Raw genomic sequence first — 117936 nt, 5'->3', positions numbered from 1 at the left:
GAAAAAACTGTGAGTCCTAACCGTAAAGATTGGTCTTTGAGATTAATTGATGCTTTATGGGCATACCGTACAGCATACAAATCCCCCTTAGGGATGTCACCTTACAGACTTGTCTACGGTAAGGCTTGTCATTTACCAGTTGAACTTGAACATAAGGCATATTGGGCAATTAAAATGTTTAATTTTGGTTTAAATGATGCAAGTTCAAATAGGAAGCTTCAGTTGAATGAGTTGGCAGAATTAAGGAATGATGCTTACGAAAACTCTCAAATTTACAAAGAGAAAATGAAGGTTTTTCATGATAGAAATATTTTGAGGAAAAACTTTGAACCATCACAGAAAGTTCTCTTATATAATTCGAGATTGCATATTTTTCCTGGTAAACTTCGTTCCAGATGGACAGGTCCATTTGTGGTCACAAGAGTTTTTCCTTTTGGAGCAGTGGAGATTGAGGATCCAAAAAATGGTAATGTTTTTAAAGTTAATGGTCAACGTCTTAAACCATTTTTGGATAATTTTGTTATGCAGGATGACACGATTCACTTGGAGAATCCTGTTTATCAGGATTGAATTCTCAGACTATCTTTAGTTTCGTATTTATTATTTATTTGTGCTATTTATGTTTTTTTAGATATTCATAAGCTGTAGAAATTACCCACACACACACAAAAAAAAAAAAAAAAAAAAAAAAAAAAAAGATTTTTCATATGAGCTGACTTTTGGTAACTCCAGTGAGTGTCTTCGTCAATACAGTGTCTAGGAGTTCTATAGGCGACACCTTTGGTGTTTAAGAAGTTTGGGTTTTAAGCGGGACCATTGTGACCCCTCCAACCTTCCCGGATCCCCTGGCTGTGTTTTCTGAGGCCCTTAACTGGTCATCCGTGAGTTGCTTGTATATTTGTGTTTTTAAAATAAGTTATTTTTTACAAAGTGTTAAAAATAAAAAAATAATTTAAAAAAAAAAATACAATATTATTTTTGCTTATTTCTTTGTGTGGTTATTTTTGTATTTTTTTATGACTGTTTATTTTGTATTTGTATAGATTTTAGTTTTCTTTTTGTGTGTTTTATTTTATTTTGGTCTTTATTTCTTTTTGCTTGGATTTTATTTATTTATTATTTTTGTCTTTCATTCTGTACGGGATAAATACCAAAGGGATTGACACGCATATTTTCCAGGTATTATCTTTCTATTTAAGTACTGTAAAAAAATAAAAATAAAAATAAAAATAAAAAATAAATTAATAAACAGATCGGAACCCGATCTCCAACTAAGGCAATTCTGAATTTCTTGTTTCTCTTTGCTTTTATTACTGTAATTCTTTCTTTCTTTCTTTTACTTGTTTATGTATTTAATTTGTTGTTAAGTTTGGGAAGTAGATTGCTTCTTGATTGCACACACGGAAATTTGGCTCGAATACTTATTCATTTCATAAACATGTGATTACATACATAGACGTGAAAATGCATACATATATTTAAAAATCACATGTTTCTTCCCAGATATTGAGCCACCTGAGGCATCATACTAATTGCCTCTATTTTCTCTTATTTGTAGAATCTGCAAAAGCTCTGCATGATCATTGTTTCTCTTCCACAGTGCTTCTACTTGCTGGTTGGCACAGTAGAGCCGCTTTTGCAAATCCGCCACCTGAGCCTTCAAAGAGGCTACTTCCTCGGTCAGAACTGCGCACTCTCGCGTCCTCGCCAGTAATCTTATGCCCAGATTCGTGGAGGAGGTTGCGTGGAGAACAGTTAAATCATGAGACTCCTCCACCGCGGCCTTGTCTGACCTCTGTGTCATGTACAGATGATCTGCCGGTGTGAGTCTCCTAACAGTCATCCCTCCTGGCAGCACTACTCTTCTCGGCATTGCCTCAGCAAAGTTTGAGGCCGAGCCATGATGATATGTGGAGTTTGGGAAGACGGATTGAGGAGGAGCACTTACTTGAGCCACTGATGGCGCAAGGGCCAACTCTAGATTCAAATCATCGAGGGAAGTGGGTGAGGTTGCCATTGTGATTTATGTTTCTTGCTTATTGATGTTTTACTCTGAGTTTTCAGGATGAAACACAGACGCAAGCTCAACTCCACAGAGACGGGTTAAATAGACTTCGGCTTCTGTGTTTGTTTCTCTCGGATTCCCTAACGTTTTGCAGCCGCGTGTTTTTAGAGGGGAGACAATTTTTTTTCTTTTACCTTCATGTTTTTTACTTTCACTTTCACTTTTACTTTCATTTTCACTTTCCGTGTTTTCTGCTTAATTATTGAACGCTGTCTCTGCACGCCGACACATCCCTTCCTTCTTTTATCCGTGACCTTCCCTTTCCAGTTTTTGTTTTTGTTTTTCTATATATATATATATATATATTTAAAATTTTGGAAATGTGTTTATTTTTCTTTTTCTTTTATAACTTAGTTTATTTTCTTTCCGAAAAAAAAAAAAATAAAATAAAATTTGGGCTTTCGTTTGGATTGGGTTTTCAATTGATTTGGAGGTTCCAATGGGCTGGACTTCTTCGTCTTTTGGGTTTCGGTTTGCGTAGAACTGTTTGTTAGGGTTTACTGTTTTGTTTGGTTATTTTTGTTTTCCTTTATTTTTATTTTTATTTTTTATTTTTGCAACTAAATTATAATTTTAATTCTTTTTTGTTCTTTTATTTAATTGCTTTACTCCATTTCATTTCTTGTTATAACTTTGTTGATACCTACATTCTTCAACATTGAGGACAATGTTTGATTTAGGTTTGGGGGTAAGGTTTAGAAGTTTTGTTTTGTTTTTGTTTTTTTTTTTTTGTTTTTTTTTTTTTTTATAATTATTTTATTTCACCCAAAAATTTAAAAAAAATTAAAATTAAAAAATAAAAATGGTGTTATCTCTAGATTTTTATGCTTACTATCATCAAATCAGATTTAACACTCATGAATGATTTTTACGATTGGAAACATATTATTAAATTTTAAACCCATAATTTTAGTTTTTTTTCACTTATTTCTATTTAGTGGATAATTCATGAGTTATACTTTGAACTCTCACATGCACATCAACACTTTAGTGAGAATGAAAGAAAAGATCAATTATAGTTAACTTTGTTGTTTTAAGTAGAGTTAGAAGACATTGCTCTTGATTGACCTTGGCGTAAAAAAATAAATAAGTAAATAAATAAAATAATAATAATGATGTTAATTTATCCATAGTTTTACTTAGTAACCGGGCCTCTTGCCTAAACAGCAGCGAGTGTTCGCGTCAAACGGTAAAGTTTTGGGGTAAATACATTTTGTGACTAGTTTAGTTCTGTAGCCTTTTTAACTCGAGTTAATAAAGCCCTTAGGGGTGTTTCTACACCTAATGCCTTAAAACCTTTGGTTTGAGAGTCGTTGGCCTAAATCTCGCTACATGGGTTAATTAGAAAGCTTAATGGAACTAAACATTGCACAGTCACAATCAAAAAAAAAATAAAAAAATAAAAAAAATTGTATATATATGCTTTGGTTAGTTATTTGCACTGAATTTTGATAATGATTGAAATAATGAGGTTACTATGATTGAAATTAACTTTTGTCTCTAAAATGTGTTGGTTCACTTAAACACCAAAGGAAACAAATGAAAAATTTACTAAATGATTATAAGTGATCAAAACTTTATGTGGGGATTAATTTGAAGCATGTTTGCTCTTTTAAAAATTGTTCATGAATTTTCAATCCAAATAGCTTTTGATGATGGTTAAGCATTTGTTTAAATTTTCAAATTTTGTTGTAGCATAAATTTTTAAACTCTCATTTCGATGTTTGTGGGTATCATCACTGAAAGCCCTCACGAGACTATACTCGTCCACTAGGGTAACCTAGGGGTTTAAAGGCTTGTTGCATATGCTAAATGCAATCGAGATCCCTGCGAAAGTGGCTTAGTTTTCTTTTCTACTTAGTTTTTATTTTCTTTTGCTCGAGGACTAGCAAAATATAGGTTTGGGGGTATTTGATGAGCACAAAATTAATACAAGTTTTATCCTTAAATTTATATTTGTTAGTATTTTCTTTTGTTTTATATAAATCTATTAAAGTATTTTTATTGTTTCTTTCCAATCTTTGTTTTTATATTTAATGAGTGGTTGTTTGTAGATATTAAGTGTCTTCCACCAATAGCATGTTGAGGAAAAGAAGTAAGTAATGTGTTGCAAGAAGAAAGTAAAGGATGAGAAGAAATATGTGCAGCCAAAGCCAAGGAAATTTGCTCGAGACAACTTGTGCAGCAGCAAATGCAATTGAAGATAAAACAAATGAAAAGAAGAAGCAATCAATTGCATGAATATACTCTAGGACATGCATGCAAAGCTTCCATCATTGAAGAAATAAAGAAAGAATGAATAAACAATGAAGGAGAAGTTCAAATTGACTACTTGCAACCAATGAATGCAAAGAAGAATGATGATGCTTGAGTTGTTATCTAGCTACAATTTGAGGAAAGTTGCTGCAGTTTTTATGAGAAGATACGATAGATGAGCAAGTGGAGCAATTGATAAGAAGACTCAAAGATCTTTGTGAAAACCAAAGTCAAGGAACTAGGCCAAGATTAAGGAATATATTTGAAAATGATGGGTACTTATTTGAAATGATAAAAGCTTGGAGTAAAGAAGCAAGTGGAGAGTGGTGTGGAGAAATTCAAGAGTGATACCCGACAATGAGAAGAAGGAAAGTATGGAAATGCATGACAAAGTGTTCAAGTGGAAGAAAGTTTTGAAGAATTTAGATAAGGAGTCATCATCACAATGAATTAATTAAAGGAAGCAACTTGGCAATTGGTTTGATGGCAAGTGGAAGACATATTAAAATCATGAATATTGCTCCCATCCTCCTATAAATAGATGGAGCTACGGCATTGTAAAACTACACCAAGCTCCACAATCTTGAGCTTTTTCTCTTTTCCCTCCATATTTCTAAGTCTTAAATTCTGTTTTTAGTTTTATTTTATTATGGGGAACTAACTCCCTAGCTAGGGCCAGGGAGGAAACTTTTAATATAAGTGTGTAATTTTTATTAGTTTGATCCAAACTTAAGCTTTAATGTGAATTTGTAGTTTTTGTTCAAATGGAATTTGTAGTTTTCTTTTTAATTAATTGATGAATGTTTGATAATCTATTTCATGGGTTCAATCATGTTTTTCCCATAGTGTAGTAAAAACTTTCATGCTTTTAAAAGAGAAGAGAATTACTAAAGATTAATAGAATTTTGATGAAGATTATTTTTTGATAGTTTGTTGCCAATGGTACAAGTTATGCTTAGAATACTTCTAAAGGAAATTAAAAAGAGCTTTAATTATTTTGAACAACTACAATGGAAAATATTTTGTGGATCAAATTATTAAGAGTTGCATGCTTATGTTAAAAGTGGAAACCCAATGCCTTAGTGTTTTAATCAATTAAATTTTCTCCAAATCAAATCTTGCATAAATCTACCTCTCAATCACACTTGTTCTTTTTCATCTCTGTTATTTTCTTTACACTGCTCTCTGTGGATACGACACTCGGACTTCCGAGCTACACTACTATACGATACTATCTCCTTTGATTTTTGTAAAAGTGGTACGAACACTGGTCGTCAATGGATCGTGACCGGTCGCCTGGGGTACTTCGTGAGAATCTTCAACTCTGTGTAAAAACGACCGGTCGCAAGTAGGGTGGCGACCGGTCGCCTGGGGTACTTCTCCGTTTTTTTCAGCATTTTTTTCGATCTTCTCTTCAAATGACAAGTTCTTCTCTTCACTCCCCCTTTCCCCCTGAAGAGAAGGGGTCTTGGAAACCATAAAGTAGTTCAAATCTTCATGAAAAGTGGTATCCATAGTGACAAAGAGTTTTTTAGTAGGAGGATGGTAACACTTGTATCCTTTTTGATTCAAGCCATATCCAACGAACACACATCGGAGGGCACACGGATCCAGCTTAATTCGTTAATGAGAAGGAACATGAACATAAACAACGCAACCGAACACACGAGGAGGCAACTTGAGAATGGTAGGAAGAGAGATGTGATGAGCCAAGGTATCTAGTGGAGTTTGGAAATTCAGAGCGCTACTAGGCACCCGATTAATCACATAGACTGCAGAGAGAAGAGCATGACCCCATAAGTGGTGAGGAACAGATTTACCAAGCATATAGGCATGGGCAACTTCAAGTAATTGGCGATTCTTCCTTTCAGCGACACCATTTTGTTGTGGAGTGAAGGGTGTGGAGGTTTGATGGATGATGCCTTGGTCCTTGAAGAATTGAGCCAAGGCACCATTTACATACTCCCCACCATTGTCAGACCGAAACACTTTGATGGATGCTTGGAAATGAGTGGTGATCATAGCATGAAATTCGCGGATTATGGTGGTACCATCACTTTTATGGGTGAGCAAATATACCCATGTCATGCGGGTACAGTCATCTATAAATGTAACGAACCACCTTTTTCCAGTAGAAGAGACTTTAGCAGGGCCCCAAACATCGGAGTGAATCAACTCAAAAGGAAATTCTGTTTTACTATCACTTGAGTGAAATACAGTGCGATGGCTCTTGGCCAACACACAGGTTTCACACTGAAATTGTGAATCAACTAAGCCTTGGAATAAAGATGGAAACAGCCGTCGAAGGTAGCCAAACGATGGATGTCCTAAGCGACGATGCCATAGCCAAATCTGTTGTTGAGCACGTGAGTTTTGAACATGGATAGCTCGTGGTGGTGATGAAACCGTCAAGGTATACAACCCCCCTCTCCGTTTACCATGCCCAATTGTCTCGTGAGTCGTAAGGTCATGAAACTTACAATGAGAATGATAGAATGTGGCATAACAATTATGTGAGTTAAGGAATTTCCCAACAGACAACAAATTGCATTTAATAGAGGGGACAAGTAGTGTATGAGGTAGAGACAATTTAGGGGAAAATGATATAGTCCCTTCTCCAGCAACATTAGAAGGAGCCCCATTGGCACTAGTGATGTAAGGATAATGAGATTTAGGAGATAAGGTGGAAAAAATAGTGGAGTCAGAAGTCATATGATCAGTGGCACCAGTATCAATTATCCATGTAGTAGAGCGTGTACCTGAGTCGGGCTTGGAGTCGGATACCAAGGCAGGAGATGGAGACTCACCGGTAGTCATGACATAAGCAGTCTTGGGTGCCATGTTGCGGGTCTTATGTGAAAGTATGGATACGTAAATGCAGCGGAAGATTTCAAGAACACAACAGGGGTACAACAGAACAAAGTAACCAAAGGAACACAAGTTTGAATTATGCAGGGACAAGGTTTAAGCAAATAAGCTTAGAACTTCAGCAAACAAGCTTAGAACTTCAGCAAACAAGAGCACAAATTAGGATTGTGATCACAACCAATTTTAAGGCAAGACAAAGTATGAGATAGGGACAATTTAGCAGCAAAGTATGAGCAAGGGTGAGTAGAGATTATGCAAAAACAAGGTAAGAACAAGAGAGAACAAGGTTATGCAGAAGCAACCAAAATTGATTGCTCTGATACCATGCCAAAGATAGTGTAATTGAGAGAGTAGAGAATGTGAAATAAGAGAGGTTTTGCAGAGAATGCAAATTTTAATTTTTCTTATTACTCATATTGAATATATATCTACAAATATAGACATATAGCTAGAGATAGCTATCCGTTGGTTACAATCCAATTCACAATAAATTACAATCTCCAAAGCATGAATTATGTTTCCATGTTTCCAGCTTGTTGTGTTCCCCTAAAACATGGAAAGGTGTTTCTAGGTGGTAGACAAGCTTTTCCATGTTTCCAGCTTGTCTCAAGTCATTGTCAACACAACAAACACACCCACGCATCCCCCCACCTTAACCATACTTGGATGGCAATAATCATCAGGATTACCACCACATATATAATCATTAGCATCTTGATCAAAATAATCAGCAATCTCTTTATCATAATCTTCAGGTAGTGGGATCGCTTTGAATGTCTCCCCTCTAACCTCAAATGCGACTATGAATTTCTGCTTCTCGTATATCCAATGGACAACCCCATTGAGGCACACACTTCCATGTCTACATAAATTATTATGAGAGTCATAGGCATAAGCTAGAGCATCAAAAAAGATGGCGAGGGTCTACCTGCAATGGCCTCCACCAAGAATCCCTACCTAGTGTGAAAGTGTTAAACTGAAGATCCCATTTTCCATCTCTGTCTAGACGAAAGGAGAGGATCTGGAGAACCTTATACTCGTTAGTACTTGGAATGTACCCAAAGCGATAAGTAACCGAATCCTTGCGGGTTTCTATTACACTGGAATGGGAAAGTTGGATGGACTCTCGGGTGGTAGGGTTAAGTATGAAAACAGAGTCAAAGTGAGAGGATGCACAAACCAAGGCATGGACACTCTGCACATCAGTAAAATAATAATTCAGAAATTGGAAAATTCTGGCCGCGGGTGTTGGAACAGTCCCTTGTTGCTCTATTTTTGACGACAAGAACCGGCTCATCTGTTTGAAAAAAAAGTTAGTGGTGTCATTGTTGTGAAAATTGTGGAAGCCGGTGACAAAGGAAGGGCTGCGGGTGAGGGAGGACCAAGACTTGCATACGCACTTGCATCGCATCAGATCCTCTGCTGGTAGCCGTGGGAGTATATGAGAGAATATGATTTCTTCTGCGAGCTTCGGGTTCGTTGCACCACATTTTTTGGCCATTGAAAGACCTCCGACCTCGAAACCAACAAGTCTTCAAATTAAACGTTTAACCTCGAGAGCCAGGGAACAAGAGAGAAACAGTATGCTAACTAAGAGCATCCACAGTGGGGGGGTGTATATGGGGGTGTATGTTAAATATACACCCCGAGTCACCGAAATCGTCTCCAATGGTGAGATGTAAATGTATGTAAATATACATCACCACCATGGGGATGTAAAATAAAATGTATATTTACATTCATTTTTACATCCCTTGCAGGCGGGACCCACCCTAGAAAAGAGAACAAAAATGAAGAAAAGTCAACATAAAAGGCTGGGACCCACGGCTACACCCCCGAATTTACACCCCCCACTGGAGCAAAAAACATATTTACACCCCCCGGAGGTGTAAAGGGGATGTAAAAGTGGCTTTACACCCCCGAATTTACACCCCCTTACTGTGGATGCTCTAAGAAACAGAAAATAAACCAAGAGAATGCTTTACGCTTGACCCTCATTTAAATAGAACACAAAAAATAAAAAAAAATAAAAAAAAACCCTAGTTCCAAACTTTAGGTTGAGTGGGTTCAAAACTCAGCCTAATCCAAATTGGCTTCGGCCCGACCCAAAATCCAAAAAATTGGAAAAGGCCCACAAACAATGGCCCCCACGTAATCTTTGACCTTTCCAGTTCTGAATTCTGATTGTATGAGGAAACCAGTATCCTTACACAAATAGGATTATGTACATAACACGGCTTTAGGACTTGAATTACCGCTTCTTTATTTTTGTTTTCAGTTTTGGTTCGTTTGGGATTTTATGGGAAGAAGGAAGGAAGCGTCGCCCTTAAATATCTATCTATCAAGTATGCTTTCTTCTATATTCTCTCTGCAACTTCATCAAGCCTCTTTTTTCATATTGGATTTGGTTATTTTATGCCTCTTAAAATATTTAGATATTTTTGGTTTTGTTATGATCACTGCAGGCAAGGCAGGGGAGGACTGGTTAAGCTTGAAGGAAGCAAAAAACTGATCAAGCTGTGTCATGGGTTCTGTTTGTTGTTGCTTCCATGTACAAGATGACATTGACAATGCCAATAATAATAATAATGATGTTGGCTTCATCCCTAACTTGTGCAACAAAGTATGTTTCTGGGTTTTCCATTACAAGTAGTACCCTTTTCTTAGTTTCCCAAATTCTTTGGTTCTGTTTTTTTTTTTTTTTTTGGGCTTTACTTGCTTCTAATCAATTTCTGATAATGATCATCTATCATTAAATGTTTAGATAAAGGAATTTGCAGCCTCAATCAAGAATGGGAGAAAAGATCCAGTCAATCCATCTACTGATCAGGCTGCAGCACCCAATGAGATTACACCATCTGGCTCTGGCAGCTACTATTCCTCGGAGAAGTCATCATCATCATCTGGAAAAAGAGCCCAAGAACTTGTTCGTTTAGATGATTCAAATTCAATAGAACATGAGGATGAATGCCCCACATGTCTGGAAGGTGATTATTATTTTCTCAGTCTCTGGTGCCATATGGCAAAATCTATAACTGATTTTTCTAAGATATAATTTGTCTTCTTATTAGTTTGGTGGTAAAAACTTGGCACCTCTGTTTTTGTAATGACTGCAGAATACACACCTGAAAATCCCAAGACAACCATGCAGTGTTCTCACCACTACCACCTTGCTTGTATATATGAATGGATGGAGAGAAGCCAAAACTGTCCTATTTGCAGCCGGGTAATCAATTTCTTCCCTAACCTCTTATAACTTGTATAGGTCACAAATATCTTTTTTTTCATCTACCGAGAAAAGTTTCAATCGCGCCGCCTCACTATGTGGTATGTCCGACCAACCCCACAAAAGAGTGAGAGAGCTACACACACTATGCGGCAGCCCTAGCAAAAATCAAAATTAAAAATTAAAAAGCTGGATTTGTAACTTCATATGGAATTTGACTGTCTTCAAATTGATTTTCCAGGTGATGCTATTTGATGAATCGTCTTGAGACTTAACCAAAATGTCTAGCATGCAATGATCACTGAAGAGTGAAGGGCAGCGACCAACTGAAGTATATATATATATATATGTGTGTGTGTGTGTGTGGAAGAGATTAAGCAATCTAAACTCTAAGAAGTATGTGTGTGGAAGGCTAATATGTTAGATACCTTAGATTAATATCAATTCTTCCATTCCTTTTTTGAAAATCTTTCTTCTCGAAAGATCGAGGCTCTGTAAGTATTCTATAACTTTCCGGCTTAATTGTCCAAATGAGATAGATGTTATTCTAGCTGTTAACCTCTCTTATATATGAACTCCATTTACTTAATATTTCCATTTCTTTTTTCTTGTGCATAACCACAGTGTCTTATATTAAAACATTTTCTATAACCTAACTTTATTTACCATTCAATTTCTTTCTGAATTTATTTTTATTTTTTGGGTAAATTAGACAAAAAGGCAGTCGTATAGAGTTTATAGCAGACATATATTTACTCAACAATTATGGCATCAATAAAATAGAACAGTTTTTCAAAGTTCAAATCCTCATTGGCTGTGCTTGATAATCAGTCTGTCAATGATTGGATTGCGACCACATACCTTAGCAATGTCTAGGTTCAAATTTACCAACAAACCAGAAATTTAATACACAACCAAACCAACATATGTAGTTTTGTTTTGTTCTTTTTGTACTGATTGATGATCAAGCAGCAAAGCATCCCAGGTTGCATGAATATAATGGTTCCAGAGTAAGGTCCAGCTGGTTCCTCCTCACCTGAAGGAATTCATCTTGCTGCGTGCCCCTGCAAATGATCATATGATGTATTCCAGATCAGCAAGTTAATTAATTAATGGAAACCCACTTAAATAAATTCATATCTATATAATTATACTACTTTCTACTAGTTGAAACAAGTTTATCGATTTCTGACCCCAAAAAAAAAGTTTAAGTTTATCCATTCAGCGGTGTTTTATAACATATTTCCTTGTAACTTAGAATGATTTTAGATGTAAAGTATTTACTAACAAAGAAATGAAAACATTAATTTCAAGATAGATAGGTCCTAGAAAATTAATCACCCCATGTTTAGACATGGAAGTGGCTGTGGAAGTGGCTGTGGAAGCGGCTGTGGAAGCGGCTGTGGAAGCAGGTTAAGGCCATTGTTTTGCTGCTCCCAGTTATGAACCTCCTCAGCTGCGGCCTTCTCCTTCTCCTTGATCTATTCACAAATTGTACATAGGAAAACAGAAACCATAAAAATAAAAATAAAAAGAAGCAAAATAATTAAAGACATATATAACTCCAGACCACAAACTCTAGATAACTTGATGACGACTTTACTGTGGCACCTGGTAGTTTATTTAAAAAGATTATCAAGTTCATGAAGATTGCGTCGCGTGCATGCAATTTTAATAGAACATAAGCAATTTACCTTCTTTGCTAGCAAGTTGTTTTGCTCCTGCATCGCCCTTTCCTGTCACAACGAATGAGAAAAAACATACGAACATATTTAACTCGATGCTGCAATTTTTACAAGTAACAAATTATGCTACAACAGTCCTAACCTTTCTCTGAAGCTCAGAGATGGATTCATGCATGAGTTGGTTCTGCAGTACAAAGAAAATAATTTACAGTGCCATCAAAACAAATACAAGTCAATGTAACATCATATTAAAGTGTTTGTTTATTTTCAAAAGTAGAATTAGGAGGCTGATTCTAGCTAGTTAGTTCAGTACTTTTCTTAATCGAATTTGTTTAAGAGCGGTCTCAAGCTGGTGCTCCAAACTTTGGATCTCTTTCAGAGTCAACGAATCGAGATCTTCTCCCAAATAGTGCCTGCCCATAGAGGTTCAAGGAATTAATAAAAACATGCAAAGGAAAACAAAGTGAGCATGTTTTTGTAACTGGAGCACTAAATAGTACCTCTGATTTCTTTGCAAAAGCTCAACTTTAGCCTTTAGTCTAGAATATTCGAAGGTCCAGTTACACTGCATGTGATATATATATATAACGTACAACGTTATCAAGAGACCATATCAATCATTTAAAAAAGAATAAAAAGAAATAGGTCCTGCAGGCTGCAGTCTAATGATACAATAATATCCGCATAGTTTTGTTTCAGGCAAGTACCTGTGATTCAAAATTGGGTTCGACTAGCTGTCTCTCTGCGTAAGAGTATCTCTCATAGCGGTCAAGTATTTGATCCATGCTGTACATGATCAGCACATCAAGATACATAAAATGTACAAACTAATTAATATATATCTAGATGAAATCAAAATATTAATTATGTTAAATTTCAAAGAGACGGGCCAGTGGCTCACTACTAGCAACACCGATATTGTCCCCAACTTAACCACTTACAAAACCCAGTAGGTGGGGGTTTTATCACAAAAGGCCTCGGTGATATTAGTCAAGATTCCGATGTAGGACTTATATTCTTCAACAAATTAGCTAATAATCAATGATAGATTATATCATTCAAGAACTTTCAAGTCATGTTGATTATAATTTCTTATATGCATTCAAATGGTAAATATTTTACTTTAGTCTGTGCTGATGCCTTTTCTTTTTCTTTGAGCTTTCTCGGGTCTATATATATGTTAAGTGGAATATTTCCTGCTGCTTCCACTCCTTTTTATCTGATCATTTTCACTTTTGCTGACAAAAACTTCGTTGGAGATTTTACTATGTTTCTCAAGTGAAGTGAATCAAATTAAATTCTTTCTATAATAATTTAAACGATTTTGCAGCTAAATTATTACTAATTATTTTTAAATTTTATTACAAATATGTTAACAGGTTTTTTCGCTTAGTCTCGTCACTGATCCAAAATAAATACAAGTACTTCCTCACTAACATAATTTTGAGATCAAATTTAGACAAGTACGCATGAAGTAATTTGACCAAAACAGAAACAAAAGAGTATAATCTTAGAGTACTATTTTACATCAAATCAAGTACGCTGTCATGGATCTGCAAACTACCTTGCGCGATCTACATCTTAAAAACATAAACTAACCAGCATCATCCAGATGACAAATTGATCAGCGAGCAGGAGTCAGGACATAGTTATACAGTGAAACCCTACGGACAAAGAAAACAAAACCACAGAAATCAAGAAAAACATATATGTGTAATATTTACCATGAATCCGTGGCGTACTCAAAGAGTTTGCCCTTGTTGGAGAAGACAACCAGAGCAACCTGAGCATCGCACAAGACAGAGATCTCATGAGCCTTCTTGAGCAACCCAGTTCTTCTTTTGGAAAAAGTCACCTGTCTGTTGATCTTGTTCTCTATGCGCTTCAGCTGAACCCTACCCCTCCCCATGATAACAGTTATGATCTCTCTCAGTTAAAACTTTACACTCTTTTGCTTGCACCTCCTGCCTCTTTAATTTTTCTTTCACCAAAAAACCCAAACAAGAGAAAAATCCAAGGCCAGCCCCAAAAAAAGAAAGACAACAACCTGAAACCCTATATATATAAAGAAATGAAATGAACTGAATTCATTTTGGTTGTTTTTTTTTCTTCTTGTAGCCAAAGCTCTGAAGGCGTCTGAGAAAGTATGTGCGGTATATGGAAAACGGGGATTATAATTAATATAGCACGAGTTGAGATGGAAAAGCGGTTTCAGGGTGTACAAGTGGTTTTGAGGATGTGTTGTCGAGCTGTGGTTGGCTGGGGTGTAATGTGTCGTCGTTTTCCTATGGATTAGGAACCACATTTTATCTTTCTTGTATTCTAGTGGAGCTCATTTAGAAGCTCACTAGTTACTTACTAGCCTCACACATCGTACGGTCTTCTTTACACTGACAGCTTTCGCACCGCACATTACCGTGATGTTGACCGTTTTAGCATTTGTGATTTCGTTAGTTGGTCAAGGTAGTGTGTCCGTTATTATTAATTCGGGTTCGTAATATCCGTTTTATGTAAATTAAAATAATTTGAAATATCGCTTTGTATAAGAAAAATATTAATTTGTTAATTTATTAAACCTTTTTGGGTAAGGAAATGTTCATTTTGTGGCACGCATTAGAATAATAATTTATGATTAAGTTTGACAATAACATGTCATGTCGATCAACTTTTTTCTTATTTCTTACTAAGTTGACTCATTTAGTTATGTCAAGAGTTTGCTTAGAACGCTGTGTGGGGGGCATTTTTTAATGTTGTGTTGTTGATTGACAGACAATATAGTACGTTGCCCCTTTTTTTGTTGTTGTATTTTTTAATTTCCTTTAATAAGATATAGAATGAGATAAATAATGGAAGGTGTGGATTTATAGTAAACAAAAATGGAAACAATATATAATCTTCTGCTCATTTGTTTTATGACGTGACTCTCATTTAAGGGTGCAAGTTGGATTGAAAATTCCGATTTTGGTGTGTTCAAATCAATTTTGACATCCGAAAATTCCAAAATAAAATTGTATTGGACTTGGAATGTATATCAAGATTCTAAAAATTATGCATTCTGAAATATGTTAGAGTTTCAAAGTTATGCAGTGACTAATATCATGTTGAACTAAACATGATTAAATGACCAAATAAACATAGAAATGTATGTTAATACATGTAATATATTAGGTGAGAGGTGAAATATTAAAAGAAATGTAATTAAGGAAAATTTGTAGGGCACAATCATATATTATTTTTTTTTGGACGAAGCACAAATCCTAATGTAGGATACATATAACATTACATATATTTAACACAAAGTTTATTAATGTTCCCTTATTCTCTGCATGTGAGATAATAATTAATAATTAACTACAAATTATAAGCGAACAATATGACCAACAAATATTTTCATTGCTCCAAGATTCAGAGCATCCACGTCCCAGGGACGAATAATCCACTATGACTTTGCGTTGAGGATTGTAGCTCATGATGATCTGTTACTGCAGGAGGATTGTAGCTGTGAACGTATCCCCCATAGAAAGAGAACAAAATTTAATTTCTTTTATAGTTTAAAAAAAAAACAGATGCAAGGAATTAATGCAATTTGATTAAACGACCCTTTAGCCATAAGATATATGGTTACCCGATCTGCAATGTATTGTTGCATTGTGAATGGTCAAGGAATCCCTCAAATTGAGCATTTTGATTTTGCTCCTTAGTTGTCCATGAATATCTTTCAATGGCTGCGTTACATTCTTCCAGCTGCCCAATTTACATGAAAATTTAGACCCAAAAATGTATAGCTATTTGAAAACCGCTACAAAAGATGTTGGCCATAGTCACTTTTTTCGGGTTACTTTTGTAGATTATTGATCGCGTTTTTCCGTGACTAAAGGCTTTAGTATAAGGAGAGAAGACATGAATTTGTTTTGATTAATGGCTTTAGTATAAGGAGAGAAGACATGAATTTGAGCTTGAGTGTATATTTACCTTCCTTCTCAGTTCATTGTTTGCTTCCAGCAGCATCTGTTCCTGCACAATTAATTCTTGAAAGACTTGGTAACATAATTCACCAAAAAGAAAGCGCAAAGTAAAAATTAGATAGTCTCTGCATATATATTAACCTTCCTCAGAAGATCAGATATCTGACCTTGCATAACTTGGGTCTGCAAACAAGTAAATAGCACATTGTTACAATTTAAAAAATAATAATAAATATAAGCGATAGTTTAAACTATAAGAGAGAGGGGGTTTCTCACACAAACACTACCAAGGTGCTATAGTTGTTTGAATTTGAGACCACTAGTCTGCAAATCAAGCCCCTTTTGTACTGAGCTAAACCCCGTTGAAAATTGATACATATGCTAACTAATTTGGAGCAGGTTTTGAAAATATACGTACCTTTGTTGACCTGATTTGCCTCAAGGACATGTCGAGTTGATTCTCAAGCTGCTGGAGCTCCTTGGTGCCTAAATGACCCAAATCTTCCCCAAGAAAATTTCTAAAAAGAATTCCAAGAAAATGTCCACTCAATATAATTATATGACCTACATAACAAGAAGGGTGCTTTGCAAACAAATTTCTAATTCTATCAAAATGTTGATCATATATACCTCTGCGTGCGCTGTAGGACCTCTACTTTTGCTTTTAGGTTCACATAATCTTGGTATCTGCTCTGCTTGTGAACATGCCAGAGAAGTTTCAACTACTTATGTCAAAAATCAGTGAGGCAGTTTTGTGGAGAAATTTAACTCCATTACAGCACATACAAACATGCATCAGCCAAACCAAGAAATTAAGGGTCTGTTTAATAATCATTTCAATTTTAGTTTTTAATTTTCATTTTTTTGTGCTAGAGTATAGAGGAAAAAGAGGGAGAATGGAAGTGAGAATGAGAGTGAAGATGGGATTGAGATGAAGGAGGGAGGAAGGAGGGAGGAAAGAGTAAAAAAAGTGAAAATAAAAACTAAAACTGAAATCTATTTGAAATAATTTTCACTTTTGTTACTCTTCCCTCTGATCCTCTCATCCTCTTATCCTCTCTCAATCTCATCATGACTCCCATTCTCACTCTCATTTTCCTATGTAGTCTACCATATAAATTGAAATGGTTATCAAACGGGCCCTAAAGTTGTCCCTAAACAGATTGAGAGCCTAAGTACTATTGGATAATTAAGAAATTTATGGGCATATAGGTTGCTTTATATGCTTCTTAAAGTTAAAGCTAATTAATACAATAGACAAACTATCGACAACCTGTGAATCCTGAGCAGGTTGACTCGCTTCCAATGCACTATAACTGCATCTTTGATACCTCTCAAGTGTCTTCTCCATGCTGAAATGAAAATGAAAGCAGGCAAGGATTGTAGGAAATTATCAGAATGCAAATTCAAAAGGGCAAAGAGGGCACATGCACTCTGTACATTCACATGCTAGGAAAGCAAAAAGGCCCAAATCATGTCACAATAAAGTTAGTACCATTCAAGCCTTGATATCTTATCTTGAGAATTGTATGAGAGGAAAATAAGGGGAGTTGAAACCATAAAAATAAAATTTTACAAGAGCTATAATTGCATTTTAATATTAGTGGAACATTTTCCAGCAGGCATGCTACACATCAAGGGAAGGAACACCATTGAAATTCTCATGAAAATAAGCGACTCCGAGAAGAGTTTATAAGCTTAATTATAAGATTGTGATAAAGTTTGTTGGTGCATTTCCTAACATAATTTAAAGCTTGATTGAGTTTGAAACTTCCAATCTCTATTCCTTATTTCTTTATCCATTCCGGGTGCGTTTATCATACTGTGAATCCGAACATCGATTCATATACGAATCTATTAACCTAGGTTACTAGACGTTTGTTCCAACTTAGAGAAATACTTGTAAACTTCAGAGTAAGGTCATTACAGGTAATGAAACTGAATCAAAGGGCTAGCTACGTTTCTTGAACCAAAAAGAAAAGGACCTATATATACATATACTCTGACAACCCTCGATCCTCACATCTACCCTTAATTCTTAGTAACTTAGTTAGGGAGAATCTTGATTACGCACCCCTTAGGAACAATCTTGAATAATTTACAAAAGAAACTCAGAATTGATTAATTGTATCAACCATTCAAAATATTTGATTAGCTCTTCTCAAGTACAAATTTAGTCATAAATTCACGGTTTCAATTCATATAAGCAATAAGCCTTAAAATGAAAGAAATAAAAAAACCCATCTCGAATTCGATACGCAAACAATTTCTGTAATATTAAGGCACCCTTTACCTTGCAACACACCCAAGTTCCCTGAAAATTACGCTGCATTTTTTGTTATTATAAATATGAAAAAATTCATAACGAAAACACAAAAAAGCTCTCATATATAATATCGACGTACCTAGAGCCGCTGCAGAACTCATAGAGCTTGCCGCGGGTGGAGAAGACGACAAGAGCAACCTCAGCATCACATAGAACTGAGAGCTCGTACGCCTTCTTTAGCAACCCATTTCTTCTTTTTGTGAATGTCACCTGTCGGTTTATGTTGTTCTCGATCCTCTTCAGCTCCACCTTCCCTCTTCCCATAATTAATTTCTGAATTTGGTATGTAATAAATATGTTCAAATCTTTTAAATAATGTATATTATAATATAAATATGGTACTAGGTTTTGTTTTCTTTTATTCTTGCTCTCTAGGGTAAGCTAAGTTAGGCTTTTTAGAGAGAGAGAGAGAGAGAGAGCAAGCTTTTTTAGGAACTTTAATTTGTTACCTCTGTTGGTTGGGTGTTCCTTAGCTTTGGCTTAAGAGAACATAGAAAAGGAATCATAAGCAGACTGATGAGTTGCTTTCTTTTAGAGGACGAAGCAGGTTTTCATTATTTTTAGCTGTCTATTACATAAAATGACAGCAATGTCAACTCCATCTTGGACATTCCCAACTTTAGGGTTTCTACTACGTGTCGATGGGAGATTGGCCTGGGGACCTGTGTGCAATACCAAAGCTTAGTCCAAGATATTTTTCCTTCCCTCTAATGGACGGTATACTACAACATGTCTAGTCTTATAATTGGCGAGTCTATCACTATGAATCATACATTTCACCTATATATTCACAGCTTAATTAACAACACAATATAACTGAGAACTTGATTTTGTTTTTGCTTTTTGTAGATAAATAACTATTTTATTTAGAATAAAAGAAACAGAGAAACTTGTGTGAAAATGGGAATAGCATTGTTTTGCTATCCTCGGCCAATCACAGTATGTCAAGTGAAAAAGTTATCGCATGTGGATACCGTGATTAACCGAAGATAACACTGTTTTGCTATTCTCATTCTACACAAGTGTTTCTCATAAGAGAAGGTGGTCATTATAGGAATGTAACTCCAACTGATAGAGAGTTAAAAACCTACTTCAGTTCTTTTCTTTTTACCTGAAACAGACAAAAAAGAAGAATAAAATAAAATATATATACATTAAAAAAAAAAAAAAAGAACTTTAGGGCAAGTGCTATGTCCCTGTCTTGATGAGACAACCAAAGGCTATCAGCATAAATACAGACGATCGACAGCCCAACAAACTCTTTTGGGGGGAGGTCTAGCTATATATTAGCATCCCTAATCCCTAGCCACATGGTTCATTGACCACCAAAGCACCTCCAAAATTATATTCGAATTTGAACACACACATGTAAATTAATTTATATGGACCATACCTTTCTTTGCTTTAGCATATGCCAACATTTATATATATATATATATATATATAAAGAAATGAATATTAAAAGATTAAATTCGTCGTAAAATTTAAATTAATAAAAGGAGGAGGAGGAGCTAGGAGTCTAGGAGTTTGATGTAGAGAAAACGAAAGCAAATATGAGGTCGTCATTGTCATTGTCGAGACTTAAAACGTGTCTGACTCTGACTGGTCAATATATAGGGCAAGCCCTACTGGTCAGGGGCCATGCAAAGGGGGATGGGATGGGATGGGATGCCGCTTTTTCCTCCCAGCTTCAAGTAACTGCGGTAACAGTTTTAACACGTGTCCACTGCTCAAGCCTCAAGGCTAAAACCCTAAACTAGAAATTTTGTATTTGATTAAAATGAGTTGGCCCAAATAAACTTGAAATTTGAAAATATTCTCAAGTCTTTTCTCTAGAGCTCGTTTGGGACAAAATGAAGCCCAGTCAGTTGGTCTCTTTTCAGTCCAAAAACAAGAAGCCCAAGTTTTTTTTCTTTCTCTTTCTGTAATAGTACAAGCAGCAGATATTAGCGAAGGTGGGAGGAAATGAATCAGAATTCAACACTCTTGACTTGCAGATGATCAAAACAGGGACCGGAAAGAAGAAGAAAAAAAAGAGAAGTTTGAGTTTATCTGCTCGTGACGCATGCGCAAGTAGAAGATATCCTTTGCAGACATTTGAGAGGGAACAAAACACAAGAGGACACCACCAAGTGCTTCTCAAAATCATGTTGCCCAAAACAAGATGGGAGACACGAGTGACGTCTCTTTCTAAGTCGCAGAGAGAGAGAGAGAGAGAGAGAGAGAGAGAGAGAGAGAGAGAGCAAAGTCATTCCAAGAGACAGAGAGGGTTGGATTGGAACTTGGATGTGAATGCGGATATTATGCAGGCAGATACTTTTTAGGTGATAGAGAGCACTATCTGTGAACCCAGTTTGGCCACGTTTAATCTAATAACTAGGGTTATGTCCAAAGTCTGAGAATACTTGGGGTTTTTTTCTAAAATTTTATTTTTTGAAAGGGGGTCAAAGAATACTTTGATTCATCTACATGAAATGTTGAGACAAAGATTATTAATAGCCTTTTTTCATATAAAATCCTTCCTATAGATTCAAGTTGTTGGGTTCCATTCCATGAACATCTCACAGAGACAATATGCATCTTATTTTCCACTGTTCTTATCTTATCTAAATCCCTTTTCTCCTAAGAAAACTTTTGGGTAACTGGCAAGCCCAGATTGATTGAGAGAGGGCACCCATTTGGAGGAGAATATTGCTTTGCCAGCAATTAGACTTTTGAGGACACTATGGCCTATGGGGTGAGACTGGGGAACATTTTAGGGTACCGTCCCATACTGTCTTACCAACTCTAGCAAAGTTGGGTTTGGTGGGGCCATCCATTGGGCCTTTGTTCCCTCAGCCTCAAGACTCTAAACTGATTGGGCCTTTTACTCTAGAAGTATGATTTTATTATTTACTTACCCATTAAAATTCCGTTTCCGTTTGTGTTATAAATATGACATCCTATAAGAAGAAGAATATACAGAAAATTCCCGTAAATAAATATTCTCATATTGTGTTCCATATTTTAGCACATTTTATTTGATTCTAAGTGAAGTGACAACAAGGAGTGAAGTAGAGGGCAGAGAGAGATGGGACTGATGTGGGAAAACGAAGGCCATGAAAGGTAACTTTTAGAATGCATGGTGCACAATAAAAGAAAGGTACAAAACATGTTGAACATAGAAATCTATCCAAGATTATACAGGATTGGCTAGAGGAGATGGATACGCAACTTTCTGGCGAGTCACGACAAGCATCATCTATGACAGTCGGCCTAACAGTCCATATTTGTGTGGCCAAGTCCAATGAAATTTTGAGTTTTTCTTCTTGTAGGACCTTCACGAGCCTCAGCTATGGAGCATATAACATTAAAAGTACGCCTGGAGAATGTGCTTCATCGCTTCTTGCAATTACTTTTGCCCCTACAGAAGATACCAGCTCTGCATTTCTGCTAAAAAACAATTGCAGAAAAAAGTTGTGCTGTTGAAAATGACATGAAATTAATGTACAGTTACTATCAACCTGGTTCTCGTGAGTTCAACTTTGGTGCATCTTATCTGAATTAATGGCAGAGTGGCCATGGATAGGACCAGACTCTTAATCCGTTGCCAAACATTGTTTTTAATTGGTAGGACCAGATAAGAAAGAAATTAATTCACGATCCTCTTTGCCATGCTCTTGCAACCGTTGATTTTAATAGGGTACAAGATGATTATATTCTTCTTTCTATGGATCGAGATGGAAAAGCTCAAGTGGCATGGGATGAATGAAATGACACAAGATTTTGAGTAAATATGCAATCCGACGCAAAATTCTGAACTTTATTTGAAAGAAAAACAAGAGTATTAAAGTTGAGACATTCGTGAATTTCGATAAATATTAATTTTAACTATGTCATTATTTGTGTGTTAAGTCTTCCATATTTGTTTTACCGACAGCAAGACATTGACTAATTAAAAACCCCATAATAAATTTTACTTAACAGAACCATCAAGAATCAAAATCATCCTCGGAGGCATGAGGGCTTGAAAATCTTCTAGGTATTTGATACATCAAAGTCGGTCTTTAATTGGTAGATATTGACATGATCATGCAAATGAATGGATTACGTGTGAGCTTTTGGTTCGTAAAATGCACACGTGTGCTCGCAGCCACACGCACACTACCGGCTGCCCCAAACACCAAGGAATGGGGGAAGAAATCAATGTGTGCAAGTTCTGTTGGTAATGGGCCAAATAAATTGACTAACCGAGGAGCTCAAAAAAGAGAAAAGTAAAGATGAAAGCTGTTCATGTCTACTTTACGCACTAAAAGGCCTCTCCACGATGTTTCTTTTTTCCCTTTGGTGGGACTTGGAAAACATATTACGCACCACTTTGGATTTTTCATACAAAAGTTTGTCTAGTCATTGTAAGTTACAAGGTTGAAGGTGATGATCCACTGATATATCATATACATATACGTGTGACAATTTCGATCGTTCGAAAATGCTAATGTTATTTACTTATTACATCACTAATAATTTATAACTGACGATTATGTTCAGTATAGCCCTCAATCCTATTTCTTTTGAGCATTTAATCCTACTTGTTTAGGCTCCAATTATAAATTTGATAAATTCTACATTTCAATAAGATTGATTAGATAGGATTTCAACCTTAATCACCTTTTTAAGTGAGGCAAAATTAGGAGTCCATCATTGTGTGCATTCAACTGTTTGTGAACTTTATGCTAACCCTCTTAGCCCCTCTGCCACATTATAGTTAATGCATTTCAAATTTGATGATCAATGGCTAAGTTGTAGATTCACCAATAACTTTTAGAGTTGCTTGAAAGAGGAGGCAAGCAGATCTTACAAGGCCATATAAATGAGGAGGCAGCCAAATATTACTGGGCCAGAGCTAATCTAAGCCAGTCAAAAATTACATGGCCAACAAGAAGCTTTTTTTTATAAAAAAAATTGTTTATTAAAGAGTGACTTCCAAGCACACAAAAGTTGGGTGGCATCTACCAAATTCTCCAAATCTATAATGACATGCACATAAAAGTCAGCAAACATTACATGCCTATAGCCCCATAGGCCATGGCCAACACCCACTTGAGAGTCAAATTCCCACCTTAAGGATTAGAAGCCCTAGAATCCAAGGCAACACAGGCTCTTTACCCTCCCCCACCAATCCCAGCACAAACTCCTCTGGTTTTATTTCACAGCCTCATCACAAGGGTAAAATTCAAAGCTTTTCTTATCTTAGTAGTTCAGGGATCTCTCAAGTAAGTTTATTTGAGACTACTCTTGTAGTATTTACCCGCATGTTATTTCAATGATCCGAAACTATATATATACCCCACTCTCTTCTATTACTAAAGCACCAAAATTCACATCAATGTGGGGTTCATCCAAAAACACCTCCATCATATATAATTTACATGCATATCAATATTAAAGACACACAACAATTGATGATTATTTTAAAGCCAGCTTCCCACTACTAGCAATCATTTCAAACCCATCAATCTCTCCACAATCTCACAAAACCCTCCTTTTATGCTACCATCTCTCATCTTCCCTCCCTCCCTTAAATACCTTCAACACCAGTGACATAAAATTCAAACAACTGGTTGCAAGAACAGACACTTATTTTTCAAGGTCTCTTAACCATGTCCAGCATTAGTGCAGGGGTGCTCTCAGCTGACCCTGCAGCTGATAAGATACACAAGAAATCCTTCCACCGAAGGAACGATTCGGGTGAGCTCGATGTGTTTGAAGCTGCAAGGTACTTCTCTGGATACAATGAAGCTCCCAGCAGCCATAACAACAACAACACCAACAACACGTCGACGTTTTCGCAGAAGATGATGAAAGAAGACAGATCATGTAGAGGAGGCAGAATTAGCCTTGACATTCCTATTAGACACATGCTTCATCATCCTCAACAGCACCCTCATCATCATCACCATCATCATCATGTGGTGGTGGAAAAGCAAAACGTCAAAGACAAGAAATACAAGCAGCCGAGCTCTCCAGGTGGGAGACTAGCTAGCTTCTTGAATTCTTTGTTCAACCAATCAGCATCTAAGAAGAAGAAGTCAAAATCCAGTACCACGCAGTCCATGAAAGACCATCATGAGGAGGAGAGTCCTGGTGGAAGGAGGAGAAGGAGGAGCAGCATTAGTCATTTTCGAAGCTCGAGCACCGCAGATGCCAAGTCCATATATTCTTCATCAAGTTCAGGTTTCAGAACACCTCCTCCTTACAATTATGGACAAACAGCAGCCTCAAAGAGCTGCAAAGACTTGAGAAGCTATTCAGATCACAAGCAGCAAAACCTGCAGCAGCAGGTGGTGTCTTTGTCAAAGTACAATACTAATGGACAAGTAAAATCCACAGCAGCCTTGCAATATGAGGAGGTGGTCCTGGATGACAAGAAATCAAACAGAGAACTGTCTTGGTTGGATCACGAGAAATTCAAATACAGTAATGGGTTGTCAGAGAAGTACAAGATTAGTTCAGATCAGGATCACAAGGGGTTGCTCAAAAGGCTCAGTGAGGTTGTTGATGATGATGATGATTATGATGAAGGTGCCGATAGTGATTCAAGCTCTGATCTTTTTGAGTTGCAGAACTATGACTTGGGTTGTTACTCAAGCGGCTTGCCTGTGTATGAAACTACAAATGTGGAGAACATCAAGATCAGATCATCAGGAACACCAATTTCCAATGCCTCATCCTGATGTTTAATATTTATTCCATTACCAGTTGATATGTGACATGATATAAAACTATGTTAGATATTGGATTATGTATTTGTGGTTGAGAGAAGGAAATTGAATTTCCTAGATTTTGCTTCTTTGTTTTTATTTCTCTTATCTTCTCTCTGAAAGTTAATCTTCCAATGTTTTTTTCTCTGTATGTACAGTTCAGAATGTTTGTTTGTCTTTTGCTTTTTTTTTACTTTACTTTTGGAGCTATGTATAGATCAAGCCTCCTCAGCCATATTTGTTATATCAAGTGTTGGAAAATCAGAAGCCTCAGCAGCAGTGCACCAGTTTGGTGGGGCTTGACTATTGACTAGATTAGGCTGTGCCATGCCAAATTTCCTCCCATGAATCCATGATCATATAATATTCAATTCATATGAGATGTTCTACTAGATTTAAGGAGAAACAAGGCATCATCATCACTCACACCATGTGAACTGCATACCTCTTAGCACTTTTCATCATGATCACTTTGGGCAACAACAACAAGCGCAATCATGTATATACTGTTAATTATTTTGTGGGTTCTCATCAGCTCTGCATGTGAATATTTACTGGGGGCTACTGGCCCTGGTTTGTAGTGTTATTAAGCGTTCATTTACTATGTTTAAACACTATCGGTTTTTATAGTATTTGTAGTTCAAGTGGTTAAGTGCATCTACTCCAATACATGAGGTCCTAAGTTCATTTTCTTCCTCCCCTAATATCACTTGCATCAAAAAATAAAAAAACTTTGTAGTTTCTGTAAAGATTATATACTGAGATGAGACTCCAATGTGGCATGCAGATGATACATCTCTGTCACAGACATGGGGGCAAATAGGATTGATAGTAAATGGAGTTGATTTCATGGAGGTATGGGAAAAAGCATTAAAGTTTAAGATCCTCACTGCAGGCACACCTAACTTTTGTCTGCCTAAACTTCAAATAATTGATGTGATCAAATACATTTCTGTCTAATCAAATGATCAGCAATGAAAGGCAATTAAGCCTAAGGCCTTAGTCTATTTCTATCAGTATTAGGGCTAATATCTAGATTCTAGAGCCCTAGACAAAGCCAAATTGAACGTCCTTTTAAGATCAGATCAGGATAATGATTCAAACTAATGGAGCCAAAAACTTTTCAGTACATTCTGCTTTAATTTTTTTTTTTCTTGGTACTGAAGCAACATCCACAAAAACCAATTTTAAGACCTAAACCCAAATGGCAGCCAAATAAGATTTAGGATTAATTACTATTTTATCCCCTGAAACGGGTGCTCGGTCTTGCTTTACCTCATGAAATTGAAATTTTCTCACTTTACCTCCAAAATTTCTAAAAATTGATGAAATTTTCTCATTTTACCATTTTTGTCAATTTTCATCAACAAAACCGTTAACTAAGTTGACATGGCATGTGCATTTTATTAATTTTAGCTATTAAAAAACTTTAAAATCAAAATTAAATATAAAAAAATACTTTTTAACTTGTAATTTTTTTTAGGGTTAACAAACCCCTTCTTCCCTTTCTCCCATTCCTGTCAACTCACAAACTAGATTTTTGAAGATTCTAGAAGTTAAGTGAGAAAATTTCAATTTCATGAGGTAAAGTGAGATTGAGTGTCTATTTCAGGGGGTAAAACAGTAATTAAGCCTAAGATTTAAAATTAAGATTTGTTTTTGAGAAGGATGAGTCTCCATCTACAAACCAAATTTTAACTTACTTGAAAGACAATCCTCTTGGTGAAGCCATGACTTGCCAAATATAAAGGCTGCATCATTTACTTGTGCTGAAGAAGTTTTGTACATAATTAAATTTGGAGCTTTTGGATAGCCTTTAAGAAAGAATATATGAGGGCTGAAAAATGATGCATGGCAACCAAAAAGCCTATGAAAGGGCCAATGATGCATGGGGCACCAAAAGGCCCCAAGCAAAGCATGTAACTGTGACTACCAGAGTGAGTGGAGGAGAGGGAGGGCCCCAAAATTATTAAAACACTAAATATAAACATTGCTTTTCCCTGCAGATAAATCAAACTCTGTTTTCTTTTATAAAAGGCATCTGCAAAGTAAGAACTCAAGCTCCCCATAACCACTTCACTATAATGACATTATCCCGCAAAAGACTCATTAATGAAGTTGTTTGGAATAATTACTCTTTTAGGCAAGGGTTTGTGTTTGAGTCTTAGCATTCATATTGTGTGTATAAATTTAGTATATTATCGCATCTCTTAATACAAAAAGTCCTAAAAAAAAAAATAGAGCATTATCCCAAGTTTCAAATCCACTTTCGCCGCATAGATTTTAATAAAGGTCCCATAATTTTGGCTCAGTGGGTTTTTTTTTTCAGTCACAAATTCAACCAAGAAGCAAAACAGGAGATCAGTTTAAGAAGCAAAACAGAACCATACACACCAAAAGGACAGGAAGAAATTAAGAATGTACAGGCATGAACAGAACACCAAGCATATCAGCCCTGCAAACTTAATCCCAAAGACCATTTTCTTTGGAAATTTCAAGATGCATTTTGAGTCTCTTTGACTTGGTGTTCTGCCAACCACTTCTGGTAAAGTAAGGCAGAGACAACAAACCTTCTTAATTTCTATCTACATGTGGGAGGTTCCTCAAGCCAGCTATATATGTCTTGATTCATAGCCCTCAAAATGCTCATATCTGTTGGACTATAGATCACAGAGGATCAAAGAATTTGATGGTTTTTGTCCTCAAGTTTGGGAACAGAAGCAGAAACTAGATATAAGATGAATTTGTAAGGGGAGCAGGTGAGCCTTGCCTATATGCTCTGAATGAGACTCTGAGTTCTGACTGGGACATTGCAACTGCAAACATAATATCAGGTATGGAATTAAATACGATCATGACAACCAAAGTGTCATAAATTGGCCTCAAATTTTGGAAAATGTTCAATTCATCAGTTCAAAAGTTCTGCTCATCAATGAATAATTGGTGCACATATCATATATACATGAATAGTGTGAAAATTTCCAAGATGAGAAAAATCAATCTTCACTGACCTGGGCATTGGCTACACAGCCTTAGCTAGCCTTAGCTTTGAGTAGGGTTCCAAAGTCCAACCAGATCATCATTGTTGGTGCATTCCAGATAGCATCAACCTCCTCATCATGGCCCAATGTTCCCCACATCAAACTTATCCATATAGATCTGGCACCCATTAGTTCGAATGTTCAGTGGCAAATTTTTTGTTTTGTTTTTTTATACAAATGATATTGGATATGCAGGAGTAACTGTTTTTAACCACTTAAACTACCAAGGTTTGAAATTGTCGGGAAGACTTAATTCTAATTTATTAATCCAATGCTTCGTCTTCAAGGTCAAATTGTTGGGCCGATGTAGGGTTTAGCCATAGAAGTTGGCCTGAGCCATCCTCTCTATTGTCCCATTCGACTACTGCTGACCCAAAAGCCCATAGAATCAATTTGGGTTGGGTTACACCAAAATTTGTGCCTCTCCCTCTCTTTGGGTGACAGCAATTGGCTGGTGCAATCTTGTTCAAATATTGGGCTGAAACTAAAAAGATAATAATGTACATGAAAAAAAGAAAAAAGCAAATTTGTGCTCAGGTAGTCGTTTTCAAGGTTTTGTTCACATCTGGTTTGAGTGTGCGGAAGCAGGCAAGAAAATGGACAAATCCAGAGAGAGAGAGAGAGAGAGAGAGAGAGAGAGAGAGTCACACCACCAGTGGCAGGTGCAGGTTTCCCCACTGCATCCACCCCATACCCATCTCATGCATCCAATATCTTCAGCTTTTCCAGACTGACAATGGACACGCGTCAGCCTTTCAAGCCATACAAGTGGCGAACAGGGTTACTTGCCACTTTCCCTCCCTCCCTCCCTCAAGATTTCTTTTTGATCCTCAATTAACCTTTGCTAAACAGTAATCAAGCTCTTAAATTAAGCATCATTAGTTGCCTCATCTATTTTTTCTCAGATTAATTACAAGTCTCAGTTCTTCAATGAATTGATCATGTCCTCCAATCGTATAGGGTCTTTTCTGAGTAGGTGTACAAAAATCTTTAAGCTTAAGATGTCTCTGATGATTATTAATTAGCGACAAAGCACCCACAGTCGACAGTTGCATTGCATAGATATAGCTAAGCATGCTTGGCTGCGTCAGAAAGTCCCCCCACCAAATGCCTCAACAATTTCACAGGCCAAATGGGCCACATCGTTATGCATTTAGCCAATATAAATCTCTTCAAAAAAATATAAATTTATAATCAATCTCCATCAACGATAAAGATGACAATTCAATATATAAAAGAAGTAAGATTAAAACGAAGAAAAAATAACATATTCAATCGCATACTATAAATCATCTTACTACTCTAAAATTTAATCAATAAAAAAATCCCGAATACACTCAAAAATTTACTCTCTAAATCTTCTTAGATCTTTCTAAGTTTCTCACTTCTCAGTATCGACCCTTGATCATATATAAATATCAAAAAATAATATCTTAAACTGTTTAGTAATTTAACTTTTTAATAAAACACAATATGGATACCCAAAGATTGGTAATTAAGTTAACACAATGAATGAATGGATTACCTTAATTTAATTAACTCACAACCGGTTTTGTTTGGAAGAAAAGGAACAAGAAGCAATCGTCGTCCACTTTGTCCCTGTAATAAGAAGCAAGAGGCGTGTACTAAAATGGAATTTGACATATATCCTCAATTATCATTTCTCAAAAGCTACAAAAGACCTCGACATGCTTTTGGACAGAGTCGTGGAGATTATGTTGACTCTCAGTCACAGTGTATCTGCTTCGACCTCACCAAAACCTGAAAATAAAATACTCTCTCTCTCTCTCTGTCTCTCTCACTCACTCACTCCGTGCCTTCATTGTTTCGTCTGGTATGCAAAAACTACTCCCCACCCGTCTTTCATTCTTGCTCTCTTTTTCAGCTGTCTTTTTGCCTTTTTATATTCTGTTTGTTTCCCGAGAAACCGTAGGAAACGAGCAGAAATTTTTAGGAATCTTTTAACAGCCATTTGGTTTCCCGTAGAATTTTAGTAGCCAAACGCACCTACGTGAATGGGTTCTAACTTTTAAGTTATTTATTGAAATGGGTATTCAGCATACTTTACTTTGCTTCTTTTCAAGACATGATCTTTTGTCTGCTTCTTTTTCTAAGCTTTTTTCTTAAGCAAGGTTTGAGCTTGAAAAACATTTCAGTCTCTTTCATGGGATTTCAAATGTGAAAGTCACTGGAATATGTGATTCTGTAATCTGGGTATATTTTGGTTTGAGCTTTAAGTGTTCATGTGTTTATGCTCTGTAGTCGTGTTGGTGCGGATTTTATTTGAGGCTCTGTTTGATTGCTGACGAAAACCAGAAATGGAGTGAAACTCTGGAGCTATGCATTTTCCTCTGCTCAGTTTTGTTCTCTTTTTTTTTTCTTTCGAAAACACTGAAAAAGTCAAGCAATCCACTTTTCTTTTGTTGCTCTGTTCCTCTGGTTTCTCAGCAACCAAATAAAGCTTGATCTTTTGGGCTACTTAGCTAGTGGAGCTATGGTTTTGATCTTTTGATGTGATGGGTTTGCTTAATTCCATGCAGCATCATTGTTTTAGTTTTTGGGAATTTATAAATGTTCGATTTTTCATCTTATTGCTTTGATTGTTGATATGGTTGCCTTGATTTTGTTTCCACAGTGGTTATTGATTTTAGACGTCAATGTTTTTTTTTTTTGGGGTGAATCTTTGTGCTTCTTTGCTTCCATGAGGCATTATGTATTTAAAAATGGAAATTTACCGTTTGCGTTTGTGAATTGTGGTAGGCATTAACATTACTGCATAATTCCTTTGACTTGAATTCTGTTCTACTTATGGAGTCTTGGAGTTTCGGTTCAGAAGGGAAAGGATTTTTATTTCCCGAAGAAATAGACATACAAATTGATGCGTTTGCAAGGAGTAGAAAAGCATTGCTAGAATGGGATAACAAAACTTGCTTTCATTTCGGTAAAGAATCAGTTGACGGCATGGAATTCATGGAATTGGATCTCCCTGACATAGTGAGGAAGCCTTTTCATACAAACCAAGGAGTGGAAATCTTGAGTGGTGTGGTTGGTAATGCTTCTAGTTATACTACTGTAGCTTCTCCTACTTTTTTGATTTCTTCAAGTTCATCTTTGGGTGAAGGAGAATCTGGGTCGAAGTTTTCGAGCCCGGTCACTGAATATAATAGCCAGGATTCATCACTCATTGCTTTGAAGCTAGGGAGGTTGACTGATAGCAAAAGTGGGCAGAATGGTCAACATTCTAAAGAGAGGTCTAAAAGAGGTGGCAGTAAGGGTTCATACTCTCACATTCCCACCTGCCAAGTCCTTGGTTGTAACATGGATCTTAGCTCCTCAAAGGATTACCACAAGAGGCATAGAGTTTGTGATGCTCACTCCAAGACTCCCAAAGTGATTGTTAATGGCATGGAACAGAGGTTTTGTCAGCAGTGTAGCAGGTTTGGTTCTTTTTTCTTTTTCATCTAAATTTTCCTTATTATGCCATCACTTTGCTTTGCCTGTTCTTAAGTTTCTGTAGTTATCATGGCACATAATCATTGAAAGATGGTATTAATTCCTATCCTACTTATGTATTTGGAATGAACCCCACGGATCCCAGTTGTTTATTTCTGAAGTTAAGTGATGAATTTCTTTGTTGACTTATGAGAAGTAAAAATGAGATGAAGATATATGAAATCTGAAAAAGAGGCATCCCTTTTCCATGGGGTGCAGTGTCTTGAAGTTGAATCTGCATTACCACAACCACCCTGAACAGAGTTAAAGAAAGTTATGTTGCAGATTCAGCACTCCACTTTAAATATTTGCTCCTAGGATTGGCACATAGTAGAATCTCATATTGATGGTGAGGGATGAATTTCTTTTCAAGAAAGAAGAGGACATTTTGTGTCTTTACAGTTCAACTTCAACCTCAACCTTTATAAGATTCCGTTTTGATAGTCAAATAAAGCTTAAGCAAATTAATTGGACAGTGATCGATTTTTTCCCTGTCCAGTTATGAAGTTCTTTAACCTTTATTTGTTGTATAAGGTTTTTGCTGAATGGTATGAATTAAATAGGGTTTTGGGCTTGAAAAAAAATTATAATTTTAATTGCTCTAATGTTAGTTCTTCAACTTTGACACGGTTTCTATTTTACATCTGACAATGAACGTCAAACCTGTTGAATTCCTCTTTAACTTTTATACCATTATTCACCCCAAGCTCTAAGTGCTGAGTTGTTATAACTGGTATGAACAATGGTATCTTTCTGTGATTAGGTTTCATCTGCTTGCTGAATTTGACGATGTTAAGCGCAGTTGTCGTAGACGCCTAGCTGGCCACAATGAACGCCGAAGGAAACCTCAACTAGATACCCTCAATTGTAAACCGCATAAGTTGCTTCGGTCATATCCAGGTATGAACACCCACATATATCTCATCTGCTCGCAGTAAGAAGGCAAAAGAACTTAAAAATCATCCATATTGAAACAGATTTAGCAATTTTCCAGTGTATTTCAAATATGGTAGGGAACATTTTAAGGTAATGACACATATGCCACTGTTCATCTTAGAGTTAGTGATTGAGCCATAGTGCCAGGCAAAGACACTATTGTCAATGCCATGTTGACCATCACATACCTTAATCTTATAATCAACTCATAGGAATATAGTATTTTCTTTAATGTTTTATCAATGAAAGAGAGTAAAAGATACTGGAGGAATAAAGGGGATAAGTTTTTCTAAGATTGCAAGATGCTAGAACCAAGTATGATGCATATACTTTTATATATATTGTGATGGAATAGACCTTGCTGTGTGATTGCGTCTGTGGCTAGATCATAGAGATAAGGGCAAGATAACTTTATCCTATTCTTTAGTCCCACTATGTTTGAATCTTTTGACCAGGCCATGTCTTACCTATAATATGTTGTTTTCAAAAAGAACTTTTTTGCTATCAAGGGCCAAAGTGGCGACATCAGCCACCTACAGAGGCCCTTTTAATTCTCTCTGTCTATGGATTTTTGTAAAGTTAATTTTGGATCTTCTAAGGAAAAGCAATAAAGAGCACTACCATCCACTTAATACACACTAATTGGCATTGAGGATTAAAATGTGTGCAAACAGTATAGTTCTCAAAACATTTGATTAGAACAAAGCATTTGATCAATATTCATGTACCAGGTGAATGAGATTAGCAGCTATGATTTTTACAGTTAGCTTGTATATTGGTTTTGCAGGCACTGGTTATGTAGGAACTTCCTTTGCAAAGAGAACACCCTTTGTCTTTTCAGATATTCTTCCAGGTGGCATTCTATATCCAGAAGAATATGCACATGCTAACCAGTATGGAAATGTCAAATGTGAAGATGAGTCAACTTACAGTCAATGTGTAACACCTATAGCAAACAGGCAAATGCTTCCGAAATCCGTCCTTGGGAAACAACATGCTCCAGGAATTCCTTCATCAGGAAATGAATACTCTGCTTTTGATGCAGCATCAACCATTCAGAAAGTATCTGGGCCCTCAAACTCCGGTTGTGCTCTCTCTCTTCTGTCAACTCAATCGCATAACTTATCAGGCCATTCAGCAGGAGTTCAGGTTCCTAGCCCCTCGATAATACAACAAAGAACTCATCACAGTGTTGGTCAACTTTATGAAAAGCCTTCAAGAGTAAACTCCATGGAAAAATGTGGACAAAGCGGGTCTTACCTACGTAGTATGAACTCCATGGGAGCTGACCAGATGGAATCAGTAATAGATTCTAGTCAGGCTGTTGACTTCCAACTTCACACAGATGGGGTTTTTCAAGAGTCACATTGTTTGAGTACCAAGTATTGTCTTTCTCCCGAACATGGAACAACTTTTGATTTGCTGCAATTGTCATCACATCTTAAAAGAGTGGAGCATGAGAGAAACTTTTTGCAAGTAAAACAGGAACATGGAGAATACTACTGTTTCCCAACCGCTTAAGCGTCATGTAGTTGACAATGTGATTATGTGAGTGTTTCCACTTAAAAACTTTGTTCTTGTTCTTTTTTGTCACCCTGTGAAAGTGGGAATGCCGAATGCATTCCCGGATTGAAAGTTTATATTATCAACAGATCGTGTGTAGGATCTTTCACAGCACTCAAGTAGCTCAGTTGAGTAAACTCTCTCAAAGCAAATCCTCTTTGCTTTAAAAAGTCCTCGAAAATCTAGTAGCAGCATAAAGGCAATCTAATCATATTTTGTATACTTGTGTTGTGTGCACTTAATCATTGGATGAAATGACTGGCTGTGTCTCCGCATGTATATAGCTTTATGCAGGATATTCATGATCATGAGGATTTAATGAAAACGACGTTAATGATTGTGCAGGTTGGTGGAGGCAGTTTGGTTTTTTCTGCATCAGTAGTACTCTGACTATATTGGTGGATTCTATACAAAGGCTGCTAAAAACTTTAGATACCATTGGTGGTAAAACTTACATTCTGAAGGGCAAATAACAAGAGAAAAAAGCAATGTGGATTCTGATATTGTAAAGTTATGCAAGTTGACACCTTTATTTTAGTTATGTGCAAACTTTATGCTAATATAATGATTTAAGTCATTATCTTACAAGTTTAAAGTATCATTGGTTCAGTTTACTGTGTGTGATGGTGTTCAAATTGTACCTGCTTTCTGATCTCTTTGAGCATGGATAAGTTTGAAGGCACTAACCATAATGAAAGAGAATGGAGCCACCAACATTAGTGTAAAATTTTGTCAAAATCCTTCTCTCTATTTTCATATCAAAGTTCTTTACACAGGGTGGCTTTCTTTTGTGTGGAAGATTATCATGCCTGAGCAACAGGCTAACTCCTTTATTATTAATGTTATCCTTGTTTAATCTTTAGTCAATAAAGTTCTGCTGCCAATATTCCAAAAATAAATAAATATAAATAACTAAAAATACTGTTGCATCATCAATGTTTTAGTGGGTTACCTTGGACTTTTATGAATGGAAAATACCTCTTTCCTTTACCTTGTGTGGAAGTTTATACATCTCAGGCAAAGAAAAGTCTGTCAATCTTGGCGATTTTTGTGAGCCTTAATCACGTCCAATTAAAGCCAAAAGTGGATTAGCATCGAAGTCTTGAATTGAAACCACTAACCAATTGTGCTCACCAGCCACCACTTTGTTTTTTTAAAATAATGAAGCAAATAAATATACACAACTTGGACATAAAAGTATGAATAACTTTGTCCTTGCAGCAATATGAATGTTAGATTAATGTGAAAAGAATTGCTAATGCATGTTCGTTTGCATGTGGAAGCAACAGCATGCCCCAAAAGCACCTAAACCCCATTTTCATGCCAAGCTTGTAGCAATCATATGACATCACGAGTGACGTCGTTTAAGGGCGCTTTTAGCCTTGACGACGACTGCTTTGTTAATTGACCTCTGTCGTATAGCGTGATTTTTGACTTTTTGAAGTGCGCCGGTGATGTCAGCGGATTTGTTTGGGCTTATTGTTAAAAGCATTTGGGCTACGGGGGTGGGCTTTATGGACTAAGTACTGCAAATCGCGGGTTACGGGTTGTTGATCCATTTAGGATTTTAACCCCCAAAGAAAAAGTCTTTTTTAAATGAAAATTATTATGTGCTGAAGTGAAAAAAAATTTAGAGTATATGAACACCTAATAATGCGACAGTCTCCAAGATAAGTGGCAGAAAATTTTGAAATAAGTAAGAAAAAGGCTATATGTTGCATTAGCATATGTGAGAGAAATATATAAAATAAAATACGGAGGCAACTATTAAATATGTGAGAAACACTTGCCTATCACGAGTCTAGCCGGTTTTAGAAAGGCTTACTAAAAATCTTCGAAGAGAAAACATGACCAATGCCTTTAATTATTTGGATGTGAACCCATTCGCAATTGGGCCGCATATCCTATCTCAGGGCCAGAGCATATCAAGGCCTCTTTGATGACTTACAAAAGAGTCAAACATTATTCTTATACCTAATTATAAGACAATTATGAAGTATAAACAAGAACCTCAAATCAAATTGGTGAAACTCGAAAGTTAATAAATAGAAGGATCCAAATTCCAAAAGTACAAGAATACGAAACACTAATTGAAAGTACTCAAATGCAAAATAAGTTCATTAAGAAACAAAAAGAAAAAAAAAAGTACGTAGGGAGTCAAACTCACGTTCTAATTAACAGGAAGGAACTAAACGAGTACTTCTAATTAGTTACACGCATGCATATTATATATATATATATATATATATATATATATATATATGCTGAAGAAGTGAGATGATGTAGTGGTAGGTAGGTAGGCAGCTGATCTCCATGGGAAGCAAAGCAAGCATCAATCTGAGTGAGAGAGGCAAAACCCAAAATTCAGGTGGTGATCATCCCCATCCCATGTCATGGCGTTTTTGGGTTTTGGCAGCACATGGATAGGATGTTCATTCCTGCAAAATCTGAGCCCTTCAAAGCATCAATCTGAGAGGCAAAACCCAAGTTGAAGGAAAGCAAACAAAAAAAGAAGACAAAAAGAGAAGAAGGGTTTTGATAAATAATAATAATTAATTAATATACAGAAATAGATATAGACAAGATATTCTCTCTTACGTTGTTAGTGCTGCTGCAGCTCCCAGAATCTGATCCAGCTGACGGACTAGGAATGTACCTAGCCCACTGTCACAAATAATATAATATTGACAGCTAGCTAGTCAGAATATATATATATATATATATTTCATAAATTAATAATGCGTAGGGCACGTAGTACATGAAACCTAGTTAGCTAATAAAATGCAAAAAGAAAAAAAAAAGAAAAAAAAAAAGGGAAGTTCATTAACGTACATTTTTTGCTGCAGCACTAAAAGCTTCTCGATGTGGGATCTCTGGGTTGGCTGCTTTGATTCGCTGGATCTCTTCTCTGTAATCATCAACACAAAGAAAGTAAATTAATGAAGAAGAGTGATTTAATAAATAAAGACGGCTTAGCTTGGATCCCCTTACTTCATGAACCGATTGTAAGCAGATGGAAGTCTGTGTTTCTTCTCAGGTGCTGCAAAACAATTTGACATTTATAATTAATCAAGTAATTAATTAAGGCGAGACTATATCAAATGTAGTTGATAACTTGTATATACGTACGTTTGACAACAAAGGGAGCTTTGGGGGATGATGGCTCGCTTGATATTGGTGAAGATGATGATGAGGATTGGCCCTTTCTGAAGTCACTGCAGCATCCCGCCTGGTTCTCATTATTATAAAATCAACACCTTATATATTCTCCTTAGATAGTCATACATATATATACATATAAACAAAATTAATATACTGTATGAAAGCCCTATCTAAGAACATATATATAAGATAACAAAAATATAAACAGAAACATATATATAAGATTTTCATATGTTATATGACCATTGGAGAGTAGATAAAAGGAAGGAGACACAGAGAGAGAGAGAGAGAGAGAGAGAGAGAGAGAGAGAGAGAGAGAGAGAGAGAGAGAGAGAGTAATTATAGAAAGGTTACCTGAAGAGTCAAGGAGGTGGGGTGATCAGAAAGGCATTGACCTTGAAGTGCAGGTCTGGTGCTGAGAAATGACAGGTTGCTGCAATGACCACATTTCACCGTCACTGTGTCCAGCAACCGTTTGAATGGAAGCCCAACCTGCACATTTATATAACATTTATATGAGAGAGAGAGAGAGAGAGAGAGAGAGAGAGAGAGAGAGAGAGAGAGAGAGAGAGAGAGATATTAAATAACAGGACTCTATAAATGAACATACATATCAGCATGCCACATAGAATTAAATCCTTAGTTATGTATGATTCTGAAAGCGCAGGATATACGGTACTCTTGTTGTTAGAGAGAGAAAGAGACTGTAGTTTCATTTTGTTATAGGCAGCAACACACACACACACACACACATATATATATATATATATATAGGAAGGTCGACAAAGCTTATCTAGAGTTGGGAAAATAGATTAATATATATATCTAGCATGCAAAGATACATAGTAGAGACATATATATATGTGTGTGTGTGTGTGTGATTATTACCGCAAGAACAGTGCTGCAGAAGTTGCAGCGGACATAGCAAAGATGCTCAGATGGTTGATTAATCAAGTCCATGGTGACTTTCTCTTCCAGGTTCATGTCGAGAACAAAAGGAAGACAGAAGAAGAAGAGGTGGTTTGGGGTTTGGGTTTGTAAAGGAAGATGAAAGTCTGGGGTTTGGGTGTTGTGATAGAGAGAGGCACTTATAGTTTAGGAGAAAGTAGCAATATATATATATATATATATATATATATACATAGCAAAGCAAGAGTGAAAAGGAAATCTAAAGTTACTATACTTACACACCCACCACTCACAAAGTCATCATCATCGTACGTACTGCTTCTGCTACCTGCTGCACTTAATTGCATTGCAGAGACCTCTCACTTGCACGTACGTACGAACCACAAACTTAGATATTGACCCAAGATATATATATATATATATATATATATATATATATATATATATATATCTCACCATTTTCTCGAGAAAAGGTCCCGTGTGACATTTGATATATCCATTTCTCTTTTCTTTCTTTTGTTTTTTGTTTTTGTTTAATTGTTTTTTACCTTGCCATGCAAATGGTGTGTTCAAATCTATGATCATCCATTGATTGAATGAGTAAAGATTTGTTATCACCCTAAACCCCTTGATTATATTTTCATATTTCACCGAAAGAGGACATGTCCCATCAAAAATATTGTTACACAACAAGACCACCAGAGAAACAATTCGAAATTGACCATTTAGCCAATTCTTGTGATATACCCTATTACCTATTGGCATCTCTAGGCATTCAGGATAATTCACAATCAAAATCTTGTCGGGGGAACATTTTCTTTCTTTACTTTTTTTTTTCCCAGAATAAAAAAATTTGGAGTACCGGGGATTCAAATTTGAACTTCTTTTAACAAAGTATAAAGATAGAGAAATACTACGTCCATAGCTAGTTCGTTCATGATGCAAGTTCAAATTCGTATTTTTTAGTGTAAACTCTTATCCTAACTCACTCACATTCACCAAATATGCGACAATGAATTTGGCAAATATTGTTTATGAATTTGGCTACACTGTAGTAGTTGTAGTTATGCTGTAGCAAAACATTTCCCAGCCAATGCCATCGTTTATTGAGAGACATATCAGCCACGTCCTCATCATGCATATGCAAACGATGAGCTAGCAGCCCTGCAGTAAATATGAATTGGAGTTTGGAGCCACCCAGTAACCAGCCAGCCAGAATATTTATTAATATTTGTTGAATGAATGGAAGGAAAAAAGTTGGGGCGATGGAGAGAAGTTGGTGAGAAAAAGAGGCCCTGTCATCCCTTCCTTCTTTTGTGGGTGCAATGCCAAACTAGGAAATTCGAAAGAGACCACTGCTAAAATCACATGTCACTTCTTTCCAATTGGCCTGGACATGCCAGGACATGGGTTGTTTATATATATAAATATATATTTACCTCTCGTTTTTTCTATATAAATAAATTATTTTGGTGATGGGACGATTCTTCATTTTCCCAAACAGGAAATAAAGCCATTTTAACACTTGAATCTCCACCTTGCTTTGCTGGTGCAAGAAGCTGTTTTCCCAAGACCTCCTCACTTTTTTTTTTTCTTTTTCTTTTCAACTTTGCATGATCCTTAATTAGTCCTTGAATTCATAGAAGTAATTGCATGCCTCTGCAGGCAGGCCTCTCTGCTTCTGCATGAATCATGATGATACGTTTTGTACATGGATTGGACGCTTTTTTTTAACTGGTGCCCCACGAGATTCCCATGCCTGCTTTGAACCTCACCAAAGAAGTTACCAGACCCTTATTTTTCCCTTTCCTTTCAGTCAATCCATGAATATGATGTTCCAATTTGTGGTTCAGTTCATTAACATATTTGGACACAATCATTAGATCTATACCCTCCTCCATTTTCTATCTGTTTTTAGAAATCCAGATTTGACCCATCTCTTCCACCATATTTCTCTAGGCTGTCTAGCCTGTCTAGCTACCTAGATTTTGGCATCTGTGCTTGTTGGACACTTCCCTAACGTCTAGGGCACCTTCTTCCTGTTAGGTTAATTAGTGCTCGTTAACGTTATTTGTTATTTCTCTTTTTTATTCAAGTTTTTTCTTTGTTGGCTTTTTTCGGGGTTTTTTTTTATCATTCTAATATGATATCAGAGACGTTTTCCGTATATATAGTTGATTTACATTTACTCAGTAGTACGTACAAAGCGGAACTTTATATGTTTAGGTCTGCATTTTTATGTTTAGCCACATGTGCACTAGCTTTGCTAAAAAACAACGTCCGTTTTTCTAACATATTTGATCATAAGATGATTCGTTTATCAGTGTTCATTATTATACTAAACTAATTAACATTAAACTAGGCATATAGATATGCAAATTATGATGATTAAGAAAACATATAGCACACTTGCTCTCTCCCTCCTGCATGAAATCATGCAACGGACAATGCACGGATGGAGATTTTTGTGTTTTGACACAACTGTTGCTTTAAAGCAGGATGCCACCATTCCTGAAAGCTTATCAAAAGCTGGCAAACCAAAGAGGAAAATTCCATGAAATTGAAACTGAAAAAGAAATCGAGTTCTCGAGCAATGTAAGCAAACCAGATTTAATTTTAAGTTTTTATTCTTTCTTTTAGATGCTCCAATAGCGTCCAACTAACAAATTAATATCTTAAGTTGGATGCAATCAAGATTATCCTCTGCTTTGAATATGTGATAAATTGGAGTTAGGTGCGTGAATTAACAGTTAAGTCGTTGTAGTATAGTGGTAAGTATTCCCGCCTGTCACGCGGGTGACCCGGGTTCGATCCCCGGCAACGGCGTCGTTTTTATTTTTGCGGTTTTGCCTTTCAATCAAGATTACCCTCTACGTTAAATTGTAATAAATTAATTTTAGGTTGAAAATTAAGCAACAAGGTCGTTGTAGTATAGTGGTAAGTATTCCCGCCTGTCACGCGGGTGACCCGGGTTCGATCCCCGGCAACGGCGTCGTTTTTATTTTTGCGGTTTTGCCTTTCAATCAAGATTACTCTACGCTAACTTATAATAAATAAGTTTTAGGTTTAAAAGTGAGCAACAAGGTCGTTGTAGTATAGTGGTAAGTATTCCCGCCTGTCACGCGGGTGACCCGGGTTCGATCCCCGGCAACGGCGTCGTTTTTATCTTTTGCGTCCTTGCCTTTAAATCAAGATTACTTACTCTACGCTAACGTATAATCAATAAGTTTTAGGTTTAAAATTAAGCAACAAGGTCGTTGTAGTATAGTGGTAAGTATTCCCGCCTGTCACGCGGGTGACCCGGGTTCGATCCCCGGCAACGGCGTTGTTTTTATCTTTTGCGTCCTTGTCCTACTTCCTCTCACTGCCCGTCACGAAATGGCCTGTCACTGCCCAATGAATGATACTGTTCGAGCCAATCATCCAATCCTATTGCAGGGTCACATACCAAACCAAAATACAAATGCAAGTAATGTTAACCTCGGCCTCAAAAGCCCCTCTCATTTTCGTTCCCGCCACAAACTCCTCCCTCCCTCTCTTTCTCTTAAAAATATAAATTAAAACTTTCGCCGCAGTTTTTGTTGATGCCCTTTCGAAAGCTCATCGGACTGACTCTCAGACCTAAAAATGACGAAGCCTAAAGTCGAAGAAGCAAAACCTAATGCGGAAGAGAAACCCGACGATCTCGAAATCAACTCGATCGGTTCCCTCTACAATGGACCTTGGGACAAGAAGTACTGGAGCTCCTCCAGGGTTCGATTTCTTTTTCCTCCTCTTAATTTCAAAAATTTCCTCTTTAATTAGTCACACTGTTCGATTTCTTTGTTCTGTATGCGAAAAATTTATCCACAATAAGAGGTTTGAGCTCTTCGATTGATTAATTGTTGAGTTGCGATTCTTATGTTCATAAGAAATGCAATTTTGAAAATTAAATGACAATAAGTAATTAGTTTTTTCATTCATATTTTATTATTTGCACTAATTCATTGAATTATGCCCCAAATTTTGAAGGGGAAAGATCGGTATCCTTATCCAGTTGGGTACCGGGCTGTTCGAGCTCACAATGGGAGCACATATAAGATGGAAATTCAAGAAGGTCCTAAAGGACCTTTATTTTCGGTTAGCCACTACTACCCAGGCCCTGTTGCTTTTGATTTTTAATGATATCTAATTTTTGGTTGTGATTTGTTTCTATGGGTTATAAATGTGCAGATTATTGCTGCTGATGGACAATCTTCTTCTGGGCAAACGCCATACATTGCATGGGAGAAATTTCAGAAGGCATTTTTTCCCCGCATGAAGATTTGGCATGGGAAGAGATTTTCGTGTAAAATAGATGGTGTGGAGGTAGATATTGATTCCTTTGCATAAGTAGTTTATTTCAGAGTTGCTTTTAATATGAGCAATTGGGGTTCTGTGAACAATCCAAGCAAGAGAGAATGAAAAAGTAAAAGCGACTTTATGAGTTTAGTCAATAAGAAACTGAAAACATTGACTGTTGACACAGTAACTAGTGCTCCATCCTGAATTTTGTGTTAGTCACTCATTACATGTTCGCTTAAATTGCAGCTCATGGCTGTACTATATTCATCGATAGTTTATTCCTGTTGTTGCTGCTATATGTTTCTTTTTATACCTTGTTAATTGATTTCAACCTCTATGGAGGATATTTTTTAACTATTCTGTCTGCTAGATAAGCATAAGGCATTTTTTATTTTTTCTTCTGTTCTTTCCTCCACATTTAATGCAAAAGTTTAAACAGATCATGGTGGTAATTCAGCATATTTTGTATGTAGTTTTTTGGGTTTAAAAATCCATTTGTCCAGAGGCTACTTCGGGAGCTGGCTGCAAACATTAACGGAACAGCAGAAAGGAGTTTGGTACCCTCAAGCTTCTGCAATGGAGCTTCTAGAACAGATGTCAATAATCGCTCTCCAGATGCATGTCCATACTTGGCAAAACCACGAATCACTGGGAAGAGAAGTAGGAGACGTGAAATTGTAAATTCAAAGTCATTCAGTTGGACTAGCATTAAAAGAACCAGACCTGAAGATCTGACATCTTTTGCCGAGCCCTCAGATTCAGTGGAAGGGAATAAGAGATATCATAATAATGGGAATTCCACGCTCCCCTCTTCTTTGGAAGAAGAGTATGACATTTGTAAATATTCAAAAGCATCGCCACCATTAGTGCATTTACTACCTGCTCATGAAGAAGAGAGTGACTTTTCAGTCAAAGATAGTTTGCCACTGGATTCTGTTGGCTTCTCCAATCATCCCAGGATGGATGCTGTCCATGAAGACGCAAGGCTTTTTGTTGGTTCTGGAAATTGCAAATCTACTGTGGTAGCCAGCAACTTGTCTGTGGATGAAGAAAAACCTGTGAGCACATTTCCCTTTTTATTCATCTTGCCTTAAAACCCCAAAGGAAGCTGAAAAGTCTTGACTATTTTACTGATTTCCATTTGATTCACATATCTTTGAAAACCTTCGAAAACGCATGTTTTCACATATCCACAAATATTTATGTGGTTACATCACTGTGCTTAGTCCAAACTATGTTTCTCTTTGTTTGTTTATAAAAGTTGTCCATTTATCCTCAATTTTGCATATGTCATGGTTTTGTAGTCAGTTTCTGTTGAATGAGACATATTCTCAACTTCTTACAGCTTGATAGGACTGAAGATCCTGATCCAATGGTACCAGAAAACAAAAATGTAGATCCTACAGTGCCAAAAGATTCTGAAGGTCTTACTGACGTTGACCTTTGTGCTCCTGATACCTTTTTTACACAGGGTAATCATTTATCCACTTGTTTCATACTCTGTAGTTCCACTGTGATTACCCCAGCTTGTGGCTTCAAGTATTGGTAATTGATCATCATCATCTTAAATGCAGATACGACTTCTGATTCTGCTCCAGCTTTCCAGGATAGAAGTGCATCGAATGTGGTCATTTCTGAAGGATTGCTGACAGAATCACATCCAGAATCACATCCAGAAGAAGAAACAGCCACCTCTAAATCAAATGCAAGTTCTGAAATGAGTGAGTTTGATTCGGTTGGTCAAGAAATGGCCAAGTCAATGATGACATTTCTTCTTCCGCAAGCTATTCCTCTGCTCAAGAAGGGCTCAAGGAAGGAAAAGGGTACTGTCAGCCCTTCTGAAGTTCTGCCTTGTGCTCCATCCCCTGGTGCTTTATTGAACCTTATGAGTTCTACACTTAGCCTTTCTGCAGTTGGTTGATTATTCTCTTCTTTACACTTGTAGGTGTAATGCTTGCTGTAAATAATGATCGAATGGAGGAAAAGGTGTATACCCAAAATAGTGATTTTGGTTCAATTGTTCCAACAAAGTCTATTGTTCCTGACAGTTTAGAGGATGATCAATACGGTGACCATGTAGTCAACCACGTGATAACTTCCTCTGATAAGGCTGAAGCTGGTCAAGATAGTTCTGACCCTGCATGCCTTCTCAACAGTCATGGGCTTCTTGTTGCTGTTAATGGGCATAACAAATCATTAGATGATCATCTTGAGACCAATGGAACCAAATATATTTTTCCTTATAATGAAGTGGGCATGGCTTCTACTGGGGGGCTTCAGGAATGTGACACCAACGTATCTGAGTCTCTTCCAGTATGTATGTCTCCTTGTAAAAGAGTATCTTCTGAAGAAATCAGGGATAAATCTGCTAATAAGGATGAATGCTCACTAGGTGTTAATATCCATTCTACGAAAAGCAACGAAACTGCAGTTGATCTTCCTGAAGGTAATTTGTTAATACCAATTGTTTTGGTAAATTTGTTGCTTGGTACTCAAATGCTGGAATATGCCTATCTAACATACCCATTTTCAGTCTAGTTGGTGATGACGTGCCTTCTACTTCTACTAGCCTTTAAGTAGATAATATGACATGATAATTTAGCTCCTTTGTCTTGTAAGTTGTGACAATTTTTTTGACGTTTTTTACTAAATATTATTATCAGGTTATGAACAGTTTTACGGATCTTAACTCCATAGTCTCTTTTTTTCCCGAAAATCTGTGTGTTCTGATTCTTATGAAATTTTAACTAACTCAAGTATTGATTCTTGTTATTCAGCCAGGAAAATAATTGATGATAACCAAAGAGGCATGTTGAATTCTTCAAAAGCATCGCAGAATGAAAATGCTGTTAAGAAAACTGTTGCAGAATCTGGAAATGAGTCCTTCACTCAAGTTCCACACTTAGTATATACCAAGAGAAAAGCTCAAAATATATGTCCTATTAAAGGAAATCACAGTGGTCCATTCTCAGAGAGTATAATATGCAGAAACAGTGGAGATATTTGTGCCCCTGAATCATACCCTTCCGCAGAGACTTTGCTTGCGTTGGAGACTCTTCAGATGGGTTCTTCTGATCACAATTCAAATAAAGATTCATTCTGTGCTGAAGCCAAGATTGTGGGACATTCCAGTTGTTTGAATGCAGACAAACCTTCTGTGAATTCAAAAGGTCTCTTAAACGGTAATTGTCCTGCTGTATTACAAGAGCAAGCATTGGTTGGTGCCTCCAAAGAAAAAGATACTTTGTGCTCTCTTGATTCGTCTGTTACACGTTTAGAAAACCATGTTGACAAGGATGTGGTTGGGCACGAGAACCTCCTTGAGCTGAACGACACTGAAACATCTCAGAAACAGGGGACGGGTCTCATGCATGATCCCAATAGTGTTCCGCATAGTTCGGACTCGAACCCTCACAGTATGGAACTTAATAACGAACTAACAGGCAGTCTTGAGTTCGTGGGATGTTATTCCCATCAAAATCCTGTTTTGTCAGTATTGTTGAGTGCAAAAGGGACTGAAATTTACGTTTGTGTTTTATGTGGCCTTCTGGTTGATAAGGACGGAAGCCTATTCATCTATAAGGTAGCAATTGAGGAACCAAGGGTTGGATGCCCTTCTTTTGTTGGTCACACATCAGTAACATTGCCGATTCAAAAAGACTATTTTGGTAGAGTAAGTTCTTGTATGCATTTGGCTCGGTAGGCTTGTCTGGTTTATTGTTAATTTTTTTGACATATGTGTTGCTCTTTGCTAGATTGCTTTGGAAAGATCCAGTTTGCAATTCACCCCGGACGGGCAATATCTAGTTTTACTTGACAGCATTAAAACGCCTTACTGCAGGTTAACTATCTTTGCAGATTTTACAAAGTAATGACATGAATTAGGAGTAAAGTTATTAGTAAGAATTTCCTTTGAATGTTCTCAGGCAGGGGAGTATCCATTGTTTGTGCTCCACATGTACGTCAAACTGCTCGGAGGAGAATACAGTAAAGATTGTGGAAGTAAAACTTGGCTATGTTTCAAAGGTGGCAAGTTTGAAAGCAGTAGACAGTTTAGAATGCATATTGGTTTGTGAACCTAACAATCTTGTTGCTGTTGGAGAAAGTGGGAGACTGCATCTGTGGGTTATGAATTCAACATGGAGGTGAGTATCTAAAGCCTTTCTCTCAACACCTCTGATACAAGTGCAGGTGTCAAAGTTTTAAAGTGCAATTCTCCCCCCGCCCCCCACCCCCCCTTTCTCTTTTTCGCTAGCCAATCATGTTTAAATCTGATATATCCCATAAATTGTGTTACTTTTCATGTTTTATCAACAATCATTCGCTAATTTTAGCAGTTTCCATACCGTTCTATTCTTTGTGTTGAACGCCGTTTAATTGGGCTTTAAATTCCTTGTCTGCAGTGCGCAAATAGAGAATTTTGTTCTGCCAGCTGAAGATTGCATCTCCCCTGGAATAGTGGAGTTGAAGAGAATTCCAAATTGTACTCATATAGTTGTTGGACATAATGGTTTTGGTGAATTCAGTTTATGGTATGTCTTTCTTAAACTACTCGGGAAATGAATTTTGGATAATTTCATTTTGTGTAAATTTGATTAGTACTAATAGGCAGCGGTTTTTTCTTTCAGGGATATTTCTAATCGCATCCTTGTGTCGAGGTTCTCTGCAGCAAGCGCTTCAATTTGTCAATTCGTTCCTGTCAGTTTGTTTACTTGGCAAATAAAATGCCCTGTTTCAAGCTACTTTGATATAGAAGAACACATCAATGAATTGGTGGCTAACACATCCAATGACCAATTCTCTTTGGAGGGGGAAGACATTGCTGTCTGGCTTCTTGTCTCATCATCTTCTGATTCTGATGCTCAACAAGACTACGTATCAGATGATTGTGACTTGAATCCAGTGGGGAGGTGGAGGCTTGCTCTAATGGTGAAAAATATGGTGATCTTCGGAATTGCATTGGATCCAAGGTGCGTTGCGTTGACCTTTTCATGTGCTGGAATTTAATTCTTCAAATCTAAACTTTTTGGGGCAGTGAACTTCATGAAATTGGAATCATTCATGTTATATGTAGTAAACCATTTTTTGGTAGCAAACTCCTGGAAATTAAGTTGTTGCAACCACAAGCAAAATATCATACACGGAATTTCAGGAATGAAGTTGCTTCATTTTCATTTGTAATTAGTCTAATGAATGACCGCGAATTCATCTGTTTACTGACTTTCGAACTTGCTGAGCAGGGCTGCTGTGATTGGTGCATCAGCGGGTCAAGGCATCTGTGGTACTTGTGATGGGCTTGTGTATATGTGGGAATTATCTACAGGAAACAAATTTGGCGCAATGCATCATTTCAAAGGTATGCATCAATTATTATTATCTTAACGATGTCAGAAGTAGAACCGGTTATAAGACAATTCCAGAAGCAGCACCACATTTCCTTCGCTTCTTTGCTGTTAAACTGATGTTTTTTTTACATAATGTTTTGATGGTTTCAGGTGGCAGTGTTTCCTGTATTGCCACCGATGATTCGAGGCCGAGGCCAGGCGCTGTGGCCGTAGCTGGGGATAATCAGTTGCTGGTTTTCCTGCGCTCTGAAAAGTCGTCTGTACATTAACAAGCAAACAAGTCATTCTTCTCCCTCATGCCTTTGAATTGGGATATATTGTAGATACTGATCTTACATTTTGATGCACAGAAAGAAAGTAGTGCAGATGTATATTGTTTTTGCTGTGGACTGTCAAGTAGTATCTCATATGATTTAGCGAGTCCTCCTCTGCACCCAAGTTCCAATCCCCCTCCCCAATATGGCTCGTATAAAAACAAATTTATCTTGTGAATTCTCTCAACTTTTCTTTTTCCTATTTTCTCCAGTCTTTTTTGATTCGGTCAAAATTCAATATAAGCAAACGGTCTTTCAATTTCACAATTCGCATGAGGTAAAATAAATAATTAAAAAAGAAAAACGTCTACCATTTTATTTTGGTTGTGGGCTTCGGATTCGCTAATCCATTAACGCAGCTTGGGCTTGTGTGATTTACTAGACTCATGAAATTGACTGAAGTGCCCTTGCACGCGCATCTCACGTGACTTCTCCGTCTGCAAATTCGACGGAAAGTCGATTTTGTCCTCCAAATCAAACAAGAGTCAAAGAGTTAAAGACTAACTCCACTTCCTTCGTGAAGTCGAACCCAATTCCTCCCTTTCTCAATTCTAACTTACTGTCTATTTTTCTGCGTTTGCTGAGCATCTCTCTGAAACTGTAGGCTCTCTCTCTGCGTTTCAACAGCAATGGCAGGAGCTTTGCTCGACGTCAAGCCTACGCCGATCCTGAAGGAGGAGCTTGACATCGTGATCCCGACGATTCGAAACCTGGACTTCTTGGATATGTGGAGGCCGTTCTTCGAGCCCTACCACCTCATCATAGTCCAGGACGGTGACCCGTCTAGGACCATCAAGGTCCCAGATGGCTTCAACTATGAGCTCTACAATCGAAATGACATCAACCGTATTCTGGGTCCCAAGGCCTCTTGCATTTCCTTCAAGGACTCTGCTTGCCGCTGCTTTGGCTACTTGGTCTCTAAGAAGAAGTACATCTTTACCATTGACGACGATTGCTTTGTAAGCTTCCTCTCTCTCTCTCTCTCTCTCTCTCTCTCTGTGTGTGTGATTGCTTGGACTTGTTGAATGTTTTGGGTTCAATTGCTCGGGTCTTGAAGTTTTTTAGGATATGGGGTTCTGGGTTAATAATATAGGTTTGTTCTTCTGTCAATTTTTGGGTTTTGGGTGATGAAACTATAATGGGTTATTTATTTATTTATTGGGATTGACATTTGCATAATTTAATAATCTGATGTTAAGCATATTGTCTTTCATCTGGGTTTTGTCTTATTTCAATACAAGTGTCTTATATATATATTGTTATGAATATTATATGTGATTCTTGTTGTTATTGAAATTTTCATAATCTCATATGTTTTCATATCTGTATCCTTCATGCAGGTTGCCAAAGACCCATCTGGGAAAGAGATCAATGCACTCGAACAACATATAAAGAACCTGCTAAATCCATCAACTCCTCTATTTTTCAACACTCTTTATGATCCATACAGAGAAGGCGCAGACTTTGTCCGTGGATATCCTTTTAGTCTCCGTGAGGGTGTCCCTACCGCTGTTTCTCATGGCCTCTGGCTCAACATCCCTGACTATGATGCTCCCACCCAGCTTGCCAAACCTCTAGAAAGGAACACCAGGTATAAAATAGTGATCCCAAATTACACAAATTACTGATTGTATGCTTCTTTTTCCCTGTATTTTCATTTTAAACTGGACTAATTACTACTGACAAGCCTGTTTTTACCTAATTGCCTGTTCATTTCTTCTTAAATGTTTTCAGGTTTGTTGATGCAGTTCTGACCATACCCAAGGGAACTCTATTTCCTATGTGTGGTATGAACTTGGCATTCAACCGTGAACTGATTGGACCAGCAATGTACTTTGGACTCATGGGTGATGGTCAGCCAATTGGAAGATATGATGATATGTGGGCTGGCTGGTGTATGAAGGTAATTGAATTGCTTCTTTGTTATTCACCCAGTTTATGTCTACTAAGAGCTTGTTAGGTCTATTCTATATGAAATAAACAACTCTTCCTTGGTGGTTTTATTTTTATTTTTATATATTTAAATTTCTTTGTCGAGGTGTCACCATAGGGATGTTTGGATCATAACATTGAATTAGAAAGTTGTTTCTAGATCATATCAAGTTGAGGTTTTGATTATTAAGATAATTTGGCAGGATATGCTAACATCCCGGTCATAACTTACAGACTTTGATAGTTTCTCTAGCTTGTGATGATTACCTTGTAACTTTCTTGATGATTTCTGTATTTGGATTTATTGATTGTCAATTTACTTTGAACGTTTTGATCATCATGAGGACGAAACTTAAATCGATATGCCTGTAGGTTATATGCGACCATTTGGGATATGGTGTCAAGACTGGTCTGCCCTACATATGGCACAGCAAAGCCAGCAATCCATTTGTTAACCTCAAAAAGGAGTACAATGGTATATTCTGGCAAGAAGAGCTGATCCCCTTCTTCCAATCTGCGGTCCTTACAAAAGAATGCACTACTGTTCAGCAGTGCTACATCGAACTCTCTAAGCAAGTCAAGGCTAAGCTTGGCAAGATTGACCCGTACTTCCTTAAGCTGGCAGATGCCATGGTTACTTGGGTAGAAGCTTGGGATGAGCTTAACGGAAAAGTAGATGTTGATCAACAGTAATTTGCCATAGATGGCTTCAGATTTGCTTATTGATTGATTATCATTATTAAAATATAATTTACAAATTTTGATATTTTCCCTTGGGATGAAGAAGGGTGAGAGGGCGGATTCGCTTATTGATTGAGATGGTTGTGGTGTTACCTATCTTAATATTCTGATACTTGTTGCATTTGGATTCAAGCATATTAAGTTTGAAATTTGAATTGAAGATGGTTGAGATGGAACCTAATTGTGTCTCACGACTAAAAAGTTAAGCAGGAAAAGCATTTTAGCTGATTATGGGTTGGATAGAATATGGGTTGGTTTACTCTCTAATTGTCGCTTAATAAGAACTCTATCTACGATTTATTTTCTAATAAATCTTTAATGGGAGATTCACTATTATACCCAATATAGGAACCTAAATTATATAAAAAAATCTCATATGAAATGGACTTTAGAAATACACCCAAAGTCCATTTACAACATAACAAACATGCTTTTTAACTTCTTTTAAAGTACAAAACTGTCATAGATTTCTTAAAACAAACTCAACCCCAAAACTTCATTAAAAAAACCCAAAACACTCAATAGGGCATCAAAGTAATTTAATAATCAAAATTAAATTCAATAGGGCAAGCTAGTGTAGGATTTATCTATATTATTAGTGCTAAGAATGGGTATATGACCACTGGTGGAACCAGGAAATTTTTAGCAGAGGTGCAATTTTGAAAGGCTAAAAACTTTTTGTGGACTGAACATCTAAGGCTTTTTACCTAAAATGACCTTAGGTCCCTTCATGCATTCATATCATACATGAAAAATTGTTTTATGTAAAAATATTGACTAAGTATGAAAACTGGTTTTTCGGAATAATCATTTTCTCAAGATAATTTTTGGCGGCTTTTATTCCTTACACATCAAATAAGAAAACTTGATTTTATGAGATTTTATTATGAAGTATATATTGACTTAATGAGCCATCATTTTTAGCCTAAATCGTATTTTGCACTAAAACTGATTTTTTATATTTTGATTTGGTGGGAATTTGATTTTCTAGTATTTTTATTTGAATCCAAATGGGATGGTACTTTTTATTTACATTGTAAACTTAAGTAAATGGAGTAATATAAAAAATAAAGGAAAGTAAAAAGGACAAAGACATTTACTTAAATGTTGAAAATGGAAATAAGGTAATCTGTACATCACCACCAGTTGAGCAAATGGGCAATTTGAAGCACCTTCAATGGTTTTTTCGGCAAAGGGAGCTGCACCTCCTTGTGCTTTAATAGGTCCGCCACTAATATGACTAAATATCTCATCTTTAATTATATAGTTATAATTCATCTATTTATATAAAGCAAAATACATAATGCGCGAAACATTCAAATTACCAAAAACTACCATTGGTTAATGCAAACATTAAGAATTAAAATTATTAATTAAATAAAGATAATATGATAAATTTATATATATAATATATTTTTTAAATAAAACACAACATAAGATAATGGGTCCTATTTTTATGGAATATAACTACCCATTTTATTTTTCTGAATTATATATATATTTTTTATGAACTAATATTCTTATAGTTGTTGCATTTGGATTGAAGTATACTGAGTTTGAAATTCTAATTGAAGATGGTTGAGATGAATTTTTTTTTATTTTAAAAAGTTATAATTCATGGAAGGGCTTGTAGCACAAATAGTTAAGAAAATTAATCCATGCACCCGATGTCTTAGGATCGATTCCCCATCCCCATAACAATATACCAAGCATTTTATATATACTAGCCTCTCCGCATGCGCTTTCGCGCCTGCAAGAAGCTTTTGTTTTTATGCCTTAGTCTCATTATCTCATTTAACAGATCCTAAATACATTTATGGTATCCAATTGGAATACGGAATATCATAATAATGGTAGAAATTGAATCATCCATAACTGTAGTCAAAACAAAAATTTATTTCGATTGAACCGCCTAGTTTCATTTGTTTGCTACGGTACATGTCTTGTTTCAAGATTATTTTAAATAAAAAAATTAAATTTATTTTAGAATTAAAAAATATAATGGGTAGTTGTGTTCCATAAAAATAGGATCCATTATCTTATTTTTCTTTTAATTTTAATTTTTTTAAAATATGAAAATGTGTGAATTTACCATATTATCCTCATTTAATTAATAATTTCAATTTTTAATGTTTGCATTAACCATGGGCATTTTCTGGTATTTTGAATGTTTCACCATTCTCTGCCTTTTACTTTATATATATAGATACACCAAGCATTAAATCTTTTTTTTTTTTTTACCCTTTGGATAAGAAAAAAACTATATAATTATGGGTTAGTTTGTCGGTTGTACAGAGTTGGGCCTTGTTTTAGGCCCACCCTACTAAAACAGTAACAAACAACTTCCTCTGCACGCAAGTCTTATCTTTGGTTTTAACTTTTAACAGAATTATAGCCCAACCAAGATTCAACAAACGGAGAGAGAGAAAATCAGAAAACGAGAATATCTGGTAGTCGTACCCAAGGCCAAAGAGTGAAGACCAAGAAGGCAAGAATCTCTGAACTTTGTTGACCAAGCCCGCAACGATGCCGACGTTGACGAAGCTCTTTACAATGCAAGAAGTCTCCCAGCAAAACAGCAAAGACAACTGCTGGGTCGTCATTGATGGCAAGGTACCCTATTCTCTGTTTATAATCCTATCTGATATCTTCATGGGCATTGAGCGAGTATTTTGTTTGTATCAATTGAACGCAAGAACCTCACCTTCGTTAATTCTTTTTTCTTTCTCCTGAGTTCTTCTTCGTGGGTATGCTTGATTACTTTATTTTCAGATCTGTATTGCCTCTCTAGGCTCTCTGGTTCACATCGTTGATTTTATTATATTGTAAAGAAGGCGTAGCAAGTTTGGGTAGTTTGTATTCAGGAGGTTCAAGCTCTTTCAAGATGTTATTGTTCACTATGTTTAGGTCATGGGAGGTCAAAGAGTGAGACTTGGGAATATTACCTGGAAAACTCATAATCTGTTTCATTGAAAGATTACTATTTACTACAGTTTGTGCCACATTAGAATATGCTCTACTTTCTTCCAATTCCTGCGCGTTTCTCTTTTCTTGGTGAAGTTTCCTCCTAATGTTAATATTGATTTTCATCTACTTATGTAATTTGGGTAGATTGTCATCAGGGTTGGTTTGGTTTTTCTATCATTGCAGTTTCCTAACAGCTTTCATGAACTTATTTGGATTGTAGATGAAAAGTGCTCATACTATAAGCATATAGATTATTACGCTTGTTGTGTTCTGTTAATGAGGTAACTTTCTTTTGTGCTTTGGTATTTATAAATTCCCATGTGGCTTCTCTCTGTGAATTTGCTCAGTATCTTGGTGTCTTTGCTCTCTTAACTACCCAAATTTTGGAATACATGCAGATCCTCAGAATGAGGATAGCCAATCTATATCAGAGGTTTTCTTCTCATCCGAATAATGTCTCGATTTCCCAATGTGAAATCTGTCTTCAAGTGATCTGTTTGATTGTGTATATAAGGAGTTTTGACTTTAATTTTTCATCACTTGTTTGATTTCTCTGTTTTATTTTGCTTTTGAGAACTAGAACTTGTCATAGACCTCATCGTCTGTTCATGGTTGCACACCATACAAGAAAAAGAAAATTGAAATCTCTCTCCTCTCATATTTACATTTAGTTCATTTGTTAATCCCAGGTGTACGATTTGACACTATACTTGGACGATCACCCTGGGGGAGACGATGTAGTCCTTGCTGCAGCTGGTATAGTTTTAAGCTTCCTTTTTGGATAATATTCTCGTTTATTTGACTGTGCCGTCAAGAATTTGTTTCAGATAATCATCTAAAACAACAATGTAGATACAAATACAGAACCTTGATATGACTTGTTGATTTAATTTCATTGTAGGAAGAGATGCCACAGAAGATTTTGAAGATGCTGGGCATAGCAATATTGCAAAGGACCTCATGGGAGCCTTTTGCATTGGAGAGCTTGATGTAGATACCACTTCCCCAGAGATAACCTCTAAGAATCAAGCAGTTGATTATCCTCAGAAGATCAAGGACTTGACAAAGCAATACTGGGCTGTTCCTGTGGCCGTGGTTGGCATCTCTGTGGTTGTTGGCTTCTTGTACTTGCGCAAGAAGTGATTCAATACAATTTTGCCCTTTGTTCCACTCAAAAGGAAGTCCTCACAATTTTGAATAAGTAGGAGAATAGCAACTGAGAAAACTAGCCCATTATTTGTTTTTAAAATTTCACTATTATTGGGGAGAATATGCATATTATGATTAAGAGATTTATGTACGGTTTCTAATATGACATCTACAAATTTTAAGGAGATGTATGTCATTGCAATTGTTCCTTGTTGGGAAAGTTAAAGAGATTCATGGGAATATTGTCAAGTTTGGTTTTTATTATCCTGCTGAGAAGAGGGAGAGCAGCCCAAGCTTTGATAATGGTCCTACAATTTGCTGGGTAGCTACACACCTAATACCACAAAATTTTGCAAGATAATTACTTTTCTAAACGCACCCAAGTATTGATTTCGACACCCAGTACCTCTTTTTCTTCTTTCAGGAATGGGATGATGAGTAAGGGATTTTTAACTCAAATAGTTTAACTTAAAAGCAGTTACCCTAAGGCCTAGTTTGGGATTGCTGTCACTTTTAAAAAAAGTTGCTTCTGCTGTGCTTTGAAAATAATTAGCTGTAAAGTAAAGCAACTCCATGTTTGGTAAACAATATTTTTAAAGTGCTGTTAGTACAAAAAGCAGTGTAAAAGCGTTTGGTAAATTTTAATATAAAATTGTTGTAACTGTGAATAATGACTAAAATAGACATGATGTTAAAAGTGTTATGTACTAATCATGTGGTGGTAGTTGTAGTGATGGAGTGGATGTGGTGGTGGTGATGAAGGTGGAGTTGGTGGTGGTGGGGATGGCGGTTGTGGAGGTGGTGGTGGTGGTGGCAGTGGCAGCATGGTGGTAGTTGTAGTGATTGAGTGGAGGTGGTGGTGGTGATGAAGGTGGATTTGGTGGTGGTGGGGATGGCGGTTCTGGAGGTGGTGGTGGATTTGGAGGTTTTGGAGGAGGTGGTGGTGGTGGTGGTGGAGGAGGAGGTGGTGGATGAGGTGGTGGTGGCGGAGGATGAGGATGAGGATGTGGTGGTGGTGGTGGTGGTGGTGGTGGTGATGTTGGTTGTGGATGTGGTGGTGGATTTGGTGGTTTTGGAGGAGGTGGTGGTGGTGGTGGTGGTGGTGGTGGTGGTGGTGGTGGTGGTGGAGGAGGATGAGGAGGAAGAGGATTTGGTGGCGGTGGTTGTGGAGGTAGTGAATGTGGTGGTGCAAGTGGTGGAGTTGGATGTGAAAGTGGAGGTGGTGTCATTTTTTAAAATGAATGATGGTATTTTGGGAATTAAAAAAATTCATTAAATGTTCATCTCTGCTTCTTTTGAAAGCAGCTTTGAAAAGCAACCCAGAGCCTGCTTTTAAAAGTTGCTGTCAAAAGGCCATTGCTTTTAAAATAATCGGGATATTTTCTTTTTACAAAACACTTTAAACTGCTTAACTTTAAAGTGAAGCAGGTTTTTGGCGAAAAAAAGCAATCTCAAACGGGCCTTACAATCGAAGAGTCAAAGACAAAACGAACCCAATTCCTCCGTTTCTCAATTCTCAGTACCACTGTAAGGTTCTCTCTGCATTTTGAGCAGCAATGGCAGGAGCTTTGATCGATGTCAATCCTACGCCGATCTTGAAGGATGAGCTTGATATTGTGATCCCGACGATTCGAAACCTGGACTTCTTGGAGATGTGGAGGCCGTACTTCGAGCCCTACCACCTGATCATAGTCCAGGACGGTGACCCGTCGAGAACCATCAAGGTCCCAGATGGCTTCGACTATGAGCTCTACAATTGGAACGACATCAACCGCATTCTGGGTCCCAAGGCCTCTTGCATTTCCTTAAAGGACTCTGCTTGCCGCCGCTTTGGCTACTTGGTCTCTAAGAAGAAGTACATCTTTACCATGGACGACGATTGCTTTGTAAGCTCCCTCTCTTTCTCTATCTGTGTGATTGCTTGGACTTGTTCAATGTTTCGGGTTCAATTGGTCCGATCTTGAAGTTTTTTGTTGTTAATACTTGTCATTTTTGGGTTTTGGGTGATAAAACTGTGAGGGATTTTTTTATTGGGATTGTTGTATTTGGAGCATATAATCATCTCTTGTTTAGCATATTGTGTTTGATCTGGGTTTTGTCTTATTTCAAAACAAGTGTCTGATATATATGTTGTTAAGAATATTATATGTGATTCTTGCTGTTATTATTGAAATTTTCATAATCTCATATGTTTTCATATGTGTATCCTTTATGCAGGTTGCCAAAGACCCATCTGGGAAAGAGATCAATGCACTCGAACAAAATATAAGAACCTGCTAAATCCATCAACTCCTCTATTTTTCAACACTCTTTATTATCCATACAGAGAAGGCGCAGACTTTGTTCATGGATATCCTTTAAGACCAATTGGGTTGTAACTGGTTACCTTCAATTGCCCTTAACAGATTGATTTGTTTTTACTTTAATTTCAATTTTAAAATTTGAAATTGCCCTATGTACTTGGTGCATGCAAGTACCTAAGAATTTCCGCATTTTGTCCTCCAATTGCAACGGATATAACAAGAGTCAAAGACAAACTCCACTTTCTTGGTGAAGTCAAATCCAATTCCTCCGTTTCTCAATTATCAGTGTCTTTTTGCTTTTGCTGAGCTTCTCTCTGAAACTGTAGGCTCTCTCTGCGTTTCAACAGCAATGGCAGGAGCTTTGGTCGACGTCAAGCCTACGCCAATCCTGAAGGCCGAGCTTGACATTGTGATCCCCGCAATTCGAAACCTGGACTTCTTGGAGAGGTGGAGGCCGTACTTCGAGCCCTACCACCTGATCATAGTCCAGGACGGTGACCCGTCGAGGACCATCAAGGTCCCAGATGGCTTCGACTGTGAGCTCTACAATCGAAACGACATCAACCGCATTCTGGGTCCCAAGGCCTCTTGCATTTCGTTCAAGGACTCTGCTTGTCGCTGCTTTGGCTACTTGGTCTCTAAGAAGAAGTACATCTTTACCATTGACGAAGATTGCTTTGTAAGCTCTCTCTCTCTCTCTCTCTCTCTCTGTGCAATTGCTTGGACTTGTTGAATGTTCTGGGTTCAATTGGTTTGTTGTTTAACACTTTTGACAATTTTTGCGTATTGGGTGATCAAACTGTGAGGGGTTTTTATTATTATTGGGGTTGTGGCGTTTGCATCATATAATAATCTGTTGTAAGCATATTGTCTTTGATCTGGGTTTGTCACAATTGCCCAATTTCTATTAATCTGTTGTTTTCGTAATCTCATATGTGCTCATATCTGTATCTTTTTTTATACAGGTTGCCAAAGACCCATCTGGGAAAGAGATCAATGCACTCAAACAACATATAAAGAATCTGCTAAATCCATCAACTCCTCTATATTTCAACACTCTTTATGATCCATACAGAGAAGGCGCAGACTTATTCCATGGATATCCTTTTAGTCTCCGTCGGGGTGTACCTACAGCTGTTTCTCATGGCCTCTGGCTCAACATCCCTGACTGTGATGCTCCCACCCAGCTTGCCAATCCTCTAGAAAGGAACACTAGGTATAAAATAGTGATCCCAAATTATTGAGTGTATCCTTCTTTTTCCCTTTTCTTTTTCTTTTAAACTGGACTAATTGCCTCTTCATTTCTTCTTAAATATTTTCAGGTTTGTTGATGCAGTTCTGACCATACCCAAGATAACTCTATTTCCTATGTGTGGTATGAACTTGGCATTCAACCGTGAACTGATTGGACCAGCAATGTACTTTGGACTCATGGGCAATGGTCAGCCAATTGGAAGATATGGTGATATGTGGGCTGGCTGGTGCATGAAGGTAACTTGAATTACTTCTTTATTTTACACCCTGTTTAGGTCTATTCTATATCAAATAAGCAACTCTTCCTTGGTGGTTTTCTACTTTTTATATTTAAATTTCTTTTTCTAGGTGGATTTATAACCAAGGTGTCTCCATAGAGATGTTTGAATCATAAGATTAAATGAGAAAGTTGTTTCTAGGCTCACATCAACTTGGGTTTTGATTATTAAGATAATTTGGCAGGATATGCCAACATCCCTGTCACAACCTACAGACTTTGAGATGGTAACCTCAGAAATATAGTTTAAGCTTGTGATGATTACCTTCTACTTTCTTGATGATTTCTGTATTTGGATTTATTGATTGTCAATTTACTTCGAACATTTTGATCATCATGAGGATGAAACTTAAATCGCATCGATATGCCTGTAGGTTATATGCGACCATTTGGGATATGGCGTCAAGACTGGTCTTCCCTACATATGGCACAACAAAGCCAGCAATCCATTTGTTAGCCTAAAAAAGGAGTACAAAGGTATATTCTGGCAAGAAGAGCTGATCCCCTTCTTCCAATCTGCGGTCCTTACAAAAGAATGCACTACTGTTCAGAAATGCTACATCGAACTGTCAAAGCAAGTCAAGGCTAAGCTTGGCAAGATTGACCCATACTTCCTTAAGCTGGCAGATGCCATGGTTACTTGGATAGAAGCTTGGGATGAGCTTAACGGAAAAGTATATGCCCCAGTAAAGTAGATGTTGATCAACAGTAATTTGCCTTAGATGACTTCAGATTTGCTAGTTGTTTAGTGTTTTGACTGATTATCATTTATAAATTCTTTGTTTAGATTTGCTTATTGATTGAGATGGTTGCAGTGCTAGTACACCTATCCTAATATTCTGATAGTTGTTGCATTTGGATTGAAGCATACTGACTTTGAAATTCTAATGGAAGATGGTTGGGATGAGAATTTTCCTCCTAAACTAAATATTGATTGTCATCTACTTATATAATCTGGGTAGATTGTCATCGGGGTTGATCTGTATGTGTGTTGGTTTTTCTATCTTGCAAGTTTCTTAACAGCTTTCATGAACATATTTAGATTGCATATGAATAGTCCTCATACTATAAGCATATAGATTATTATGCTTGTTGTGTTCTATTAATGTTGTAACTGGCTGTTGTTCACATCTTTGATACGCATAAATATCCACTTGTTGCTGGCTTACTGTGCTTTGGTATTTATAAATTTCCATGTGGCTTCTCTCTGGGAATTTGGTCAGTATCTTGGTGTCTTTGCTCTCTTAACTATCCAAATTTTGGAATATATGCTGATCCTCAGAATGATGATAGTCAATCAATATCGGAGGTTTTCTTATCATCCGAATAATGTCTAGATTTCCCAATGTGAAATCTGTTTTCAAGGGATCAGTTTGATTGTGTATACAATGACTTTTGACTTTACTTTTTCATTACTTGTTTGATTTCACTATGGATAACTAGAAGTTGTCATAGACCTTATTAGTCTGATCATGGTTGCACATTATATCATATACCACAAGAAAGAATAATTGAAATCTCTCCTCTCCCATATTTACATTTTAGTGCATTTGTTAATCCCAGGTGTACGCTGTGTCATCATACTTGGACAATCACCCTGGTGGAGACGAAGTAGTCCTTGCTGCAACTGGTATAGTTTTAAGATTCCTTTTTGGATAATATCCCGATTTATTTGACTGCACTGTGAAGAATTTGTTTCAGATAACCTTCTAAAACAACAATGTAGTACAAATACAAAATCTTGATATGACTTGTTGATTTAATTTCATTAAAGGAAGAGATGCCACTGAAGATTTTGAAGATGCTGGGCATAGCAATACTGCAAGGGAGCTTGACACCACTTCCTCAGCTATCCCGGAACTTGATATAACCTCTAAGAATCAACCAGTTGATTATCTTCAGAAGATCAAGGACTTGACAAAGCCCAGTACGTCCTTTTTCCCCATTTACTCCACCTCCTCTCTTTACATTATTATTATTATTATTATTATTATTAAATTTCTTATTTGTTTTGTGCGTGTGTGGATTTGATTGTTAGCTTAATTTGTTTAGATGGGTTTGGTTTATTGATTAATTGGGGTGTTTGATTTTGTAGTATTGGTGTGAATTTTGGTTAGGGTTTGTTATTGGTGCTCTGTTTGTTCTTGTTTTAAGTGGGTATGGGTTTTTTCGATCTTGGTTTGGACTTTTGGGGTTTAGGGTTTTAGGATTAAATCTGGGTATGCTTTCAAATAGGCTTAGGTTCCTTCTTAGAGTCATAGATAAACTTTGGAAATTTCCTAGTATTATTGGTTTGGTTCGTAAAGGAAATTTGTACATTAATGTGCTAGAAGTAGCTTTGGTTGGTTGAAGTTATGAAAATTTAGCAACAGAAGAATGCAACTCCTAAGTGTATAGGTAAGGTTGATAGAAAAAGATAGATAAGATTGAATTTGAAATAATTGAATAACATCTTTGAAGATGACGCCAGACCACCTTTGAGCAAAACTTCACTTTGGTCTTGCACTAAACTAGAATTACTTAAATCCTTCATTCTTTGAAGGTAAACTGCATTTGCATCGAGCTTGAAATTTAATGGATGTGTAATAACTTCTTTCCTTGTTCCATTACAGTCTGGGCAGATGCAGACACATGGTTTGAGAGGCAGCAACAAGAAGAGGAAATGTAGCGTATTCAGGCCGAGAACTGGGCTGCCAGGCTGCGGAAGAGTTACACAGGAAAAAGAAGACAGAAAGCGAGATGAAGGATGACCCCATGGCAAGGGCTGAAGTAGAAATTTTGAAACAAAATGACTAGTTCCACTGCTCCCCAAGTGAAAATTATGAGAGGAAAATGCTTTTGTTTCCATCAAATCCTTGTAATTTGTCAAGCTCCCTTGTAAAACTTTGCTAACGAAACAAATACCTGATTCTTAATGAGATAGATGATGAGTTATCCTTCTATAGAACTCTTGAAGGGGTTTTTGGGTGTGTGAGGTGTTTGTTTTTCATGGTTTCCATTCCATGTGTTTATTATGTGTATTAGAAGAGGCTTTAAGTTAGATACAGTTCCTTAAAACGATTCAAAAATCAATTGCAATCCAACGTTAAACAAATATTTAAACATGGACTAGAAGCAATAGGACAAGTTAGAGAACTAAAATAAAATGGTCCAACGATGCTCAAGGCCTAATTAGTAGGAACGATACGGCGCCGTTTGGTTGCACGCCTGCAAAGTTCTCATCCTATTATTTCCTCTCCCGCTTAATTCAAATGGAAATCCCAAATGAGCGGAAATGGAAAAATGAGGAATCTTTTCTGGGTTTGGATAATTGTAGAGTTTTCTTCATGGATTTTAAGATCAAAGCAATGAAGAAAACCAGAATACAATTATTAATTTCACTTCCTTCAGCTCAATTGCCAAATGAATGGTAATGGTTGTGATAGTCAACTTGTTCATTAAAATTTGCAGGTGCCATTTGGATCACGATGTCAAGCCTACGCCGATCTTGAGGGAGGAGCTTGACATCGTGATCCCGAAGATTCGAAAACTGGACTCCTTGGAGATGTGGAGGCCGTTCTTCGAGCCCTACCATCTGATCATAGTCCAGGACGGTGACCCGTCGAGGACCATCAAGGTCCCAGATGGCTTCGACTATGAGCTCTACAATCGAAACGATATTAACCGCATTCTGGGTCCCAAGGCCTCTTGCATTTCCGTCAAGGACTCTGCTTGCCGCTGCTTTGGCTACTTGGTCTCTAAGAAGAAGTACATCTTTACCATTGACGACGATTAATTTGTAAGCTCCCTCTCCTTCTCTTTCTGTGTGATTGCTTGGACTTGTTGAATGTTTTGGGTTCAATTGGTCGGATCTTGAAGTTTTTTAGGATATGGAGTTCTGGGTTAATAATGGGTTTGTTGTTTAACACTTTTGTCAATTTTTGGGTTTTGGGTGATAAAACTCTGAGAGATTTTTATTGGGATTGTTGTATTTGGAGCATAATAATCTGTTGTTTAGCATATTGTTAAGCATACTGTGTTTGATATGGGTTTTATCTTCTTTCAAAACAAGTGTCTGATATATATGTTGTTATGAATATTATATGTGATTCTTGCTGTTATTATTGAAATTTTCATAATCTCATATGTGTTCACATCTGTATCCTTTATGCAGGTTGCCAGAGGCCCATCTGGGAAAGAGATCAATGCACTCGAACAACATATAAAGAATCTGCTAAATCCATCAACTCCTCTATTTTTCAACACTCTTTATGATCCATACAGAGAAGACGCAGACTTATTCCGTGGATATCCTTTTAGTCTCCATGGGGGTGTACCTACAGCTGTTTCTCATGGCATCTGGCTCAACATCCCTGACTATGATCCATACAGAGAAGGCGCAGACTTTGTTCGTGGATATCCATTAAGATCAATTGGGTTGTAACTGGTTACCTTCAATTGCCCTTAACAGCTTGATTTATTTTTACTTCAATTTCAATTTTAAATTCTGAAATTGCCCTATGTACTTGGGGCTTGCAAGTACCTAAGAATTTCCGCCATTCTCATTTTGTCCTCCAATTGCAACGGATATAACAAGAGTCAAAGACAAACTCCACTTTCTCACTGTCTTTTTGCGTTTGCTGAGCTTCTCTCTGAAACTGTACGTTCTCTCTGCATTTCAACAGCAATGGCAGGAGCTTTGGTCGACGTCAAGCCTACTTTTATCCTGAAGGACGAGCTTGAAATCGTGATCCCGAAGAACCTGGACTTCTTGGAGACGTGGAGGCCGTTCTTCGAGCCCTACCACCTGATCATTGTCCAGGGAGGTGACCCGTCGTCGAGGACCATCAAGGTCCCAGATGGCTTCGACTATGAGCTCTTCAACCGAAACGACATCAACCGCATTCTGGGTTCCAGGGCCTCTTGCATTTCCTTCATGAACTCTGCTTGCCGCTGCTTTGGCTACTTGGTCTCTAAGAAGAAGTAAATCTTTACCATTGACGACGATTAATTTGTAAGCTCCCTCTCTTTCGCTCTTTCTGTGTAATTGCTTGGACTTGTTGAATGTTTTGGGTTCAATTGGTTTGTTGTTTAACACTTTTGACAAATTTTGCGTTTTGGGTGATCAAATTGTGAGGGGTTTTTTTATTGGGGTTGTGGCATTTGCATCATATAATAATCTGTTGTAAGCGTATTGTCTTTTATCTGGTTTTGTCACAATTGCCCAATTTCTATTAATCTGTTGTTTTCAGAATCTCATATGTGCATATCTGTATCTTTTTATACAGGTTGCCAAAGACCCATCTGGGAAAGAGATCAATGCACTCGAACAACATATAAAGAATCTGCTAAATCCATCAACTCCTCTATTTTTCAACACTCTTTATGATCCATACAGAGAAGACGCAGACTTATTCCGTGGATATCCTTTTAGTCTCCATGGGGGTGTACCTACAGCTGTTTCTCATGGCCTCTGGCTCAACATCCCTGACTATGATGCTCTACCCAGCTTGCCAATCCTCTAGAAAGGAACACTAGGTATAAAATAGCGATCCCAAATTACACAAATTATTGATTGTATGCTTCTTTTTCCCTTTTCTTTTCCTTTTAAACTGGACTAATTACTACTGAAAAGCCAGTTTTTACATAATTGCCTGTTCATTTCTTCTTAAATTTTTTCAGGTTTGTTGATGTAGTTCTGACCATACCCGGGGGAACTCTATTTCCTATGTGTGGTATGAACTTGGCATTCAACCGTGAACTGATTGGACCAGCAATGTACTTTGGACTCATGGGTATTGATGAGCCAATTGGAAGATATGGTGATATGTGGGCTGGCTGGTGCATGAAGGTAATTTGAATTGCTTCATTTTTATTCCCTGTTTATGTCTACTGAGAGCTTGTTAGGTCTATTCTATATGAAATAAACAACTCTTCCTTGGTGGTTTTCTGTTTTTTATATTTAAATTTCTTTTTCTAGGTGGATTTATCACCAAGGTGTCTCCATAGAGATGTTTGGATCATAAGATTGAATTAGAAAGTTGTTTCTAGGGTCACATCAACTTGGGGTTTTGATTATTAAGATAATTTGGCAGGATATGCCAACATCCTTGTCATAAGTTACAGACTTTGAGATGATAACTTCAGAAATATAGTTTCTCTTGTTTGTGATGATTACCTTCTACTTTCTTGATGGTTTCTGTATTTGGATTTATTGATTGTCAATTTGCTTTGAACATTTTGATCACCATGAGGACGAAACTTAAATCATGTCGACATGCTTTTAGGTTATATGCGACCATTTGGGATATGGTGTCAAGACTGGTCTGCCCTACATATGGCACAGCAAAGCCAGTGATCCCATCATTCCATTTGTTAACGTCAGAGAGGAGTACTATGGTATCTTCTGGCAAGAAGAGCTGATCCCCTTCTTCCAATCTGCAGTCCTTACAAAAGCATGCACTACTGTTCAGAAATGCTACATCGAACTCTCTAAGCTATTCAAGGCTGAGCTTGGCAGGATTGACCCATACTTCCTTAAGCTGGCAGATGCCATGGTTACTTGGGTAGAAGCTTGGGATGAGCTTAATGGAAAAGTATGTGCCCCAGTAAAGTAGATGTTGATCAACAGTAATTTGCCTAGATTTGCTAGTTGTTTAGTGTTTTGACTGATTATCTTTATTATATTTCATTTACAAATTTTGATCTTTTCCCTTTAGATTTGCTTATTTATTGAGTTGGTTGCAGTGATTATCCTCAGAAGATCAAGGACTCGACGAAGCAATACTGGGCTGTTCCTGTGGCCGTTGTTGGCATCTCTGTGGTCGTTGGCTTCTTGTACTTGCGCAAGAAGTGATTCAATACAATTTTGCCCTTTGTTACCACTCAAAAGGAAAGTCCTCACAATTTTGAATAAGTGGGACAATAGCCGCTGAGGAAACTAGCCCATTATTGTTTAAAAAAATTCACAAGTATTGGGGAGAGAATATGCTTATTATTTTGATTGAGAGATTTATGTACGGATTTCAAATATGACATTTACAAATTTTTGGTAGATGTATGTCATTGAAATTGGTGGGAATCAATGTCTTGTCCTTTTTTTTTTTTTTTGGGTCTCCATTGTCTTGTTGAATAATGCAGAAAGTTAAAGAGATTCATGGGATTTGTTAAGTCGGGGTTTTAATATTCCGGAAAGGCTATAAAGAGGAGTTTAGAGTGAGGAGCTTTTTTGAGGCATTCAATCTCACTATCAACAAATGTAAGAAAATTAATAAACTTAAATATTTTAAATGGTTAGATGATGGGATTAAACCCGTCAAATAAGCTCTAACTCTAAAATCCTCATTTTAGAAAGGGCGAGAAGCCCAAGCTTTGATAATGATTATTATTGCAAGACTTTGAAAATAGCTTTTCTAAACGCACCCAAGAATTGATTTCAACACCCAATACTAATAAAAACAGTTACTCTTACATAAGAGATCTTCGAATACGGAATCCACCTCCCTCAATATTGCTATATATTAAAAAAGAAAGGGCTTATAATTTTTTTAATAATAATAAAAGTAATGGGTCAATATTGCTATGTATTAAAAAAGAATGGGCTTATAATTTTTTAAATAATAATAAAAGTAATGGGCCAGTGCAGTTTTCCTAGTCCTAGTCGTATATGGAGAGTCTAAGGGCATGTTTGGTAGGCCTCACTGGACTGGACTGTGTTAATTAGCACTTAAAATCTATGTGTGAAATGAGGGACTAACTTAAATGAGACTAAATAGCCCAATAGTACAAAAAATGCCTCACTCGCTCGTGCAATCTAGCGAGCCTGAAACTTGGTTCTCAAAATAGCGAGCTCGCTAAACATAACACGCGAGTCCGAGCCAACGCCTCTCTCTCTCTCTCGTTTCCTTCAACATCGAATCTGCTCTTCTTCGAAGTTGTACTCAGGCAAGTTTTTTTTATCTCTTCCTTCACATATCTCCCTTCACTCTGTCTGCAAAACCCTGTAGCTCTCCACTCTCATTCTCTTCCAATTCCCTTTCGTCTTTAACTTAGAAAATGAAAACGGAGATGCTTTAGAAGATGCGTAGTTCGATAGCAGCAGTGGGTCTTCTTCTCAAGGCAGTCTCCAACAAGAACAACGCTTGTTATCCATTTTACTGCAGCAGTGGGCCTTAGAAGATGTCTTTCAGCTGCTTCCGCTGATCGGAGCCGAGCGCGGCCATCATTCTGGTAATGGGCAAAGAAGAAGAAAGGGATCAATAAGATCCCAATTGTGTTCTGGGCATTTTGGTGTTTTTTAATTTTAATTTTGTGGTGTGGTAATTGGTTTGTGAAAAGTTGTGGTGTGGGGCTAATTGGGTTTATTCTGTTTTTCTCTTTGGAAATTTGGAAAGAAAGACAGAGCGAGAGAGAGAGGAAGGCAGAGATGGGAAAGAAAGGCAGAGCGAGAGAGAGAGAGAGAGAGAGAGAGAGAGAGAGGAAGGAAGAGGAAAGAAGAGAGAATGGGGTTTTTTTTTTCTTTTGTAATTTTTTTTTAATTTAATAATTTATATAATTTTTTTTTTACACATCAGCCCCAATTAAATATCCCTAATTAAATATAAATATTTTTCAAGTCAAAATCCCCAATTAAATTTAAATATTACAAGAATTATTTTTTAGTCCGACACAACACCAAACATAGGTCTTCACTATTTTTACAATCCAGCTTCTTAGTCCGACAAAATACCAAACGTAGGTCAATACTTAATCCAACTTAGGCCAATCCGAACTAATCCAAGACAGTCCCAGGACTTAGTCCAGTCCATAACAGTGCGCCGTACCAAACGACCCTTAAAAGACAATTTAGGGATAAAGTCTAGTGAGTTTAAGCAAAATGTAGTAACTTACAGGATTTTATTTATGGATTTTTATAAATAAATTTTTTTTAATTATAAATTTTAAAAAATCATATCATAGAATTTATAAGATTTGAATGGACCAAATGAATTTTTTCATATAAACAAGAGGACCAAATGAATTTTCCACATTTTCCCTATTTAGCTTTCATTATTTTGCAGGATATATAGGGTCTGATTGCAACCTTCAATATGTAGCTTCTCTCCATTCAAACAAGATACCATAGTACTTCTCTCTGTGATAGGATTTGGTATTTATACTTCCCACTAAATATTTTTTTATACAATTTCGCATTTAAAAAAGTCCTTTGAAATTAGCAAAATTTTAAATACTATAAGACTTTTTATTACTCGTTTAAAATCTTGATTGAATACCACTAGATTTGGTCACTCTCTTTTAAAAATTCTAATAATTTTAATAGAATACCACAATTTAAAAATGTTAATTGAATACCAAAAGACATATTTATCCAAAACAATGTTTTAAAATCCCAATGAATACCCGCTCTCTCATATATACGCAGAGAGGCCCAACTGAAAATCGAAAAGAAGCAGAAGGAACAAGAAGGAAGAGGGAGAGGGGTGAATCTAAAATCTGAAATTGCAGAGGTTTTAGAATGGCGCAGCAAGCAGTGCAGAAGAACACGCTGTATGTAGGAGGGTTGGCGGAGGAGGTGAACGAGTCGATTCTGCACGCGGCGTTCATACCCTTTGGGGACATCAAGGACGTGAAGACGCCGCTGGACCAAGCCACACAGAAGCACCGGTCTTTTGGCTTCGTCACATTCTTGGAGAGAGAGGATGCATCCTCCGCCATGGACAATATGGACGGCGCCGAGCTCTACGGCCGCGTCCTCACCGTCAATTATGCCCTCCCTGAGAAAATCAAGGGTGGTGAACAGGGTTGGGCCGCTCAGCCCAGTACGTCCGTTTTCCTTTTACTCCTCCTCCTCTCTTTACATTATTATTGTTATTATAAAAAAATTTCTTATTTATTTTGTGTATGTGTTTGTAGATTTGATTGTTGCTTGATTTGTTTAGATGGGTTTGGTTGATTGATTAATTGGGGTGTTTGATTTCTTAGTCTTGGTGTGAATTTTGGTTAGGGTTTGTGATTGATGCTCTGTTGGGTTTGGTTGTTCTTGTTATTAAGTGGGTATGGGTTTGCTTGTTCTTGTTTACTACTTTTGGGGTTCAGGGTTTTAGGATTCAATTTGGGTATGATGCAGTCAAATAGGCTTAGGTGTTTCTTCTTATAGTCGTTGATAAGCTCTGGGAGTTTCCTACTATTAAGTAAAGGAAATTTGTACGTTAATGTGCTATAAGTAACTTTGGTTGAGGTTATGAAAATTAGGCAACAACAGAAGAATGCATCTCTTAAGTGTATATAGTTGAGGTTGATAGAAAAAGATAGATAAGATTGAATTAGAAACAGTTGAATAACATCTTTGAGCAAAAGTTCACTTGATCTTGCACTGAACTAGAATTACGTAAAATCCTTCATTCTTTGAAGGTAAGCTGCATTTGCAATCAAGCTTGAAATTTAATGATGGATGCTTATTAACTTCTGTTCTTGTTCTATTACAGTCTGGGCAGATGCAGACACATGGTTTGAGAGGCAGCAACAGGAAGAGGAAATGCAGCGTATGCAGGCCGAGAACCGGGCTGCCATGCAGGCTGCGGAAGATTTACACAGGAAAAAGAAGACAGAGGAGCGAGAGGGGGAAAAAGAAGAGGAAATCGAGATGAAGGATGACCCCATGGCAAGGGCTGAAGCAGAGGTTTTGAAACAGAATGACTAGTTCCACTGCTCCCAAGTGAAAATTAGGAGAGAAAAATGTGTTTGTTTCCATTAAATCCTTGTAATTTGTCAAGCTCTCTTGTAAAACTTTGCTAATGAAACAAATACCAGATCCTTAATTTCTTATAGATGATGATGGATTGTCCTTTTTTTGGTAAAACCGTTGAAAGGTTTTTTGTTTGTGTGAGGTGTTTGTTTTTCATGGTTTCCTTGTGTTTATTATGTGCGTTAGTAGAAGAGGATTTAAGTTAAATACAGTTCCTTAAATCAACTGCGATCCAACGTTAAACAGATATTCAGACATGGAAGCAATAGGTCAAGTTAGAGAACAAAATGGTCCAAAGATGCCTAAAGCATAATTATTAGGAACGATACGGCGCCGTTTGGCGTTCTTACCTGCATGCCTTACGCACGTGCAAAGTTCTCATCCTATTACCTATTTCCTCTCCCGCTAAGCTCTTTGGACTTGTTTACTGACAGTGAAGACACTTCCAAGTTGCAACCCTTCAAACCCACACACTTATCACTTCTCTCATGGCTTAATACTAGCAACACCCAATAGTTGGAATTACTTGGGCAACGAAGAAGTTGAGCTCTTGGTAGCTCTGTCGATGGCGTCTCTTTCTTTCACTCACTTTCTCCTCTTACCCAGGTTCTCTTTCTCTCTCTCTCTCTCTCTCTCTCTCTCTCTCTCTCTGTGTTGAAAATCCAGTCTTTTCATTTAAAACCATGTGGTTCCTTTGCTCCTTAATTCAAATGGATATCCCAACTGAGCAGAAATGAAAAAATGAGAAACCTTTTCTGGGTTTGGATAATTGTAGAGTTTTCTTGATGGATTTTAAGATAAAAGCCATGAAAAAACTAGAATTTTCTTAAACCTCTAAAACCCTACAATTATTAATTGCACTTCATAGTCTTCATCAAAGAATTTTTTTTGCTTACACTTCCTTCAGCTCAATTACCAAATGAAGGGTAATGGTTGTGATAGTCCACTTGTTTATTAAAATTTGCAGGTGCCATTTGGATTGGCCCAATAGCCCGTCACTGAACTTTGTGCAGCTTCAGGGTCTTAGATTACATAGTAAAAAGCGGGGCCTTGCTGCTGTCCCTAAAAAGATTAACTCAGAGAACTCAGCTGTAGAGGCATCCAATGAAGATGAGGTTGTTGTGAAGAAAAAGACATCTAGGACTCCCAAACGAACTCGAAAGAAAACAATAGCCGAAACAGATGCTTCAAGTGAGGAAAGCATCATTTCTGCATCTAGTGAAGATACCAAGAAACCGCGTGGAAGAACTCGTAGGAAAGGTAGTCCTCCTTATTGCTCTTTTAAGTCTTGTTACTTAAAAATCTATATTGTATGTGCTAAACCTGCAATTTAATTTATCTAGCTGCTTCTGCGTCTACAAGCACGGAGGAAGAACAGACTGAGAAGAAGGTACGGAGGAGAAAAACTAAGAAGAAAGATGATGTTGAGGAGCAGGTTAGTGAAGCTGAACTTAGTGAGCCTGAGGAGTTTACATTCATCGTGGATATGAAGGATGAGAATACGGAAGACATAGAATTGGAAATAGATGAGGGAGAGGATATTAGCTATACTTATGATTGGCCTCCTCTTGTTTGTTGCTTTGGGGCTGCACAACATGCATTTGTGCCCTCAGGAAGGCCAGCCAACAGACTTATAGATTATGAAATACATGAAAGAAAGAAAGATGCATTATGGGCTCCTGAAAAATTTATTAGGTCTCCTGGGGGATCTGCAGGCAGTGTTTCAATTGCTCTTGCAAGCTTGGGTGGCAAAGTTGCTTTCATGGGAAAACTTGGGGATGATGAATATGGTCAGGCCATGCTATATTATATGAATGTCAACAATGTTCAAACTCGTTCTGTTCGCGTTGATAGTAAAAGGGCAACTGCAGTATCACAGATGAAGATTGGGAAAAGGGCTCACTTGAGATTGACTTGTGTCAAACCCTGTGCTGAGGATTCTTTATCAAAGTCAGAGATCAACATTGATGTGCTGAAGGAGGTAAAAGCTTTCAGTCCCATTTAATCAGTTTGTTTTGATTTAATCAGCATTGAATTTAAAACAAAACCCATTAGACATTATCTAAATTTATTTCACTGAGTGTGTGAACATTAGATTCACTAGTTGCTTCTATGATTAGAGAAGTCATGGATAGCTTTTAACAACCTATGGTGCAGGCAAAGATGTTTTACTTCAGCACGCATTCTATGCTTGATCAAAATATGAGATCAACTACACTGCAAGCAATCAAGATTTCGAAGAAATTAGGAGGAGTTATTTTCTATGATGTAAACCTTCCATTACCGCTATGGCATTCTTGTGAAGAAACAAAGTTGTTCATACAGCAAGTATGGAACCTTGCTGATATTATTGAGGTTACCAAGCAAGAGCTTGAGTTTATTTGTGGGATCCAGCCCTCAGAGGAATTTGACACCAAAAATAATGACAGATCAAAATTTGTCCATCATACACCAGAAGTGGTTGCACCGCTTTGGCATGAAAATCTTAAGGTTTTGTTTGTGACAAATGGGACTTCTAAGATTCACTACTACACAAAGGAGCACCATGGTGCTATTAATGGGATGGAGGATCCCCCTATTACTCCTTTCACTTCTGATATGTCAGCATCTGGAGATGGCATTGTGGCAGGTACACTTTTGTGATCTGCATATCTATTGATTTTTTATTTTTTCTAATGTTCAAGCATATATCTACTAGTGCTTTCACCATGAGAGTAGGGCCTGCTTGGCCCTGCATTTGGGTGACAACTGCCAGAACTCCTAAAGAAGAACCATTTATTGTGCCTCTAGTGCTACCTTCAGGAGAAGCCTGTAGTGGTCCATTATAGTTATTCTCTTTCTGGGGATAGTGGTGGTTCAGTCAAGAAATGTAGATACAAGCCTCTAGTCCCTGGCAGGCTTATTCTTTAAATAAGTGCTGTTTTGTAAGATTTAGATTCCAGCTATTGGTTTAGTGCAAGTCCTGTCAAGTTTCCGTTGCACACAGTATTTGAACTAAGGAACCTGTCTTTTTCTCTTCTTAGTGGATAGCATTATGCAGAAATTCATTGATGCATATAATCATATTCTTGTCATTAAGATATAGCATCACTTCTATAATCATAAATGCATATTTCCCAATATTATGAGTTCCTAGTGTTTAAAGAAGGCACTAATTATATCATTTTAGACAAATTTCCAGTTTTCCTAAGTTTTTTTTTCCATGACTTCCTTTCAGCTCTCATGAGAATGTTGACTGTTCAACCACATCTTATTACTGATAAAGAATATTTGGAGCACACAATCAAGTATGCAATTGATTGTGGGGTCATAGATCAATGGTTGCTCGGGCGAGAACGCGGCTTCCCTCCTAAAGAGGATACGGAAGAAGTGGTTCCTGATCCAGATGGTATAAGGTCTCTAACAGAAATGGAATATCGCACACTAGAGAGTGTAAGTTAAAATCCATTGATAGATAGAATTTTGTTGTGTTGTTTGTAGACCTCAAAGATTACACAGGGCCAGAAGGTTTAGTTTTCTTCTAGGGTGAACTAATGTAGTCATGTAGCATTTATAATCAAAACTGTCCAGGCCCCTTGTTATGTTCAATGTCTTTATTTTTTTGTCACAGAAGTGAAATATTTTATGGAGACTGGGAACACTTTATATCATCCTAATCTTATCCAAGTAGAGTATGCATTCCACACGCTTCCCTATGTCACTTTATTCAGAAAAAGATTGGAGATGTTGAGTTGTTTTCATTAATTAATTATGCGTAGTTGAGGGGTAGGTGGAGAAGAGTAGGGTTAAGCAGCTTTGTATTATCCAAAAACAAATAAAAATAAAAGAATTAAGCAGGATTCTTTAAAATGCGTGGTCCAAATTGTTGAGATATGCAGCTCCAGTCACGCTAAAAACTGCACCAACAGTGTGAGGGATTTTATACAAACCAGATTGGTTTTTGATGAGAGGGACAGATCAATATTCCATCCAGAGATTATCATTTCGTAAGACAAACAATTAGCACAAACTCGGAAGTTGTGGTAACCCACACGTATACCCAATTTTGCTAGACTCACCCAACAGTCCTCAAGAAAAAAGAATGCAAATTATGACAACTTTCAAGTTTTTTTTTTTAATAAACAAAATAGAATATAATATTAGAAAAACCTTTGATCTTGTCTAGTTCCTCTCTGAGAAGTTCAAGATCTTATGTTTAAGAGCTCAAGAGCAAATAAGAACAATATAATCATCATTTGGGTGGGGCCTTCGCTATTTAATTAATATAAATAATGTCCTCTATGGTCCATTTGTATGGAGATATTGACCAAAAATTGAGAACCGAAAGAAGAGAAAATTACAGAGCACCAGGGGGCCAAAAAACAAGACCTTTGCTGAATATCAATAGGCTACTCTTTAAAATGTCCATGGGTTGGTTTACCAATGAGAACATCATCCATCGACCTTGAGCCATTCCTATAAGCAAATAGAACCAGAAATGGCTTTTGCATTAAGACCCCAACTTTATTGACCTCTTCTTACAAAAGGATAGTAATCACACTTCTCCAAACCCCACTAAACTAGAGAGGAAGGCAAGGCAAAATGGGGAGATTAGCCCAAAAGCTTGAACAAAAGGTGGCTAAAGAAAACGAAATAGAATCACAGGTGTTGAATCCCTCCACTACATACAAACATACACTTGGACATGATGAGATTTCGACCCTATGCAGAAAATTGGGAACCCTCAAGTTTTGAGGCAGATGCCTTATCCAAAAACCACACCAACTTCCCTTTCAGTGGCTGGGCAACCCCTGCTGGCACTGATGGGGAGTCGGATCCCACGTCATCGACTGCCAGGTGCACAGCCTCTGCTTTGCTGTCACCGGTCGCAACTATAGCTACATTGGATGCCGAGTTGATGACGGGCAGAGTGAATGTGATTCGCTCAGGTGGAGGCTTGGGGGAATCAGTAATAAAAGTTACCCATTCATCTTTCTCCTCGAGTGCCGAGTGGTTAGGGAATAGCGAGGCAACATGGCCATCAGGCCCCATTCCCAGGAGGATGAGATCAAATTTGGGGCAGTCACTTATATCAGACACACTGATCACACGAGATTTAACCAACTGACGAATGACAAACTCATAATCATCAGCAGCCTCCTCTGCTGACACTGTGTCATTAATAGAATGCACATGACTGGGAATTATAGGTACCTGCAAACATGATATGAAAATGAGCATGAGCATAAAGATGGACGACCACAATGTACCAAAATCAAAATAAACACTGCAATGATCTAGCCACCATTCACAACTAAAAGCTTTTCAATGAAAGAAAAAGGCAAACTTCATAACTTTTCAGTTCCAATATACTAACACACGATCCACAGAAGATTGTAATAAGTTTGAGTCCATCTGTTCTCTAATAATAAAGGATATTATGTGCACAAAACTAGCAATATAGTCCCGATGGCTCTCAGCAAGCAGCTAAAATGCACGTCAGTATGCAGATGATGGCCACAGAATAATAAAAAGGGGTGCAACTTATATAGCTTGATTAACTATAACATGATGCTAGATTAACTGCTTACTGTATGTAATATATTCCATATTAGAAAATGCAAGCCAACAAACTGCCTAGTGAAATTCAACTAGAGAAGTTTGTATTAAAAATATAGAGGTGATTCCTCTTCCCTACCTTAAGTGAGAGATAAAATGTGTAATCCCATTTAAAACAGCAAGATTCATTAATGACAATGGTAGAACGCATCACATCATGACTAAAGTAAGGCAAAATGAAATAAATTGTCATACGGTTCAGAAGTTGCACTCTATCAACAGTAGTGCCTCTGCTGCATCATCAAAACTCTTTGCAAAAGGCTTTCCTTTTACAATCTTTCAAGCTTCTCTACTAATTCAGCCTAGATACTGAACAAATAATCCTATTTTTCATCATATATCATTTCCTTAGATTGGGATCAATAAACGGTAGCGATCCAGTACAAGGTGAGGAAAAGTCACCCAAGATGGCTTTGTCTTGGGCAACAAAGACTAATGCAGTGGTAACAAGCTTCAAGCTGGAAATGTCAAGAGCATGAGAAGAAAGGTGAAAGATCTATCACGATATGTCCTAGATGGGCAGAAGGGCGAAAAAGAAATCTGCATTCAACCCCAAGTAAAGCACAGTTAAAGCTATTTAGGATCAGTTAAATACATATGTTTCAAGCCTTTAAAAACAGATAAACATCCATCTTACCAAACAGTTCCATTAAAAGGAAGGTTTACTGTAGTAGCTATGAAATAGATTGGTGTTTAGGATGCAATAAATGACCAGACAAACTTGAATAGCTGCACCAGAAGACGGCTGCAATACATGGTGTAGTTCCAATAGTGATATGGAGATTTAGTGAAACTACAGAAATCAGCAACAGATAGAGAGTCTCGCTATACAAGAAACTTGACTAGATAAGTTTGATAAGCAGTTTAGATACAGTTCACAATTGTTGGGTACTACATCACAGCGCAGCTCATCAGTGTGTAAGGAGTTACACACATAAAGTAGCATAATTGAGCAAACAGAACGGACCAAAATAAGGATGGAATGTGAACAGGGTTAGAGAGTAAAGTAGGAAGAACTGCTTCAAGGTTCATCCCAACATTTGGTTTTTTGAAGGAGAGAAAGATTGGAAATAAGAAAGCATCAAGTTGAAAGCAAGGTTCTTTCCTTCGACTCAGTTACTTCAAGAACAAAATACAGCCTACAATAGGCTGGGAAAGTAAAAAAGACAGAAGAATAGCCATACAAACCTTGGACAAAAGGCGATCCTTTGCAAGTTTGTAATTGCTATCAGCATGGTTTTTTGCCACAACGCGCTCGTCAGCCCAAAATATATACCATTTGGCCCAGTCTACAGTCTTGTTATAAGGAGCTTCGCAGAGTTTCCTGTTTTTCCACCAAAAATTACACATTAACACAAAAAACATAAAACAGAGAAACCAGATGAGGAAAGGAAAGCATGGATACCCCATTAAGCCAATGAGAGAACCACCAGATAAAGCAATTGTAAAGACACCCCGCTCCTTCACTGATGCCTCTGATAGTTCAGCAATGTAGTCTGCCAAATCAGTGCTAAGCTCATCCAAACTTTCATGAACTCTCAACTCTCTATCTTTGTGACCTCCGGAAAGAGCCATGCTTCCAACAAGTTTAACAGCACTATTGCGACAAGAAAAGGACCAAAATTTAGACAGAATAAAAAGAATAAACGCAATGTTACCTTTAAATTTTTAGTCAAAAAGGAAGATCAGGCAAAACTATATAACAACCATCTGGGCAACAGAAAGTTTTCAATTATTGGTCAGAAGAGTAAACATGATATAGCCGTCCACTTGCAGCTCATGGGCATTGAATTACCTCAGGGGATTAAAAATCTTTACCATCTACAGTCCACAAAATTCATAATTCGGATGAATTTCATATAACATCAGGGCTCATCAAACATAATTACTAAAAAACAATCACTTTGCGCTTGGAGTCTTAATTGAGCTCAACACTGCGATAAAACCAAAGTGTATGATGATCGTAATCTGAAGATCAAAGGGAACAAACCCATAAAGCTACTAAATTTATGAATTTCATAGCAAAAGCAGGCATACCCAGATCACACCAAAAAAAAAAAAAAAAAACTCACATCCCATTAAAGCAAGCAACTTAGAAAACACAAAGATTATTAACACAAAAGAAATACATAATGCCATGCAATCTAAGATTACTGAAACTACAACAAACAGCAGTGCAAGGCATAGTAAGAACAAGGAAAGAAGAAACAGATGCTTACAGAGAAGAAAAAGAAGAAGAAGGAGGAGGAGGAAGAAAGAGAGAGGTGGTGGCAGAGAAGTAAGAAACTGACGAAGGTGGAAGATGGGTATCAACACGAAATTATAATATAATATATTTATAGTATCATCACATTACAACTCTAAAATCCATTTACTGATTATAATAAAAACTTCACTAGAAGTTGAAAAGGAATTTACCTTCTGGGCTTCCACGTGCATCCAATGATCGTGACAAAACACACATACAAATACAACTCTCTCTTCAAAGTAAACGGATAAAATCCGATAGAAAGAAGATGAAAATCAAAAAAGTAAAAAACACGCGATTCTCTCTCTCGCTTTCTATTCTTTTACAGAGGAACAGAAAATCCATGTATCCTAGATTCTCTGCTTAATGAAGGGAAGAGACACAAACAAAAACAAAAGTGAATAATAAATAGATAAAAGTTTTTTTTTTTTATATTTATGTATAGTCAATTTGAGTTGATATTCCAAAAAATATTAATAATAGTAAAATAAATGTACCTCTAGTAATTTTGTCTTTTAAGGCTAAAAGCCAAAACAGAACATTTTCCAAGATATCCATTTATGGTTATGGGATTTAATTTCTCTCTATGGTAATGGCTAATGGTAGTGTATTCTTTTCCTTAATGTGTAAATACCAAACTATCTTTAGCTTTTAAATGTATTGCTAAAATTAGTTCCCATAAATATTGAATTTTCCTATCACATGGATTTAAGAAAAACACAAGTGATTGTACTTTCATTATTTCACACGGTCGGTGTAAATGTTTTTCTTTTTCTTGTGTTACATACATCTTTGTTATCTACCAACTAAGTATTGACTTGGTGGTATTTCTCTTCTTAGAATTGAAAGAAGGTCAAATCTCCTACAAGCCAATAATAAAACAAACCAAAAATTATTTCCTTCCTGATTTATTTTTGTTTGCTTTGCACATGCTTTTTAAATTTCTTTTTCTTTGTCTCTTCAAAAGCAGCTATTTGTTCACTTTTATATGTTTGTGCATTATTATGTGTCTTACCCTCTACCCATCACCTCCTTGATCCCACATATTGATCATCCACCTCCAGGGGGTGGTTTGTACTTGAGAATACAAGTGAGCAATTTTCTTTGGGTGGGCTTTAACAAGTGCAATGAACTTTTTCTTTATCTCACTCCTCATTTCCTTGATTTGCTGCAATTCAAGCACATCAATCACACCAACTGATCAACTAATTGAAAGAACCAATCTAAGATCACTGGAATTCAAGCACTTTAATTTGTTACTCCATCTTTTACTTGAAAGTGGTCATGGCATCACACAATGACATGTGAAAAAATTATCCATATATTTTTGTGTTATTAGCCGGAGATAGCAAAAAGTGGTATCCCCGTTGCATGACAGTTTCTTTCCTGGGGGCTTTCCTTAATCATATAAACCAGCTTTATGTCATCTTTCATGGTGTTTATACTGAAAATATTATGTCAGCCATCATTTTCTCCAACCTCCACCACCGCAATTTTCACAAGTAAGTAAATACACCATATAAATAAATAAAATGATGATGAAACACATCAAGAGTAGTTTGGAATCTCATGCTATCAAAATCAGAAAAAGTGGCAGAAGAAGTTGTTCAAGTAAAAAGTATAAAAGCCTCTAACAACAAATCAAAGCCCCCACCATCATGACGAATCAAGACTTCCTTCCTCCCTCCTACCCCAGTTTCAAGAATCTTTAGCATTACAAAAGCCTGACACACACTGATGGGGTCTTCTTACATTTGTTTACTCCTTTTGGGGAGAAGCAAGCGCCATGAACCATGGCTTGGCTGACATCTTCACTTCACTATGTTGCTTATAACTTTGACTGTTTGACAAAGAAACGAACACCTCTCATAATGCTGCTCCCAAATGCCACTTAGTTTCTTCTGAGAGCAACTCCGCAACTTTACCACTTTTATTATAAAATGAAGGCATAATTTTTTTTCCTTTCTGTAATGACACTGCAATTTACTGTTTCTCCAAGTTGATCTAGTCTTTTTTTAATGGTCTTATGTATGTGCTCTTTAGCTTCATTCTTTAATGGAAATTTCGTCATCCTTAATGAGAGCTCATTAGACTTCCTTCATTTTGTACCTCTCGTTAACAATTATTGAACCATTGAAAAGGATGGACGATGAAATTGACCATACAACCATTATTTCTTTTCTTTTCTTTTTCTTTTACCACTTGTATTAGTTTTCTACAAGTCATATCTTCTCTGCAATAACATTGCATGTAATCAGTTATTACAAATCATCTATGTGTTCAATGGATTGGTGGTCCTAACTAATGCTCTATATTGAGGGCAATTAGCTTTTCTAGACCATTGTTTTTGCCTAAACATAGTTTCACAAAAGCTCAAAGTTTCAGGACATTGGTGGTCCTAATCGATCCCATCAGATTTTCAACTGGAAAGCATAGCATGCAAATCTAGCAACCCTACCCCAACAAAACTTGGAGTACAAAATGAAGTACTTTTCTTTTTTATGCGGATGCATTATTGAATGACAATCTGAGGCTTCCCTTTCAAAATCATCTCCTAATTGTTTCTTCTCATGCTATACTTTTCCATCAACATTTCAGCCTACGGTTTTCCATTTTGTCAAAAAGCCAACAAAGTAGTAGTCAATGTGGTTATGGCTGAAAGCAACAACATTAACACAAACTCACTTGAAATTGGGCGTTGAAATGATTGATGAGATGCCTTATGTGGGGAAAATTAAGATAAACGAGTAACGTGTGGGGGATGTAACTTCACCAACTTTTGCTCTTCCCAATTTTCAAAGTAACAAACTTTTATATAGCAAATTGGTATCTTTGATTATTTTACACCAATAGTAATATAAGTCATTGAATTTGAACAAAGTCTAGAAACTTGTGAATCAAGTGGTGTATAACAATTGCGTACTAAAATGATTCTAACTTGGATTTGCTCCAATTCAAATGCATTCTAAATTCATTGTCGTTGCCTCCACCATGCATGTCCTAGTTTCTTCTAGGCTGTAGGATACTGAAAAATAAGGTAAAGTTTAGCTGGATATCCAATCAATGTCAATTTAGACCCTTTCTCAATTGGCTGGTCATACAATCAACCAACATCTATGACATTAATTGTTTGATGATGTTTGTTTGTTTGGTCTTAGAACCCATCAACCTGAAAATAGGTAGATTGAAAATCTCAGTGTTGAGCTGAAAAGGCATTTGGTGTATTGTTAAATTTAGACAGACTTTTAGTTTAAGGATTCTTCTTCCATTTGGTTCATTTGTTTCAGTCTTGAGGCCTACCAAATACTAATTTAAAAGTGGGACAATGAAACAATAATGTTATCTACTTTTGACATAACAGGCCATGAAGTACAGTTTGGTTTCATTTCTTCTGCATTATGTACAGTAGAGTCTAATCTGTGATTAGTTTTTTGGTGGGTTCTTGTTGCTCATCAAATTATATAGCAAAAATATATTTCCAAAAGTAATAATATTTCCCCACATATTGGAAGATTTTCAACTTGGGGATCAGTATAGCTTGGTTTCAGGTTGAATGGCCATGCTTCTTTGGCTGTTTCAATACGTTAAAAGTTTCCCACATGCTAGATCTTGGTAACAAACTTTGAACTTTGATGTTTGTACGTATATGCATCCAAGAAAAGAAAAGGAAAGAAAAAAACAGAAAGGGTATTGCTTGCCTTTTTTTTTAAAAGGAAATAAGATGTATGCAAAAATAATTCATCAAAAATCTGTAATAAAAAAAAGAAACTGTTATTGATATAAATGTAGGAATTCGTATGACGAAAAAAATACTGTCCAAAAAGAAAAGGGACCCTTTATGAACGGCCTCCTTGTGCAGCCAAATGGGTTGAGAGAGAGAGAGACTTTTGAGGAACCTAATTAGCAATTTGTCAATAAGTGAGGGAGAGAGGAGTCTAAATCAGATGATGTAAGAACGGAGAAAGAAACCCACTTGTCTGTTTTTGTGGTCCACCGATCTATTATGAGCCTACTCTATTGCTTGGGGGCCTCCCAAAATGGACATATGCTCTTTTCAATTGACGTACATGTAAATCCCACTCATATCAATCTTTCATCATTTTATGGCATGTATTCCGTCTCTTTCCATCTACATTCACCAAGACTGTGACCTTGGCATTGTAGTTTTCAATTCGGTTCTTCTTCGTTTCATCACTGATCAAAATCCCTCATTTCTGAGGGTGTCATTGGGACTTTTTTCCTTGGCCTAAAATTGAACGGAATTGAAATCCAACCAAAGTGCTGAGGATAGAGAGCAACCGAAAACCGACAAGCAACCACCTCCCACAGGCCCACGAGGACAAACAGTGGCCATCCCACTCATAATAATAGCTCGTAACTCCCTTTTATTCAAGTCATTGCTGTCAATTTTAACTGTTTAATTCGCTCATTTCCTTTGTTGTTTTTCTTCATCTGCTTTATGAAAACAGTGACCCTTTTTTTTCTCTTTCAAAATTCCCATAGATTCTCTTCAAATAGATCCAGTTGCTGACATCAATTTCTCTTTTTCACTTTTTCTTAACCTTGAAAAAATGTTGCACGATTGGTTCTGCATCTTGTCTAACTTATCTACACAATGTAAAAAAGTTGTAACATTTCTCATTTTCTAAATGAGTTTTTGGTCCTGAGGTGAGGTATTATGTTCAAGTGATTAAGAACAGTTATTTTTGTATGCACCTGAAGCTCTGTGTTTGTTTGAATGAATTCGCTTCCCCCAATATCACTCGTATAAAATATATATTTTTTTAAAAGCTTTTGGTCCACTTAAAGCTTTGAAAATGTCTCTCACGTTCGTTAAGATTTAGATTGCAGTTTGAGAGCGGCATCTGTCAGCTCCCACCCACCAAATACTTGCCTACCCTGAATGAGGCATGGCAGGAGATGGAATGGTCCCTTCGGCCACTTCAATAGAATTTGTACATGGCATGGCCCAAAAACGAAAAGAATCTTAACGCGGAAAACAAGCACAGAGGCAAAGCCTTTTGTGGCTGAAGAAGTAAATGGGTTGGACTTAACACAAACACACAATCGCAAATCAGGTCATGCTTCACGGAGGTGCCATCATTTAGACAATAAAGCATATTCCAACCACATGGGAACCTGAAGATATGAAACTCAATCTCACATGTTTTGAAAAATTGAGGTTGTTTCTTTACTCCAGTTAAATTCTTGAGACAAAATTCCAGATAAGATACAAACTGCAACACCAGAAATCTGCTAAAATCTGTGTTTCCTAACCAATATTTTCTAGACAGAAACATCATAAAGCTTTAGCAACTCGAGTTCTAAAATACAACTAGATTGGCGATTTTCAGTATTCTAGATACAGAAGTACCCTTCTATGCCCTGAAAATGGCAATTTTAATCTCCAATCCCTCTGTTTACGTGTTAATGGTCTGCCTTTGCTAGCAGGGTCCCTGTTTTCCTTCACATTTGCCAACTTCCACACACAGCTCTCGGACTCTGCCTCGATGGTCTCCAGGTTGAATACTCCTTCCTTTTCGTGGCATTTAGAATCCACATCTTCTACATAGCTTACTCTCATAGGCATATCTATGAACCGATGTAAATCATCCGGTATCTTTAGCAACCTCTCTGCACCCGGAGATGACACCTTCGAAACAAAAGTAGTTTTATACACTAAACATATTTGTATGGATCAAATTCACATGATAGAGCCAGCCATTTAATACCTCAAGAGCCAAATTTTCAGGTATTTCTCCAAGTGCTCCAACTTCATCTAATCTTTTCTTGTATTCTTGACTGTAGCTTTCAAGTTCCTCCATGCTGGGACAACCATATCTGATAAAAGTAGAACATCATATCAGAACCTTAACATAACAAAGGGTTGCACATGAAGAGAATTTCATAATATATAAAGTTCATTTTTCCTCCATTTACAAAGCAAACACAACTTGAGAAGGCTTTTCTTTTATTTTTGTGACAAGTAGCCTTCAGCAAACAATCAATGGAAGGAAACTGAGAATCTGAAGTGTTGTCATCTTAAGCATGTGCTATTCTCCTAGTTGCAGTCTATGGGAAAATGAGTTTCATCTGTTAACTGCCAAAATTTGTATGTTAAGCTGTTTATTAAAAAAAAAATTGCTGAGAAGAGTGGAAGAGTTACTCGTTTAACAGTTTGTCCAGTCTCACATATACATATCCTCGAGGAGTAGTCTTGAAAGAAAAGAGCTTGACATTATCTCCAAATTGCTTTAAGGCCTCATGAGCAATGGACAGAGCCCGCTCACCCCAGGGGACACCGTGCAATACCACCCCACCACCATCACCCCCATCGCCAATCTGTACAAAATCAATGACTAGCATCAAATGAAACATCAATTTTAAAGCCAAAATGAAGGTTGAGCAATCAAAATGTTGAAGCCAGACCATTGTACCTCAGGCTCACCGACGTCCTCTTCCTCCCAACCATCTGTGGTGTCTCCCTCTTCCCATCCACCTGACGTACCTTGCTCTTCAATTTCTTTACCTGAAAATGTGAAACTTTTACACCCTTGAGAAGCAACAATACAAGGGAATGTGTAAAGAAAACAACTATATAAGAAGAAGACCACATATATTTAGTTATTAACTACTAGCTCTCTGTAAGATTTAGAGTAATTTTACAAACACTGAACTGAAGGTGTTTTTTTCTTCATAACACAAACAATCACTGAAGTTGTGGCCTTGATAACTAGTTACATAAGGAAATGTGAATGCTTAATTACCATTCAAAGAAGCATAAAGATTTTTTTGTTTTTTGTTTTTATAAATTAAACTTCTTAGAGATTCCCGAAAAATTACAAGTAAAGAACTATATATAAATTTAACAGATCATAAATGGAAAAATCGGATAAACGAGAAAATAGAGATGTACCTTGAAAAGGGTCATCTTGATTATCCTCAGTATCCTCAGAAGACTCTGTGTTTACGAAGCGAAGAGTAAGAAAAGGAAATATTGTGGGACAGGATTTAAGAGAGAAACCAACCAAACCAGATAGATAGGACGAGGAAGAAGAAGAAGAAAGAGGAGGAGAGTTCAGGAGAAAGGGTAATGGACTTTTGGGGTGGGCTGATAGGAAAGAAAGGCTTCTGAAAGATGAAGAGGAGGAGGCGAAGCACCTGCGAGCACTGAGAAACTGTAGGCTCCTCCTCATCATCATCCTTCTCTCTCTTTGGGGTTTTGGGTTTTGGCAAGCAAAGCTCCCTCCGTCTTTTACTTTCTAGTAATTCGCCGGTTCCGCGGCGTTCTTTTTCTTTTCCTTTTTCTTTTTCTTTATCGGGTTATGATTTTGATACAAGAAACTTTAAAGAAAATAAAAAAAAAACTTCTACTGCCTATTCTCAAGAAAATAAAAAAGATAGTGATTTATGGTGATCGTCCCGTTTTCGAATTATTTTCTTAAAGTTAATTTGTTATCAAGTTGTATATTTCAATTCACCGCCAAATTTCATATCTCCTCCCAGAGAGATTTTTTTGATGTTTAATTTCTTATTGTACAAAGGAGACTGAAAATTTCGTTTCATAAGTTGCCATGTAAAATGCGCTTCATTTCCTTTATAATAACGTAGGAGATTGGAGAGAATTGAAAAAGAACAGAACCTTTAATAATTTTCATTTCCACAAAATTATTCACGTGATTTACAAGGAAAGTTATTTACTTGATACAATTTATTTAAGAAAAAGAAAAGAAAAGAAAAGAAAACACGGCATACGCATCATAGTGAAGCCGCGGCATTGTACAAGGCAGACCACAACAACCACTGACTACCTACCCATTGTCAACCGCAGAGCTCCACTCCCTTCTAGTTTAGTTTATCTAGCCTCTTTTTCTTTTTTGATAGAATCTACCCTTTTAACATATAGATCATCAAAAGAAAGAAAATTACAGTCTGGCAGCCTACATTTTCCTACAATCTAAGAATGGTTCTTAGTGTATCACAAAGATTTTGAATCGTCTGTTGTTCCTGAGTTGCTTGCAACTCTTGGAGCGGCATATCTTCGTAGCACCTGAAGCAAATAAGATGTGGGGAGTAAAGAACAAGCAACACAAACAAGGAAATCACTTGTAAAAGCAACATTTTTCTTTTCATTTTGTCCCAAGCCAAAGTAAATGTTCAATGCAAATATAATTTGGTTGACATACATCTTGTGGTAGGCTAAAGCCTGTGCGAGATTCATTAGAGTTGAACTTGTAAAGAGCCTTTTGTAAACGCTTGGGGGGAGGGGCATCTGCAGCACATCAAGGGATCAAAAAATGCTTAGAGAGAGAGAGAGAGAGAGAGAGAGAGAGAGAGAGAGAGAGAGATTTGACCTCATTTTGCCCTCTTCGTCCCTTTTTAGACTGTCCATCACCAGTAAAAAGCTCCTGTAGAGCCTCGACGGCTACACTTCCATTATTATCCTCATGCATGCCTCCAAGAACATTATCTGATAAAAGAGCAATGGGGGATATATCCGTTGCCCTCAAAAATGGAATAGGCACTGTATTACCAGCTGCATATATGGACCAAAGCTGCCATAAAAATGAAAACAAACAATTAAATACTTGCAATGACCTTGGAAGGGGAGGGTTTAAGTGGAGGGGGTTGGAATGGTGTTCGATTAGTGAGGAGGGAACCAAGTGGCTAGAAAGGGAGGAGTGCATGTTTGATTCTGATAGGGACCCATCAACTGGTAACCATAAAATTCAGGACGAATATTACCTTATCTTGCATAGCAAAAGCTTTCCGGTTGACAGTTTCATTCTTCAATGTGCCACTGCTTTGACCTTCAACCTGTCCTTTTGTCTTTAGGTTCTGCTCAGAAGAGCCAAGAATTGAAAGAGAAGATGCCTGTATGGTCTGTGTAACTGAATGTGGTTCTCCAACCGAAGTGCTATGTAAGGAAGCACCTCCTGCATTTTCCACCCTGATAGAACATCCCAATAAATTCAGTGCAGTCTTCTAGAAATAAGTTTATATTTTGACGAGGCAATTTATATCGTATATCAAGTAATCTATCTTTTATCTACATAAGCAAATTAGTATTATCACAAACTACTACGTCCACCCCCCACCCCCCAACCAAAACAGAAAAAGAAGGAAAAAAAATCTTAAAAACAGATTTCTGAATAAAAATTCACAAATAAATAGTGAGGGAAGTACCTGGGTTCAGCCAGTTTACCTCCTGGGCCAGTATTGGAAGGGTTTTCAAGAAACCCCGGACCAGGTGCAGGTTCTTTGACATTAAAACTTTGTGTCTGATTAGCAGTCTCATCTCTTTCATCTCCACCGTGAATTATTACAGTGCCAAAATTACCTGTTAAACATAGGTTTTACGTAGATCAGATGATCATGCCCTACCCCAAGAGCAAAACGATTTCAAACAAGAGAATCGATAATTATGCCCTCACAGAATCATTTCACTAAGATGCATTTAGCCAACTGGTCTTAGTGATTCACAATTCATGAATAGAGCAACCCCAATATATCAAACATCAAGTGATGTCCTGTACCAAAAATAGAAAGCAGTAAAAGATATCACTATCACTAGTAGCTCACCATTCCATTCGCATCCTTATAAATCTAATATTATGAAAACATATCGTCAAGCCCACAGTTGGCTTCATCACAATATTTCATGCAATTAAAAAAATAACAATAAATGTGTAAAGGAAAAAAAATTAAAGGAACAAGTTTCCATTAGGACCTTAACGTCCCTGCCCTGAATTCAATATCCAAACACAAATTAGCTTTTCATATTTCAGCCTACTCAAGACAGCTTACTACAGACATCTGAGTAGATGGCACATGCATTACCGTGTGGATAAAGGCGAATCAGCCCAATCTCAGTAATATTTCTGAAGAAATTAAGTTGTTACGTAACTATCAGGTGCAGCACATCTAGAAGTCTTCAGTCGAATAGCATACATACCTTCCCCGGCCAGTCCTGCATCACCAGATATGTGCTGCTTCCTCAACGTGCTAGCTGTAGATACTTCATTTTCCACTTGATTATTAGGCCTTGAAGGAACGGTATCTCCATAATCCTCATTGACTTTTGAAACTACAAGTGTCTGTTCAAATTAAAACTGCATATTCAGATAAAAAATTTGACACAACACGCACAGAGAGAAAAAAAGGAGGAGGATTTCATACGCTATCATCCAGTTCAACTGGAGCAATACTTTGTGCTTGCAAAGCCATGGAAGCCCTAATTTGCCTTGCCTTTTCAATCTTTGCCAGCATTGCAGAGGGACCACATTTGCATTTTTCGATGAATTTGTGCTGTATTTTAAATAAAATGTTTTTTAACTCAGAATAATGACACAAATTGTAGGATTATGAGCACTAGTAAAGATGAGCCATGATATTTCCTTTTTAATATTGTACATAACTCAATCCACTTTATGTAAATAAAATTACTCCCAAAAGGAATCGTATGCTTGCAAGTATCATCAGAAGTTTCTATATAAATCATTGCTTCAAGTTGATTCTTACAGGAAAGAAATTGATTTTGATGGAAAAAGTTTATCATGACACAAATTTTAAACAAAGGCTCTTCATAATCCCAATTTATTAATAGAACGTGGAGCCCTTCACTAAAAACACTACCTTCAGCATCTCAGATGCAGTAGGACGTAGACGAGGTTCTTTTGTGAGGCACTTCGCCACAAAATCATGAAACACGAGAGACCTGCAAGAGAAAACCCAAGTTCATAAGATGTTCAATACCATTTTAGCAATGTGGCACAATAAAAGCAAAAAACTTTGGACTTATACATGACAAAAGTTAAAACCATCATGAATTAAAAATTTGCACCAGTACAACTTTACATCAGAACTCTTAATTGTTTGATGATAACTCCTATAGTTCTATTGCAACCCCTCCTAAAAGAAAAAACAGATTGAACTCAAGTACAGCAGCTTGTATAAGGGCCAGGCAGAGAGTCACTCCAAGTCATAAGCTTAAGTTTTAACTCATGCTCAGTAGTTACTAGTTCAAACCACAGCAGTGGTTCTGGTAAAAAAATAAAAATAAATCATGTTGGTTGAGTACAAATCTCATAGGGAACCCAAAAATCACAAAATCACAAAACCAACAATGCTTTATGATAGAGTAGAAAGTATTTTAACATTGTGATACCAGATGTGTCAGGAGAACTGCTTTATACAGGCTACTGTCCTCAATAATTGCTAGAATAAGATCACAGATGCAAAAGAATGAAAACGGACCATTTTTCTTTATCCTCAAGCATCGGGGCTGGCTCAAGGGATATCATGAATAAAACCTATAATAGACAATAAATAGGTTACATATCCCCTCATCAAATAATGATTTGAACAGAAAAAACTAAAAACGAAGAAATTTTTTAGCAAATCAACATTCAACTTGGGAAAGGTAGAAAAAACAATTGAAAGATGGATGCTGCAGAATTTTCCTTTCCTCTTTTGCTAAGTCTCCACAAGCTTTCCAACATCTTCAGAAGCTAAATTTCCTTCAAAGTTTTATAAAAATGAATATTCACAATTCATTATTCACTATATTTTGAAAATTTTAACCAAAAGAAAAGAATGGAACCAAGGGAAAGAGAGTTGAAGGCTGTTTAAATTTGGATGGTTAATCAGACCCTTCAGTCCCATACTCATATCAGTTTCTATTAACCACACAACATTTGAGTCACTCTCCTCCAAACATGGAATATATTCACATCACATCACAGAATCCCTATTTATGCTTAGAAAATATAATATTTTTGCTACTTGAATTTATCCAGGACCCCATATCAAAGGCGCATTCCTCTTGAAACATCCAATTTTTACTAATGCTATCTCTAAACCTTATTGTCAATAAAAGCACCCAATCAAAGAATATGCAACACAGAAAGTGACCCCCATACTCCAATTGACCATGCAACCAAGGTACAAATTATGATGAAGAAAATATGCACTTCAACTTTCTAATAACTAGAAAATAAAAGGTGAAAAAACACTAACCCTCATTGGATGCACAGAAGATCTTGGAGGGAGCCCCTGAAAATTATCACAAGGAAAACATATCAAAATGAATGACTATTGCCAAGAATGGCATGATATTGTGCAAGAGAATAATGAGTAATCGATTGGGGCTAAGGAATAAACAATTATTTGTTAGCGTGAGCTAATACGAGTATTCTCAATTTATACAGCAGTCACAAAGAACCAATTACTTAAGATACTGAAAACAGGAAAAGAGGAAAACACTAACAAGCAGCTTAAAACAGCCACCTCTTAAATTTTCCACGAAATTGGACAATTTACATGCTGAACATATCTCCTTCAAAAAGAACATGCTGAACATATATTACCTCTGCCATTTCAATTGCAGAAACACCAAGAGCCCATACATCCACCTGAATAAGACATAAATTAGACCAAGAAGTCAGTCTTGCTATGGGTTTCACCATAATAATATTATCTCTAAAAGTAGTTAACCAAAGAAAGAGCAGCACATGGTCCTAGAAGAAAGAAGCAAGATAGCACAAATAAAATTCTGCGTAGAGTACAAAAGATACCTTTCCATCATAGCGGCTTTCCTGAATAACTTCTGGAGCCATCCAATGTGGAGTGCCAATGAACTGAGTAAAATAAAATTATGTTAAAAAAAATTCCTGGAATCAAGCTTTGTAACTGCCCATCCTATCAGGAAAAGAATATTCGTAATTGTCTTTTTTATTGATCACAATGAAGCAAGTTCAGGGAATCAGCGGAGTCCCTTGATTATATATTTAAAATAACCAAATCACCTAAATAAGCGTTAAGGACTTGAGGAGATGGTGAGGGCACATGGGATTCGTGTCTCATGAACCATCCTGTCAAAAGTTCAACCGCACAGCAACCACTTTGGTAGCTAACACAGGGATTTATCCCAGAAAGACACCCATTATTGAGAACAGAAGAAATACTAAGCATCAGACCTTAGAACAAAGTACTAGCAACTTCTGGTATACCAAGTGCAAATTTTGGGGCAATTAAACAAATTGTCATACTAAACACAATTCTGCATCAAGTATGACATTTAGATCTTATCCAAGCAATTGACATACCGTGTTGCGCTTGGACATGGTTCTTGTTAGCTGTGCTGCAACCCCAAAATCACCTGTCAACATTGTCATACACCAAAGTTGAGTCAGTGTGTTGTTAAAAGTACAAGAAACTTATGAACTTCACATGCAAAACAAAAACTGAAAATAATAGTAAAGAGCACTTTATTATACTCCATTTCTATTGTCAAAATGAAATGTTGAAAAAAAAAAATCAAAGGGCAAGGAAACTCCTTGCCACCCTCTTTGATGATGTCATAATGCTATTAATGTTATGGAGAATATGAAAACGTATGATTATCATCAGATGTGAAAGATCAGCATGATTCAAGTGTTACAACAACGTCCTTTTATTGTCCCTCCCTAGAGAGTACACCACATATAAGCAAATGATGATTGCACTCACCCAACTTCACATCTCCTTGTTCAGTTAACAGAATATTACCACCCTTTATATCTCTGTGGACCTTGAAAATGGAGTGCAAATAAGCAAGGCCCTACACGAAACAAATATTGTTCAAATCAACAGCATATGAAATACAGCATATGAAATAGACAGAAAATAATTTAGTTAAAAATATATTTAATTGAATAACAAAGAATGAAAGTGGCACAGCACTACACAACTTTTGAGTTGGTTAAATTGCATCCAAATATTAGACCTGAGATAACATAAAGACTGAAGCATTTTATAGGGCACTTCATTGAGCATTTCCTCATGACAAAACTTAACCATGCAAAATCAGGGGGGGGGGGGGGGGAGGAGACCCCCTTAATGAGGTGGAATTGTTTCATTTGGATCGAAATATCCATTCAAAGTTGATCATACCTTCAATGCCTCCCTACAAATGTAGGCTATTTGGTACTCCTCCAAAGCATCCTCGGTAACATTCATCAAGTCTGCAACACTTCCACCACCACAGTACTCCATCACAATCTAAGAAGACGCATAAAAACAGTCTCCAGTCTCAGATTTTGCACTACCCAAATTACAAAACAAGAAACCAACAATAGCTCTATCATTTAGCAATTTCACCATTAACCAAAGCAAATGCTATCCATTACCCAAAGATACTCTTCTCCTTGGTAGCTCCCCAGGTACCGAACAACATTAGGGTGATTGCATTGCTGCAGCATCTCAATTTCACCACATATTTCTTCATACCCCTCCTCCTAAAAACAAATCAAAATCAAACTCCAAACAAAGTAACCAATCAAATGCATAAGAACCCGAAGAAGATAACAGAAACAGACCCCTTGAGACAAGGAAATGACTTTGATCGCCACGAGCTCCGAAGTCTTTATATCCCTAGCTTTATAAACCGCGCCATAAGACCCCTTCCCTGGCATTCCCAATACCACAAAAAATAAAAGGAAAGGAAAAAAACCGCTCTAAGCAAAATTCCATTCAGGAAGAAATGAAGGAGAAGCTGAAACACATTGAAGTTGAAGTACAAGAACCCACCAAGTTCATTGAGCAACTCGTACTTTACAGTGGGGTCTTCTCTGGTAACGCTATCGGGTATGGAACTCGACGACATTTTAGTGGTTTGGCGATACTCTTCGCCTTGCGAGGATCCACTGCCCCTCCTCTGCTTCCCAAACCCTAACTCCGACGAGGCCTGCATGCTTGCCACCGCCCTACTCATCGTCGAACCAGCGCCGCCGCTCGTCCTCCTCACCACGGTCCCACTTACCGACTCTCTCTCGCTCGACGACCTGACCACAAAAGTGGAGAACCCATCGCCATCTCCGTCATCGTCGATGGAGCCTCGCTTGAAGTCACGTGACCTCCTCGTGGTCCGATTGCGATCGGGCTTGATGATCATAGTGCCAAAATCGCCGCCATTTTCGTCCTCCTCGTCGTCGAAGTAATCGATTGAGGCTCCGCCGCCGAAGTCTTTGGGAAGGCGTTTGAGGAGCGGAGGGAGTGAAGCGTCGTCGTCTTCGTCTTCGTCTTCGTCGTCTCGAGCATTGCCCTTGTAGACCATTGTGGCGTAGAGGTCGGGTTCCGGGTCGGAGCTCTTGGGCTTGCTCCGCCGCTGCCTTTGGTCTCGATCGGATTCGGAGTTGGAGTCGTCATCTTCGTGGATGACAACGGTGGAGTAGAGTTCGGGTTTAGGTGGGATTTTTCGGGTCCGGCGGGTATTGGGCATCGGATCCATTTCTGATTGGGTGTGACAGAGAGAGGGCGGGGAGTGTGTGCGTTAGCTGATGGAGAAGGCCATGGCTGGGATTGGAGTGGGTGCAACTCTCTCTGCCTTATTGGAACCAGCTGTTGAGCACGATGATACTGTTTTTGTGATTTTGGGCTTTTAGGTTTTTGGGCTCACATCTATTAGTATTTGCGGTTTGAGCCCAATATGTTTTTTTCCTTCTTAATAAAACAAAGCTCGTGTCTCTGCAACGGGCCTTTGTATTCGCAACCAGGAACTGAGTCGCTCTATATTCACCCAGCCATCTGCTCACTGCACCAAGGCACCCATAAAAATTACGAACTACCAACTTTGCCCCTTAATACACTTGGAACTTTTTCTTTTGAAAAAGAAAAAAAAATTATAAAAAAAAATGGGCAGCCATGCCAGGGAATATCCTTATCTAATCTCCCTATAAATTTGTTCTCCACATCCAGTCATTTTCCAAACATGGAAAGATTAAACTTTTACTCAATTAAAGTATGATAGATATGATTCGACGAGTTGATTAGGACAGTGTATGCAATAAAAGACAAGCATTATTCCACACATCTTTGTTATATACAATAAAGTTGGAGGAATGCGATTCCTACAGCAAAAATTTGTACTTCACGCGAATGCAATCGTAGTTCATATATATTAATGATTTTTTACAATAAGAATCCACACTTCTGCACTAGGGTAAAGATTAATCACACAATGTAGTTGAATTGTGATCCCATTATTTAGAGGGAGCTTAATAGATGATCAAGTGAATGGACTAGTAGTGTTGATACGATTACCGACTCACTTGCACAATGACTATCTGTTGTTGATATGATCTGTTTTGATATTTAGATCTTTACTTCGATCCTCTTTGATATTTTGCAATATTTGCAATATTAATCTGTCGGGGGAAGGTAAGCTTTTGGCTTTCGGCACAAGGCGTCAAGGCGTCACTGACCAAGGGGGGCCACTGCCTCATTTATGCCCCTTCCTAGATATACGATATGCTGCTGCAACCTATGAAATGATCTCCATTCACAACAGCTTTTGCAATACATAGCTAGTCGGTTTGATCGTCAAGACTCAATTCTAGCCAACGCAGAAGCCTAGAGACAACCTAATTGTGCCATTCGTTTAATAAGTTAAGCACAAATAGTTATTCTCAGAAAACTTGTGTGAAATGGAAATAATATTGTTTTGTTATTCTCAATCAATTACTAACTGTGACGTTGAAAAGTTATCACGCATGCATGACATGCCGTGATTAGTTGGAATAGCAAAACAGTGTTATCCCCGTTTCATACAAGTGTTTCTTTCTCCTATAAATGACGTCTCATATTTCTCAAAGAAAAGAAGCGATATAAAAATGTCACGTCTGCGTAGAATCATTATTTAGAGTTTAAACTGTAAATGTATAGTCTCAAAACGGTTAACCAATAGTTGCCAATGGCAAAGGTATACGTGAAAAGTGATGAGAATCAGTGAATCTATGAAAGCAAGCAAAAAAGGCTTGGCAGGGATATCCAAATCGCTGTTGCATCTGCTTTACACAAGCTGGCTTCACAATACACACATATCTATCGCTTTTTAGCTCTGCTCCACCATAGATGATGATGATGATGATGATGATAATATTCTCTCTATCTTAATTCAAAAGGAATATGAATCTCAAAAATACAGCCGACTCATATACTCTACCAAAACCAGAAGTGTCTTGAGGGTTTTGCTTATGCTTACTCATTCATCAATCATTTCATGAAGATCTCAAGTAGGACTAATTGAAATCTGGTTGCATGCATGCAGGAAAATTTTAAATAGTTAACCAAATTTCAAGCAAATGTCTTTCTGATAAATATAATATACACACATCATTAATTAACTTTTATTTCACAACATAAGATGCCCATGCATTACATAAAACCAGACGAAAGTAACTTAATGCATCAGAAGCAGCTGCTACATTTTCTGCACATCAGGAAAACCCAAACTTGTGTGCAGTGCATGAGACCAGCTACATACCCAAAACTTGCACACCCAGGAGACCATTTTCTCCAACTTGCACAAACCTAATTTAAGTCTACTCACCATAACAGGGTCCACATTAATTTTACAATAAATAAACAAACACAGCACCAGCCCTACATAAAATGAAAAGTATCATCAAACAAACCTAGGAACCGCCCTGCAAACCAGTGGGCTCTTCATCTCCATAGACAGTTTCAAACACTCGGACAAATCCACATCACTTTTCTCAGAAGGAACCCAATTGAAGTTCTGAAGCAACTGAGCCAGCCAGAGTTGAACAGAAGCCAATCCCAAGGCTCTTCCAGGGCACACCCTCCTCCCAGAACCAAAGGGAGCCAGCCTCAGGTCAGTGCCCATGATGCTCACTTCCTCTTCCATGAAACGCTCGGGCCTAAACAATTTTGGCTCAGACCAGACCTTTTCATCATGAGTTATTGCCCACATGTTCACCATGGCTGTTGTTCTTGCTGGGATGAAGTTTTCACCGACATAAACATCATGGATTGCAATGCGAGCCCATGAGAGCAAAGGCCCTGGTGGGTGCACCCTCAGACACTCTTTCACAATGGCTTGGAGGTAGGGCAGTTTAGGGACATCAGAACCTAAAACAGGCCTTGAGGCGCCAACCACAGAGTCGATTTCACTTTGGGCTTTGGCTTGTATTTCTGGGTGCAAAACCATTCTTGCAAGAACCCATTCCAGCAGAGTAGCTACTGTGTCAGTTCCTCGGAAGATCATCTCCTGTAAAATATGGAACATTAATTTTTTTTTTTTAGAATTACACTAAATTCACGAAAAATGAGAGTGCAAATATGAACAAATTAGTACCCAAAGCACGGCGATCATGTCAGAGTCACCGAGTTTGTGATCATTTTCCATAGCAAGCAAAACATCAACAAAATCCCCACTGCAGTCGGTGTCAAAGTTGTCACCTTTGACCTTCTTCAGCCTATGCTCTTCAATGATTTTTCCGACAAAAGCATTCACTTTTGAGACCAAAATTCTGCACCTCTTCCTCACACCCTGCAAATCCAACCAACCCAGAAATGGAAAATGGTTGTTCCAGTTGAATAAACCAAGCAGCTCATACCCTTCCCTGACCAGCTTCTCAAGCTCATGCCCTTCGCCGCCTTCCCCAAACTCATAGCAGCGCCCAAACACAGTCATCATCACGTTGTTCAAAGACCCAAAATGAAGCACGTTTTTCATCTGAAGCTCACCTTTCTCAACCATCAAACTCCTAATCTCCTCAGCCATTTTCAACCCCACTTCACGTCTAAAAACTTCAGAGGCAGCCATTCTCTTAGGACTAAACAAATGGGTTGCTGCTATCCTTCTCAAATTCCTCCAGTACTCTCCGTACGGCGCAAACCCCATTGCTCTGTAAAACAAAAGCTCGTAGGCCGTCTCATTTGCAGGCCTATTGGCAAAAGCGGAGCTGTTCAAAATTTCTTTAGCAGTCTCTGGCTGGCTTGAGATGACAAACCGAGTTAGGCCCACGGAGAAAGACATCAAAGCCTCGGCCTTGAGGCTCTTAGCCATCTTAGCAAGCACTCGGTGACGCGTAGAACCAGTGAAAACAGTGAGTGACCCGATAAGTGGGTAACCGGATGGACCCGGAATCGCTTTGAAAGCCCGGACCTTGCAAAAAGCCCAAGCAAGGCCACCAGGTAAGAGCCAGAAACCAAAGACGGCCATGAACAGAAACAAACAAGCAAATGCCTCAAAGCCCAGAAAGGATGATTGAAGAACCATCCTGGGTGTGAACAAGAGGTGGTATTCGAGTGACATTTTGGCGTCGCAGAGCTGGAATGCGAGACCCTTTGGGATTTTGCAGAGAAGTGAAAACGGTTTTTCAGAGAGTGGGAGAGAGGAAGACGAAGAGTAAGCGCTGGGTACGAAGAGTGTGAAATGGGGGTTAGTTAAATAGAGAAAGTTGGTAGGTGAATTAACCGTGGTAAAAATATTGACTTAACTGGGGTTAAAAAAGCCCGGTCTCGAATCAATATCGATATCGTAGCTGTGTCCTATCCATCCGATCACGATTCGCGAAAAGCCCACCACGGGCCCCACCTCCTTTAAAAATGCACTTTTGGTAACTTGTTTATAATGGGTAAAGTTGTTCGAAAAAAGAGTAATTGTTGGGCGGGTACGGTCCAATGACTTTGATTTTGAGGTGAAACCGATAATTGATTTTGAGAGGAAATCGGATTGAATCGGTTTTACCTCAAAATTACAGTTGAATTAATTATAATATAATGGTTTGATTTGATTTGATTTTGACAACAATTATGGAGAAAATTGAACTAAACCAAATCAATTTAAGACGGTTTGATTCGGCAAATTTGGGTCTAAGTCCAATTCTCTTATATTTTTCATTTTTTCAACATTGTTAGCCCAATTACAATAAGGCTTAAGTGCTACAGTGCCCCTTGAAATATTGTTAGCCCAATTACCTCTTGAAAGTTAAAGTGACCCACTTTGCCCCCTTGATCAAGGTTTGATGTTCCACATTGCCCCTACTGTTAACTCCATCTAAAAGTCCGTTAAGTTTGATGACATGGTAGAGGTATTTTAGTAATTTTGTGCACCTAGGTTTTTTAATTAATTACTTAAAAAAATTAGACTACAAACATAAAATTAAAAATTAAATAGATTTTAGAAAGGAAAAAAAAAAAAAAAACCAACCCATCCCTTCTCCCCCAATTGCACCAAGTCCTCCCTTTCTTTCTCTGTCCTCGTAACCCCCCCACGCACCAAAAACCCAAAGCTCCCCCTCCTTGCGCAGAACCCAAAAACCCATCGCCCCCCCTCCCCCGAAAACCCACTCTCCCTTAGCAGAACCCAAAAACCCACTGCTCCCCACACCCCCACTGATTTCTTACATCTCCCCCTCCCTCTGGTTTTTTCTACCCTACTCCCACAAAAACCCCAGCCCCCATACCCATTAATTAGCTTTCAAATTTCATGCCTCCCATCCCAAAAATCAAAACAACAACCCTCCCTCTGTTTCTTCTACCCCACTCCCACAGAACCCCAACCCCCATACCCATTAGAGCATCCCCAGCGCTCACAACAAAGCCAGGCAAAAAGCCCCCCGAGACAGCCCAAGTCACTCCAGCGCAGCAGCCCTTGGCCCGGTTTGGCGTGGGTCCCACCAGCCCTGGCAAGCCCAAGGGCAAGTTTAGCCTGGGCTTCAGCCCGAGTCTTCTGACGTCAGCGCTGGCGTCACGCTGACGTCAGCGCAAGGAAAATCAATTTTTTTTTTACTGTTGGCGCGTGAATTACACGCGCCAACGGTAAAAAAATTTGACTTCCGCGCGCTGACGTCAGCCCTGTCAGACTCCAACGGCTATGTGACACGTGTCGCAACCGGGACGCTCCGATCTTTTTTTTCCAGAAATCCGACGGTCCTCGTTTTTTTGTCCAAAAAAATTGCAAAAAATATCGAAAAAATTCTGAAATTTTTAAAAAAAAATTCTGTATTTTTTCCCTATAAATTCCTAACCATTTTATTTACTTTTCACACCAAATCTTCATACAATTTCTTCTCCATCCAATATTTTTTACTCTCCACTCATATTATTCACTTCCCACACCAATTCTCAATACAAACTCTTATCCTTCCAATATTTTTTCCTCTCCACTCACATTTTTCACTTTCCACACCAATTCTCCATACAAACTCTTCTCCTTCCAATATTTTTTACTCTCAACTCACATTTTTCTACTACTTTCCATTTGTATAAAAAAAAAACAAATGGCATCTTCTGTCGAAGCCGGAGGCTCGTGGGCAACTCAGGAAGATATTGCGTTGTGTCAATCTTGGGTGAACGTTAGTCATGACCCTATCACGGGTAATGAGATGAAGTTCCATCATATGTGGAGCAAAATTCATGGAGAATTTTGTCAAAGATCGAGTTCCATTCGGACCAAAATGGCCTTGTCTAGTAGATGGAAAATACTGAATAAAGAGTTAGGGAAATGGAGAAATGCCTTGACAAAAGCAAGGGAGAACATTCGAAGCGGTCAAAATCTATCCGATGAGGTAAAATATTTATATTTGCCATTTTAATCAATTTCAAGTAACTTTTTTTTTTTGCATATTCTATTTCTTTTTCTTGCATAATTTTTTTTTCTTTTTGCATATTCTATTTCTTTTTCTTGCATAATCTTTTTTTTCTCTTTTTGCATTTCCAATTTGTCTATACTTTCTTGCATAATCAATTTTATTTTTGCATTTCCAAATAGTTTATATTTTCTTCCATAATAATTTTTTTTTCTTGCACTTCCAATTATTTATTTTTAATAGATCATACAAGCACAAATGTGGTTCGGTGCCATGGGGCAAGGCAAAAAAAGTTTTGTGCATTTCCAATGTTGGGAAGTTGTGAAGAATTGTTCGAGATTCAAAATTATTCTCACCGGTCCGCCGGTTGTGTTGAATGAGACGCCACTCCACGATTCGCCATCAACCGATTCACCATTGGACTCCCCAATGGAAACGGAGTCACCACTTCCACGTCCGCCAAGACCTATTGGGAGAAAGGCGGCAAAGGCCAAGAGATGTGGCACTTCGAACAATGAATGTGTACAATTATTGGAGCAAATAGCTAAGAACACCTCACTAAGAATTGAGAGAGACTTGAAAAGAGATGCATTGGACATGGCACGAGAGGAAGCATTTGCAATTCAACAGCAGCAGGCACAAGAAAAAGACATGGATGATAAAGAGATGAAAATCATGGCCATGGATACGAGCCATATGTCTCCTGAAACAAAGGTCTATTGGAAGCTAAGACGAAGGGATGTGATGAGAAGAAAACTTTTCCAAGACGACGGACCTAGCAATACGGATTGGTTAAATGATGAAAACCATTAGGTTGTATTGAAACACCTTTGCCATATGTTGTATTGTTGTATTATCTTTTAATTTGTTGTATTGTTGTATTATCCTTTAATTTGTTGTATTGTTTCCTTTTTATTCAATAAACAAAGCATTAAATAATATGACTATTTATTAAAAACCTTTGAGCATCAACACAAAGATTAATTAAAAACACACCTTAATTTATTGCAAACAACACACAAAACAAACCATACATAAGAGCATAATAAAAAAAAACGAGCATAATTCCAAAAAACACCACACACAAAATAAAGCATAATTAAAAACAAAGCATAATTCCAAACAAAGCACTAATCTTGACTTCATCCATTGTGATTGCCTTTCCTTTCCCACAAGTGCTCGATCAAGTCAACTTGACGTCTCTCGTGAACTGGGGGGAATGACCTCGCAATACCTCGTCGAACACTGGGGATTGACCAAGGACATTGAGGTCATTCTGAGATCCGGCAACCCCGAAGAAGGCATGCCAAACCCAAGTGTCGAATGAAGCTACGGCCTCCAAAATTATACTTTTTTGCCCCTTCCGATTCCCGTACTCTCCTTGCCAAGCAGTAGGACAATTCTTCCACTGCCAATGCATGCAATCGATGCTTCCAATCATTCATGGGAAACCTCGATCCTCTCCTTTTTTTAGAAGCCTTTGCAGGTCCCTCGGCGTGGGTTTGCGAAGGTACTCCCTCGTGTACAAATTTTCCACTGCGTCACAAAATCTCACCAAGCACTCTAAGATAGTAGAGTTTCCCATCCTTGCAATCTCATCCACCTGCTCTGCAGATGCCCCATAAGCAAGCATCCGCAAAGCAGCTGTAAGTTTTTGCTCCGGGATAAGACCCAAAACTCCAACAGCATCATGCTTTTGAATGAAGTATGTGTCGTAATTACAAATATCATGCATGATTTTTTGGAACAACTGTGGCTGCATTCTATATCTCTCTCGAAACTTAGAAACAGGATATAAGGAATTTGGGATAAAGTAATCCTCCAAGAGATTCTTACCCCGAGACTCCCTACGTCTGTCCACATTCGGGGCACGACGACGGTGTTGCCTTGATTGATTAAGCATACACACCGCTGCTGCAAGCATTTGTTCCTCTTCTTCATCGGCGTCTCGATCTTCTTCAGCACGTTTACGCCGAATTTCTTCCCTTTCTTTCTGTTGCCTCTCCAACACCCTCCTCAAGTTTGACATTGAGAGTAGAAAGTGTTTTGTAAAATATGAGAAATGAAGGAATAGATAAGAGATGGTGTGAGAGGTATGAGTTGATGGTGTAGTTTTATAGAGGGATTCAGAAGATAGAGATGACACGTGGCACAAATTTAGAGGGTGAAAATCTTATCTGAAATCTGAGATTATAATTTTTTAAACATATCTGAAAATCTTATCTGACATGGGACACGTGGCACAATTTTAGAGGGTGAAAATCTTATCTGAAATCTGAGATTATAATTTTTTTTTAATGAATATAAGAAAATTTTATCTGGAATAAGACACGTGGCAACCGAGATTCTCATCCGAAAATCTTTTCTGAAAAATAATAGACACGTGACAACCAAAAATCTTATCCGAAAATTTAATTACAAAAGATTATCAAAATTAATGGTTTAAAGTATAAAAAAATAGGAAATAAAGTACAATGAATAGTATTTGCCTTAGACTTGCCCTAGACTTAGCCCTCATGGGTGGAACCACAAATGCAAAGGCTGACACTATTCACGTGAATAGTGGCAGCCCTTGCTTGCCCTTGCCCTAGACTTAGCCTTTGTGGGTGGAGATGCTCTTAATTAGCTTTCAAGTTTCATGCATCCCATCCCAAAAAACAAAACGTTCACAGATGGAAAGCTCCTTTGTGCCAAGAAACAATATAGAAGATGCTGTTCTGTTGTTATTGATTCTTCTAAGGAAATTTGTTACTGAAAGGATTGAATGGGAACCATCAATCCTTGATCATCTTTCTTTTGCCTTGTCCATTTCAGGGAAAATAAGGGCCCTAGCCCATCATATTGAAGAATTGATTCCTGGAATTATGGGAAGACAAGAAAGATGTTGCACCTAGAGAAAACAATGAAGAGAGAGAGATCAATTTTTTAAAGTTTTAAATTTTATGTTTGTATTTTAATTTTTTAAAGTAATTAATTTTTTATTAATTTTTTTTATCCATAATGGAGGTGGGCTCCACTTTACCACATTACCCACCCAAATTTGTGAATAAAAAACTTAGGTGCCCAAAATTACTAAAACACCCTTGCCACGTCATCAAACTTAACAGACTTTTGGATGAAATTGACGGTAGAGGGCACTGTAGAACATCAAACTTTGGTCAAGGGGGCAAAGTGGATCACTTTAACTTCTAGGGGGTAAAGTGAGAATAGACCAATGTTTCAAGGTGCACTGTAGCAATTAAGCCTTACAATAACAACAAAATCACAACTTGCTACATACCTTTTTCATTTTCAAATGTATCAAACCATTCTAAAACTCAACATACCATAAAACTTCAAATTTTATATTAATATAGCTATAATTCATTATTTATATCTAGTTATTTTCTAATTAGAGGACTACACATGTAAAATTAAATATAAATATATAAGTCGACGGTCTGATTCGGTTTACGATGGTTTACAAAAGTTCAAAACCAAACCAAATCAAATAATATATGGTTCGGTTTGATTTTTAAACTGTTTTAGTTTTTTCTTGATCAAAATCAAACAAAACCGGTAATTACGGATTGGATTAGCCAGTTTAGTCAATTTGGTCAGATTGATGCATTTTGGTCTTCAAATTCGACAAATGATTGGCTTTCAAACTCGGAAAAATAGCTCATGTAGTCGATTAACTAATTCCCTATCGTACCATTGGCCATGTCATTATATCGATTACATTTTCTATCAAATTTAAGGGGGAAATTATCATTTTAAGTCCACCTCCCTAGTGGTTTTAAGAGCAATGGTCTATGAACCTAAACTCAATTTTCATTTTGGTCATTCAACTCAAATATTGACTCTGGTGGTCCCTCAACTTTGTTTCCAACTTGAATATAAGAGCAATGATAATTTTTTTTTTTGTAGTTTTTACTTCCTACTAGCTTTCCTCTCAAGGTCGTTGCAATCGTCAACAAATTGTACCATCATTTATCCCCAAGCACAATCATGATTCTAGTTTCAATAAGAAGCAGCAACCTAGTAATCTACCCCACTCACCCCAATGGCAAGCCACATTCCCCTTCTTATTACTAGCCAATTTGATTTTCAAAAGAAATGAGGAATTTATGGATAAAGTTTGAGGGCGAAGAAGGGGGAATGGCTAGGACATTGGGATTGGGACCTTCATTTTGTTCTTCGATGATAGTGACAGGACCAATGATCAGAGAGGAAGTGAATGTGAGGGATCATCGAAGCTAATTAATATTCGAGTTAGAGGACCAAAATGTAAATCATGCATAAATTCAAATATCATTGCTCCTAAATAGCATCAAACGTAAAAACTACTTAAAATGAAAAAGCTGCCCTTATCTTTGACATGAAAAGTAAGAGCACTTCCCCCCTTGATGCCATGGCAAAGAGGGCAAGTAAGGGTAGAACTATTCACATGAGATATGAGGAGAGGATACAAAGTTTTGGTGTGGGAAGTGAAGAACATGGGTAGGTATTTATATATAAAAAATTCTAAATTGTTTGGTGTTTTTTGCTTTTTTTTTTTTTTTGGTATTTAAATTGGTCGTTGATGTCAGCATGAGATCAATAAACCCAGGCAGCAACTCAGGCAATTCTTGCTTTTGGGTTGGCCTGGGTAAATAGGGCCCCTTTTTGTCTGGACTGCCTTTCATTGATGTCGGGCTTGTTCCAAGCCTAGGCTCCATTTTGCCTTGACAAATGTGCACCAGTGGAATGTGAGATTCGGGCCAACAATACGAGATAAATTGAAGGTGAAGGACTGTAAGAGCCATTTTCGAATTTGAGTACCAAAATGTTAATCTAATGTAAATTCATTGACTATTCTAGCATAAATTCATTAACTATTGGCTCCCAAAATCCAATGCGTCAATATTGTTAGGTTAGAGCACTTCCACCCATTTTTCATGGCAAAGGGCAAGGGGAGGCAAGGTGTGTTTCCACCCATTGCCATGGCAAAGGGCAAATACTATTCACTTTTAGTTTTTATTTTTTTATATTTCTTTATATATACCTAAACAATTAATTTGGAGAAGATTTTCGGATAAGATTTTGGGTTCCCAATTGTCAATATTTATTATAAAATTCACATCTCATAATTCGAATGAATTTTTCGGATAAAATTTTCGAATAAGAGTCTCGGTTGCCATGTGTCGATATTTATTAAAACAAACAAATCTCAAATTTCAGATAAGATTTTATTTTAGGATAAGATTCTCGGGTGCCACATGTCGATATTTATTAAAACAAACAAATCTCAAATTTCATATAAGATTTTATTTTAGGATAAGATTCTTGGGTGCCACATGTCGATATTTATTATAAAATACAAATCTCAGATTTCAGATAAGATTTTCACCCTCTAAAATTGCACCACGTGTCATCTCTATCTTCTAAATTTCTCTATAAAACCAGAGGCTCAACTCATACCTCTCACACACAAATCTTCTCTATCATTTCATTTCTCAAATTTTAGATTTCATACTACACTCTCAATGTCAAACATGAGGAGATGCTTGGAGAGGCAAGAGTGAGAAAATAAAGAAAGAATGCATAGACGAGTTGAAGAAAAAAGGTTGCAGTAAGAAGATGATGAACAAGTTGTCATGGCAGTGGGTATGCTTGATCTATCAAGACAAGGCCACCACTGTGGTTCACAAGTCAGTCGTTGCCCAAACGTGGACAGACATAAGCATTCTCAGGGTAAGAATCTTTTGGAAGATTACTTTATCCCAAATTCTGTGTACTCTAATGTTGATTTTCGATGGCCATATAGAATGCAACCTCATTTGTTCAATAAAGTCATGCATGATGTTTGCAATTACGATGCATACTTTGTTCAGAAGTGTGATGCTGCTGGGGTTTTGGGGCTTCCTCTGGAGCAAAAGCTTACAACTATTATACGAATGCTGGCGTATGGTGCATCTGCTGATCATGTGGATGAGATTGCTAGGATGAGGAAGTCCACTACTCTAGAGTGCTTGGTCAGATTCTGTGATGCAATCGAAACTCTTTATACCAGGGATTACCTCCGCAAACCTACGCCTAGGGACCTCCAAAGGCTTCTACAAAAAGCCAAAGCTCAAGGTTTTCCAGGCATGATTGGAAGAATCGACTGTATGCACTGGCAATGGAAGAATTGCCAAACTACCTGGCAAGGAGATTATAGGAATAGGAAAGTGCAAAAAAGTATCATTCTCGAAGCCGTTGCTGGATTCGATACATGGGTTTGACATGTCTTTTTCGGAGTTCACGGATCTTAAAACGACCTGAACATGTTGGGTCAATCCCCGGTATTCAACGATGTCTTGAGAGGTGAAGCCCCGAATATCATCTATGAAATCAATAATACCGTCTAATGGAATGGGTATTATCTAGCAGACGACATCTACCCGGGGTGGACTACATTTGTCAAATCAATTCTGCATCCCCAGTCGGAGAAGGAAAAATAATTTTCTGCCTATCAAGAAGGTTACAAGAACGATGTCAAAAGGTGTTTTGGTATCCTCCAAGCTCGGTGGGCAATTATAAGGGGTGTTGCGCGTATGTTTGATGAGGAGGTGCTGATGAGCATTATGATGATGTGCATCATCCTCCATAACATGATTGTGGAGGATGAGTATGATTATGATGCTCCATATGTAATAACCCGATCCTAAATTATTAATTAATCATTAATTTATTATAGTAAAAGACAATTTTACCATAGGAATATTTAAATGATTTAAAAGTTGACTTTTTGTTCGGAAAGAAATTTGGGGATTTCAGTCGTACAGTTGCGTATAGCACGTCGAGATGAGTCCGTAGACACGTAGTGGGCTCAAATCGGAGTTGTAACGAAAAAGTTACGATCAAAACAAGCTAGTGGCAAAACTGTAATTTTTGCGAAAATAGTTTTAAATATCAGGAATTTCTCTCTCTCTCTCTCTCTCTCTCTCTCTCTCTCTCTCTCTCTCTCTCTCTCTCTCCCATCACACACAACCCCCCCCTCCCCGACCTTACTGTTCAGCCATTAGGCTCTTTGAGCCGCCGCCGCCACCACGGTCCACCACCGGAGCTGGGACCGGTCCCAAAATGACCAGCCAAATTCCGTCGTCCTTCCCCACCCCTTCTCCGACACCAACTACCAGCAACACTGTTGCATTCCTAAGAGGACACAAATTAATGTGCAAACAACCAATTAAAAATACCCGCAAGTGCACGAATCTATTGAAGTATAGATTATGTAAGTACGGGGTCGATCCCACGAAGAACTTGTCGGCTTCCTATAAGTTCTAATTTGAGTACGTAAAGAACACTTAATTGACACACCACAAATGCACAAATGCAAAATGGAAACTAAAAATGAGTAAAGAAGTGTAAAAGAAATGAAACAACACAAGAAAACTAAACAAAAACACAAACAGCATTTTCTATCACCCTTTTATCACCCATTTATCACCTATGAACAGTGCTAAAGCGACCGGTCGTCAGGTAAAAGCGACCGGTCTTTTTTGGGCAGATTCGAAACTCAAAATTTGACTTGAAAAGCGACCGGTCGTCAGGTAAAAGCGACCGGTCGTTTTTGGGCAGATTCGTTTTCTCTGTTTTTCAGTTTCGACCTCTGTCCAGTGTTTTGCCTATAACTTTCCAACCGTACGTCCAAAATTCACGTTCTTTATACGGTTGGATTCAGCACAGAAAATGGAAGAACACAACGCGGACCAAAAGTCCAAAACAATTACAGAAAGAAATAAAATTCAGTAACAAAGACACGTAACGTGTCAAACACGCAACTCACACACACATTGGGGGGGGGGGTTTGATTTGTTTGAAGTAACCTATTTCTATTGCATGAAAGTAAATGGACTTTGAAATTAAATGAGAATGGCGGAGATGAATTATCAAGATGTGAAATCAAAATGTAACAAACACTAGGGTTTCGGAATCCACCCTAAACAATTCTACCCAAGTTCATGAATACTCAAGTAATGAACTCTAAACGTGTTGATGAAGATGTTCGCAATCAAGACCATGGGTCGTGGCTCAAGACGCATTGATTCTCTCTAATATACGTAAAGTGCATGGTTCGTGCTACAATACTTGTGCCCTCCCCATAACCGAACCTAGGTATGGTTCGTACTTCGATTCAATTACAAGGAGAACCCATTAAGTTCAAAGAGAATATGAACATCACAAGAATCCTAATAGCATGGTGTTTACATTAGGTATTCAAGAAACCAATTCACATGGATGATTCTTACTTCATCCATTTATTGCTTAGGAGAACATGACGATACACATAATCCCAACAATCTCAAGAAGCATGCTTTCAAAGGTGATCAATCAAAGAAGAACATACATCAAGGATAGATTAATTTGGTGAATTGGAATTCATCAACAATATCTAGAAATTCATACACTCAAGCATCAAAACAAAAAGGTAATCATGTTTAGGGCTTCAACCTAAGCCCTAGCTATGGAGTTTAGTTCCTCATACTTATTTCAAATACAAACTCAAAACAAAACTAGAAAGAAGTTACAGATTTTGTGAACATGGGAGCTCAAGGTCTTCAATGGTGGAAATCTCTTCCACTTCTTGCTTTGTTGCCCTTGTCTTCCTCCTTGAGCTCCCTAGCTCCAAGCTTCATCTCCAGCTCCAAAATCTCTGCAAAATTATGGAATTATTCTGATTGCAATGGCTGATGCTCTTTGCACTCCTTTTGCTTCCCTCTCTCCTCCTTTCCAGCTTTTACTTTTAGTATTCTAATGCAAAGTATTCACCCATTGTCTTCTTGTCCCCTTGCAAATGATGAAGCCTTGTCCTCACAAAGATGCCAAATGCTTCAGAAAATATCTCATCTACTAAGGTAAATTCTTGTTACCAAGTGTTATGGTAACAAGAATAATCAAGATGACACAATGGGGGTAAAAGCTGGCCAATTCCGGATTTCCAGAGCTGTGGTAACATGCTGGATTGGTTGGATAGGCAATACTTGTCCAATGGAGCTCAAATTTGGATATGTTGTAGTTAACATCCATTGGAACAAGTCTCATGAAGATCATGACCTCATCCGAGCACCAGAGCATGTTGATCCCAGGCCAAGAAGTTGACCTACGAAAATGAACAAAAACAGAATTTATAACCAATAATGCACTTTTAGCTCATTTTCATTCCAACCAAGGTAAAATCTAAGAAAACACAAAAAGGAAGTAAAAAGCTATAAAATGTCAAGAACTAACTCAAAATAGTGGGTGAATAACATGAAAAATCATGTGTAAAAATGAACTGAACAAACTTCCCAAACTTATCTTTTGCTAGTCCTCGAGCAAAACAGAAACTAAAACAAGACTCGAAACAAACTTTCCGAACACTTTCCAAAGAGAGAGCGACTCATGCAAACGACTCAAAAGTTTTCACAAGAAAAACTCAGTTTACACATTATTCACAAGGCGGCAAAATTCATAACACAACATGCTCAAGTGTAGTAGTGTGATGGCCAAATGAAACTCATTCTCCAATTTCAGTTTTTACACAACTTCAAAAATCATTCCAAGCACAAATGTAACTTCAAATCTCACCAAAGTTGTCCTCTCACAAATGAATCACTCGGAAGAGGGGTACAATGCAACACTCAATAGTAAGTATGAGAATAGAGTTAAACCACACGGGACTTAACTCAAAATAGAAGGATGAAGAACATGCATAACTATGATCTCAAGAAGGATGCCAAACACTTAAAAGCCGAAAAATGTGTGCAAATCAACCACATGACATTTAGGATCAATTTAGGTCTTTATTATAGGTTGTAATGGGGCTAAGGGTGTAAGGTAAGTGAGAAATGAAGGGAATGGATACAACAAAGTCCAAGGAACTCACAATGTAAGAGCATATAATCGTTGACTAAAAGACTTTGAAACATCACGCTTGAGATTTTCACTCATTTTTTTTGGGTGATCAAATAGACCACAAAGCCTTATACCTCCACTAATTACGATTCACACTCCTTCCTTCCATTTGAACAACCAAGAAACATGGAATTGAATTTGAAACCATTGCCACTTAACCACGACTTTTCTCTTTTCTTTCACCCTTTTAGTGAAGTACTCTTTTTTTTTTATATATATATATATATATATTTTTTTTTTTAAGATTAATTTGAAAGTAATAACCCTTCCCAAACTTAGCATGAAAAACACATCTAAATTAAAGCTCACGAGTTCCTTAGAAAGGTAAATTCTTGTTTTTCAGGCTAAGGCTAGAAGTAATAACTGGTTACTTGAAAGAAAAGGCATACATATAGGCTCAAGGTGGTTAACAATGGAAAATCATGCTTAAGCATGCATAGGGTTAGCTTGAAAGGCACAAACGGTCCAAAGAGGGCCTTAATATCATTTCTCAAATGTCATGTAATCAAATTGCACAAGAATGGATGTCTTTTAAGTGTTCAACCAAGTCAATGAATAATGAGATCAAACAACAACTCGGATGACAAGAAAATAAGAATATGTGTACAACACTCATGAATTGAAGCACAAGGCTCAAAGCTCACATTATATGGTTATACAAGTCTAATTCATGCTTGATACAATTCTTTGGATCATGCAAGTCCCTCAACTAGAGAATTATGAAACAAATGGCAAGTGCGTGGAGGGTTTCAAACATATCATGCTAGAGCGATGCCATTTAGTGAATAACAATTTTTTATTTTATTTTTAAAGCATTTTCAATCAAGTCATTTAAACATTCATCACAATCTCATCATATATGTCCGGAAAGTGACTTAAGAACAAAAACAAAAAAAAACTCAAAACAGAAAAGAAAACAAAATAAAAGAAAGTAAGAATTTAAGTGAAACGAAAAAGACTTGCTATCCCTTCCCAAACTTAGAAACAAACATTGTCCTCAATGTTAAAGAATTCAGGCATCAACAACGTTATAACAAGAATTAAAGGGAATAAAGCAAGTAAATACAAGAACAAACACGAAAAACAACTACAACACGGTTGCAAAAACAAAAACAAAAACGAAACCAAACAGAAACAAATAAAACAGTAAGCCCTAACAACAGTCTTACACATGCAGAAATCCAACCCAAAGAAACGTACAAACCAAATGAAAGCCCAACCCAAACGAAAGCCCAAAAGCGAAGAAAGTATATAAAACAAAGAAACCAAGTTAGAAGCACAAAGAGCGAGGACTCAGTAAAATAGAAAAAGTGGGCCCTGAAGTCTCGGCACCTATGAGTCACGGGATACAAAGTGAGAGACGTGTCGACAAGCAGAGGTCCCTCTCAAGTCCCAAAGCCAGAATTATTGGCTTCATAGGAAGGTGTGACGACTTTTGTTTCTTGAAAGCGCTGAAAGGCAGAAATGCAATTAAAGGGGTTGGGGAACAGGTGAGGTGACCTAAGGAGATAGGCCGTAAGGGCCGCGCAAAACGCAGAAGCGCAGTGGCTAGGGTTACGTAGAAACTAACTCTATAAAAGAAGAAGAGAAAGAGTTGGGGAAAAACACACAAACTCATAAACACACAAAAGAGAAAAGAAAGACAAAAGAAAAGAAAGTTCAAATGGCCTCTTCCTACCCATTCTCGTTGGATCTCAACCTAGCTCCACCAACTCAGACTCGGGGCCAAGCAGTGGCACCAGTGTGGATGCCCTACTTTGCCTCTGCACGGGGGCACGTGACAGTGAATGACTCGATACTGCTGGACAACGATGTTGCCCTTGGAGTTGCTAGAAATCTAGTGACTCCCAAGGATATACGGGTGCTGGGATCAAGGGATGACAACAGGGTCGTGAGCGATGCTCTGGCACTAAGCGTGCAAAGCACCGCAACAGTCGCAAGTGTGGGTCATCGCCTAATTGCGAAGTCCCATGAGGTGGAGGTGCTAAGAGGTCAGTTGGCGGCGGAGCGAAGTATGGTGGAGGAGTGCCAGAGTATTATTAAAAGTTTAAAAAGGGAAAGGGCAAGGATAGTGGAGGTGAATCGACACCAGCTAGAGGCGTTGCGGGAAGAGAACAAAAATCTCTCAAAGATGGTAAGTGTTTACGCCCATGACATGAGAAAGCAGCTGGAGGACCTGGACCAACCGGGTAAACGCAAGAAAACAGATCGCGAGAGTAGGTACGCTCAAGCTAAGAGTGCGATCTTTGGGAGCTCGAGTGATGAGCCCCAAGAGGCTGTGCATGAAGCCCCGGAAGAGGATAGCCATAGGGCTAAACTCAAAGGTCCAATGGTCGAGACACCGAGCATTGTGAAAGAATAATTTCTAATGTATTAGTGGTGTGCCTGGTTGTCTTTGCCATTTCCATGTATTTTATTTTATTTTATTTTATTTTAAATTTTAAATTTCTCGTTCCGGAAATAAAAAGAAAAGAAAGTTGCAAAAGACAAAGAAGAAAAACAAAACGCACTTCCCCAAACCGGAATAAAAGGAATGCGACAAACGAAAAAGACACAAATCACACTTCCCCAACTGAAATAAAACAAAAACGACAAACTGAAAAGAAATCAAAACATAATGCACCAGAAAACAGGGAGGAAAAGAAAGCAAAGCGAAAGTAGAAATGCTTCCCCTTTTAACCGGACGCAACCGCAAATTGCGCAGGAAATGCAAAGTGGTGTCGGCTCCCTTATGAGCATATGGCTATTTAAACCACTTCTCGGTTGAAAGAAGGAGCATCCTGCATTTCAACCTGCAAACTCAAGAAAAACCATCAAAAAGCCCAGACAGAAAAATCAATGGCATCCCCAGATATGCTTGTTGATGACCTTAACCTTGAGTTGTCCCTTGCACCACCAAATGCCCAGACACGGGCTCCTCCAAACCCTATCTTCCCAAACTCTTCATACCATCATGGCTCGGCCTCAAACTTCTCTGAGGTGGTGCCGCGTAGGGCAGTATTGCCGGAGGGCATGACTGTCAGCAGACTGACAGTTGCAGATCATCTGCATGTGGCGCAGAGGTCTGACCAGATGGCAGTGGACGAGTCCCACAATCTAACCGTGCTCAACGCGGTCTCGGCCACAAATTTGGGCATGCGCCTACTGGCGAGAACACGAGAGTGCGGGGCACTGAGTGAGGAGGTGGCGGCCCTGAAAGCTCTGGTGGCGGACCTGCAGAAACGGCTCTACAGCGCCAACCAGCATGTAGAGATGCTGCAGAAAAGGAACGAAGATCATGTAGAGCTGCTGCAGATTCTACAAGCAAGAACAGATATAGGCAATTAGCAGAAGCCTCAGGTGGCGCAGAATGCAACAAAGAACATGTGATTAGGAATTATATGTACGCATTTTCACGTTTGTGTATGTAATCACATGTTATGAAATAGAATAAGCATTCACGCCCAATTCCTAATTGTGCATTAATGAATTGAAAACACTTCCCAAACTTAACAACAAAATAGAAACAACAACAAATAAAAGAAAGAAAGAGTAAGAAAAACAAAGAGAAACAACAAGAAAATCTTAATTACCTTGGTTGGAAAAATGTAACCCTAACTCAAAAAAAATAAAATAAAATAAAATAAAATAAAATAAAATAAAATAAAAGAAAGTTTGAGTCTAGAGAAACTCCACTTTGAAGCGATTAGGATGACAACAAACTTCTTCTCTTCACCTTGGGTTGCCTCCCAAGAAGCGCTAAGTTTAAAGTCTTTTGCCGGACTTCCAACATACCATGGTCACTTGGGGGGTTTTGGCTCAATCGCCTCTTTGTGCCGAACATGAAGTTTCTTCAAATCCCTTTGCCATCTAATCAACCCCTTTCGTATTCTTTTCTTTTTATGCGCATGAGTAGATTTCAAAAGCAATTTTAAGCGCTCTTCAATACGTGGATTAGATGGAGGAGGCACATATTTAGGATCGGGTGGCCTTCTCATTTGAGTAGAAAGGATGGCATTGAACATATGATTGGTACTTGGAACATGGATGTTCAGCTTGTCTTCCTCTAGTACTTCAAAAATAGAATAAGACATTAGATTAATTGAAGCACCTAAATCAATTAAAGGTTTCTCAAACAATTTATCACCAATGACATATGGAATTGTGAAACTTCCTGGATCTTCCAACTTGGGAGGAAGCTTCCTTTGCAAAACAACAGAAATCTCTTCCGTTAATGCAACAGTTTCGCATTCCTTGAACTTGTTTGCATCCAAGAGAGGAATGTTGACTTGCACCTTCTTGAAAGTTTCCAATATGTCCTTGGTATGTTGAATATTCCTAGAACTCATCAACCTGTGAGGAAAAGGAGCATGTAAGATATCTTCATCAGTAGGTTCACGACATACCTTCTCCTTCCTTGCCCTTCTTGCAATTTCATGCTTTGGGATCCATTCGGATGGAGAAGCTGCTTGTTTATCTTCCTCCATGTTGATTTCATCTTTTTCCTTAGGCCTAATCACTTGCTCAACCTGTATCTCATCATTATTTTGAATTAGACTTTTAGAATTATCAACCTCACAAATTACCTTACCGGTTCTCAAGATAATTGCTTGAACATGCTCATGCTCGGTTGGTATCACTGTTTGGCTAGGCATCATCCCTGCTTCCATTTGACTCAAAGCTGTGGCAATTTGCCCCACATGATTTTCTAGATTGGCAATGGCCTTATCCGTTTTCTGCATGTGGGTGTCATTCCTCTGTATGTAGCTTTTTCTCTCACTGATGAAACTATATGTGCTTCTAGCCATTGAAGCAACAAGTTCTTCCAAAGTCGGTCCTTGAGGTGGTTGGTAAGATTGTGGTGGAGTGTAATGTTGAGGTTGATCATGAGGTGGACAAATATGATGTTGGCCTTGATATGGTTGATATGGCTCTTGTTGAAAATTTGGATTGTCGGTCCACCAGAAGTTCGAATGATTTCTCCACTCCGGATTGTATGTTTGTTGGAAATATTCATTCATAGTCAACTCATTCTGAAATGAGCCAAAAGCATTTGCTTCCTCCATCCCAAATTTATTGGAGTATTCTTGCATAGTAAGTTCCACAATTTCAGTTGCGGCTGCCATTGGTGATGGTGAAGGTGACTCCTTGGATGTTCCTGTAAGAAAAAAAAACAAAAAAAAAACAAATCAAGATAAAATGAAACAACAATCAATAAACAAAAATAAAACTAAGTACTCTAAACATACTCAAACAAAACAGATAAGCAGCCGTGCCAGTTCCCCGGCAACGGCGCCAAAAATTGTTGCATTCCTAAGAGGACACAAATTAATGTGCAAACAACCAATTAAAAATACCCGCAAGTGCACGAGTCTATTGAAGTATAGATTATGTAAGTACGGGGTCGATCCCACGAAGAACTTGTCGGCTTCCTATAAGTTCTAATTTGAGTACGTAAAGAACACTTAATTGACACACCACAAATGCACAAATGCAAAATGGAAACTAAAAATGAGTAAAGAAGTGTAAAAGAAATGAAACAACACAAGAAAACTAAACAAAAACACAAACAGCATTTTCTATCACCCTTTTATCACCCATTTATCACCTATGAACAGTGCTAAAGCGACCGGTCGTCAGGTAAAAGCGACCGGTCTTTTTTGGGCAGATTCGAAACTCAAAATTTGACTTGAAAAGCGACCGGTCGTCAGGTAAAAGCGACCGGTCGTTTTTGGGCAGATTCGTTTTCTCTGTTTTTCAGTTTCGACCTCTGTCCAGTGTTTTGCCTATAACTTTCCAACCGTACGTCCAAAATTCACGTTCTTTATACGGTTGGATTCAGCACAGAAAATGGAAGAACACAACGCGGACCAAAAGTCCAAAACAATTACAGAAAGAAATAAAATTCAGTAACAAAGACACGTAACGTGTCAAACACGCAACTCACACACACATTGGGGGGGGGGGGTTTGATTTGTTTGAAGTAACCTATTTCTATTGCATGAAAGTAAATGGACTTTGAAATTAAATGAGAATGGCGGAGATGAATTATCAAGATGTGAAATCAAAATGTAACAAACACTAGGGTTTCGGAATCCACCCTAAACAATTCTACCCAAGTTCATGAATACTCAAGTAATGAACTCTAAACGTGTTGATGAAGATGTTCGCAATCAAGACCATGGGTCGTGGCTCAAGACGCATTGATTCTCTCTAATATACGTAAAGTGCATGGTTCGTGCTACAATACTTGTGCCCTCCCCATAACCGAACCTAGGTATGGTTCGTACTTCGATTCAATTACAAGGAGAACCCATTAAGTTCAAAGAGAATATGAACATCACAAGAATCCTAATAGCATGGTGTTTACATTAGGTATTCAAGAAACCAATTCACATGGATGATTCTTACTTCATCCATTTATTGCTTAGGAGAACATGACGATACACATAATCCCAACAATCTCAAGAAGCATGCTTTCAAAGGTGATCAATCAAAGAAGAACATACATCAAGGATAGATTAATTTGGTGAATTGGAATTCATCAACAATATCTAGAAATTCATACACTCAAGCATCAAAACAAAAAGGTAATCATGTTTAGGGCTTCAACCTAAGCCCTAGCTATGGAGTTTAGTTCCTCATACTTATTTCAAATACAAACTCAAAACAAAACTAGAAAGAAGTTACAGATTTTGTGAACATGGGAGCTCAAGGTCTTCAATGGTGGAAATCTCTTCCACTTCTTGCTTTGTTGCCCTTGTCTTCCTCCTTGAGCTCCCTAGCTCCAAGCTTCATCTCCAGCTCCAAAATCTCTGCAAAATTATGGAATTATTCTGATTGCAATGGCTGATGCTCTTTGCACTCCTTTTGCTTCCCTCTCTCCTCCTTTCCAGCTTTTACTTTTAGTATTCTAATGCAAAGTATTCACCCATTGTCTTCTTGTCCCCTTGCAAATGATGAAGCCTTGTCCTCACAAAGATGCCAAATGCTTCAGAAAATATCTCATCTACTAAGGTAAATTCTTGTTACCAAGTGTTATGGTAACAAGAATAATCAAGATGACACAATGGGGGTAAAAGCTGGCCAATTCCGGATTTCCAGAGCTGTGGTAACATGCTGGATTGGTTGGATAGGCAATACTTGTCCAATGGAGCTCAAATTTGGATATGTTGTAGTTAACATCCATTGGAACAAGTCTCATGAAGATCATGACCTCATCCGAGCACCAGAGCATGTTGATCCCAGGCCAAGAAGTTGACCTACGAAAATGAACAAAAACAGAATTTATAACCAATAATGCACTTTTAGCTCATTTTCATTCCAACCAAGGTAAAATCTAAGAAAACACAAAAAGGAAGTAAAAAGCTATAAAATGTCAAGAACTAACTCAAAATAGTGGGTGAATAACATGAAAAATCATGTGTAAAAATGAACTGAACAAACACCGCTGGATTTTGTAGAAAATTGGCCGGTCTTCGTGAGAGATATTTCTTGGAGCTTGTGCAAACAACTCCAGCCACCATTTTCTTCGAATTTGGTATACTTTCTCATCCTTTCAATGCATTCTAGCTGCTGGTTGTGGTATTTAGGAGAAATTTATGAGTTTTAGAGGGTATTTAAGTGATAATAGTTTGCCCGGTTTCTGGCCTACGATTCCGGCCACTTCCGTCGACTTTTTGTGGTGATCATGTAGGTATAAGTTTTAACCGGAGGTTTAGAGATTTTTTGATTGCTGGAATCGCTTTGGACACCCACGTGCCGACAACGCATGGGCCACTTTTGGGCCAGTCCTTGAGTCCTAAAATCATCATCATTTCGTCCCGAGCACGACAGTATGCTCGGATATAAATTTGGATACTGTTTGATCGTCGATCGGATATCGCATATTAGACGTTATCCGGGTTTGACATGTTTGGGCCGTTGGATCGACTCCAATTTATTATATGTTAATCTAGACATCTCTAGAATCGTGTAGGAATTCGCGGATCATGAATCGGAGCCCCGGATGTTCCAATTCAATAACTTAAAGTTTGTGTTAAACGATAACCGTCCGATCGTGCGATCGTGAGTGACCGGACCTTTCGATTCGAACCAAACTTGCAAGACATGCTTAGTAAACCTTGTGGAACTCGCAGGAACCTTCGGATCGGAAATCGGAGGTCGTGGGCCCCGTGGGCCCGGTTGACCAAGTTTGGATAGTTTGACCCCTCGGTTGACCGTGAGTCTTCCGAGGTAGCTTTACCTTTTGAGAAGTACTAGAACGACCTTATTAGCAAGTCTTGACTGTTAATGGAGCTATATTGATTTTTGAGGGATTTTAGGATTTGTCTTTATGTTATAGTATGGAATTTCTTGTATAATGGTTTTAGGTTGGAAATTGATTCGATATGATATTTTCTTTAAAGGTTATTATTTTTCATTAAATTACCATGAAACCTATTATGGGTTTATATGAGTATGGGATGAAAATATATATGTATATATTTATGTATATAAATTGCTAATTGTGAATATTTCTATTATTTTGATATTTGAAGATTATGTATTATTGGAAATGGTGAAATCTCTAGGAGAAGTGGTTAGTTATTATTTATTTATTTAGTTATCTATTACTATTAAGATTATTATTATAGTATCGGAATGGAATGGTTTGCTAATTAGATTTCGGCATGATTAATAAATTAATTAAATATCTAAGTGCATATTTATATTCAATATATATACTTAGTAGTTGAAAATGATGAATTATGGACACTATTTCTCAACAATATGTGGTGTAAATTCAAGGGTAGTTGAGGACTGGTTTTTGGAAAGTTGAGAAAAGGTTTGAAATATGGATTTGTAGAATATGGGAAATTTTATGATAAGTTTCGAAATATAGTTTTCAAACACTCCACAAGAGTACCCCTAGTTATCTTGAAACAATTGTCATTTATGATAATGCCACACGAGTTTCGGGGACGCTTAAATCGTGTGGTGCGAGGATGTGCGTTCTTGGGCTGACCACATGTCCCCCGAGTTCTGCGAGGAATGCGGCTTAGGCTGACTAATGGTCCCCTAAGTCTTGCGAGGAATGCGGCTCAGGTTGACTTTATGGTCCCGAGGCCTGCGAGGAATGCGGCTCGGATTGACTTCGTGTTTCCGAGGCCTGCGAGGAGGTAACAGATAGGATACCTGGAATTGACGGAATATTATCGGAATTGATGGAATATGAATGGGGGTTACACCTAGGTGGAGAGTAAATGAGATGTTTAAACAAAAATTAGTGA

The 117936-nt window shown here is 37.6% G+C and overlaps 19 protein-coding genes, 4 non-coding genes and 2 pseudogenes across 32 annotated transcripts; 16 read left to right on the top strand and 9 right to left on the bottom strand.

Annotated features, from left to right (window-relative positions):
• Positions 1-8093: 8093 nt before the first annotated feature.
• On the bottom strand, positions 8094-8690 carry LOC148297851 (putative F-box protein At1g47730). The gene has a single exon (XM_088248661.1). The coding sequence runs from the start codon at positions 8688-8690 to the stop codon at positions 8094-8096; it is 597 nt and encodes a 198-aa protein (XP_088104787.1).
• Positions 8691-9421: 731 nt separating this feature from the next.
• On the top strand, positions 9422-10919 carry LOC110750382 (E3 ubiquitin-protein ligase). 2 transcript variants are annotated; one of them, XM_088247337.1, is made up of 5 exons: positions 9422-9534; positions 9655-9812; positions 9954-10176; positions 10306-10415; positions 10657-10919. In XM_088247337.1, exons 2-5 carry the CDS (start codon positions 9714-9716, stop codon positions 10681-10683), a joined length of 459 nt encoding a protein of 152 aa, XP_088103463.1. In that variant the 5' UTR covers positions 9422-9534; positions 9655-9713; the 3' UTR covers positions 10684-10919. The 2 variants fall into 2 exon arrangements, with proteins under 2 accessions (XP_088103463.1, XP_021806394.2); XM_021950702.2 differs by lacking the exon at positions 10657-10919 and having other exon boundaries at positions 10306-10485.
• Positions 10920-11166: 247 nt separating this feature from the next.
• Positions 11167-14269, bottom strand: LOC110750352 (agamous-like MADS-box protein AP1). Its single transcript, XM_021950664.2, has 8 exons — positions 13825-14269; positions 12808-12886; positions 12601-12665; positions 12414-12513; positions 12243-12284; positions 12110-12151; positions 11757-11896; positions 11167-11479 (listed from the first exon to the last, which is right to left on the bottom strand). The coding sequence occupies exons 1-8, from the start codon at positions 14007-14009 to the stop codon at positions 11380-11382; spliced, it is 753 nt and encodes a 250-aa protein (XP_021806356.1). The 5' UTR covers positions 14010-14269; the 3' UTR covers positions 11167-11379.
• A 1039-nt stretch (positions 14270-15308) lies between these two features.
• Positions 15309-18986, bottom strand: LOC110750365 (agamous-like MADS-box protein MADS2). Of its 2 annotated transcripts, none has more exons than XM_088247336.1 (9): positions 18841-18986; positions 18471-18664; positions 17339-17417; positions 16696-16787; positions 16484-16583; positions 16207-16248; positions 16073-16114; positions 15726-15844; positions 15309-15599 (listed from the first exon to the last, which is right to left on the bottom strand). In XM_088247336.1, the coding sequence occupies exons 1-9, from the start codon at positions 18895-18897 to the stop codon at positions 15506-15508; spliced, it is 819 nt and encodes a 272-aa protein (XP_088103462.1). In that variant the 5' UTR covers positions 18898-18986; the 3' UTR covers positions 15309-15505. The 2 variants fall into 2 exon arrangements, with proteins under 2 accessions (XP_088103462.1, XP_021806373.1); XM_021950681.2 differs by having other exon boundaries at positions 16696-16757; positions 18841-18985.
• Positions 18987-23634: 4648 nt separating this feature from the next.
• On the top strand, positions 23635-25309 carry LOC110750376 (suppressor). Its single transcript, XM_021950694.2, has one exon. It carries the CDS (start codon positions 24031-24033, stop codon positions 25102-25104), a length of 1074 nt encoding a protein of 357 aa, XP_021806386.2. The 5' UTR covers positions 23635-24030; the 3' UTR covers positions 25105-25309.
• Positions 25310-29858: 4549 nt separating this feature from the next.
• LOC110750377 (Squamosa promoter-binding protein-like (SBP domain) transcription factor family protein) lies at positions 29859-34890 on the top strand. Of its 3 annotated transcripts, none has more exons than XM_021950695.2 (5): positions 29859-30006; positions 30933-31609; positions 32428-32564; positions 33388-34148; positions 34509-34890. In XM_021950695.2, exons 2-4 carry the CDS (start codon positions 30981-30983, stop codon positions 34119-34121), a joined length of 1500 nt encoding a protein of 499 aa, XP_021806387.1. In that variant the 5' UTR covers positions 29859-30006; positions 30933-30980; the 3' UTR covers positions 34122-34148; positions 34509-34890. The 3 variants fall into 3 exon arrangements, with proteins under 3 accessions (XP_021806387.1, XP_088101651.1, XP_088101645.1); XM_088245525.1 differs by lacking the exon at positions 29859-30006 and adding an exon at positions 30019-30222; XM_088245519.1 differs by lacking the exon at positions 29859-30006 and having other exon boundaries at positions 30020-31609.
• Positions 34891-36184: 1294 nt separating this feature from the next.
• On the bottom strand, positions 36185-38429 carry CRC (Plant-specific transcription factor YABBY family protein). 3 transcript variants are annotated; one of them, XM_088247293.1, is made up of 7 exons: positions 38214-38429; positions 37680-37817; positions 37293-37398; positions 37155-37203; positions 36996-37071; positions 36762-36827; positions 36185-36632 (listed from the first exon to the last, which is right to left on the bottom strand). In XM_088247293.1, exons 1-7 carry the CDS (start codon positions 38307-38309, stop codon positions 36555-36557), a joined length of 609 nt encoding a protein of 202 aa, XP_088103419.1. In that variant the 5' UTR covers positions 38310-38429; the 3' UTR covers positions 36185-36554. The 3 variants fall into 3 exon arrangements, with proteins under 3 accessions (XP_088103419.1, XP_088103421.1, XP_088103420.1); XM_088247295.1 differs by having other exon boundaries at positions 36185-36610; XM_088247294.1 differs by having other exon boundaries at positions 37293-37392; positions 38214-38428.
• Positions 38430-40988: 2559 nt separating this feature from the next.
• On the top strand, positions 40989-41060 carry TRNAD-GUC (transfer RNA aspartic acid (anticodon GUC)). Its single transcript has one exon. It is a non-coding gene; the product is annotated as a tRNA-Asp (tRNA).
• A 94-nt stretch (positions 41061-41154) lies between these two features.
• On the top strand, positions 41155-41226 carry TRNAD-GUC (transfer RNA aspartic acid (anticodon GUC)). The gene has a single exon. It is a non-coding gene; the product is annotated as a tRNA-Asp (tRNA).
• Positions 41227-41318: 92 nt separating this feature from the next.
• On the top strand, positions 41319-41390 carry TRNAD-GUC (transfer RNA aspartic acid (anticodon GUC)). Its single transcript has one exon. It is a non-coding gene; the product is annotated as a tRNA-Asp (tRNA).
• A 97-nt stretch (positions 41391-41487) lies between these two features.
• TRNAD-GUC (transfer RNA aspartic acid (anticodon GUC)) lies at positions 41488-41559 on the top strand. Its single transcript has one exon. It is a non-coding gene; the product is annotated as a tRNA-Asp (tRNA).
• Positions 41560-41708: 149 nt separating this feature from the next.
• On the top strand, positions 41709-48283 carry LOC110750368 (DNA binding protein). 2 transcript variants are annotated; one of them, XM_021950687.2, is made up of 14 exons: positions 41709-41987; positions 42246-42353; positions 42447-42581; positions 43031-43615; positions 43903-44029; positions 44132-44380; positions 44503-45003; positions 45335-46230; positions 46313-46398; positions 46484-46702; positions 46961-47089; positions 47186-47527; positions 47798-47913; positions 48053-48283. In XM_021950687.2, the coding sequence occupies exons 1-14, from the start codon at positions 41862-41864 to the stop codon at positions 48169-48171; spliced, it is 3738 nt and encodes a 1245-aa protein (XP_021806379.2). In that variant the 5' UTR covers positions 41709-41861; the 3' UTR covers positions 48172-48283. The 2 variants fall into 2 exon arrangements, with proteins under 2 accessions (XP_021806379.2, XP_021806376.2); XM_021950684.2 differs by having other exon boundaries at positions 44132-44425.
• A 423-nt stretch (positions 48284-48706) lies between these two features.
• On the top strand, positions 48707-51065 carry LOC110750370 (putative UDP-arabinopyranose mutase 1). Its single transcript, XM_021950690.2, has 4 exons — positions 48707-49175; positions 49557-49807; positions 49951-50119; positions 50521-51065. The coding sequence occupies exons 1-4, from the start codon at positions 48846-48848 to the stop codon at positions 50839-50841; spliced, it is 1071 nt and encodes a 356-aa protein (XP_021806382.1). The 5' UTR covers positions 48707-48845; the 3' UTR covers positions 50842-51065.
• A 2220-nt stretch (positions 51066-53285) lies between these two features.
• LOC110750372 (cytochrome b5) lies at positions 53286-55245 on the top strand. Its single transcript, XM_021950691.2, has 3 exons — positions 53286-53502; positions 54546-54612; positions 54758-55245. Exons 1-3 carry the CDS (start codon positions 53416-53418, stop codon positions 54997-54999), a joined length of 396 nt encoding a protein of 131 aa, XP_021806383.1. The 5' UTR covers positions 53286-53415; the 3' UTR covers positions 55000-55245.
• A 1222-nt stretch (positions 55246-56467) lies between these two features.
• Positions 56468-57460, top strand: LOC110750384 (putative UDP-arabinopyranose mutase 2). Its single transcript, XM_088246971.1, has 2 exons — positions 56468-56891; positions 57223-57460. The coding sequence occupies exons 1-2, from the start codon at positions 56562-56564 to the stop codon at positions 57283-57285; spliced, it is 393 nt and encodes a 130-aa protein (XP_088103097.1). The 5' UTR covers positions 56468-56561; the 3' UTR covers positions 57286-57460.
• A 143-nt stretch (positions 57461-57603) lies between these two features.
• On the top strand, positions 57604-65796 carry LOC110750369 (putative UDP-arabinopyranose mutase 1). The gene is made up of 10 exons (XM_021950688.2): positions 57604-57987; positions 58274-58524; positions 58631-58799; positions 59214-59513; positions 60403-60469; positions 60614-60766; positions 61452-61503; positions 62290-62572; positions 62993-63258; positions 65569-65796. The coding sequence occupies exons 1-10, from the start codon at positions 57658-57660 to the stop codon at positions 65672-65674; spliced, it is 1977 nt and encodes a 658-aa protein (XP_021806380.2). The 5' UTR covers positions 57604-57657; the 3' UTR covers positions 65675-65796.
• LOC110750371 (putative UDP-arabinopyranose mutase 1) lies at positions 62993-65703 on the top strand (annotated as a pseudogene). Its single transcript, XR_015832902.1, has 5 exons — positions 62993-63832; positions 64107-64356; positions 64501-64669; positions 65106-65414; positions 65566-65703. The product of XR_015832902.1 is annotated as a putative UDP-arabinopyranose mutase 1 (transcript).
• A 2447-nt stretch (positions 65797-68243) lies between the features above and the next one.
• LOC110750388 (ATPase E1) lies at positions 68244-69644 on the top strand. The gene is made up of 2 exons (XM_021950709.2): positions 68244-68636; positions 69303-69644. Exons 1-2 carry the CDS (start codon positions 68333-68335, stop codon positions 69515-69517), a joined length of 519 nt encoding a protein of 172 aa, XP_021806401.1. The 5' UTR covers positions 68244-68332; the 3' UTR covers positions 69518-69644.
• A 333-nt stretch (positions 69645-69977) lies between these two features.
• FLN2 (fructokinase-like protein) lies at positions 69978-73247 on the top strand. The gene is made up of 5 exons (XM_021950706.2): positions 69978-70168; positions 70530-70822; positions 70906-71543; positions 71720-72191; positions 72780-73247. Exons 1-5 carry the CDS (start codon positions 70128-70130, stop codon positions 73001-73003), a joined length of 1668 nt encoding a protein of 555 aa, XP_021806398.1. The 5' UTR covers positions 69978-70127; the 3' UTR covers positions 73004-73247.
• Positions 73248-73913: 666 nt separating this feature from the next.
• On the bottom strand, positions 73914-77699 carry PGL1 (6-phosphogluconolactonase 1). Of its 2 annotated transcripts, none has more exons than XM_021950699.2 (4): positions 77579-77699; positions 76566-76757; positions 76349-76484; positions 73914-74755 (listed from the first exon to the last, which is right to left on the bottom strand). In XM_021950699.2, exons 2-4 carry the CDS (start codon positions 76733-76735, stop codon positions 74264-74266), a joined length of 798 nt encoding a protein of 265 aa, XP_021806391.1. In that variant the 5' UTR covers positions 76736-76757; positions 77579-77699; the 3' UTR covers positions 73914-74263. The 2 variants fall into 2 exon arrangements, with proteins under 2 accessions (XP_021806391.1, XP_021806390.1); XM_021950698.2 differs by lacking the exon at positions 77579-77699 and adding an exon at positions 77380-77519.
• A 4940-nt stretch (positions 77700-82639) lies between these two features.
• Positions 82640-84725, bottom strand: LOC110750353 (uncharacterized). The gene is made up of 5 exons (XM_021950665.2): positions 84325-84725; positions 83846-83937; positions 83575-83750; positions 83141-83249; positions 82640-83061 (listed from the first exon to the last, which is right to left on the bottom strand). Exons 1-5 carry the CDS (start codon positions 84608-84610, stop codon positions 82759-82761), a joined length of 966 nt encoding a protein of 321 aa, XP_021806357.1. The 5' UTR covers positions 84611-84725; the 3' UTR covers positions 82640-82758.
• A 308-nt stretch (positions 84726-85033) lies between these two features.
• On the bottom strand, positions 85034-92789 carry SIK1 (Protein kinase superfamily protein). The gene is made up of 18 exons (XM_021950676.2): positions 91977-92789; positions 91766-91854; positions 91577-91684; positions 91341-91448; positions 90918-91008; positions 90515-90567; positions 89984-90046; positions 89777-89821; positions 89427-89462; positions 88665-88720; positions 88044-88125; positions 87588-87716; positions 87364-87505; positions 86595-86748; positions 86154-86358; positions 85763-85963; positions 85595-85680; positions 85034-85458 (listed from the first exon to the last, which is right to left on the bottom strand). The coding sequence occupies exons 1-18, from the start codon at positions 92674-92676 to the stop codon at positions 85359-85361; spliced, it is 2448 nt and encodes an 815-aa protein (XP_021806368.1). The 5' UTR covers positions 92677-92789; the 3' UTR covers positions 85034-85358.
• Positions 92790-94551: 1762 nt separating this feature from the next.
• Positions 94552-96605, bottom strand: LOC110750350 (cytochrome P450 78A5-like). Its single transcript, XM_021950658.2, has 2 exons — positions 95545-96605; positions 94552-95457 (listed from the first exon to the last, which is right to left on the bottom strand). The coding sequence occupies exons 1-2, from the start codon at positions 96505-96507 to the stop codon at positions 94852-94854; spliced, it is 1569 nt and encodes a 522-aa protein (XP_021806350.1). The 5' UTR covers positions 96508-96605; the 3' UTR covers positions 94552-94851.
• Positions 96606-99968: 3363 nt separating this feature from the next.
• On the bottom strand, positions 99969-100814 carry LOC148297850 (uncharacterized; annotated as a pseudogene).
• Positions 100815-104403: 3589 nt separating this feature from the next.
• LOC110750386 (uncharacterized) lies at positions 104404-105030 on the top strand. The gene has a single exon (XM_021950705.1). It carries the CDS (start codon positions 104404-104406, stop codon positions 105028-105030), a length of 627 nt encoding a protein of 208 aa, XP_021806397.1.
• Positions 105031-117936: the final 12906 nt, after the last annotated feature.

Source organism: Prunus avium, chromosome 1 (assembly GCF_965620075.1).
Source record: "Prunus avium chromosome 1, drPruAviu1.hap1.1, whole genome shotgun sequence".
NCBI lineage: Eukaryota > Viridiplantae > Streptophyta > Magnoliopsida > Rosales > Rosaceae > Prunus > Prunus avium.
Note: the sequence above shows the minus strand (reverse complement) of the source record. Positions and strands in the feature narration are given on the sequence as shown.

Coding starts and splice junctions, on each gene's coding strand:
- CRC (XM_088247293.1), bottom strand. CDS start 38,309: ATGAACCTGGAAGAGAAAGTCACCATGGACTTGATTAATCAACCATCT. Junction 37,399..37,679: donor CCACCTCCTTGACTCTTCAG/GTAACCTTTCTA, acceptor TATAATAATGAG/AACCAGGCGGGATGCTGCAG. Junction 36,828..36,995: donor TTAGTGCTGCAGCAAAAAAT/GTACGTTAATGA, acceptor TATTTGTGACAG/TGGGCTAGGTACATTCCTAG.
- LOC148297851 (XM_088248661.1), bottom strand. CDS start 8,690: ATGGCCAAAAAATGTGGTGCAACGAACCCGAAGCTCGCAGAAGAAATC.
- SIK1 (XM_021950676.2), bottom strand. CDS start 92,676: ATGGATCCGATGCCCAATACCCGCCGGACCCGAAAAATCCCACCTAAA. Junction 91,009..91,340: donor TTTGTAGGGAGGCATTGAAG/GTATGATCAACT, acceptor TGTTTCGTGTAG/GGCCTTGCTTATTTGCACTC. Junction 85,459..85,594: donor GCTTTAGCCTACCACAAGAT/GTATGTCAACCA, acceptor TATTTGCTTCAG/GTGCTACGAAGATATGCCGC.
- LOC110750388 (XM_021950709.2), top strand. CDS start 68,333: ATGGCGCAGCAAGCAGTGCAGAAGAACACGCTGTATGTAGGAGGGTTG. Junction 68,637..69,302: donor GGGTTGGGCCGCTCAGCCCA/GTACGTCCGTTT, acceptor GTTCTATTACAG/TCTGGGCAGATGCAGACACA.
- LOC110750365 (XM_088247336.1), bottom strand. CDS start 18,897: ATGATTCCTTTTCTATGTTCTCTTAAGCCAAAGCTAAGGAACACCCAA. Junction 17,418..18,470: donor GAGTTCTGCAGCGGCTCTAG/GTACGTCGATAT, acceptor TTTTCATTTCAG/CATGGAGAAGACACTTGAGA. Junction 16,788..17,338: donor AACCTGCTCAGGATTCACAG/GTTGTCGATAGT, acceptor TGACATAAGTAG/TTGAAACTTCTCTGGCATGT.
- LOC110750386 (XM_021950705.1), top strand. CDS start 104,404: ATGGCAGTGGGTATGCTTGATCTATCAAGACAAGGCCACCACTGTGGT.
- LOC110750368 (XM_021950684.2), top strand. CDS start 41,862: ATGACGAAGCCTAAAGTCGAAGAAGCAAAACCTAATGCGGAAGAGAAA. Junction 44,426..44,502: donor GCCTTGTGCTCCATCCCCTG/GTGCTTTATTGA, acceptor TTACACTTGTAG/GTGTAATGCTTGCTGTAAAT. Junction 46,399..46,483: donor ATTAAAACGCCTTACTGCAG/GTTAACTATCTT, acceptor GAATGTTCTCAG/GCAGGGGAGTATCCATTGTT.
- LOC110750353 (XM_021950665.2), bottom strand. CDS start 84,610: ATGATGATGAGGAGGAGCCTACAGTTTCTCAGTGCTCGCAGGTGCTTC. Junction 83,751..83,845: donor AGGACGTCGGTGAGCCTGAG/GTACAATGGTCT, acceptor GATTTTGTACAG/ATTGGCGATGGGGGTGATGG. Junction 83,250..83,574: donor CTGGACAAACTGTTAAACGA/GTAACTCTTCCA, acceptor TACTTTTATCAG/ATATGGTTGTCCCAGCATGG.
- PGL1 (XM_021950699.2), bottom strand. CDS start 76,735: ATGGCTCTTTCCGGAGGTCACAAAGATAGAGAGTTGAGAGTTCATGAA. Junction 76,485..76,565: donor TCTCTCATTGGCTTAATGGG/GTATCCATGCTT, acceptor GTGGAAAAACAG/GAAACTCTGCGAAGCTCCTT. Junction 74,756..76,348: donor AGGATCGCCTTTTGTCCAAG/GTTTGTATGGCT, acceptor TCATGTTTGCAG/GTACCTATAATTCCCAGTCA.
- LOC110750370 (XM_021950690.2), top strand. CDS start 48,846: ATGGCAGGAGCTTTGCTCGACGTCAAGCCTACGCCGATCCTGAAGGAG. Junction 49,808..49,950: donor CCTCTAGAAAGGAACACCAG/GTATAAAATAGT, acceptor AAATGTTTTCAG/GTTTGTTGATGCAGTTCTGA. Junction 50,120..50,520: donor GGGCTGGCTGGTGTATGAAG/GTAATTGAATTG, acceptor ATATGCCTGTAG/GTTATATGCGACCATTTGGG.
- LOC110750384 (XM_088246971.1), top strand. CDS start 56,562: ATGGCAGGAGCTTTGATCGATGTCAATCCTACGCCGATCTTGAAGGAT. Junction 56,892..57,222: donor CCATGGACGACGATTGCTTT/GTAAGCTCCCTC, acceptor TCCTTTATGCAG/GTTGCCAAAGACCCATCTGG.
- LOC110750350 (XM_021950658.2), bottom strand. CDS start 96,507: ATGTCACTCGAATACCACCTCTTGTTCACACCCAGGATGGTTCTTCAA. Junction 95,458..95,544: donor ACATGATCGCCGTGCTTTGG/GTACTAATTTGT, acceptor CATATTTTACAG/GAGATGATCTTCCGAGGAAC.
- LOC110750372 (XM_021950691.2), top strand. CDS start 53,416: ATGCCGACGTTGACGAAGCTCTTTACAATGCAAGAAGTCTCCCAGCAA. Junction 53,503..54,545: donor GGGTCGTCATTGATGGCAAG/GTACCCTATTCT, acceptor TGTTAATCCCAG/GTGTACGATTTGACACTATA. Junction 54,613..54,757: donor TGTAGTCCTTGCTGCAGCTG/GTATAGTTTTAA, acceptor ATTTCATTGTAG/GAAGAGATGCCACAGAAGAT.
- LOC110750352 (XM_021950664.2), bottom strand. CDS start 14,009: ATGGGGAGGGGTAGGGTTCAGCTGAAGCGCATAGAGAACAAGATCAAC. Junction 12,285..12,413: donor AACAAATTCGATTAAGAAAA/GTACTGAACTAA, acceptor TTTGTACTGCAG/AACCAACTCATGCATGAATC. Junction 12,152..12,242: donor TCTCTGAGCTTCAGAGAAAG/GTTAGGACTGTT, acceptor TCGTTGTGACAG/GAAAGGGCGATGCAGGAGCA.
- LOC110750382 (XM_021950702.2), top strand. CDS start 9,714: ATGGGTTCTGTTTGTTGTTGCTTCCATGTACAAGATGACATTGACAAT. Junction 9,813..9,953: donor TCCCTAACTTGTGCAACAAA/GTATGTTTCTGG, acceptor TTAAATGTTTAG/ATAAAGGAATTTGCAGCCTC. Junction 10,177..10,305: donor ATGCCCCACATGTCTGGAAG/GTGATTATTATT, acceptor TAATGACTGCAG/AATACACACCTGAAAATCCC.
- LOC110750369 (XM_021950688.2), top strand. CDS start 57,658: ATGGCAGGAGCTTTGGTCGACGTCAAGCCTACGCCAATCCTGAAGGCC. Junction 58,800..59,213: donor GGGCTGGCTGGTGCATGAAG/GTAACTTGAATT, acceptor ATATGCCTGTAG/GTTATATGCGACCATTTGGG. Junction 62,573..62,992: donor GCCGCTGCTTTGGCTACTTG/GTCTCTAAGAAG, acceptor TCCTTTATGCAG/GTTGCCAGAGGCCCATCTGG.
- LOC110750376 (XM_021950694.2), top strand. CDS start 24,031: ATGTCCAGCATTAGTGCAGGGGTGCTCTCAGCTGACCCTGCAGCTGAT.
- LOC110750377 (XM_021950695.2), top strand. CDS start 30,981: ATGGAGTCTTGGAGTTTCGGTTCAGAAGGGAAAGGATTTTTATTTCCC. Junction 31,610..32,427: donor TTTTGTCAGCAGTGTAGCAG/GTTTGGTTCTTT, acceptor TTCTGTGATTAG/GTTTCATCTGCTTGCTGAAT. Junction 32,565..33,387: donor GTTGCTTCGGTCATATCCAG/GTATGAACACCC, acceptor TTGGTTTTGCAG/GCACTGGTTATGTAGGAACT.
- FLN2 (XM_021950706.2), top strand. CDS start 70,128: ATGGCGTCTCTTTCTTTCACTCACTTTCTCCTCTTACCCAG. Junction 70,823..70,905: donor TGGAAGAACTCGTAGGAAAG/GTAGTCCTCCTT, acceptor TAATTTATCTAG/CTGCTTCTGCGTCTACAAGC. Junction 71,544..71,719: donor ACATTGATGTGCTGAAGGAG/GTAAAAGCTTTC, acceptor CCTATGGTGCAG/GCAAAGATGTTTTACTTCAG.